The following is a 124,287-nucleotide window of genomic DNA, read 5'->3' as shown; positions in this document are numbered from 1 at the left end:
AGGGGAAGCCCACGTGAACTGCACAGACCAGAGGCCCAAGATCAGCAAAAGACGGAGCCCTAACCACAAGACTGCAGACCTTGAATGAATAACAGAGCGCCAGGCCAACAAGGTTTGGAAAGGAACAAAAGACTCTTCCTAATGGGGCTTGTGGAGGTCAAGGTGACACGGCCTTTGTCTTTGGTTTTGACTAAGAGCTGAGGCTGCGCTCGCTCGCAGTATTCTTGGAGCTGCGCACCTGGGTGCTCTTACCTTTGAAGAGAGCGTGGGAAGTTCTCTGCCGCCACAGGCGGGCCACATTTCTGTTGACACGGGACCAGTGAAGCCGAAAGGAAACATCTGTGCAAAGCGACAGCAGGGGGTGGGGGACGCGCCATGTCGGGCCAGACGTTTTCATGCTGTTTGGGCTGACATGGGTGGGGTGGCCAGAGCTTGATTTGTGTAACTCAGACTTCCAACAGCTTTGGAGGAAAACAAAACAATAAAACAACAAAAACTTGCAAACTGAAATGTGTCTTTTAGGACTCTTCTGACTTTTCTGCCTCTGGCTTTCTTATGAAGATCATTCTTTGTGCTGGGAAATGTATGAAAAGAGGGGGCCCTGAGGGTGCTGTTAGTGCATGGGCATTTCCTTGTGGGAGGGTCACTTGCAAACATTGACCCAGAACGTTCTCCTGGCCGAAGCAACCCCCGCCTTTGCTGCCCGCCTGGCGGGCAGAGGCCTTGGGGACAGTGCCAGCAGAGATAGATATTTCGTGCTGGGAGGACGAAATCCATGGGCTCCCCCAGGGCCGTCGGTGAATCCATTGCAGTTGGCTGCAGTGGTGGGCCTCCCCTGGTCAGGGAGAGCTGCTGGGGACAAGGGGACCTGGGTATTAATGGCCATAATACCAACACGGGCAGCAGTGAGGCATGGCTGCTGCAAAGAGCCCGTGCATCTGTGGCTTTCTGAAGAGTGTCCAGTCTGTCCACAGGAGACACGGGCCCCTGCCCACAGGCAGGCCCCTCGAGAACATGTTTTGTGAGGACAATCACAAGCAAAATTCTATCCAAAGGTGACAAAGTCCAGGAACCATATCATAGAGGAACAATTGGGAGAAAAGGGGGAAAGAAACATGGAGACAGTCAAAGAAGGACACGATGACCGGTTTAAATCTTTTCTGGCCCCTTACGTGATTGCTCGTCTTACATGATTCCTCTAACAGGTTGGCGCCAGGGACCACGGTGACGTTGCATCAGCCTGCCTGTCTCACCAGGGGGGACTTTATAACAAGCTGAGCGTCTCATGGTGGAACCAGCTGCTTTGCAGAGTCATGAGCCGCTCATCCCAGGAAGGGTCTGAGCAAGCACAGAGAGACATCTGAGGGGGTCCAGGGGAAGCGACATCCCACATCGAGGGGTCATTATACCAGTCGGCCTCTTCCAACTTGGGTTTAACGCAGAGGTTGAGACACAGTGGGCCACTTGCATTTTTTGAGGCCTGTTGAAGCAGTTACAAAACAATGACATGCCAAAACAGGGTTACAAACAATGGTGATATATTTTTAATGTTTACATTTCATGACATCATGCTTTAAACACACACAAATAGGATGCAAGGCAGTGTGCTGTTCATGAGCCAGGACTACCTTTGAAAGCATCGTCCTTTTTTTTTTTTGTATCTACATCACTCATCATGAAATAAGATCCAACAATTTTTTTTTTTTTTAAAGATTTTATTGAGGAAGGGGAACAGGACTTTATTGGGGAACAGTGTGTACTTCCAGGACTTTTTTCCAAGTCAGGTTGTCCTTTCAATCTTAGTTGTGGAGGGTGCCGTTCAGCTTCAAGTTGTTGTCCTTTCAGTCTCAGTTGTGGAGGGCGCAGCTCAGCTCTAGGTCCAGTTGCCGTTTTCTAGTTGCAGGGGGTGCAGCCCACCATCCCTTGCAGGAGTCGAACTGGCAACTTTGTGGTTGAGAGGACGCGCTCCAACCAACAGCCATCTGGGAGCTCAGCGGCAGCTCAGCTCAAGGTGCCGTTAGTTGCAGGGGGCGCTGCCCACCATCCTTTGCGGGATTCAAGGAATTGAACTGGCAACCTTGCGGTTGAGAGCCCACTGGCCCATGTGGGAATCGAACTGGCAGCCTTCGGAGTTTGGAGCACGGAGCTCTAACCACCTGAGCCACCGGGCCAGCCCTGAAAGCATCATTCTTATGGTGCTACAGGCACCGGCAATGGACACAAGTTTACAGGGTAGGATGAACTTGTCCTCCTGCAGGGCGGTTGCTGTATCTTCCTGGCTGTGTAGACCCTCTTTAGGAGACAGGCCAAGCCTAAACCTGTGGAGACCCCCCAACCCAAAAAAACCTCCCCCCTGTGATTTTACATAGGTCATTTTACAGCACGGGACTCCCAGATGCTCTGTGTAGTGCATGCATGCACACACACCTGTGAAACCTGCAGGGTGAAAAAACCAAAGACATACCTCACTGCTGATGGAAAGCTCTCTAAGCAAGCTTCCTTCTTGAGGTGCAGGCAGTTCGCTTGCCAGGTTAAGTAGGAAAGAGTGAAGGTGTGGGCTAATGTTGGACAGATGCTTAATGCCCTGGGTCCCCCAATCCATCCCCCACTCAGCAGCCAAAAAAACTCTCTCCAAAGTGTGGCCTGGGTAGCATGAGCAAGTCCCTTAACCCGAGCCTCAATTTCCCCAGCTGTAAAATGGGGACATGACCGGACTTCCCTCATGCTGCTGGCGGGAGGCCTCTGTGAGCTAATGCCAGGGAAGGGCAGGACTCTGCACCTGCCCAAGGTAACGGTGCAACAGATGTGAGCTCTGACGACTACCATGTATTTTTCAGAATCCTAGAAATCGATGACTGTTTTAGAAGGCGGGGCCAGGATGCTGGCTGGGTGTTCCCTGGGAGGCGAGGCTCTGGGGCTCCCAGGCCTGCCCCCTTTTGCACGCCCACAGCCGAGTCTGGGAGGGTTTCCTGGACAGAGGTCCTCGTGGCAGCTGCCTTTAGACGTGCAGCGCTGATCAGGCCGCTGCTCTGACCCAGGCCCTGTGCAGGCAGCCGCAGCCGCAGCATCCCCCGCCGGTGCAGCAGCATGGAGCTTTGGGGGGCCTACCTGCTTCTCTGCCTCTTCTCCCTCCTGACCCAGGTCACCGCGGACCCACCAACCCCCAAGGTCAAAAAGGCTGCAAATACCAAGAAAGGTAAGGAGGGCTCGGGGCCCCTGTCCATCTCTTAGGGAGCCGCTCGCTTTCCCCTTCACTGGTCCTCAGGCTCCTTCCCTTCATTTTACTTCTGCATGAGTCCAGGGAACTTTAGTAAAGTTCCCCCTGGGGCCGGTGCCAGAGCTGTAAGGGTCACTGACTCTCAGAATCAGAAAGAATCTTCCAGATCAAAGCTGACATCCGCTTCACTGCTCCCCGCCCCCACCCCACCCCCCAAATTTTAGAGAAATCAAACCTTTGGCCTGGCAGTCTGGAGATGCGCAACTCGCATCAGAGTGCCAACAGGCTCTGCTTTGTAATCTCTGAACCTCGGGTTTCTCAACTGTAAAATGGGGATCGTGGCATTTGCTCAAAGGGTTGTCGTGAGGATTTAATGATACGAACCATGTGAAGTGCCCAGCCCAGGGCTGGCACATAGGATATTCTTGATGCACAGAGAACAGGGCAGGAACAAGTTAATTCTGAGTTCTATAGTGTAGCCCAGTCTTGAGGAAATAAAAATGTTCAAACAAACAAGGACACTGGAAGCAGCTTTGTTCTCCCTGTCGCCTCTGGAGTTTGGGATGTCCTTCAGTCGCCTTGGCTGTGGCAAGGTCTGCCCTTGGAGCTTTGCCTGCAGTGAGGTCACCCCGGGCTGTGTTGAGACAACATTACTGAAGCCATGGCAATGAAGCAGGCTGTCACCCCCACAGGGCTGAGAGGCTGGGAAAGAGAGAGTTCCAGGCAGAGAAGCAGGCAGCCAGAGCCAAGAGCACAGAAAACTTGCAAAGCAAGGAAAGGGACGTGGGCGGCCCTCAGGCCCCTCTCTGAGCCTCCTCTGTCAATGGACAGTTGCCATTGGCCATCGAGTAGTGAAGTACCCATCAGGACCCATAGGGCTGGCACAAAGAGGGGGGCAGACCTGGGTGCTGAGGGAAAAGAATGTCCAAGTTCAGTTTAGAAAGTGAACAAAGGAAAGTTCAAAACAGAATGGATGCTATGCCAACATTTGTTTTGAAAAAGCGATTTATATAAAAATACATATTTACTTGTGTGTGCTTAGAATTTTTCTGGAAGGATCCACCAGAGTTAGTAACAGTGATTACCTCTGGGAAGAAAAACTGGGGAGCTGAGGGCATCTCGATTGGGAAAGAGACTTTAACTTTTTGAGCTGTTTGGTTTTTAAAAAAATTATATATATGACCTTCTAGAAAATGTCCATGAAAAATAGAAGACTCAGTCGCATGCGTGGTTATGTCCACAAGCGTTAGCGAAAATCGCCGCTGAGGGATATTCTTTGTAAAGGGTGCACCGTTCCAAAGGCAAATAGAACTTTTAAATGAGAAAAATAGTTGCTAATTTCTCCGTCACCAAAGACTTAGTATTTATCCATTTAATCATGTAAATCATGTACTTAATCATGTGAAAAAGGAGAAGCTCAGACCCGACGATGGCTTGGTTGGCTCCAGCTGTCACCCTTGAATCCTGGCCCCGAATGGTTCCCAGGTGGGTGGCCCCCGGAGGCCTGCAGAAGAGCAACAGTGGGGCATCCTGTCCAGCCCCCCGCCTCTCGCAAACCCACTCCAATGTCTGACTCACCTTGCTTTTTCTTTCTTCCGTCTACTGCGCACAAACACAACAAATGCTTACGGAGCTCTTTGCCCACGTAAGCCAATATCTATTCTGAGCACCCTACCAGGGGGTCCCCATCCCTGCTCTAGCGATGCTAACCGACGCCAGAACTCCAGGGGTTCTCTCTCAGGCATCAGCGCCATCTCAGGATTACATTAAGATCCAGGCCCAGGCCCCCACCACCGGAAATGCTGGCTCGGGGGCTGGGGTGGGCCCAGCATCTGCGTTTCCCACAAACCTCCCACGATTCCTACAAGCAGCCAGGACTGAGAATCACAGGAACAATCCATTTGTGGGGGCCGGTGCACAATAGCGGGGGGACGGGGTTCAGGGGAGGGACTCGTGCCCGAGGAGACCACTGGTGTCCGGCCGAGTGGTGGGGAACAAGTTGGCGAACGGAGGAAAGAACAGCATGTGCTAAACCCCGACCTCAGCCCCCAGGGCAGGGTGAGAGGGGGGAGAGCCCTGGGTGCTTCTGGGAGCTCAAACTCGTGGTGTGGAGTCAGGCCCCAGCCAACTAACTGTATGGGGGTCAGCCAGAGGTGAGGCATGCAGGGAGGGCCGAGGAGCGCAGGTGGGCAGGATGGCCTCACAGGCGGTCAGAGGCCCTTAGAACAGGGACTGGGGGAGCTGGAGGACATCTGTTTCAATCACTCGCATCAGGAATCTGAGGCTCCGAGACAGAGAGCGGCAGCGCCAGGGCCTCCTGCCTCCTCACCCAGAGCTGCACAGACGCCCCCGACCTCCACACCTTCCTTGGTGGAGCACTGTTAGCGCCTGGCTCCTTGGCCAGTCCCTGCAGTTTCCTTTGTACACTCGGGCACCTCGGTGCAAATTACAAAGGCACCCCTTTCTCTGGCTTGACCCAGCACACCCAAGGCAAGTTTAGGGGCTGGACATGCGCCCCTACTTGTCTCGTCCCGAGTGCCTTTGTGCAGTGTCCAACTTGCACCACCTCACGTGGTACCCTGTTTGGTACATCATGTGACCAGGTACAGAGCTGCTGTGAACTGGCTGAGGCAGAAGCCCCGTGCGAGGCACACATAATCCCGACAGGCGTCAGCCCCAAACCCTCCCTTTCTGCCTAGCTCACCTGGCCATCATTTTCCTCATATCTGATAAGTCACGTCACTCATTTCTGTACATACAAGTATGTTTCTGCCTGCATTTGTTCTCTGAGACTCCCCGGCAAAGGCATCTTATGGCTGGGCAAAGGCTCTGACCTCACCCCTATTACCATGGACTTCATGCAGATGCAGCCCAGGGGGTCACGGACGCCCTTCCCCACCCTAAGCTGTGAAGCCCCTGGAATTTCAGAAGGACTGGGGTCCACCCACCGAGCTCGCCGCTTCCACACACACAGGAAGGCCTTGACCAGAGGCCCTGCCGACTCACGTCACCAGCTCCCAGCAGAACCCCAGCAGGGCCTTGGTGCTCAGGAGGGCTCACTGCGAGCGGTCAGGTGGGAAGCGCAAGCTTGGAGCCAGGTGGCCCTGGGTTCCGGCTCGCCCTGCCGGCTGCCGGCTCTGAGCTCTTCTGCGAATCGCTTCAGTCTGACCTCGGTTTCTTATCTGCAGGAGACACGTGGCCCGAGTACAGGGCTGATTACGAGCCCAGCACTGTTCACGTGCTTTATTTCTCTTAGTCTCTAGTCTTCTTCAGAGTCCTCTGAGGTGGGAGGACTCTTTCTCATCTCATTTCACAGATGAGAAAACTGAATGCAGAGGGGTTGAGCAACTGACTCCAGGTCCCCCACATCCACGCGACCTCAGATCCCATCACATGCTTACCTGGGTTGCCGTACTCAGCCCCAAGCTGGAATGCCTGCTTTGCTGATCTGTGTCATGTTCCTCCGGCCCGGGGAGGTGAGCCCGGGAGGTCTCGAGGGCCCAGCCCTGCTTCCTGTGCTCTGTTCTCTTCTGGAGCTGCGAGGTGATTGAGTGGTAGGGGGTCACTGAAGGCCCTGCCCGCACCCCCACCCCAGCCCCTTCTGAGTCCCGACAACACTCCTAAATAACTGTAACACAGGTCTCACTTTAGCAGGAACAGGGGAAGGTTGGGTCCCCCTGGTAGTAGGACCGTCATGAGCAATTACTTAGACGACCACCGTCAGCAGGGACAGAGAGAGGGAGGATCCTGAGACACGAGGTGGAGATGGAGGGGAGTCGTTTCCCTTTGTCTCATTGTGGTTGACAGAGGCAGGGTCCACCCCCAGACCCTGCCCCACCCCTTCCCACGACCTTTCTCACATTTGTGGTCATTTCCACTTCCTTCTGACTTCACCCTAGATGTCGTGAGCCCGAAGATGTTTGAGGAGCTCAAGAGCCAGCTGGAGAGCCTGTCCCAGGAGGTGGCCTTGCTGAAGGAGCAGCAGGCCCTGCAGACGGGTGAGTGCGGACGGCGGCCTCTCGGGCTGGGCGCGCGCCAGACAGAAGGGCCCTGGCCAGCAGCCAGGCTGTAGCCTCCAGCGGGCGCCAGGGCCCCTGCTGGTTCCCCAAGGCCAACGCTGTCGGCCAGGGCACCCGGTTCAGGGAACACCCGCCTCAGCCTGCTTCCTCTCCGGGAGACCCCCTGACGTGTGTGGCAGTGGGAATATGCCAAAGGGCAAAAGCTCTCCCACAGGCTCCATCATCGCCCACCAGAAACGGGAGCCCTGGAGTACTCCGTGGAGCAGAAACAGCTCCCACCCTAATGAGCGCCCAAGAGACCATAGCTTCACTCCTGCTTGTTAGCAGCTTGGCTGACGCTGTCACTCTTCATCATCATAATTATGCCGAAGATGGGGAAACGGAAGCAGGCAGAGGTCCTGTTCCGTGCCCACACTCGCCTGGCTGGTTAGTACAGACAGGGATCTGAATGGAAGCAGTCTGCTAGTGTGTGCTGGGTGTGAGGCGAGCTAGGCTTTGGTCTTCCTGGCCCTGTGCTCACCGGCCAAGCAAGGATGGACAAAATCACACAGCTGCAGAGCCTGGTGCCACTGTCAGGGCGCAGCCACCTGCCCCAGAACTACCTGGCCAGTCTCTCTTTCTCTCTCTCTCTCTCCTGTGCTTCTCTCATATCATCTCCATTTTTCTGCCCATCTCAGCCCTTCCTACTCCTCCGTGACCTTGCCCTGGAGAGCACAGAGAATATAAGCCGACAAGAATAGGTGACTCACATGCGAGCTACGACAGGCCTGGCACTGCTCTAAGTGCTTTACGTACTTGCCTCATTCTTCACAGAAAACCCATGCAGCGGGCCGTCGGCTATAACCCCACCTCCATTTTCCACACAGAAGCTGAGTGTCTTGCCAACAGCCGACAGGAGCAGGGCTTTGCTCTTAGCTCTGCCTCTCAAGTCACCACCTGGGAATCACCTTGGCTCCTCCTTAGGAAATCTACAAACCTCCCTGTGCCCACAGCCACCCTCTCACCTGTTGCTTCTCTGACCAAGGTACCTCCATCTCCCCGTCTGCCTCCTCAGAAATCGCCAAGATCCTTTTCACTGGGCAGTTTTCACTCCCACTCAGATGTTTTCTTTCAGCGTTCACATTGCCATCCTTCTGTCCTCCTAATGTGCCACCTGTACCTTCACCACAGGGCCTTTTCACCTGCTGCTCTGGCCGCCTAATAAATGCCTCCACCTTCACCGTGTCCAGAATCTCTCATCCCTCTTCTCAATTGGGCTCCTCAGTTATAAGCTCTCACAGAAGACGTTTTCTCCTTCCTCCTTTTATTGCAGTTTGTAACGATCTGTTCATTTGCCGACTTACGTCTCCCTCCCCCACTGGTCGATAAGCCTCGTCCCCCAGGGCACAGGGGCCATGTTTGCGTTTGGCTGCCTTTCACCTCCCACCACCCTCTCCAGCATAATTCCTGCCATGTGTCAACTCTCAGTGAATCTCTGTTGAAGGATAAACACATAACTTTGGACAACTTAACATGGCAGATGGGGCAAAGGGCTTGTAGAAAGGAAGTGTCCATGTTTTGGCTTCAAGTAACAGAAAACCCAGCAGTGGCTTGAACAAAAAGTGAGTCTGGAAGTCGGGAGCGATACGTTTTTGTTCAGAAGCTCCACTGTGTGGTGCCAAGACTGCTGCCCCCACTCCAGGCATCACGAGTAAATTCAAGGGAAGAAAGAGGAAGATGGCCCAGACTCATCTGTCCCACTTATCAGGAGACAGGCCTACAGATTCCATTTCCAGCCTACAGATCAGATATGACCACAACCCATAGGTCACCTTGCCAACGACCCTCCCCAAAGCACTCCTGGGCTCTGTTGACCTAACCAAAGAGTTGAGAGAACCAGGGCTTAGGGATGCAGCCCCCTGCCATCGGCCCCTTCCCTCCCCCAATCAGCAACCACGTGTGAAGTCCCCGCCCAGTGTGCCTCTGCCAGGCAGGAGGCAGAAGTGACCCAGCCAGGCCCTGCTCTCCAGGAGCCTCCACACATTCATCAATGTAGTCACTGGAGTCCTGAGAGGACAAGTAGGAAGATAAAGCGGGATCACAAGCAGAGGGCACAGTAGGAGCACAGGTAGGGAGGGGACCATGACCCGGCCAGAGCAACAGAAGGGCAGTGACAGTGATAAGGCACTGAGAACTCACTAGTGTTCGTTCAGGACTAAGTCTGTGTGGCAGGGAGTGTTGCAGGTCTCAGGACTCAGCTCTGAGGTGGAGTTTAGCTTGGAAGAGGTGTAGTAGCTTCTGGGGGAGGGACGGGACAGAAGGAGGTAGCAGTGGGCAGAGAGAAATTCAGCTGTACTGTGGTCTCAGCAAAAGCCTCAGCCGACTTGGGGGAGCCCCGATAATAGGAGGACCCTCCAGAGCTGTCCTGAGTTGGGTCAAGAGGGCTCAGTGGCCAGTCGCTGGGTGCAGACTCCCTGGGAAGGGCATGACCTGGGGTGAGGTGGCTTCTTCCGTGGAGGCAATTCCAAGGGGGCTGAGAGCTAAGAGCTGTCTTCCTGCAGTGCACCCAGCAGCTGGAGTAGTAAGTCTGTCATCTCCAAAGGGGGTCCAGGCATCCTGTCACAGGGTCCCCAGCAGGAAGGAAAGAAAGGGCCAGGCTGGGAAGGACAGTGAAGGCTGGCTTGATCAAGCTGCAGGACAGCAGGAGGCAGGCGACTGACCTGGGACAGTTTGTGAGTAAAGACAGCTCTGTAATGCTTCGGGCCTCGAGCTTCCAGTTCCAGGACAGTCAGATGACCACGGGGACATGCGGACGTTTGTTGAGTGAGTGGACTGGAAGTAACTGAGTGAAGGGATGCGATGGGATGGGATGGGGCAGAGCCACCCCTAACGTTTGTGGGGTCAGCAGGAGGACAGACGGAGGCATACACCCCATCTGTCTAAATATTTAAATTATAAGCCAAGGTGAAAAACCAACTAAGTACAAACACATTCTATGCTCCTAACTTGACCAAATATATCCTTCAACACAACCTTTGAGACCAAATTCACAGACTTCTTGGACTCCTCGGAGTCCCATGACTGAAAGCGCCAGCCCGTGGCCCCCAGCCTGTGCCATCTCTTCTGTCTGAGGGGACTTGCAGTTTCAGCTCCATCCTCCCAGCCCTCAGGGGCACTGAGCTAGGCTGAGGCCCTGGCAGGCGCTGGAAGCTTGCTTGGGCCTCTTGGACAGGGATTTGGGGTCCTGGGTACCTGGAGTGTGGTACCTGGGTATCTTGGATCCACCCGGGTCTTGGATCCACACCTGTGCAGGGAAGGGGGGAAGCAGACTTGGGCAGAGCTGGGCGGAGCAGCGGGCAGGACTGCTTCTGCCACCCCACGGAGTTCCGCGCTGGAAGAGCCCTGTCTCAGGCAGCGATGCCCCCTTTGCTCTCCCACATCCCTCCAGCTTGGCACCCAGGGAAGGGGTGTGACCTTGAGCAGGGGCTGTGTTGAAGAGATGCCGCTGAGGAGCTGACCTCACTCCCAGAAGCAGGCGCGCCAGGGCCTCTTGAAGCGGGACCTGGGCTCTGCGGTGTCCGCCACAGCACGGCCCTCTGGCCTGGGTCTGGGGGCCGCGCAGGATCCATGGGATGGAGGGGGTGGGAAGGAGGATGGTGGGCCCGCCCCTGGCGCTTGGCTGTTTGGCTCAGGAAGCCGGAGACCTTCGTGACGGCCGTTTCTCTTTCTCCCCCTCCCAGTCTGCCTGAAAGGCACCAAGGTGCACATGAAGTGCTTTCTGGCCTTCGCCCAGGCGAAGACCTTCCACGAGGCGAGCGAGGACTGCATCTCGCGTGGGGGCACGCTGAGCACCCCGCAGACGGGCTCGGAGAACGACGCGCTGTACGAGTACCTGCGCCAGAGCGTGGGCAGCGAGGCGGAGATCTGGCTGGGCCTCAACGACATGGCGGCCGAGGGCACCTGGGTGGACATGACCGGCGGCCACATCACCTACAAGAACTGGGAGACGGAGATCACGGCGCAGCCCGACGGCGGCAAGGCCGAGAACTGCGCCGCCTTGGCCGGTGCGGCCAACGGCAAGTGGTTCGACAAGCGTTGCCGCGACAAGCTGCCCTACATCTGCCAGTTCGCCATCGTGTAGCCCGGGAGACAGGAGAAGGGCAGGGGGGGGGGGGGGTCCCGCGGGGACCCGGAGGAGGGGCTGTGTGGGGCCAGGAGGAGGAATTATGGGAGCCTGGGGGAGGGGCGGGAGTCTTGGGGGGCCGGAGAAGGGAGGTAAAAGGCTGTGGGGAGGCGGGGGAGGAGCCGTGGGGACCTTCCAGCCCCGGACCCTGCTCGCAGCACCCTCCGCGCGCTTGGAGCCTCCTTTTGCAAATAAAGTTGGTGCAGCTTGGCGGAGAGTGGCTGCTTTTGTGCGGGGTGTGCACGGCAGGGAGATTTCCTGACGTGGGTGGCTGGCTACCTGCAAGAAGGTACCCGTGCCCCTGTGCACGGGCTTGGGTCCTGGTGGAGAGGCACCCCTTGCACCGGCGGCAAGCATTACCTACTTCCAGCAGCAGGTGGCAGTGTGGGCAAGAGAATAGTTACCCATCTTTAATCACCCACAGAAGCTCTCACCTTTGGGACACTGAGACCTGTGGACTTCAAGCTAGGGTCCACTTGTCCTGGGATCTCGTTTTTATTTTAAATTTTGACAGTTTGTTCATCATAGATTTTTTTGCATCAATTTTGATTTTTTATCACATTCAAATATTGTTTATCATGATCCCTGAGTTTTTTTTGGCTCTTAAATTTTTTGGCTCTTAAATTTTTTTTGGCTCTTAAAATCTTCTTAAATTTTGTACCCCAGATGACTGCCTCATTCATATCACTAGTCCTCGCCCTATCTCAGAGGTAGAAAACTTGGAGAATTTTCCACTGTTTATCTGAACTATGATAGGAAGTTGGTTTCTAGAGCTTCAGCTTCTGTGTTACTCTACTAGTAGAAGTGACAGTTGCGGCCTCTTGTCCCCCTCTACCACGGGGAGTTGGGGATGTCAAACAAAGGGATGATTTGAAATATTGATGTAGTTGTTGAAGAAGCAAAAGACAGGGTAAAAACTCCTTTTTTAAGGTTAGTGGTTTCCAATGAGAGAGCACTTTTGACCTGTACCTGAGAACTTCAAGTGTTAAGTGACATCACTCTTTGCAGTCCCACCAAATTTTATCTCATCAAAGTTTCTCAACATTTACGACTCTAAAAGTGAAGAACTGGAATGGTATTAGCGCTGAACCCTGCTTCATTTTAGGATGCATGAACCAATTAAAAAAAGAAAAACCCATCTGATTAAGAGAGTCCTGTTTATAAAAATACATACTCTACCTGTGATGTTTTGAGCAGTTGTGCGCTAACAGTAAATGTATTGAGAGAATGTTAGCAAAATAAGTTTGAACAGCACTGGCCTAAACCCTTTTTCTGAGAAATGCCCTTGAAAGGTGAGTGACTGTCCAGCAGAGAGAACGGCTAAGCAGGAAGGCGGTTTCTGTGAAGAATCTTTCTCTGTTGGCTTTTGGTTCTTAGTCATGTGCTGGGACCATGTGCTCAGATCCCGATGGAAACTGGTGCTGTCTCCTTCTTGTCCCATCACCACTGCTGCTTCTCTTTCTAATCTTCCTTTTGCATTTGGCCATTTCTTCAGCCTTTCCAGCTGGGGGAGGGAGAGCCTAGGGGGGATTGCCGATGGAGAACCCCCGTGTGGAGAAGGGGTGGTGTCAGAGACCAGGGGCTGGTCCTGGTGGCCCTTGCTGTGGGATCCTGGAGAAAGCCTGTGGGGCATCTCAGCCTCCAGTTTCTTCATCTGCAAGATGCGGTTTAGACTAGATGATCTCTGAGACTCCCCAGTCCAGGACACTGCCCAGCTGTTCTTGTGACTCTTTGTAGAGTCCTCTCCAGAAAAGACAAAGTTATTTGGTGGCTGTTTCCTCTGCCCAAGCCAGGCTCATGCCCTACACAGGGCATCTCATTTTTGGCGGTGACCGCAGGCCATTGCTCTCTCTCTTTCTTGAAACCCAAAGACAAATTCAGGTGCCTGGTAAACATTTCCACCTAGAAGTCCTTCAGCGTCTAAGTGAACATGTTTGAAAGGGAACTCAGCATCTTCCCACTCAAGCCGGCTTCTCTTCCTGAGTTCACCATCTCCAGGGGAGGTGCCCACCCACCCACTCACCCAAGCCCCAGATCTGTGTGGCATCACAGGCGCCTCAGTGTTTGTCACATTGGAGATCCAAATAATCATCAAGACTCTGTGATTTTACTTCCCAAGGAACTCTCCCATCTGTCCCCTTCTCTCCAGTTCCATCGCCACTGGGATATGCAAATCATATCCTTTCTGGTTCCCCATCTCCCCCTACCGCTCTCCCACCCTCCCTAAACCCCAGCCTTTACTGCATAACCACTAGTTGTCAGGCAGAGAAGGCTAGCTCAAGCCTTGGTCAGAGCTGGCCTGTGGAACGTGATCTTCTCTCCCACACACATACATACGGATCTTTGCTTCAACTGAAAAACATCGCTCTACTGCTGTGTCCCTGAGGACTTAAACCTCTAGGCACATTCTTCCTTTGAGTTTGGCTTTGCTAAGAGAAAATGGAGATATTAATAAAAACAAAGAAAATGAACAACTTGTAGGCTCCTAATGTGTGCTGGGCACTGATCCAGAAGCCCTTTGCCATGTCCTGGTGACAATCCAGAAATTAACTCATTTAATATTCAAAGCAACCTAGGAGACAGGTATTACTAAAACTTTTTTATAGTTGAAGAAATCAGGTAGAGAGAGGATGATTTTTCAAAGAACGTCCCTTGATGGGGCTGGAATTCCAGGTCTGTTGAGTTCCAAAGCCCATATACCATCCGTTATGTATACTAAGTCCTTCCTGAATCTTGAAGAAAGTTTTCAGATGTTTCATGATGCGAGTGAAAGGTTTGTAAAAAGGAGTCAACACTGGTGTGCATTTGTGATTGGTGGTAGGGAATCTGGTAGAAACGCATTTTTCCTTCCAGATTTTCTAGGGCTATTTCTGAAGCCTAACGTTAGGTTTTGTTTGCTTCACCTGCTTCTCATGGGCGACTCATTTCTGAGCATGGTTTATGAATGTCTCAAGCTAAAAATCACCGCACAACCTACAAAACAACTAACCGTTTTCTCCACTAGAATGCACTGCTGTTCCATGCCATGTGAGAACATAGCCGAGGGAGAAACATTTCAAAGATCCATGCCATCTTCAGATGAAAGAACTGCGGTACAGGGACGTTAAGTGACCCGTGAGGGGAAGCAGAGTTTGCCTCCCCAAAATATGCCTTTTGGGTTATGGATTATTTTAAGCTGGTTATTTATTTTTAAGAAACAAGGACTCAGAAAGAATCCTTGGCCCTCCCCCTCACCTGCCTAAAGGAATTGTCATGCAGGGCGGCCTGCAGGGTCTCTGCTCCTGCTCCCCACATTAGAACACAGGATATGGTGAGGCCAAAAAGGAACACCCACGGAGCCATAAGTAGAGGAGTCATATCTCTATATTCTCGCTGGCGGCTGGATTGGAGAAACAGGAAACAGGAGCCACACAATTCTCAACCCTCACTGCGCTGCTTGCAGGCTCAGCCACCATCTTCTTGCTCGCCCCCATTTTCTGCTAGCGTAGCCACGGCAGTTATATTCATGGCCAGTGGCTCACTGGTTACAGCTGACGGCCAACTAGCCACAGCTGATGGCCATTTGATCACAGTCGACGGCCATTTACTACCTGAGCCAGCACCTTTCTATGTGAGGCCGAGAGCCTGGAAACTGCTTTATGGGGCTCTGTCCCCAAAGGAGTATCACCTTAGCATCATATGATCTCAATGTGGAAGACAGAAAAGAATCTAGAAAGATTGCCCTCTGTGTCCCATGTGCTTACCACATGTCTGCTCTTTCTCATCTACCTGGGAACTGCCTGCTTACCCTTTGAAGACCCAAACCGCCGTTCCCCCTGTCCTTAGTCCAGATCTCATATTTGCCTCCACTGCCTGAAATGTCCGGGGTTCCCATAGTCTTAGGGAGCCCACGTATGTACATATACAATAAATGTGGTTATTTTTCTCCAGATAGTCTGTCTCATGTTAATTCGAGACCAGCCAGAAGAACTTAAAAGGGTAGAGGGAGTTATTTTTCTTCCCCCTGTCGCGCAGGAGACCCTGCTCACTGCACCATGTGTCATGCGGGGCGGCCTGCGGGGTCTCAGCTCCTGCTCTCCACACAAGAACGCAGGACATGGTGAGGCCAAAAAGGAACACCCACGGAGCCATACGTAGGGGAGTCACACCACTATACTCTCGCTGGCGGCTGGGTTGCAGACACAGGAAACAGGAGCCACACAATTCTCAACCCTCACTGCGCTGCTTGCAGGCTCAGCCACCATCTTCTTGCTGGCCCCCCATTTTCTGCTAGCATAGCCACAGGAGTTATATTAGTGGCCAATGGCTCACTGGTTACAGCTGACGGCCAACTAGCCACAGCTGATGGCCATCCAATCACAGTTGATGGCCGTTTACTACCTGAGCCAGCACCTTTCTATGTGAGGCCGAGAGCCTGGAAACTGCTCTTTGGGGCTCTGTCCCCAAACCCCCACACCAGCCAAGGTTACCCAGTTTGCAAGAGAGTGAATTTCACTTTCTTAGAATAAAGAAACATTTTGCAAGCAATTTCTCCAAGCAGCCAACTGGTAAGTTTTGGGTGCCTACCATGTGCCAAGCACCCTGCCAGGAGCAAGGGCATGAGGCCTGGGTCCTGGTCTTGACGTGCTCACCCACTTGGCGGGGAACTTGGCATTTTTAAGGAGCTCCAAGACAAAGGGATGGGGCTGGTTTTGACCCTGAGAGTAGCTCTCCTGTTTTGCATTGTTGGGAAAAGAACTGGGCGGTATTGGTAGGAAATGGTGTTTCAGATGAGGACAATCAAACCAAATAGCTAGGTCAAAGACAATTAATCACCAAGTTTAACCAGGAAAACTTTAAACCAGTTGAAGTTGCTCATTGGCAGTGACACAGGATCAGGAAGCAACTCTGGATTTAGATTCCAGCTCTGCCACTTTTCTAGTCCTGTGACCCTGGGGGAGTCCACACCTCCGAGCTGTGGCTTCTTCACTGCACAACTTGAAATGGACGAACAAAGCATCAGGGCCTAACCTCACAGACACAGAGGAAGGTAATTTTCTTCGCCTGTCACGTCAGCCACGGCTGGTTTATCTGTGGTTACCACAATGTGGGGACAGAGCCAGGAGTGCAGTTTCCAGGCTCTCGGCCTCACGTGGAAAGGTGCTGGCTCAGGTAGTAAATGGCCATTAACTGTAATCAAATGGCCATCAGCTGTGGCTAGTTGGCCGTCAGCTGTAACCAGTGAGCCATTGGCCACTAATATAACTGCTGTGGCTACGCTAGCAGCAAATGGGGGCTAGCAAGAAGATGGTGGCTGGGCTGGCAAGCGCGATTGCAGTTAGCACGGCGGATTGCAGTTAGCAAGTGAGGTTGGTGGGCACAGAGAAGTGGACGGCAGGTTGCGGATTGTGTGGCTCCTGCTTCCTGTGTCTCCAACCCAGCCGCCAGGGAGAATATAGTGGTGTGACTCCCCTGTCTGTGGCTCCGTGGGTGTTCCTTTATGGCCTCACCATGTCCTGCATTCTTATGTGGGGAGCGGGACCAGAGACCCTGCCAGACGCCCCGCGTGACACATGGCACAGTGAGCAGGGTATGGGGACAGAGCCCCAAAAAGCAGTTTCCAGGCTCTCGGCCTCACATAGAAAGGTGCTGGCTCAGGTAGTAAATGGCCATTGACTGTAATCAAATGGCCATCAGCTGTGGCTAGTTGGCCGTCAGCTGTAACCAGTGAGCCATTGGCCACTAATATAACTGCCGTGGCTGGGCTAGCAAAGGAGGAGAAAAGGGGGAGCTAGCAAGAAGATGGTGGCTGAGCCTGCAAGCGGCACAGTGAGGGTTGAGAATTGTGTGGCTCCTGCTTCCTCTGTCTCTAAACCAGCCACTAGCGAGACTATAGTGGTGTGAGTCCCCTATCTATGGCTCCGTGGGTGTTCCTGTTTGTTCTCACCATATCCTGCATTCTTATGTGGGGAGCGGGAGCAGAGACCCTGCAGGCCGCCCCGCACGACACACAGTCTCTTCAAATCCTCTCTGAATTCCTCTCTCCAAGGCCATGGGAGAGGGCAGCAGAGAAGGGCCTGGAATCCACATTTGTGAAGCTTCCATGAGCCAATTCTACTTTCTGGGGTGAGGAGAGGATGTGCATTAAGAGTTGAGAGCTGAAGACAATCCCTGGGGATCCTGGGGACCCAGGCTTAGGATTACTCTCTGAGGCTGTTTCCCCATCTGGAGCAAGGGCATGACGCCTTTCTCACATCACTGTTGTGAAGGGAAAATACATGTAAAGCCTCCATCGAGCCCACTGCTTGGCACACAGTTATAAAGACCATGAGATAAGGGTACTGTATGAAAAAGCTTTGGAAGTAAGACTGCCCTACATGAAAGATCCTAAAAAGCTATGATTTTCACCTGGATAGGAAACAAAAACCCACAGTGAGCTCAACTGGAATCTATTTTATTATTATTATTATTATTATTATTATATTATTATTATTATCATTACTATTATACTGGAAAGACAGTTCTCTTGGGAAGAGACTGGCAGTGTAGTAGGATGTGAACTCACATGGAGCAGGGCAAGCTGAAGGTGAAGGCAGTGATTCTTAAGCCAGACATTAGAAGCACCTGAGGTACTTAAAAAAACAACAAAACACAACAGTGCCCAGGCTGCCCTCTAGACCGAATAAATCAGAATCTCTGGTGAGTGGAACCAGGCACTGAAAATGTTTAAAACTCTCCAGGTGATTCCAAGCTACAGTGGTTGAGACTGGCTTAGGTGAAGCTAGCTGCCGACTAGGTTAGGATTTTGGAAGAAACCCGTCAGCCCCAGACTATCTGCCCCCAGCTCTGCCTCAGTCTGAATTTCCTACCACTCTAAACATCGAGCGGTGGTATCATGCACACTAATGAGGATTGGCTACAATCAATTTGGTTACTGTTTTCTATTGGTTTTGACAGGGAGTCGAGAGAGGTCTTACTTGAAGGACTTGGTGTAATAAGTTAATTTCAGTAGGAAGTCGGCATGTTGATCAGTTAGAATTTGATTTGGTTGCATATAATGAGAAATTCAAAATAACGGGGCCTGAAACAAGAGAAGTCTGGACGGAGGTCATCCAATGCTGGTATGGCATCTCCATGGTCACAGGGGATCAAGGTTCCTTTGACTTTCCTTCTCTACCATCCTAGTGTGGGCTTTCCATCTTTGAGGTTACCTCATAGCCCATGATGGCTGCTGGAGCTCCAACCATAATTAACTACTCCAACCATAATTAAATTCCAGGCATTACGTAAAAGAAAAGGGAGAATGCACAAGGAAGGTCCAGGCAACTTACTTTAAAGAGCCTCCATTTTCCTTGTCTCTCATGGGTCAGAACTCTGTCAAACGCCTATCTGCAAGAAAGGCTGAGAAAGGCAATCCTTTAGGTGGGTACCGTGACACCTCAAATAAAAATTAAACTTCTTTGAGGAAGAAGAGGCAAATGATAGGTAACTAGCAATTTGTGCCACGGAGCCGCTATAGACCGAAAGTTTGAACATGGGAGGGAACTGGAAACTAGGATCCAGAAGAACAAAGAGATCTTAAAGAAAAAATTGTGATTCATTTTTCTGGTTCCCCAAAACTCACTTCCATGGGTCTTTCAGTAGGAGAAGCTTGTTTCAACTGCGTAGCTGGGTCAAGCCTTTATTTATTTTCAACAAATTCCTAGTTTCTAAGCATGGCTATTTCAGCCTTAGTTTTGGATCAATCATCTCATAGACCAGCTTCCTTCTTGAAGAACCTGGACCTAGGAGGGTGTTACAAACAGGTGTCTTCCATCTACCTGTACCTGGACGGTAGAATCATTGATTGCTGGTTCTGAGTCAAAAACCACAGGGTATATTATATATCTTGGCAAACCTTGGCTGAATTCTATGACACATTTTCGTTTTTCATTTTTCTTTTTCCCCCCTTCTTTTTATTTTTCTCTTTTCTATCTTCTTTTTGTTTATGAAGCTTTTGCTTTTTCACACCCCTGGAGAGTTAGTTGTACCCTGTATCAATTATGGTCCCAGCAAGAAGCAGAATCTAATCAAAGGGCTGTGAAAAAAGGACTCCAGGCAGTCTTTGTTTTGCACAAATGCATCATCAAATGCATCATCTGATATGGATGATTTTCAATGATCAATGTTCCAATTATTTTAAATAACACCAGTGTGGGGACAGAGTCCCAGAGAGCAGTTTCCAGGCTCTCGGCCTCACATGGAAAGGCTTGGGTAGAGATGGCCATCAGCTGTGGCTGGGTGGCCATCTGCTCTAACCAGTTAGCCACTAGCCACTGATATAAGTGCCGTGGCTGCATTGGTTGGTTGGTTGGTTGGCAGGCAGAGAACCGGTGGGTGGATTGCGGATCGTGTGGATCCTACTTCCTGTGTCTCACCTGGCTGCCAGCGAGACTGGGGTGCAGGAAGACCTCTTGTTGGGGTACTAGTAGATGTTTGCTTTTGTATCTTCAACCCAGCCGCCAGCGAGAATATAGTGATATGACTCCCCTATCAAGGCTCCGTTGATATGGAGCCTTCACCATATCCTGCGTTCTGGTGCAGGGAGCAGGACCAGAGTCCCTGCATGACAACCAGTCCCTCAAAAAGGTGGTTAAGATTTCAGTTCCATTGGTATACTTCGTTTCCCTGAAAGTAAGACCTAACTGGAAAATAAGCCCTAGCATTATTTTTCAGGATGACATCCCCTGAACATAAGCCCTAATTTTTTGGAGGAAAAATTAATGTAAGACCCGGTCTTATTTTGGGGGAACACGGTGGTAACTGAGCAATTGCAAAAGGCTGCAGTTGCTAAAGTACAATTGAACTGCTAGCTCTTCGGTCCACAAATCACTATGGAGATTACAGGTGCATAGTCTGATCACTGACCAATCATGTCGCCTCTTTCAAAGCCTGTTGGTGACTGGTCACTGCATGTGTGTTATTCAGTTCGTGCACAGATAAGCAGAGTGTGCGGTTGTGTTGCTTCCTTGTCTCCCGGCGATAAACTCATGTGACATTTTACAAAAATGGATCATTAAATAGATCATTTCCATGAATGGCCAATAAAGATGAAAATGAAGCAAAGAAATGAAAAGTGATAATGTGGGAAGTGAAATTTGAAGAGACTGTAAATGGAGTTACAGAAGAAATGATAGCCACCTGTGGGAGGGTGGCCACTACTGCCATTTGAGTCTCTGGATATGCAGCTGGAGGGACTTGGGGAAGCTGAACTTAATACGTTAATGAGGAAGTGAAGAAAATGACAAAGGCATGAAGATATCCCAGAGGAAGTGACACCAGCAAAAACCTGCATTAAAGGAACTCTTGGGGATATTTTGTGACATTGAAAATAAAACGGATAAAATGTTGGAAGCTGATCCAAACTTAGAAAGGAGTCTGACGATTTGTCCAGGCTCACTCCGTGTAACATGTGACAAGGACCAGGCAAGCACTGTTCAAACTGCTCTTGATAAGACTTTTACAAAGAACTACTTTCATTCTCGATATTTCGAATGTTTCAAATTAGGGTATTTAATACTAACTTGCACTACTTTTCTCTTACCGGCCGTAAGAGGGTTGTAATCTGACAAAATTTTGAAAGGTCACAGCACAAATGTGACTTTCCCATTGATTATGAAGTTGGTTTTGCATGGTTTCAGCTTGTACGGTCATTGTTTTAAGTCCCAAAATGACTCTGCAAAGTGAGAACTCCTGTATTTACAGAGGCGTGGGCACAATCAGCCAACAAGTAAAGAATAGTGGGGTGTTCTAGGCCGGCACAGCAGGAGCACCCACAGGACAGAAACAGGGGCAAACAGTGCTGTGGGAGCCACAGCAGGGGCACCCGGGAGGAGGGACACGGCCACAGAGAGAAATGCATCCCCGAGTACAGAGGGGACTGGGAGACATACCCCAACCCCTGTCTCTGCCTGGCCTCCTGACGTTGCAGGCACTTCCTCCTGGGTAGACTCAGCTGAAAGGCAGCTCGCAGAAGGTCCAGGCCATGCAGCCAGTCTGGTCAGACTCCCAGGAGATATAAGACAGCAGGGTGGAGGCGGGTGGCGCCCGGATGGGGGAGTAAGTGCACTTGACACTGTCCTGTCATTTTTAGTCCATGCCCTGCAGTAAAGGACAAAGTCACTGCGTCTCTGATGCTGAGTGCTAACACATTACCTTAGGGAAGCTAAGGGAACAGAGATGGGGATCTAGGTTTCCATTCTCTCAATGTAGGGCTCCTCCTAACATGTGCTGTGCTCTAGAATTCCCTTGTTATACTGGCTGGGTCACCAAACACAAAGCCTGAGAGGTCACTGGGGAAGAGAAAAGCAAACTCAGTGTTTTTCAGGCAGTGCTTATAGGAGAATTTCCCCTTGATAGCCCTCCAACCTCAGTAGATTTTAGGCAACATGAGCTGGGCAAGTTTCAAATCACGTTCTAAATGAGACTGACAGAACGTCAGGGCAGGCGTGGCTACCTCTCAGATGTTACTGTGTTAAAGTATGTTGCTTGGGATTAAGTTTTTAAAGTGTTTTACCTTTTGACGTGAGAGTTTCTGTAAATTATGTAAGGGGGATATTTCTGTGAATTCGTTACAGTTTTGAAAATCTATTAGGGGTCTGGGGCATTTGTTAAACAACACTTGCTGTTTACATTGGAAAGAGACTGGTTGCTCGTCTGCAGGATGCTTCATTTCTATGAACGGTCTACTGTTAGGAGCTGACTGCGTAGCTAGATTGCTCTGGGGCTGGTTTATGGATGAGTCTCTCCATCCAGGAGGTCCCTGTCCCTGGGCGGGGGTCTCCGCACTAAGCCCATTTAAGTCACCCATGCTGCCAGGTTCTTTGCAAGAGGATGGAGAGATTTGGCAGGGCAGCTTCTCACCCTAGGTGCTACTGACAACTTGGGCAGGATAATTCTTAGTGGTGGGGGCTCTTCTGTGCATTGTAGGGGGCGGTGCTTGGCAGCATTCCTGACCTCTACCCACTAGATGCCAGCTGTGATGGCTAAAATGTCTGCAGACGTTGCCAAATGTCCCCTGGGGGGCAAAATCAACCCCCGCCCCCCAACTGAGAAGTTGAGAAGCAGCTAGGTGCAGGGTACCTGTGAGGCCCACAGGAAGGAGACCTGTGAAAAGGAGTAATTGAGGCAGACTTTGTTTGATGTTTCAGATTCCAAATTCATCACTTTTCTCATGTCATCACTTACTCAGCATCTTAGGGTGTCTGTTCAGAGAGGGGTCCAGGACCAAGTGGTACAGAAGCTCATCTCTGGCATGGCCATTATCTTCATTTCCCTCTTCCTGATTCTGTGGGTCTTCAAAGAACTTGAAAAGGGGGACCTGGAAAGCATCAATTCAGACTTGAGATGGGAATAAAGCATCACAGAAGTGCCCACCTTCTCTGCCCTAAACCCTGGGTATGATGAGATGGCTCAAGAACGCCCCCAGAGTGCCACCCTCCCCAACTGAGCCTGTTGGCTCTTTTTTATTCCCAGGTGGCCAGAATATGGGTTTCCTCTCCCCTTCAGGTAAGAAAATAGTAGGTTGCTATTCTTAAAGAAACAGTAGTTCTCTCTGCAGAGGTTTGGAACCAAGGTTGGATCTTGAGATAAGCCTGTCTCTGACAGATGCACTCTCTGTAATCTTCTAGCTGCTCTGACCTTCAGTGTTTCTGAGGGCCTCGATGGAGTGCATGGTTTTTTTTTTCAGTACCCAGTATCATTATTAAAGAATAACACTGAGAAACCATTGCCATATGTTTTAATTAGTTTACAGATTAATTTAGCTTGTTTGCTAAATAACTTGCAGTGTAGTCTGTTGCCTAGGGAACAGGGATAGGAACAATAGCTCAGAACTGGGGAAACTGAATAAAAATCGGCAAAGAGTCCTTGATGCATTTTATTACTGCCGCTCCAGCCACTGTCCCACATTCATTCTTCTTCTAGTTCGGAAGTGTCTTAACAGCACAAGAAAGCATGTCGTGCTTGTTGAATGAATGAATGGATGCTACCACCTGAGGTTTGTAATTTCCTCCCTCCCTCCCAAGCCCCTGTCTGAACCCTCCCTCACAGCACTTTCCTTGTCAACTTCTTCTCTACCAGCACTTAGTCTTAGCATAATGTCTTGCACATAGTAGGTGTTCAATAAGAGTTAATAGAGATAACTGAATTAAATTGGATACCCAACAGAATAAATACTGCACAGTTTCGTGCCACCCATGTGAAAATTCTTCATGCAGACCAAAGCAGATGTGATGCCATGTTCTATTATTGCTCAACCCTTGGCAGGGATCTGAAGACAAATAGAAACATCTTGATCTATGTGTGCAAGAAATCTACTGCAGCATCTGTAGCAAGTGCAAATTTTTATCTTAAAAATCAATGACCCTGGCCTGGAGAAAATATATTAGACTGATTTTTTTTTTCTTTTTAACACCAAAGACGAAGGCTTTGTGATCTCAAAAGGAGCTTGTTATCCGTGTTATTTAAGGAAAACATAACTGAAAATACAATTTCATCTTGGATATGCTTGAGAGATTGACACTAAACGTTTTTTAAAAGGTATAAACCATTCTTTTACGTTCATTATGGGAAGTATCTCTTTTGCCAGTGTTTCTCAAAGACACTATTTACAGAAATATCACTGGGTTGCCATTCAAGAGCAGAGGAAGATTTCTGGAAAGATCTAACTCCTGATGGGAAAGATCACCTCTGAAGTACATTTCTCAATTCCTTCAGCTGGGCCTCAGTTTCTTCATCTGTAAGATGAATGGGTTGGTCACCAGATAATCTTTAACATTCCTTCTAATTCTAATTTTTCACAATTTTTTGCTTTTTGCCATCTGAGATGAAGGGCAATGGGTCAGCTAATTCCAAATTATGAATCCATGTTAATTTTTTTTCGTCTTCAAGGTGATTGTGTAAAGAAAGGCTTCTGCCTGCTCTGGATCTCCCAAAGTTTTTGTGTTTATAAGTAGGCATTTTCTTTTCAAATAGAAACTCAGAAAATGGCAGGAGAGTGGAATCTGGCCTCTGTAAACCAGGCATTGCTTAGAATGAGTCACAGACTATTTTAAAAAGGCAGGAAATCCTGATTAGCATTTTTCTTCTTCTTAAATCAGTCTTATTGAGGTGCAATTTAATACAATAAAATTGCACTCGTTTCAACTGTAATTAAGTTGATCAGTTTTGACAAATGTTTGTCCCCATAGAACCTACCACTCCCATCACAACACAGAACATTTCCATCATCCGGAAAGTTCTCTCATGTCCTTTTGTAGTCAGTCCTCGTCCACCTTGGTCTTCAGTGTAGATACATCTTCCATTAGCATCCTGTTTTCTGACTTTTCTAGGGGACAAAGGACAAGTGCCTGCTCTCAGGGGGCTTACACTCTAGTGAGTGAGGGTAAGCAGCTCTTCAGCTAGCACAAGCCCCAGTTTAAGTAACTCAGCCTCTGGTCCTGGATGAGGAGACGAGACTGTGTTTAGACCTTTGGAGGATGCCCTGTATGGGGACGTCCTACTTCCCGCAGTGTCCCCAGCCCTCCCATGAGCCATTCTTGGTAGTCTTGCCTGCCTCTAACCCTTCCCCTGGAACAGATCCCTCTCTCAACAGGATGAGGAAGCTCCTGCTGTGTCTCCTGCAGCTGAACACCAATGATGTCTTCTTCGGTTCCATTTTTCCTGGGAACAGTGCTGGGAGCCAACTCTGGAGCTCTGAGTGGTGACAGTGGAGAGCAGAATTGTTGGGTGCTTTAGATGCATTTTGTTCTTGAAGGTGGAAGCTTGTTTTAGAAAAACGCTCAGCCCACAAGACCTATTTATTTTTCTGAAGAATCATAATGTATAGTAAATGTAGACTCAGTGGGAAAAATAATGGTGACTAAAATAGCAAAGTTAGTACAAAACTGGCTAATGTCCCACAAGGCAAAAAATCCGTAACCTTGCAGGGTATCTTTTCTGTTGGACAGAGTTCATTTGCATCTCTAACTAACAAAATCCACTTATCAATTTTTTATAAATGAATGTATATTTTTACTGAGTGTGTGGGTCCCAATCAATAGTAAGTCAACAAAATTCTTCATTTCCCGAGAGCACTAAGCGACCCTTAGGTGACCATGCTCTGTGATCCTCTGAAAAGGACATGCAGTCTGTCATTTTGCCTAACTTTCAAGTTTGGATCATTTTTCTTCACATGATTGATTATACTCCTGCAAAATACTAACCAAGCCTGACTAGACTAAAGGGACAAGTGCCTCTTCCATGACCTGTCAAGCTGTTGCAGCTGATGGCATGATGGGCACACAAATTCTCTCTGTCTCCAGATTTCTTCTCAGTAACCAGGGGAGGGGAGAGTGGGTGACGTCTCAGTACAATCGGATGGCTGAATTTCTTGCAGCTTCCTTTTTCGTGTTGTCATATGACAAAAATAATACGATTCAGTAACAAGTTGGATGTCCTTTATTCAAGGGAAAACAATCCATGGATTGTGGGGGACAGTGCCTCTCAAGCAGAAGGGCACTCTTCCTGAGTGAGTTCCATGGAGTTAGAAGAGACAAGTGGAAACAGGGCAGGTTGGCTCGGAGATTGCGGATTTCCATATAAGGCGAGCAGGTCCTATTTTCTAGGGTAAGTGAGCTAGCCAAAGCTGAGTTGGAGGGTTGTGATGGGTGTGTTGGAGGGTTGTCTCACTTGACAGTGAGACGTTTCCAGTAAGTGCAGACTGGCTTAGGTTTAGATTTGTGATGTGGGCGGGGCCTCCCTTTTGCAGGTCTTGATGTACGAATTACCTGTATCAGTGTCTTTATAAGGAAAGAACCATTGCTCGGGGATGTTTGGCTTTCCTGGAATTTGGGGTTCTCAGAGTCAAAAGGCTGATTCATTCTCCTTTGGCAAGTTTAAAGTGAGCTTTTGGGCTCCTTCTGACTTTACTTAATAGAAAAACATCGATGCAAAAGGGAAACAGGTCTGATCTTGAGTCATAGTAATCCCAACACAAAAGTCCCCCTCCCCCTGCAGAACACCGCCCTAAAGCCCTGGGGGGCCTGTGCTCTGGCATCACCTAAATACTGAGTGAGAGATCAACAGCCACCACCAAGTTGTGTAAACACACCTGGGAGTCACTTGCCTGTGGTCGAAGGGGCCCCAGACCCCAAAGCAGGAGGCTGGAATCTGCCCGCCCTCTTTCTTGCCGCGGGGTCCTAGGCAAATCACACATTCTTTGGATTTCATATGTAAATTTTAGAAAGGAAGAGGAAGAAGATAATACACCCTGCTGTACTTCTCTCACAAGGTGGTGATAGGGACCAATTCAATTTAGAATTTATTGACTTGGTAAGCGCCAGGCACAGTGCTGCCTGTGGGATAAAGTGAAATCAGGTTTGTGAAAGCATTCTGTCACTCAAAGGAGGAGGTATAATTAGATGACAATCCTTGAGATCATAGACCCATGACTATTAGCCTGCAGGCTGGCCCTGAAGGGCTTATGTGACCGGGGACCAGGGGTAGGAGGTGGGGTGGGGGTGGCAGCCGTGGTAGTGGGTTAGAGGGTGGTCCTGAGGTGGAAGGCAAGGAAAGAGACTTAACCCAGAAATATCCAATGATCCTGCTGGTGCTCAGCCTGTAAACCAGCTCAGGCACCACTGTGGGTGGCAGGTAGCCAAGCAACTAGTGTCTTGTGAAAAGAAAAGAGTGGAAAATGGAATTGGCCCTGCTGGTGTCCTGAGTGCCACCCTCCCCCCGCCCACGAGCCAGCTCAATGCCCAAAGTACCCAGAGTCCAAGTTGGAGGCAAAGTGTTTCCTCCACTTGCTCCCCCACAGCTGTGGACTTGGATTTGGGCTAAAACTATTTTATCCCCCTCGAATTACATCACAACCACCAAACGATTTTCTCTCTCAACTCCAAGGAGCAGCTGGACCCCCACAACCGTGGTGCCTGGCTTAAGGTCTGAGCAGCTTCTAGTCCAACGTCCACCCCTGCGTGATCGAAAAGTACCTGGCAATGTGAGGAACCCCTGAAGAAGCTTGAGGTCACTTCACCACCTGGTGCCGGGACCCCTCTTTCCAGAGGGAGGGAGCCCATCACCTCCTCTCCCCGGCCTGGCTGTCAGCCCCCTGAGGACATCTTGGCTTGGGAGTTCCAACATTGAAGGAATGGAGGAAGGAAGTTGAGAGTCCCCTGAGCTGGTCTGAAAGAAGCTTCCGGCAGGATTTTAGCAGTGTTTCTGTTGTCACACCTTCTAGTCTTTTCCAGCCTTTAGCTTCTAAGGCAGTAACCTGAGATCTCTGACCAGAGGGGGTTGAAATCTGGCCAAACTGGTCACACCGCTGTGTGTGTGTGTGTGTGTGTGTGTGTGTGTGTGTGTGTGTGTAGAGAAGGGAAGCTTAAAGTCTCTGAAAAGCTGGACTCACTGGAAGTGGGCAGGACTGAATGAAACACTGTTTCTGAGACATTTAACAACCACAGGATCTTGAATTTTAACAAGTTTTGTAAGGAAGTTTTCGTTTTTTTACTTTAACATAAGAGATACATTCTCAAGGTTCAAATTCAAAAGTTACCAAAAGGTGAATAGTGCCAAGTTTCCCAGTCACAGTTTCCTTCCATGAAGGCAAACACTGTTCAGTTTCTATTTAACAAGATCTTTTTCAAATGTTTCAAATGCTTAAACATGATTTAGAGGCACTGACTTAACCCTACATTGGAGAAGAGGTGAGGAGTTCCCCCATACCCCTCTTTTAAGGGAGTGGTTGGTTGGTAGCCCCTTGTCATTGAGGATAAGTTTGAGGGGTGGGAATGGAGCAGGGAGAAAAGTCTGAACAGTTGCTATGGTTACTTTAAGCCACGTCATTGGGAATGCTGTTGCCCTTCCCCCAACCACCAACACGTCTCCACTGGGGCCCATCTCTGGTGTGGGTGCCCGGTCAGGCAGGCCCAAACATCCAGGGCTGCACAAGTGTTGTGGGATCATAGGCCAGCGTGCTGGAGCTGACAACTAAATGAGATCGGAGAGAAGAGAATGAGAACAGCCTCTTCGGATTTGACACAATCAGCTCGAGAACTGTCAACTCACCGGAAAGACAACCAGCTTGCTGAAGATGAGACCAAGCGACTGTTGATGATGTGTTTCCTCTTCAAAGTAGATGTAATACAAGTGGCTGCTAAATCAGACATTGTCTACACGTCATCTCACCCACCGTCGCAATCACCTTAAGTGGGCATTAGGGTACACATTTGCTGGCGTGGAGTTCTCGGGTTGCTTGCTTGGGTCACAGAGCTGGTACTTCGCAGCTGCCTCTCAGACATTCTGAGGTCTTCTTCAGTCTGGGGACAAGCGGTTCCTATGCATTTAATATACATATCTATGTGCACAAATCGAGAAACTGGCACCCTCAACTTGAAGCAAATGCTTCTTCCGTGGGTTTGCTCCTGGAACACGTTTCAGCGAGGGGCCATGCGACAGTGAGCTCCTTGAAGACCAGCCCTCTCCCCAGCCGATCCTCTGAGGCCTCTCAAGGAGCAGCACACAGTGATGAAGGCACAGCTGGACTGGGAAGTGAGCCCTGCCACCCTCTCTGTAAATTAGTCTCGCAGGAGCTCACAGCAGGCCCAAGAAGGGAATAGTGACCTTCGTCATTTCTGGTTACCTACTATCATTTTCAGTTCCCAATGGCCCTCTGGTTTACTTAGGGGCATTTGCCTGGAGTGGGTCCCACTCTGGATGCTGAAGGGGTTCAGTCTTTCCTCTCCCCAGTCTAGTACACCGGGGTGGACCTGTTACCGGGGCTCAGCCAATGAGACTTGCTTTGTGGGACTTGAGGTCTGGAGGGAGCTAGCTGAGACAAGGCTCATTCATCACTGTGACGGAAGGCTCAGCAGACAGTGCTTGTGTCAAAATGTAGTTTAAAAAGTTATAAACATGACTTTTGTAAAAAATAGCATGAACACGAGCCACAGGTTTTATTCGATTTATTAATTAACAATGGACTCCAAAGGTTTTGGTCTTAGCAGCTGGAAGGATACAGGTGCCACCAAGTGAGTGGGAGCAAACCCGTTTCCTCCACCCTTCTCCTCAATGGGGGAGAGCAGATTTTCAGGGGAAATAACAAGAAATCAGTTAGGGATGTTTTGAGTTGCCCGTTAGATGCCAAGTTGAGATGTTGCAAGAGATGTTGAGGAGAGATGGATACACGAGTCAGAGGAAGAAAAAACGGGGGAGACAAGGACCCCACGGGGTGCTGGGCCATGCCTGGCAGACCTTACCTGACCTTGGATCCCAGGACTGGGTCATCCTGAGCTGAGCTGAGCAACAGTGCACTGGAAAGTCCGTTCAATTGCCACCCCGCTTCTTGCAGGTTTGTGTCCTTGGGCAAGTGACTCCATCTTCCTGTTTTTCTCATTGGTAAAATGGAGAAGAAAAGTTGCCGGGGTCATCACAGGCTGACCTGAGATAAGGTTTGCAAAGCTCCTAGCACAGGGCATTTGCCTGGCATCTAATTCCTTCTCGCTGGCATGACACCTGCCTTAGGTCACTGGGGAATGTGTCTCCATTCTGACATGCGCACGTAACAGACATTATTTCTAGGGCACCTGCTGTGTGATGCAATGTGAGGCGGGTAGACTACGTGTAAAACACAGATTCCTACCTCTGAGAAAAGTACCATCTTGTTAGGCAAAGACCTGCAAGTACAGACTTCTAAGTAATGAAATTATTGTCCCTAAGTGCAGAGTTCTAGGCATCATACAGACTCTGGCATTTAGAGGAGAGCTTCGTGGGGCTGGAGGGCTTCCTGGAGGAAGTGGGCTTGTGGTAGACTCTGAAGTGCTGCTAGGATTTTCATCAGGAGGGAGGGAGGGAGTACAGCTTTTGCTTGCAGGTTGTCCAGGAGCAGGGCACGAGCTCATATATGGGCAGTTGTGCCCCTGATACACCTGAGGATTTAAGTGGCATTGGGATGAAGCTCTGAGGCCATGGGATGAGAGGAGGGAGAGGTTGGAGAGCTAACGAGGTAAGGGGTAAACTGGGTGAGCCATACCTCGGTAGGAGATCGAGGACTTTGTTCTGAGGGACAAATCTGGAGGTAGAGGTTTCAGAGCAAGGGAGTCACATGATGAAAAATGAGTGGTGGAAAGAAGGGGGAGGCCGGACAGGACAATGAAAGCCATCGGGGGTGAGTCAGGGATGAACCAAAGTCGGGTCCAACACTGTGGGCTTGGGTGACGGGAGGAATCAAGGCATTTTAGAGATGGAAGTGATCTCAGAAGATTTAATCTTGTGCAGGCATTTGAGAAAAAGATCCAACTCAAGGATACACAGCTAGTAGTTATAGAGCAGTCAGCAAATGAACCCACATGAAAGGGGCAGAAGATTTGGAGAGAATGAATTTCCCTCTGGAGAAATCAGGTTGGGGAACACAGGGAGGCATAGGTGGAGCAATGCACCGGGCTGTGAAAATGTGGTGCCTAGGTGGGTATCAGCTAGGATTTGGGGCACTATCATCATAGAAGAGAAGACACCATTGGAACCCCATGGGGCAATGTGCAGAGAGAAAAGGCCAGAAGCCCTAAGACTGAAGCTTGAGGTCCAAGAACAGGATTCAGGAGAGGGGCAGTCAGAGGTGGGATACGGCCCAGATGTGGACACAGTCACTGCTGTCCAAGGGCACAGCCACGGGGCTGATGTCCCCAGCCCCACGACAGCATATTAAAGATGACTGCCAATTCTTTGCCCCTCCCACTGAGACGTGAGGGCTTTGCTCCTTCCCCTTAATGTCTGGGCAGGCTCTGTGACTGACACAGCCATAAACACTGCCAGCTTCCAGGCTCAGGCCTGGCGAGACTGGCAGCTCCGCCTTCCTGACTCTGGGAATACTCACTCTTGGAACCCAACCACCATGTTGGGAAGAAGCTCCCAAAGCCCTGTAGACAGTTCAGGGTGACAAGGAATCAAAGCTCCCAGCTGCAGCCAGCACTACCTGACCGGCTGTGTGATACCACCATCTTGCAAGTGGATTCTAGTTGAGCTGCCACACGAAGCAGAGATAAGCCATCGCTGCCTAGCCCTGCTCACATTAGATATTGTGACCAGAATAAATGATTGTTAAGTCACTAGGTTTGGGGTGGTTTTTTAGGCAGCAACATCCGGTCTCCTCAGTGCCCTTGGGTCTCCTCTCCAAGTGCATGGCGGAAGGTGGGGGCCCCTCTGGAGCTCCCCTCTCCCACCACCCTCCCTTTGCTTCTGATCTGGCGGCTGGTGACCCACACTGGTGACGAGGGTGGCCCCGGGCCTCTATGCAGGTCAGGTATCGGGAGTGGGTCACACAGAGGGGCTCATGTTGCCTAACGGCAACAGAACAGGACAAGCTCTGGCCGCTGAGTTACCCTCGGGCAGCCCAAAGTCGGCTTTCTGGACCGTAGCACAGAGAAGACAGCATCTGCTGAGCCCATATTGAGTCTGTCACAGTAAACAAGTGGGAAATTTGGGCCTCAGCTGAACCAGGGGACAAAGCATGCAAACAACCCATTTTTTTCTGTACATTTGTTTATTTTAAAAAAGTGTAGGAAATGAATAAAATGCTACCTAAAAAGTATCTACAACAAATAAATTATTTCCCGTTAAGCACTGCAGATCCACACAAACCAGTCTGCTAATCTTGACCAAGGTTACATCGCATGGACTTAAGCTTTTCCCCTCTTCTCTTCCTTGAGACGTTCCCCTCCCATGCAACAAGACTGCAGCGTTAGAGACCGGTCCCGTATGAGCTGGGCTCTTCACAGGTATGGCAGGTGGGCATCAGCAGACCCAGTGGGTAAGGCACAGTGCTAGCACACGTAAGCTTCAACAAAGCATTTGACTGGTTTCCAGTGACCCTGAAATAGTTTACATACGTGGGGCCTGGGCTTTAAAGAAAGGGGCCAAGGATATGTCAGGCTGACACTTTTCAGGAGGCATATCTTCAGAAAACATAACACCCACCTGGTCTCAGGAAGATGGCAAGTTTGGCCCGGAGTTTTGAGCTCTCAGTTAAAAGGAAATGGCCATGTGGAGCCCTTGTAAGTAAAGGTGACGTGTGTGACGATGGCCACGCCACAGACGGCCAGTCACACTTTGGGGTGGAAGGACGAGCACTGGCCCGGTGAAGCTCAGAAGATGCCAGGAGGTCAGAGAAGGAAGAGAACGGAAGGCCCAGGGCTCCAGCGGGGATTTTAAATAATGATACAATTTCAGTCAAGGGAAGGAAGCCACGGCCCTCCTCTGCCCTTCATGGAGGGGTTTGTCAGCATCTCAGGTCAAGAGCCTGGGGGTAGCTGGGCAGGAGCCAGCCTTTCAGAAGGGAAGGGTTCCCAGGCAGCACCGAGGGCATAATTAAACAACAACAACAACAACCACAAACTCTTCCTTCTGGAAAGGCCTTAGAATACACACCATTTAGGAGGTTGCAAAACTCCTTTTCACAGAGGCAAAGTAGCACAGAAACAAGCCAAGGTAGTGCATTTCCTAGGGTGAATTCATTTAACATGAGGAAAGGCATTCATTTTTCCAAAGGAGGTTTTGCCACGGAAATGTTGGAGCTTTGGATGGTGCAGACAAGCCATCATGCAATCCTTCTCCTCCCAGATGAGACAGGGCAGGGGCCACAAAGACAAATGCCCACCGGAGCGGGGCCGCTCATTAGTGAATGAGGGATGTGAGCAGTGTGTAAGAAAACAAACTTGCCTGAAACACCCACCAGCCTGGAGGCCTGTCTGCTCATTGGATGCAAGACGTGGGTCCCAGACTTTCCATTTCAGGGTGAGGAAAGCAACCCTGCAGGGACACTGATCACTGGCCCCGGACACGGAGCCTCAGTGTGGGAGGCGACAGGGCGTGGTGGGGACTTCAGGGAACTGGAGAACCAGGTGCCCCGCCTACAGCTGAGCTGCTTCTCAATGGCAGGCAGCCAGGTGTTCTGAGGTGACAACGTGAGCCCCAGCACAGCCGGATCTTCTGATCTGGGGTTTTATGTAAACATTTTACAATTTTAACTGTTAGTAACTAATTCTTAAAAAAGATTCTGCCGGCTAAACAAAACACACCTGTGGCTGGATCAGTGTGTTGCGTCTCCTGCAGCAGCAGGGAAGTGTGGTAAACAGAATAATAGCCTCCAAAGATGTCCGCGTCCTAATCCCCAGAACTCGTGGATATGTCACCTTCCATGGCAAAAGGGACTTTTGCAGGGTAATTAAATTAGAGATTTTGAGATGGGGAAAGAATCAGGGATTATCCAGGTGGGTTTTACAGGTGAAAGACGGAAGCAGGAGGGGGAGTGTCACAGTGCTGGGGTGTACTGGCCATCAGCCATCGGAGGCAAGGAGTGCGGACAGCCTCTGAAAGCTGGGAAAGGCACGGAACCGGACTTCCTCCGAGAGCCTCTCGAAGGAGCGTAGCTCTGCCGTCCCCTTGATTCTAGCTCAGTGAAACCCATTTTGCACTTCTGATCTCCAGAACCATATGTAAGAAATTTGTGGTGTTTTAAGCCACCACATTTGTGGTAATTTGTTACAGCAGCAACAGGAAACTAAGATAGGGGGCCACTTTCTGCTGTATTTGTAAACATTTTTAGAGGATGAAAATACTCCCTAAATTTCTGTTTAAATGCAGAAAATTGCTGAAGCTGGGAGAGCCACAGGTGGCAATTCCAAGGAATTTCTCTTATTTCTAGGCTAACGGATAACGGGATTCGAGATGAATTTCCGCAGCGGGATAACCACATGCAGAATGAAAGAACCAAGAAGTCTTTCCTCACAGAAGATACGTATCACTGCCCTCAGACACACCCACCCTTTCTGGCTAGACAGAATGCAAATCCTTCCCACTTCCCAGGGGACAAACACATGTTCATCTAGTGGCCAGTAGAAGTCAAAACCCAGCCATCCGTCCAGTTAGCGTGAATTGTCACTATGTCAGGTGAAAATAGCTGTGTGGTTACACATCTGACTTCTTAAACACACAGGACCACTAAATAAATAATACTAAAAAGGCACATTGTCGTTTTTGCCCAGGGGACCCAATGAGAGACCAGGGACCTCGGGTGGGTTCCTAGGGGTTGGAGCAGTTGACCCAAAGAGATCCAAATCCAAATCCAGGGCTCGTAGCAGCCCTGTACCTGGTCACTCGCACCTCTCCTCTCTCATTATGGGCTGGTTTACAGCTCAACCTGAGTTTAGAGGGACATGAGATATGATGATTCTGTGTTTCCCCGAAAATAAGACCGAGCCTTATATTGATTTTTGCTCCATTAGGGCTTATTTTCAGGGGATGTCTTATTTTTCTCATGTACGACTATCTACATTTATTCAAATACAGTCATGTCATCTTCTTCTGGAACATTGTCATAACGTACTAAATGTGTCCGTCTTGCTGAGATCTTAACTGGGCTTATTTTCGGGGTAGGTCTTATTTTTGGGGAAGCACAGTTATATCTGGATCAGAATTCATCATTTTCAACATCTCACCACTGGAATGAGTTCACTTGGAAATCAGAAGTTGGTGTTATCCAGGGAAACCTCCTGCTGTTCCTTCCATATAACTCTTTAGGATTTCTGGTGGGCGCCCTCCAGCACGTCTCAGTGCCCTGCTTTATGAACAGTCTTCGGGATGGGTCCAAGTTATTCCACAGACTCTGCTGGCTCGTGGGCATCCAGCAAGGGAATGTCTGTGTCTCTGTTGCTTTCGTTCCCCTGGTTGGGGTGGGAGAAGGTGTACGGTTCGCTCTCAGACTCAGCACTGGAGCCAGGGGGTGGCTCCTCTGTGGTCAGCTTTGCAGTCCGGGCCCTGGAGCATGTGGGGGGTGGGGAGGGAGGGCAGTCCTCTCTGGGGCCCTGGAAGGGCCGGTAGGTGTCCACCTCTGGCTGGACGAAGGACCCGTTGGAATCCAGTAGCAGATGCCCATATACGATGGTGTCATCGATGTCTGCATACACGTGGGATTCACTGTCCTTTCGTACTTTCTGAAGCTTTTTTGGCTGCATCGGCAGCTGGGTGTTGACATTGCCATTGTAGATACCTACAGCCAGGCCCTTGTTTTTCTTCTTTTTCCTACTGAGAAAGAGAGGGGGCAAGAGGGAAGTCAGGAAGAGAGCGATCTTAGGTGTGTACCACTGTACATCCCTGTGGGGACTGAGATCTTTCGGGGTGCCGACCGCGTCTCCCCCACGTCCCACGAATCACTCAGCTTTTGAAACTGAAACCACTGTCTCCAGCGAACATTCAGAAGGAACCAGCTTCTGTCTCCAGTTTTCAAGGAGGAAACAGGGAGTAGACAGTGGTTTAGAGAGGGTGCTTTTAACACTATGTGCACTGGAATTCGCTTCGATAGATGCACAATGTCCAATGGTGGAGACAACCCCTCTTTCCCACTAGAAAGGGGTGGTGTCCCAAGCCCAGGCACATCAGGCAGGGCATGTCCTGGCCAACCTTCCGTGGCTGTCTCAGTACTCTCCCCGTAGCTCATGCTCCACCCCTCTCTTGCACGGGTGAAAGCTCTGATCACCTAGCTCCTAAATGATAACACACGAGACTCAGGATGGAAGGTGGTTCCTTAGTTTTTAGCTGGAGTTGGGGACAACAGAACTCAGCATTCGCAAAGGGATCCAGTGCCCTCAGCAATAACTGCCAACAGGGACGACAACTAAAAAAGAAGACGAAATTCAGGCTGGGGTGGCAGAGTTCCTCGGTCACACCATTCACGTTTGGTTTGGAATGTTCTTTGGTACTTGGATGTGGATGGGCATTAGCACTCTCTGCTACGGAAAACAAAGCTTTGCCCTCCATCTCCACGAGCCAAAAGCAGAGGAGGCTGACATTTAGGTGACCGGTGACTCCAATGGAGGACTTTATCTCACTGAACATAATGGACCGTATAATGCACAGGCTGGCGGTTCACCAACTGTGGACAGGCTCCCTGTACTTTTCTGAGATAAAAAGAAATCTAGTACACTCAGCTTGCAACACTGAGTCTCTGGCCAGGATGACGGGTTCCAAACACTGCGGCCTGAAGCCCTGTGACGGATGCCCCTCCTTTGTGCTGCACAGTGCCGTGCTCGTCCCCACCAAAGCCCTCCTCATGCTGTCCTGGCCTGCCTCTGTGGTCCCACCACCCTCCTGGGCAGTGGGGGAAGAGATTGGATCTGGTGCCCAGGAGGTTCTCAGAAATGCAGGCTTAATGAACAAGTTCAATGGTACTGTCTTCCCTCATTCTCACGGCACAACCCGTGTGCCCTCCTACACCAGCGGGGGGATGGATGGGCCTTAATGCAACCTGCCAGCCAGTGACGGGCCCCACAGCAAGCCTGGGGCTGGCGACTCTCCGGCCAGAACTGGGGCAGTTTAGAGATGGAGGCTCCCCTTGCCCAATTCCGTCCTGAGGAGGAAGCTGGGGCCCAGTGTTAATGCTGTGCTTTCTGATCTGGGTGAGACATACTATGCACCCCGGCAAGAAAGTTTCCTGAGAGAAACAATCAAATAATGTTTTATCAAAAGAAGTCCTTTCCCCCCATGTGATCTATGTACAACCCCATTTCACCGAGGCGAGGCCTCTCCCTGGATCCTTCTTTGTCAGTGGAGACATTTCTAGACAGTCTCACTGCTGATCAGAATTTCAGTTGTTTGCTCATGTCTCCAGTTAATAAGAATTTTCTTTTTTCTTTGGCTATTGGGAAGGTCAGATCATACTAGGGGAAACAGGTCTCCCCCTTCCCTCATGGCTTTAATCAGAAATATGAGCAGAATTGATAAAATCTGGTAGCAGCGTGTCCTCTGTCTAAAAAGGTCAGCACTTTCCTTTCATAAAACACAGGCTGTCATCCTGCGGGGGTGGAAGGTGAGACTGAGTCAGTTAACTGGATCTTCCTTCCTCTCGCCCACAGGGCTGGCTTTTTGGGGTGCTTGTCTGGAGTCCAATAAACAAGCATAAAACACACAGTTTGTTTAAGAAACTGGAGAACCAGCTGGGGCCGCCTGCATTTGTTTGCCTCAAGGTGACGGAAGGAGCAGGTACCGAGGCCTGGTCTGGCGGGGACCCATGTGAGCATTTTTCCTGCCAAGATGGTCCGTGCGATGACCACAGTCTAATGAGGAGACAGTAAATGATTCACAGGGGACTTGTGCCGAGGCGGCTGCATAAAACTGCAGGTTAGAATGTCATCGCACATGTATTTTTACTTTTGGGGTTTTTTGCCCCCCACTAGGTATGAGGCTTTTTGTTTTATCCCCTCCAAGCGTAACTCACATGTGGCACTATGATTTGACATTGATCTTTGGGGGGGGAAGGGAAATGGGAAGTGAGAAAAAAGGTTAATAATTAAGGACAACTCTCTGTGATCTAAGGAGATGTCAGATCAGCTGAAGACAATCTGAGAAATTCCACCTACTTCTTTTTCACAAAGAAAATGATGAGTCCGAGGGCAAACAGCAGAAAGGCGCCACCTCCCACCACTGCAGTGAGGAGAACAGGCAGGTCTGTGGGCAGAGACACAAGGGAGAGAGGGGAGGGCGCGTGTGGGTTAGGTCTGTGATGAACTTGGGTGGACGGTCTCCAAAGCTGGCCGCCACCCGTTCCTTCCCTCCCTGTACGCTCTCCCCATGCTTCTCCTCATATCCAGAAAAGCCTACTTCCCTTCCTCCTGAATCTGGGCTCTGCTGGTTCGGGGCCTAACACTTGAGAGGCCTGGCAGCTTCTTACACTTTCTCTCTGAGGGGAAGCCGGCCGCCATGGGAGGAGTCTGACTGCTGAGAACGCCATGCCGTGAGGAAGCCCAAGCTAGCCACGGGGAGACTCCGTGAGGACAAACCAAGGAACCTGGACGCCAGTGAGCACCAAGGCTCCAGACATCTGTGTCTGCGTGAACCACCCCAATCCTGCAGCTGTTCAGGGCATCTGGCTGAGGCCCTGGATTCCTCGGAGCACAGATAAGCCCCTGTGCTGTGCCTTGTCCGAATTCCTGACCCACGGAATGGTGAGCGTTACTCAGCGTTACTGTCTAAGCCACTAAAACTAAAACAAACTGGGGGACCTAGCAGATCTACTTCAAAGGCTACTCCTGGCTATACTGGGCGTGTTCCCCCTATCGCCACAGCCTGTTGTGGAGGAGAGAAGAGCAGAGGGGTGCAGGAGAAAGGAGGGAGTCAAAAGTCAGAAGCGAAGGAGTGAAGGAGAAGGTTGTTTCTTTCGTGCCGTCCTTTTCCTACAGTTGTACAAAGGAAAGAGAAAATAAATCAGAGAGGAAGTCCTGCATCAAAACAGGGATTTAGAATTTCTTGCTTGTTTAACAAGAAAATAAAAGGCGGGATTAAGAGAAAACAGGAATAGAAAGAGATGACAGAAAAATCAATGTCAGAGAGGAAGAAAACCCAGGAGCTAACCTGAGAGCATGGGAGAGCTTTTCACGTGTGGCTTTTGGTTCCCATCAGTTCTCTTGCCGCCAGCCATCTGTGTGCCCTTGGGCGGACACTCAATCCCTGACCGCCAGAAAGGGGAGGGGATGGGAGAAACACCCTCCACGGTCCCTTCTGGTTCCAACCCTCTGTGATGCTCTTTTACTGTCGGAATAACGGGCAAACACAGCCCCACCCGACTGCCCTGCCACACAGGCATTTGCTTGCCTGAAACTCTTCAGTGGACCCTGCAACATTGAGCATAAAAGCCAACTCCTCTCTTGGCTCTGAGGCCTACCACTGGGGCGTTTCATGGAATCCAGTGTTTCACTGGACTAAATTAAAAATGCCAGCACCATGTGTCTGTGTCACACTTGCCAGGTCCCCACATTTTAATCACCAACACTAAATGCCCAACGATACTTTTATGAGGTAGTGATTATCATGTACTCTAGACAGATGAGGAAGGTCAGGAGTAAAGAGACTTCTTTGTCAGCAAGAGATTAATAGTAAATGACTGTGGTAGGTTGACTACCAAAATGCCCTCATTCTCCCCCCTCCCTGAACCATGTCCTCTATTCAAGGGGTGAAATGTCCACCCTTTGAATCTGGGCTGGCCAAAAGAATGCTGTAGAAGGGATGGTGTATGAGTTCCTAACCAAAGCATCAAGACACCTTGCGTGCCTCCTCCAGCCTCTCTTGGATCTCTCTGCCTCTGCCATGAGAATAGGTCTAGGCTGGAGGATAAGAGACCACGTGGAAGAGAGCCGAGGAAGCCCACTTATCCCAGCTGATCTTGCCTGGGCCGCAGATATGTGAGAATACCTGGCCAAGATGAGCAAAGTCCTCTAGCCAACCTGCAGCTGCATGAGTGAATGAACCCTGACAAGCCTAGCTTAGACCAGATCGCCCAGCCAACATGTGAGCACTAATAATAGCTGTTTTTAAGCCACTGAGTCCTGGGGTGCTTTGTTATGCAGCATTACTGAGGCAATAGCTGACTGATACATGGACAGCCAGGACTCAAATCTATGTTTTCTGACTCGCCTCCCAGACTTGCTCCTTACCCCTCAGCCCCCAATTTGCCATCCACCACTATCCCCGAAAAACCTTTAAGGCTCTTACCAATAGTCCTTGGGGTAAGTGACACCTGGAAGAGCAGATTCAGCTGCTTGCCATTCACAGGGCTGCAGTTGGAGACGTTGACCCAGAAGTTGTGATGGTGGAAGGTAGGCTTGGGGAGCTTCTCCTCCAGGATGAAGACCTCTTCAGCTTGGGTCCTCTGGTCCTGGATGATCATGAACGCGCGCCCCGTCTGGCAGACCAGGCCGGTCTGCTCCTTTACGAAGGTCAGGCAGGCCACCTGGTCATTGGGCACGCTGATGTTCCAAGACACTGAGTTGAGGGAGGGCAGGCCCCGTTCCCAGTTAGGGGTTCTCAGGTAGACCTTGCTTTTCGTGTCTGGGGTCACCGTGAAAACACCTTCCTCTGCAGGAAAGGGAAGAAATGCCACACAGACGTGTCACTCAATCAGAATGGAGAGAAAAAGTTGTGGTGGAGGAGATGACGGTCACGTTTCTAAAATCAGCGGTGTCCGACAGAGCTTTCTGTGATGGTGGAAATGTTCTTTATCGGCATCGCTCAATAGAGTAGCCAACAGCCACACGTGTCCGTCGAAGACGTGACAGGTGCTCGGTGTGACTGAGGAACTGTATTTTAAATTGCCTTCACTATTAATTACATTTCAAATGCCACGTGGGACCAACGGCAACTGTATTGGCCAGCACAGGAGTAGAGTCTCAGTCACATCAGGTCTTTTCAAGGAACACGAAACAAAACAAACAAGCGAAAAACAGGCCAGTTTGCCAAGCTGGGTGTTATCTCAGCTTCTTTTCAGAAATGCCCTCCACACAGCTAACACTCTTCTGTGAGCCACGGTGGGATGAGTGGGTACGTACTGATTTCTGTTTCAGAGGTTGAAAAACAAATTTCGGGTCCTGGGAAGAATTCTAGAAGTGCCAAGCTGAAGGAATCTCTGACACATCAACTAATGTATTCCTTACCTTCAGGCAAGGTAAGCCCCCACATGCCACATTGAGGAGAGTGTGTCTTAATTCCAAAGACCCCCCAAGAAGGCATTTTTCTGGTAACCTGTGGGGATACCTGGCAGCCTGGACTGACTTTAATCGTATGGCCAAACATTCTTCTCTCTCCCACTCATGCCTCTGAGAACAAAACTACGAAGTAAATCTCAAAAAAAGGTCTTGGCCAATTTTAAAATGGCCTCCAACGTTGAGCAACTTGTAATGGTGACTGTAACTTTTAAAATCAGTCATGTAAAGTTGAGACCAATTTAGACCTCATTTCTTGCCTCAAGACATGGAAGGTCACACACCAGCCTCCCAGGAGGACAGGACCCTGGCACTTCTAGACTCCTCTCTCCCAGCATTCCTTCCTCTGTGCTCTCCACACCGTGTCCCGAATGGTGCAAGCAGAATCATAAACATGTCTGCAGAAGGATGTTTATGTTACCACCTTAAAAATCCAGCACTTCGGGGGCAGCCGGATGGCTCAGTTAGAGCGCAAGCTCTGAACAACAGGGTTGCTGGTTTGATTCCCACATGGGCTAGTGAGCTGTACCCTCCACAACTAGATTGAAGACAACGAGCTGCCGCTGAGCTTCCAGAGGGGTTGGCTGGATGGCTCAGTTGGTTAGAGTACAGGCTTTCAACGACAAGGTTGCCCGTTCAATTCCCACATGGGATGGTGGGCTGCGCCCCCTGCAACTAAAGACTGAAAACGGTGACTGGACTTGTAGCTGAGCTGCGCCCTCCACAACTAGATTGAAGGACAACAACTTGGAGCTGATGGGTCCTGGAGAAATACACTGTTCCCCAATTAAAAAAAAAAAAATCCAGCACTTGGGAGTATTTGGTTAGTTCTAATTCATATCCTGCCTGCTTCCAAAAAACACTCGAACCTGATTATTTGTTCCTCTGCCATCAACCATCGCCTCCCACTGTCAGAGAGTCTTATATCTAACTCCTGGAATTTTCCATGCTAGATTAATGGCAAAGTCAGGATTGGGACTCACCATCTTTCATATTTCTTATGTGAGGACCAGCCCACACAGCCATCTCTCCTCTTCAGGTTGACAATTTAATTAAGATGATCACAAAACCAAAAAAGATGAATGGCCAAACAAGAAAGGCTAAGGGGGCATGGAGACGGGAGAGTGAAAGATGTCCTTACCTTTGAAGTGCGGTATGAAGGACACCGTCAGGCCCTGCTTGGAGACCTCTTGTTGGAAGCTGGGGGCAAAGGTGCGCAGGGTCACCGACATGTTCTGCTTCACCCGGATCTGCTCGATGGAGCCTCCCGAGCAGAAGTATCCGAAGTAAAGGTCCTGGCCGGGGCTGGAGCTGGAGCTGGCCATGAGGTAGCTGAAACTGGTGTTGCAGATCCGCTCCCGTGTGTCCTGCTGCAGCTTCTCGGCCGGCACCAGGGCCAGGCTGAGCTTGTCCTTGGGCACCAGGAGCTTCCAGGAGAAGTCGTGCAGCTGCACAGGCAGTTGAAGGATGTCCCTGGGCACCTGGAGAAAGTAGGACTTCCTGTGGCAGGAGCGGTGGTCCATGCAGCCTGCAAAAGAGGGGCTCGTGGTACCCAGGCAGGGAGGAGACTGGAAGAGCATCTTCCCAGCTCTCAAGGCAGCCTGAGGCTTTCTTGCTTTTCCCTTTGGTCTTCCCTCTCCCACTGTCCTCCATTCCCGGCTCCTTGATGCCCCTTTTCTAGCTTCCTCTCCTATTCTCTCATATTCTTACTAAACTGGCAGACCAACTTCTGTGGATCTTCAGGGTTGGAAATGTCTCTTTTTGTTTCTCAAGTTCTCGCCTCTGTGTGTGTGTGTTTCTTAGATGCTAAGTGCCACGTGGGCAGGGCACAGGTTTTTCCTTCATCAAGACCTGTTGCCCGTGAGTCCCCATCTGTAGGGAGGCAGTTCTGTGTAGTGACTAGAATAGAGTGGAGCTGGGGAGATCTCAGCTTGAATTCCAGCTCTGCCACTTCCTAATGGGGTGGCCTCAGGCAGGCTGCTTTGCCTCTCGGGGCCTCAGCTCCTGTATCTGCAGAGATTCTAGGAGCATCCATGCCAAAGATCATGTGGCCCAGCAGGGAGGCGACTGGGTTTTGCTGCCCTCCGTGCATCACATACTTATTACATGAGTAGCACATGTCCAGCACTGCTAGAGGCTAACGGGATAAAAACACGGAGCAAGCCAAAGTTCTTGACCTCAAGACTCAGAGTCTCTCATGAGAGAAGACAAGTGGGCAGTGAGTGTGCCAGGAAGGGGTCATGCGGACGGGAAAGGATGGGCAAAGCTACACAGAGGAGAGGGTTTCACAGGACGGAGACTGGAGGCTGGACAGAGGACACAAAAACATGGACACGGGGAATACACTGCACTCCTGAAGGTACTCGTTCCAACGGAGGCTGCTGGTCCCAGAGAGGGAGTGTTCCCACCTCGCGCTTGCTTTTTGTTTGCCCCATTGCTCACCCTGCACTGTGGGGGACATTTCTGATCATACTACTTACAACCTGCCCAGTGGACCCCATCCAGAAGACAGGGCAGGGAGGGGAGAGCTGCCCACGGCCCACCCGGGAGGAGCGCGCCAACCAGGGGACCGTACTTATGGTTTGCTTGGCGTTCATCCACAGGCGTGTCAGGTCATCACAAAGGAAGGAGATCTTGTGTTTGGAGCCAGGTGTCAGGGTGAGGTTGGTGCTGCAGGCCCGCGACTCCAGACACACAAAACAGCCGGGGACAAACTTCCGGCTCAGCTTGACGGGCCTCGGCTCGATGGTGAGCGTCGTGGCTCGCTCATTACTCAAGTCAACCGTGTAGGTTATATCTGGAAACAAAGAGAAAACCGGCGTGAAGAACGGGTCAGCAGCACCCCGGGAAATGGGAACGATTTGCCCAAATACCTCTCACGGCCAGGGAACTCTGGAAATATTTTTGAACATGAAGGCAACATCACAATAACTTTAAAAGAAATTTAAAAAGAAACACAGTGGACCGCACGTCTACCACCCTTATTGAACTGCTTTCATTTCTTCAAATTCATTTTAGTCCTGTTCCTATGCAGGCATATTTTCACCTACTTAAAAGTAGAGTGAATGTAAAATTTTACTCAGCTTTTGCTTTATTATTTATATAGTTTTACTTATTTTACTATATAGATTCCCAGGCACGCATCTTTTAACATATTCACTAATCGTAGTGGTTGCCTAGCAGTCAACCTAGTGAGATTTACAATCACTTCTGTAAATACTTTTCTACTATGAATAGTAATTAAGAACAGTGTGGTACTAGAAGACTCATAGACAGGATGAAAACAAAATCTTTAATGGATGTATTAGTCAGGACTTTTTGGTCGTGGAGCGCAGAAAACCATTTCAAGCCAGCATGGGCCGAGGGGGAATTTGCAATTGAAACCCTGGACGTTAGGGCCTGTGGTGGGGCTTCTGGGGACAGGAGCTAAGGCTCACTCACGATTCCCTCCCTCCGCCTTCTATTCCTTGTGTCTGCTGCTCTTGGCTCCTTGGCTGCCAGAACCAACTTCACAGCACCCCTCGCCTCGCTCTGGCTCCCCACACGGCCCACTCCAGATCCAGGGAATGCCTACCTTCCAGTCTTTGCGAGGGGTAGAGAAGGGTGAGGTCTCAGCAGTGACAGTAGCTGAGGGCAGAGGTGAGGTAGGGGATGGAAGTGATTACAGCTCATTGCCCTTGCTGGGAAAACAGACCCCAGGGCACAAGCCGCAGACATTGAGCAGGGAACACAGTGAGAAGAACCAATACTAAAGTTGCATCAGATGAACTTACACCGCAACCCAGGGACCAGTGGGAGCCTGCAGAGAAAGACAACTCTGCAGAGCCTTCCTCAACTGCTGTCATTTGTGAGAGGAAAAGGCTGGGGAACATACCTTCCTGAGGAGAAAGGGCCTCATTAGCGAGTGTGCATCTAAACTGGCTGAAGGACATAGTTATATAAAGGTTGTTTTGGTAAAGTGTTTATTAAAGGATCATAAGTGTATGCATGTATACACACATAAACACATACCCACACATACATAAACACTTAATATACTATGTATATGTATGTACACACACACACACACACACACACACACACACACTTGGAATTTACTACATAGCATTGGTGTTAGGTTAGGGAGAAAATGCTGAAATGTTTGTCTTTTGCCTAAGCCATGGAGGCAGGGCTTTGTACCAACCAAACGGACACTGACAGTCATTTTTCTGTTCCGTAAGATACCTCAAAAGTTCCACCTTTATGTTTTTTACTCTAATAGTAAGTACCCAAGTCAGACATTTTCTCAATTAAGTAGTCCCCTTTATTTCTACAGGGCTTTGAAACGTACGGATCTCTTTAATATCCATCATCTGGCATAGGTACTCAATACACGCTAGCCCACCAATGAATGAGTTCCACCGACTCCTCAAAACAAACCCGTAAGGTAGGCAGAACAGGAATTAATATCGAGTATCATTATTCCCGTTTCACACATAAGAAAACTGACAGCGACTGAGCTAAACCCTCTTGCTCAGAGTCACACAACTACTGAGCAGCACAGCAGGACTCAGCTGAGGTCTTCTGATTCCCGTATCAGTGCACTTAAAGTGCTATTGCACGTTACAGGGAAGACAGTTTTAAAAACCCCCATACTTAGGGAGAGATCACATTACTGCAGTTAATTCTCTTGCTTTCACACCAGATAATTGGTGCTTCTAATTATGGCTTATTTGTATATCTCCTCTGTATGATAACCTTTAGACTTAATTTAGTCTTAACTGAGAAATACTTCATGCCCCAAGAAATCCTGTAAGCATGGAACCCAGCTATTGATCAAATCCAACGCCTACAAAGCAATACATTCAGTAGGAATCAAACCGATTGTCCAGGTAGGTCAGTATAACACCCATATGCCTACGAACCCCCCACGTCGTACACACTTCCCATTCTCCCGTCTTTCCAGTAGTTATCATCATATTTTCGGTTGACTGAGTTTCTCTGGAGGATGATCTGGCCAGAAGGCTTCCTGGGGGAATGCATGACATCAGGATCTTAAGGTCTCTTCTCTTCAGGTGGTCAGATTCTCCCCAGGGAAGAAGCCACCATACACCAAATGGAGGCAACACATGGGCCACCCGTGAAGGAAGTAGATGGGGCCTCAGTAGTCAGTACCCCAACTTTTACTCAAACCTTCTGTGTTCGGCTTACTACCTTCGCCTTCAGTGCAACTGGGATCTTTGGTACAGTAACTGTCTTATCTTTTTCGGAGAAGAAACTTCTATCTTCTGTTGGCTGGGGGAGGGGCAGTCACCTGGCTGCTTAGTGCCAAGAGGATCTGGGGGGGGTCTCGTGGCTTCTCCCACTCTTCATCCAACCTTTGCCTGGCTTCACGCCGCTCACTTACGGGTGACACACCCACTGAAAAACATGCCAACTGCCATCCTGTTCCAAGAAGACAGTGACGTTCCTTGACATGCTTTAGAAATGCACATTTGAGATTTGGTTTCTTACGGCAGCAGCTCATCAAATATTTACAGAGGGCCTACTTTTACGACCAACGCAAACTCCAGTGCTGATTTACAAGAAATAGGCCTTTCCTTTGGGAAGTTCAAAGTTTAAATTTGTTTAAGGGAATACTACTTTTATTATCTCCACTTTACAAACTACGAACCTGAAGCTTCGCAAGGTCAAGTCACTTGTCCAGTTACCTAGTCAGTGGGACCCAAAGCACTCTGACTCCCGAACATACCCTCTTAACCGTTTGATATATCTTCCCTTGATTTTTTTGACGTATAATTGACACATAATAAAACGCACAGATCTTAAGTGTTCAGTTGGATGAGTTTTCACAGTTTTACGGATCCACTGTATCTGCCACCCAAAGCAGCATCTAGAACATTCCTATTACCCCAGAGAGTTCCTTTGTGCCCCTTTGCGGTCAATTCCTCCTGACTTCCAGTCATGTCCCCAAAGGCAGCCACTTTCGGATTTCTACCGCTGCAGATTTTGTCTCTTTTGGAACTTCCTATAAAATGGTATCATACAGTATGCACTCTTGCGGCTCTGCCTTTTGTCACTCAGCAAATGTGTTTTAGAGTCCTCCACGTTGCTGTGGAGATTAGTCACGTTTCCCTTGTCGTTGCTGACTAATAGTCTTTTCTAACTCTTGGACTAGACGTATGGGGTTGCTTTTCTTGGGTAAACACTGAGGAGTGAAATTTCTGGGACACAGGTAAGTCAGTGTAAGTTTAACTGGTAAGAAACGGCCAGATCGTTCTCCTAAGTGGCGCCACCACTGTACACTCTCACCAGGGGTACATTCAGGTCAAACACTCCACACTCTCATCCTCGTTTGGTGTCACCATCCATTCTCGTGGGTGTGAAATGGTACTGTGGTTTTATAGCTTATATTTGCTTCGTAAGTTCCTGTATCAGGTGCATAGAAACGAGACACCAGCAGCTGAGCCCAAACGGAGCGCGTTTTTTTGAGAAAAAACGTTCTGATTCTGGGGCAAGACAGACGTCCCACTGCGGGGAGTGTTACGAGGCCCCTGGCTCTCAGTGCTAACTCTCCCACTTTCTAGTTTGCATATGCATTCCATTCGTTAGTCATTTGACATGCCCTCTTTCCACAGGTTTTGGTTGGATCTCAAAATAACTCGAGGCGCAGGGACAGACACACAGCAAATTTATGTGCTGCCCAAGGAATGTTTTCACGGGCAGCTTCAGCAGGCAGAACAGGATGGAAGGTGCAGCCTTGCCTCCCAGAGATGAAGTGTTTTAAACGTAAATGTCACCTGTTAACATTTATAACTCTATGGAAAGACAAGACAGATTTTTACTGTATCTTCTCTGTGCCTTGAGAAGTGGCCTTGTCCGTCCCTCCTCAAGGAAGGGAGGGGGTTGTGTGGCTGTCAGTTGACAGACCAAAGAGGGGACCACAGAGAGGTTCAATTAACTGCTCAAGGCCACTCAGCTAATAGAGGGTCAGATCTGCGATTTGAACCCAGTTTCCTGTCATAAAAGAACGGTATATTCTTCCTACAAGCGGCAGAGGTTTTCTTCATGTAAAAATCATTCAAGCCCGAGGTTTAAAACAGTTCCCGACACAAAAAAGACAACCTCTCCCCATTTGATACTTATTGACACTGGGAACCTTTGAAGGGATTAGGTTATTGACTGAAGTTTCATAAAGGCCCCTAATCATTTCTGTGGAACCTACAGAGATTTCTTACTTTAAAATGAAAGTGGGCTCCTTGGGAATAAGTCAGAGGCCATAATGTGTGTCAACGCCGCCAGGATAAATTCCAGACTCCTGGGGCCTGAGGTAGAGTGCTTCCTACCTGCCAGCCACTGAGCTGCCTCATTTTATCCTCACAACACCCGCCACGAGGGCAGGCCTATCATCTCTATTTTAAGAGGAGGAATTGAGTCACACAGAGGTTACGAGACATGCCCGTGGCCACACAGGAAGTCGAGGAACCGGGTTCAACTCTACACAGGCCAAACCCAGAAGACATGGCCTTCACCACCGGGCTATGCTGCCTGCAAAACAAGCTGCCCACACATGTTTATCAAGTGAAGGATTGTTAAGAATGGATCAGACAAATGCCCAGGACTGGCTGCCTTGGGCAACCCCTTGAAATTTAGGGTCCACGTTAGGGTTTAGAGGATCCAGATGGAGCTGTCCAGAAATTGGAGTTCTTAGTGAGTCCAGGCCAACTGAATTTTATCCCCAGAGCCCAGAGATAATTCTGCCGGCCCAGTCCATGGACTCCTCTAGAAAAACATAAACCCTACCTCACGCAAAGGTCTTGACATGGTCACACACCTCCACACTGCAGGTAATCACGCTTTATTTACCTCAAAACTAAAGCCATACCCTTCTTGATGCTGGTGATAGCACGATGATGATTTGCTTAGTTTTAGAAATCAGCCCGGCTGATGTTACAGGAAACAATTAACTAGCAGCATTTCACACTGACTGAGATAAATAAGGAATCTATCTTCTGAAACTCACACCCACCCCATTCCAAATCCTTTTATGGCTGTTTCAGCATTCTGATTATAAAGAGGTGACAGTGGAATCATAAAATGTGTCAATAAACACACACACACACACACACACAAATATATACGCAAAGTTATACCTTCTACATACTATTGTGAATTCAAAGAAATCTCGGGACAAGATATGGGTGGAGCTGCAGCTTCCTGGGCAGCCATACCCCAAGTGGGTGGCAAGGGGGATTCCCAAGACAGTGCCAGGTGGGCAACCCCTTGAGTGGATCCCACATGGTCACTTTTCAGATGTTTCTCAGCCCTACAAAAATAAACAGCATGCCACTCCACACTCCCATTTAATTTTTCTGCCTGACTCTGCCTACTTCCTGGAAGGAAACAAGAAAAACAAGGCTGAGAATCAGCCCTCTGGATAGAACCCATCCTCAGCACGTGTCAGAAGTGTCCTGACCATGTGTCACCACTTGCTCCTTCATGAATTCCACAGATGAGTCCCAGGAATAACCACCCTGAACTCACCTTGTATGTTATCTCAAAATCCATGCCATTCCCCTCAGTGCCAGGACTCAGGGTAGGCAAGTGAGGCACCCAGGGAGCAAAGTTTAAGGAGGGGATTGCTCTCCGGGGCTGACCTGTACTTACGCCTCCGTAAGAGTGAGCCCTTCAAAGTGGGTGTCCTGGGCATATTGCCTTACCCTAGTCCTGGCCTGGCTCCCCTTCTCTAGGTTCACGGTGTCTTAGTCATTGTGTGTGGAATGTTCCGTAACCTCATTCTCATCAACCTACCTGAGGTTCAGTATGGTCCACAGCACAGGCTCTGGATTCTGAGCTTGCTCTGCTCCTGACAAGCTGTGTGATATCAGGCTAGTTCCATAACTTCTCTGAACCCTCTGGTTCCTCATGAGTAAATGATAACAATTCCTGCCGCCCCTACTGGTTGTAATAAGTGGTGTGCTCAGGGCAGGGCTTGGCACACACAGTATGTGCCCAGGTAGGGGGTGCTCAGCCAGTAAAACAGTGTTGGCTATCGTTATTGCTGACGGTGTGGTGACATCCTGGCTCACAGTGTAGGGTCAAGACATGATGTCTAAAAGGCAACTTTCCAGCACCTTTATTAGCACACTGAGCACAAGTTCACGTTTGTTTCTTATTGTGTTGAAATGGAATGGCATGCCAGGCGTTCACCAATGAGCCTGTCTCACTGCCTAGCAACGCACTTCCTGCAACTCTTACAGGGTCCAGAGTCCAATGGTCTAGAAGCCACAGGTGAGAAACAGGAAGGGAACCTCACTCCAAGCAGACTACCCAGGAAGGAAAGAAGGTGCTAGAAGAGGAGGGGAAAGGAAAGTGGGCTCACTTACAGCTTTCATTTTGTGGATGTTGAACCAAAACTTGAAACTTCAGCCGGAGGATCCCTGGATTTTGGGCATCTTGGTCACAGCCCTGCAGGGAGAGGTTGAAGTTCCCGGCCATGTTCCCGGGCTGCTTGTCTGCCAGCTTGAACACCTCGGGGTTGGTGGTGGAGCCCGGGATGTAGTACTCTACCCGCTCCTCCTTCTTCTCGCAGTTGGAGACGTTGAAGTGGAGGAAGGAGACGCTTGCCCGCAGGTGTGGGGGAATGACAAACTGCCATGTCATGAGCTCGTCCTCAGGGAAGCCATCCGGGTAGTTGGCAGACATCAGGGTTGCTGAGCCTTCACCCTCAAACACAGATTCAATGATGCACAGTCCTATTGGGAGTGGAAATCAAACACGGCAATTAGATCCTGCCTTTGCTGTCCACAGCTGAGGGGCAGGGGGGCGAGGAGAGGGGAAGGCGGTTCTCGGGTCCTGAGCTGAATGCGGTATGAAGAGACATCAGCAGTGGGTGAGTCAAGGTTTCACAAGTGAGTCAGTGGGGGAGACAGCGCTAACAGGTAGGGTCCGCCCACTTCGTTGGTGTAAATACTCCCAACCATAGCTGCTATTTCAAGCTACCAACGTGAGATGACTGACTGTGGAGCTGGGAGGAGTGGCAAAGCAGCTCATCATCATATAGTGTTTCCATCTCCAGGTACAATCGGCATAAATGACCTCAAGAGCACAGAAAACAGGAAAATGTCGTGAAAGAATTAGGTGATGAGTTTTGAGTGTTTATTACCGTTTTTTCTAAACTCATTTACTTGTCAGTTCACGTAATTTTATTTTTAGGAATAGCTCTGTTTACCACGAGCGCACAAAATTCCTGCACATTTAACAATCAGCCCTCGTGAGCAAGTGTGGGCCAGCTCTCACACACCACTGACACAATTAGAGAAAACATGCAAGAGATAGAAGACAGGACAAAGGAATTAGAAATGGAGCGATCACAGCAGCTCTGCAGAACCAACCCCATCTCATTTCTTGCAAACAAACCTCCCACGTGCAAAGGACAAAGAAAAGAGAGCGGCCACCAGGTTAACAGAGAAGGATGAGTCCACACCAGGTTAACAGAGAAGGATGAGTCCACACCCAGCGTGGCCTGAACGGCTTCAAGAGCGGGGGCTTCTTTGTATTATTCAGGTTGAGTCGTACAAAACTGCTGACACCTGACCCTCACGGACCTAGAACACTGGTGGTTCTGAATGTTTCAACCCCAGCACAGTGGGGAGGGAGAGCGTGCTCACGTTTTATGGATGACCGGTTTGCGATGCTGAAGCCGGAGACGTTCCTGTTGTGGAACCACGGCAGGTGCAAGGCCATTTTCACGCGCTCCTGCATCTTGATCCGGGACACGGTGCCATTGCTGCAGAAGGTTCCGATCTTGACCATGGCGGCATCGATGCGGCCGCTGATGGAGTGAGTGACTCCGTCCGGGCAGCTCTCCCCGGGCCCGATCTGCCTCAGGCGAGGCATGGAAAACTGCAGCTCCAGACCGATGCTCTTGTGAGCTTGGACGTCCCAGATGAAAGTTCTGTTGAGGGTGGGCAGTGCCGACGTCGGGGGCTGCAGCTGGACCTCCCCAAAAGGACATCGGCCTGACATACAGTCTGAAACACAGTCATAAAACAGTCTTTGTCACAAACACTACCAGGCCACTCACTGCTCCGCCTCACCGCTGTACTAGACCCTTTGGGAGCTCCACTAGGTAGGTGCAACCATCTCCAGGTTGCGTGAGTGTTGGTGGCCAGTGGCACACAGATGCACCCTTCTCTGGGCAAGTGCTTCGGCTGGCGGGGAGGGGAGGGGGTGCCACAAAAGCCCAAGTGGTTTCGCTGCCCTCTCCCTCCCATCCCAACAATGGCAGCAGCCCACAGCCAATCACTGCCCATCACAGAGGTGAAAAAGCCTGACCTCCCTGCTTCAAGTGACACAACCTCAGGAAGCCACTCATCAGCCTGAGGCTACACTTCAGCTAAAATGACATCTTTGCTTACTTCTTCCCTTGCTCTCTCCTGCTTTTCTCACGTCTTCATAGGCTGCTTCCAAGGGTACGCTCTTGACAAATGACTTAAACACAAATCTGCCTTCAGTCTCTGCTTCCAGGGATCCAGACCCAAGACACTCCCTAACTACTGTGTTTTCCAGATTAAGTGGAGTCCAGTTGGTGGGCCCCTGCCCAGGCCTTCTTGGACGTCAGGGTCACCCTCTGCAAGGGAGCCTGTGCTCTGAGATACCCTGCTCCCTCTTTTCTGAGAAAGTCCCGGTTTCAGAACTTTTAGGGCACAGCGCCAATGGTGAAACTCCACCTTTCAAAACTGGTTTTCCCATCAGCATACTCATCAAGACACTGCGACACTCAGAATGTCCAAGCCCCTTAATGACTAGGACCCAGAGACACAGTGACCTTCCTGCCTCTTGGCTTTAATGCTCATATTTTATTACCACGGCAGCGAATTTTTTAAAAGGCTAACACCTAATGACATCCTTCGATGTACTTTGTTCTGAAGGCTTTTAAAGCAAAGGGAAAAATGCTGCTGTTGTCGAGGAGGAAAGAAGAGGAAAGCATGTGGAAGAAGTAATAGACAGCAGGCCATGTAACAGTTAAAACTTGCTGTCTCGGACATGTGAAAAGTGCGGTGGACGCTGGCCACTGGGATCATGGTCTGTGAATCTCTATTGCTGCCCCCGTGGGGTATTTCAAAGTACTGCCAACTTGAAATGGAATTATGGGAGAATTTCAGAGCTGTCTAGGACCTCTGAGGTCGTCTACACCAAACCTCTCACTTTTGCAAAGCAGCCCCGGAGTCTGGGGGACGAGCGTGGTGCTTGCAGAAACATACTATCCCAAAAGCCCAGCTGTGTCTAGTCATGCCAACCCACTGTGCCAGCTAACCCATAAAACAGGGTTAGCTAATAAGGCGACAAGGGTGGTTTGGATTAGATTTTGTGCATCAGTAAAGATAGTACCTACTATTTTAGGAGCTTATGGAAACTTGTTTATATCAAGCCACCTCTTTCCTTCAAAAGCTGGCCTCGTAACTTGCCACCTACACCTCCAAGGTGCCCAGGGCCATGTGGAGGAGTGGCTCCTGCTGGGTTCTGTGCTCTTGAGGGATCACTTCACCCTGTTAAGGCAGTGGTTCTCAGCCCTGGTTCCACACTAGACTCACCTGGAAGACATTTAGAAAATACACAAGCCTGGGCCACCTGAGATATTTTGATTTATTTCATACCAAGATCTTGGAGTCAAAAAACGCCATCGCCCAGACAGTTACAGCTCTACCACCAGTCATGTGACAGTCAGGTTGTAAACGCGCTTTTTAATTTGTTGCTAAGAGCTTTGGTTTTGACGATGGGCACAGGGAAGAATAGTCACAATGATTGGCACGCCTCCAAGTCTCCTGTCCCCCCGTGCCAAAATATTAAATAACTAAAATGATTCCCACGCAGAAGATGGAGAAGTGTCCTTTTGGAAGTGATTCACAACTCATACGGCCCCAGCAGAAACTTCTACTTTCAGTAACTTTAATAGGATTATTCAAGGAAGGATGAGAACAGAGGTGTCAAACTTTGTCCGAGACTTTTCACAATGCTTATTCAGGGAAGGTTTGAAAAATGAGGGGCAGCTAGAACACTGGACTGGATTTCAGTGTCTGGAGTTATTATTTCAGAAATTAATATCTTCATAAACTTAGAAATCAATATCTTTATAAATATTTTCAAAAATTGTGAGCATGTGTCTTTACTATATGGTAAATTTTGTGTTGCATCCTAGGATTGACAGACTGATGCATTCTAACACTTGACTTGTGAGAGGAGCTGTATTACCTTTTTCCTTTTCCAAGATGACAGTCTCTTTATTGGTTTAACTGATTATAATAAAGTAATTCATGCTTGTAAAAAACAAACAAACAAAAAAAACAAACACACAGTACGGAAGAACAGGAAGAGGAAAATGAATGTCACCTGTTCCCCTCCCCCAACCACTACAGGAATAATACAAGGTCAGCATTTTGGTGTTTATCCCTCCAGACTCTGGGCTCTGCATGACTCTGTGTACCTGTGTTTGTATTCAATAAAGTGGGACTGCACTGTTCTCTTACTACAAGCTGCATTGTTTTCAATGAAACAAGATTATTTGGGGCACCTTTCCATGTCAGATACACAGATCTCCTTCATTCTTTTAATAGCAACACACCCTTCCATTGAATTCTTAAGTATATCAATATTCTCTTCGGCTCTGGAAAAGCTTCGCTGAGATTTTTAACTGTAATTGACTTAAACTGATAAATTAATTTGTGGGAGAATTGACATTTAAAAAGTACTGAGAGCTTCATCAAGGAACATAGTATATTTCTCCATTTATTTACATCTTTTGTCTTTCAGGAAAGTTTTATATTTTGCTTCATATACATTCGATGTCTTTATTAAGATGTTCCCTAAATATTTAATTAGAACTTCTGGATAATGGTGACCGATAGTACGCAGAGTGGGAATACTTAAGTTGTTCCCTGTGTTATTCTCAATGCTTCTCTGACGGTTGTGTGATATTTACTATCAGTTTTTGATAGATATACTTTATTGGATGACATCCTTCTATTTCTGGTTTACTGTTTTATTAAAAACATGTAATGTCATCTAAGATGATCACATGTAATTTTTCCTCTCACTTAATAATGCAAAGCATGACATTAACCAATTTGTTAATGGTGAACGACCCTTACAGTCTTCCAGGGAACCCTCCCTGCTCTGGTTGCATTATTCTTTCAATGCATGTTGGGGATTTGAGATATTTTATGTTAGGAGTTTTTTGGATGTAAAATCATAAGAGATTGTGGTTTTCTTTTTTATGCTTTGGCAGATTTGGACATCAGGGTTATAAGAGCCTTATAATACTGAACTGTGAACCTTCTCTTTCTATGTTCAAAATGGGGGTTGGCAAACTACATACAGCTCATGAGGCCAATCCAGCCAAACACTTGTTGTTACTGTAAATAAAGCTCCACTGGAACATTCATTGCTTATTTGTTTACCTGTTATCTATGGCTGATTTCATGCTGTAAAACAGCACAGCTGAGCAGTAGTGACAGAGACGAGGTGGCCTTTTACAGAAAAAGCCTGCCAACGCTTCTCTAGAGTGGTTTAAATAGCACAGAAATTATCTGCTCCTTGATGGTTGATAGGACCCTCTAGGAAACCATCTCTAATTAACCCAAACCCTGCTCTCCTCCATCTTGGACATTTTTCTAATCTCCTCCCTGGTTATTTATTTATTTAGGTTTCCTATCTTTCTATGAGTCAATCTGGCCCATCAAGTTTTCCCTGAAAATCAGCGATGTCATTCAGATTTTTATACTGAATACCATCATGTTGTACACAGTCTCTTACAATTTTAGAAATTGCCTTTGTGTATGTCACTAAATCCACATTTATTTCAACGCTATATATTTCTATTTTCTCCTTTATCCCAGGAGATTAGCCAGAGAGTTGTCTATTTTATTGTCTTTATAGAGAACAAGGTCTTGGTTTTAGTTATCAAATGTGGTTTTAAAACTGCTTGTAAGTATTTGAATTTCCATTATTTTTCCCAATTCCTTTTTCCTAAGATTTTTTTATCCTTTCTCTTTTTCTTTTATTAAAATTTATTGGGGTGACAATGGTTAATAAAATTACATAGGTTTCAAGTGTACAAATCTGTATCACATCATCTATATATCACATTGTGTGCTCACCACCCAGAGTCAGTTCCCTTTCCATTACCATATATTTGACCCCCTTTACCCTCTTGTATTATCCTCCCTCCCCATATTTTACCCTTTTTCTTCCTTCATGATCTATTGCCCAATCCATGTATTTTCAGTTAAAGTCAATAAATTTTCTGAGTATGGCTTTAATTAGATAACAAATAGTGTTCTCACTGTTATGACTGCAGCTATTAGTTCCTAGTTGGCATACCTACCTTAAAATGATTGGGAAAGTATACATTTGTTTTTTTCTGCCCAATTATTACTTTTTATGTCAATCTCCTCTCCCACGCTCAAGTTCTGAATGCTAATAATACCAAATATCTACAGTTGGTTGAATTCTTATGTGTCATACATTCCCAATCCATTATTTCATTTCATCCTCATAACAACCCTATTGGTTGGTACAAAGACTCTTATTTTATGGACTAGAAAACTAAGTCACCAAGGAGTTACGTAACTTACATGAAGTCATGTGACCAGGTCACATGATCAGCAGTACTGGAGCGTGAAGCCAAACCCAGCGCCCTCAGCCTCCAAAGCTGCTGTTTTTTCCACTTTGCCTTGTGGACCCATTTCCCCACTCTTATCTCCTCAACCTGCCAGTCTTTTGTCCTCCAACTCCCTTGACATTTGCTCCGCTTCAGCCACGTGTTTTTAGCCCGTCAGACTGAGCATCACAGACCTGAAGGCCTGCAGCTCTGTTCAGAGACAGTGTGGCTTTGTGGTTACAGGCCAAGACTCGGGAGTCTGAGAACTCAGATTCCCGCCCCGTTGCTACTTGTTAGCATCGGAGGCTGGCTTAGCAGAGGGAAGAGAGGCAGGGAGGCCAAACAGTCCACGAGCGCGTGCTTACCAATATTCTTGTGGATCTCAATGACAAAGTAATTCTCTGGATTCTGGCACATAAAGGAAAAGGTCTTTTTTTCTCCAGATTTAATGGACAACATGATTGTAGGTGTTTTAGAAGTGAGGATGTAACAGGGCCTTGCCAGCGTCGAGGTCCCAGGCTTTATGGAGATTGTAATGTCACTTCCAGGAGGCAGAGCAATCTCAGCAGCTTCTGAAGGAATGAAGAAAAATGGAGTGAGCAGAATGAGTTAGGTCTGCAAACCTGCCATCTTCCTCTCAGGGAGGGTGCCCTCTTTGATAACTTTGTTCCTTGCCCCCCGTCTGAGAAGGGGGATGATGTAAAAGGACAGTGCTGTCCCTCCCAGTGGGAAAGAATAGGGCTGTGCATGGACACGTGTCTCTTGTTTGGCCTATTAGTTTTGCTAAAAATTAAAACCACTATACCGTATCCTAGATATCCATATTTTCAAATCTGGATTGGATAGCACTGAGAGAAACTGCCACACCACTTCTCACTATGAAAGTCCACATACAGAAATTGTCGATCTGTAGAGGGTCGTGTGTACCTGCAAAGGGCTGCTGTCTCCTGCCCTGGGCACTTCATATCCCAGTATATCATTCATACATATATACACACATACATATATGTACGTACAGTAGTGGAGGTTAGGAAAACTTTTGCAGAAATTCAATATAAACATACTGTGTCAACAAGCTTGAAAGTTAGAGCAAAATAATGCTCATACCTCAGACTGGGGTTCAGCAAAAAGGTCTGAACAAACAAGACCAAGCCAGTGGGGTGGGGGTCGGTTATTAAACAGAGATGTGCACCCTGGTCAGGATGGAGCCTTGTTTCATGAACAAGCCCAATCTCCTTCTCATTCCCTTTGCTTTATCAATTTTTAAGTCTTGTCAGACTACAACAGAAGAGTCACCATCCCTTCCCTGACTCGGGTCCCGACTGTGAGTCTCTGGGCGGCTGACAGCCTGGGAGCAGTGGATGAAGGGACGGTCATCTGCAGGTGGGTCCTGTGGAGGGAACCCAGGGGCTCACAGACCCACAGGGCAGCAGGTGGTGCCTCTGTCCCACCGTGTTCTAGAGCAAAGAGAAGGTCAGTACCTGTTACGGTACCTGTACACAGAAGGCGACGGTACCTGTACACAGAAGGCAACGGTACCTGTACACAAAAGGTGACAGTACTAGTACACAGAAGATGCTCAGTAAGCGTTTGACCAATGAATAGAAACCCAATCCAAAGTTTTTCTTTGTTTTCCAGCTGTGCTTTTCCTCCCTCCTTTTAAAAATATGTTTTTAATCATCTTTATTGAGATATAACTTATATACATTAAGAAGGACTCACTCATTTTAAGAGTTCTGACAAATATAGATACAGGTGACTCCCACCACAATCAAGATATGAAAACAAAAAAGTTTCCTGGGCACCCTTCTGTAGTCAACCTTCATTCCGGGTCCCAGAAAACTAGCAATGAGTTATGTCTACTTTGGACCTTTCTATAAACAGAATCTGACAGAATATTGTCTTTTGTACCTGGCTTCTTTGCTCAGCATATTGGTGAGATTCCTCTGCATTACTGCATGGATCAGAAGTTTGTTCCTTTTTTTTTGCTGAGTACTGTTCCATTGTTTGGACAGGCCACGGTTTATTAATCCATGCACCCGTTGGGTGACATGTGAGTTCCTCCCAGGTGTTGACCAGCCATTGCTTTAATTTTACCAGAAGGTCTAGTCTGCACGAGAGGTGCATGCATTTCTCCTCCCACAGTGTAGGAGGGCACCTGTGTTCCCAGAGCCCAGCAGCTGTTTGTGATCAAATGTCTGGAATTTTGTCAACCTTTTCTGGTACCTCTCTGCCCCTCACTCACTGCGCCAGCCCTGCCAGCCAGCAGCTCTTTATAGGGTGTGGAAAGTGAACCCTCAACCTATGATAATGAACTGCAAGTGTTTTACCCCGTTTATCAGGTAAGAACTTTACCCTCTTTGGGCCTCTGTTCCTTCATTTGTAAAATGAGGGGGTTGGGCTAGAATAACTCTCCGTTCCCTGCGCAGTCAGAGTCTGTGATCAGTACTCGGTCGGTCGTGTAGTAAGAAGTGACTTTGCAACTGTGAGCATTGACAACTAGTACCTAGCAGTGACACCTCTCTCGGAGTACCAGAGCATCAGCACAGCTGCTTTTGTGACTTAGTTTTCAACATGGCTTAGGTTTTCATTTTTTGGAACAAAACTTCTTATCTCTCCAAGCTCAGCTTGTACCTCTCTTTGCCTTGGTCACTGTATTCGGTCACCTTTGCCTTCTTTTTGAACACATCAACCCCTTTCCCACCTCAGGGCCTTTGCACGTGCTGGTCCTAATTCCTAAAATGCTCTTTCTCTAGCAAGAGCCGGGTCCTTTTTGTCACTCCAGCCTCAGCTCAAAGGTCACCTCTGCAGAGCGGCCTTCCCTGACCAGCCACCTAAAGTGCGCCTCCCAAGTCCCAGTCCAGTCACCCTGTACCTTCTTCATGTCCCTCCCTGCTGGAGTCCCTGACTCAGAGAACCATGTTACTTGTTCATTTGTTCTTGCTTCCCATGATCAGGACGGAGCTCCTTTCCTACGGGAAGGCAGCAGGAACTTGCCTTTTTCAGTGGCAGCCTCAGGGCCCAGACAGTGTGTGGTGCCCACGTGGAGGTGGGAATTATAAGCCTCCCAACAGCTCCATTGAAAACTGTAATCGTCATGTCCTTGTCTTTGCTGCATTTCATTTCTTATAAACACACTAACATTCCTATATTGAAGTTTGGGCTAATAAATTTGGGTGGGAACCAGGGACTCTGAGCTTTTAAATTAATAGCCTCAGAGAAAGAAAACACCCTCTGAGGCAGAAATTTATTTACGCAAATGCTTCATCTTCAAGCAGCGTAGCCATTCAAATCTTCTGAGATAGGTAGGAAGGTCCAGGGGTTCTTTGACACCAGATTAAAAATGAATCGACATCTGTGTTCAGAAACCCAGTTGTCAGATTTATGTCCAAGCTGTGTATGTCAACCCTTGTGTTCTTTTTCTGTAATCATAAACATGTCTTACCCTAGTATTTGTAAAAGATTCTTGGAGCACCAGTCTGTATCTTGACCAGGGTGGTGATTATACCTTGGCCACAAATGCCACAATTCATCAAACTACACACTTAAAATTGGTGATGTTTATTACATGTAAGTTATGCCTTAATAAACAAAAAAGAGGAACAAACACCTGTGTTAGAGGAACAAACACCTGTGTTTTGTGTCTCTACACAAAATAGGCACTTAATAAATGAAAAAAAATCACGGCCATGGTTAAAATATGGCTTAATATTTTCGGGTGGGCCTAGTTTCTCTCAAGGTATGTGCGGTATTTTCAAATATCATTAAATTAGATTTTGAGAAGAATAAGGCTGATCTCACCAGCATCTCTCCACTCAGTTCTCTCCTGCTTTTGGGCAGGTCAGTCCCCCCAAATAATTCTGGGGATATGACAATCTGTTCTATTATTAATGACAGCCAAAGAAAAATGTACAATCTCTTTAGAAAATTATTTTTTTTCCTTTTAGAATCTTTGAAATCATGTATTCATTCAACAAACATTTTCTGGGTTCCTAATATGTTCTAGGGGCCATACTTGGTGCATAAGATTTAATGACAAAAACAGCCAGAGTCCCTGTTCCCAGGGAGTTAATAGTGTAGACTGGGGGATTTCTAGGTGCGTGGAGGGCTTTAAAGATGATCAAGTACCACATCCCAGTAGGGCCTCCATGGGACCCGGAATCTGTATTGGAAATACTTTTTTTGGTCCATGGTGTAGCGGTAGGGATCCACTTTTTTTTTTTCTGTATGGAAAGCCAACCGTCCCAATTGTAGTTATTAAATATGCCAATTCTTCCTTCATGAATCACTAATGCGACCTCTGTTACTTATATATTTTTTTATTTTGGGTCTAAATAACCCCAGATTTTCATCCGAACTCATTTTCCAAAGCAAAAAAGACAAAGCCTTGTAAGGGTTAAATGACTCACTCGGGGTGTACTTTTAATATCTTACCACGCTTCTTTGTTCTGACTTCGAGATGACCAACTGGGCATGTTGTTTGTACTGCCCAGCCATAGTTCGCATCTCTCCTTCTGTCCCCCAAACCAGAGGAGCTGGGTGGCACAATCTCCACTTGGCTTTCAGCACAAAGTCCAGAGGAAACACAAAGCTAAAGACACATGTGCACAAAAGCCAAGTCTTACCCACCTTTGCAGCAGGAGTGGACAACTTATAGGCCGTTTCCTAGAGTCACAGCCAAGGACACATCACCTGCAGGACTGTTACTTTCAACTGCCCCCCGCCCCATCCTCCATGGTAAATATACCAGCTGGAGGGAGAGAGAGGGAGTGAGAAGATAAGGATTCAACCACGTACAGACTTGAAATCTGGACTCCCCTTACCCCCAAACGCCCCGCCAATTCTACCACGAAAGAGGCACCCATTTCATTGTAATAGAAATAGCAGAGAGATCAATAACTTATATCTCATTTGGGTAAATAACTTATGAACTGTTGGAGTAAAGAACGTAACTTATCACAAATACATGGAGTTTGAGAACATCTTGCTTGCACATTTTCCCTCTTCTCCACTCACCACCATTAATCATACCTTGAAATTGGAAATCCCAACACTATGGAATACATCTCAGCCTCCCACCGCTGCCACCCCCAGTGTCTGGCACGTCTGAGAGCTTGATAAGTGTACTGCAATTTAAAGAAAGTGGATGGGCGTTTTCTTCTTCACCATCTCTTTCTTTTGTCTCCCTAGAAACTCGGTATTTCAATGATGTCTATTTCGAGAGATCTATTACCCAGGTTCACAGAAACCCGGACAGAGCTCCATATTCTGGTGTGATGTTGAGGTCTCACCAGCTGAAAGGAATCCCAGCCGACCCTCCCAGTAGCAGCGCTCAGAGGGCTCCGGAAAGCTTGCAGGCACCATACTTGGGCCCATGAGTCACAGCTCTCTTCCGTCTCCTGCTTCCTGACCTCTCCTTATTAGGACACCTTTGCTAGTTTCTGCCTCACCAGAGGATTTTTGGGTGGGAATTTCCAGTTGTTTTAATCAGCATTCATTAATCACCATAGCACATATTTCTTCTCCCTGCCATCCTATTTCTTTGTAAGGGAAACAACTGCCAGGAAGGGTGATTACACCAAATACACACCAGGGAAGTTATGTGTTCCCAGATTTGTCAAATACGGGTTAAAAGACTAAAAAAATGTGATTAAAATGTCTTAGATGGGCCGAACCAGCTGTCTTTAATCTGGGTGTGGTTTCCTGGTGGGCTCGGCTGTCATTCACTCTCTCTGTCCAATGAAGGTGAACCGAGCAGCTCTCAGCCAGGGACTGGGCACAGCCTGGGCACCAGGAGATGGAGACATATTAAGCCGAATGGAGTCCTGGAGGAGTGCCTAGGATGTTGAGGGAGACAGATGCAGGAGCCAAGCTGTATAATCATGAATCAGCCTGGCTGATCAGTCACAGTCTGTGTGGGAGTCAGATTCCAAAGCAAGCCCACAAGGGGAAAATCACTTTGGCCAACATAGCGCTGTCCTCTTAGGAAGATGCCACACTGCACGCCAACATTTCGCTTTCAACAATTTCACCAGCTGTGGCTGGGTTTGGCTCCTCCATGGAGCAGATATTTCCCCGCTTCTTGGGTTGGGCACCAGATTCAATATATAAATTGTGAATGTTCCTTTAGAGCATGGGATGCTTACACCATTGGAACCTAAGAAAGTGACACCAGCAAAAGGGACTGTGATTCCACCCGCCTTTATTTCCCTGCAGGAGCAACTGAATTCATGTCAGTTGAATGTCCATTTGCCTGTCTGTCCCACCAGACCCCACCTGATAGTCAACAACTTGAAGACACCAAGGAAGGTCAAGGTTCTCTGAAGACACTGAGGGTCAGCTATTAACACTCTGGGGATGGTGGTCAATGAAGGCTGCATGGAGGAGGCATGACTTCAGGTGGGTCTTAGAAAATGAATAAGTGTTTGCCAGCCAGACAGGTGTCAGGAAGGGTAGGTGGAGGGAACAGCAGATGCAAAGACACAGAGGTATGAAGAACATGGCCTCCTTGGAGCCACTCCAGGGAGTTTGTTTTGGCTGCAGGGCAAGGAAAATGTGGGTAGAGGAGGCTGGAGACAGAGGCGGGGCCAGGCTAGGAGGGGCTTGGTTGTTGGTCATGGAGTTTGGGCTTCACCCAGTGGCACCAGCCTATCTTAGCAGCTCTGTGTAGTGGTTAACAGTTTGGATTCTAGAATCTGCCTGCCTGGGATCGATTCCTGGCTCTACCACGTATCAGCTTTATTTGTCTCCTTGGGCAAATTCGTTAGCTCCTCTGTGCCTCAATTTCCTCAACTGCAAATGGGAATAGTAATGAAATTGTTGTAAGGACTAAATGAGTTAATACCTAGAAAGTGCCTAGAACCGTGCCAGGAGTCAATCAATGTTAGCTGTTATTATTCTTGATATTATGAATGATAGCACATTACAACTGCTAACACTAGTGATGGGTGCCATTGAAAGGACACAACTATCACAGCAGCGTGGCTCTCAGGCTAAAGCCCGGGGTCCTGGCTGGCTGGGCGGGGAGGATGTGGGCCAGGTAAGACACCTAGGGGCAAACTTTAAGGAGGCGCTCACTCTCTGGGTTGTGCAAGTCTGGGTGCCTCCTTCAGTTCTCCACGCCTTCCCTGCCCTGCCCCTTCTGCATGTACTGACTTGGGTGACTCCAGCACCTCTTTGAGGCTCAGAGAAATGAACTCACTTCTCATTCGCTGAGTTCAAGAGGCAGCTGGGACATTCTGGTGTGACCTCAGCACCCCTGCCCTCTCCAGTTCCCCGGGGTACCACGCTGAGCGGCCCTCCTGGAAGCTGCCAAGGCTTGTCAAGTCAACCAGCAGAAGGGGAGGCAGTGCTTCCATTCTTACGAAGTACATGGAGTTGCTGGCTGACAACAGGGGCGGCGCAGCACCCCCAACATAACCCATTTAATGGGACCTGTTCTGGGGAGGGAGGTGCCAGACTGTCACACCACCAAACTCGGGTCTTACCAATCCAGTGGACCTGGGGCAACGAGGCTTGCAGGCAGTGGAGGGACAACTGATTTAGCCACCTTAACTTGGCATTGACTTGGCCAGGTCTGTTCCACTTCCAGTAAATGGAAGTGAACGTCTCACCAATGGCAAGAGGTCTTTCCATCTGCCTACCTGGAAATAGTTCATTTCCCACATCCCCACGAAAGAGAACCACAACACAAATTGCTGTTTCAGGAACTCATTGGTCTCTCAAGGATGAGAAACCTTTGGAACCTAGACACCAGGCCTGCCTAAATAATAACTGCAATGAACATTCAGTGAGTGGTTTGTAGGTGCAGGCTCTGTGCTTACATTTGCTATATATTTACAAATCCCCATGACCATCCAGCAGAGTAGATTCTCATATTCATCCCCATTTGACAGATGAAGACACTGAGGCTCAGAGAGCCTAAGTAGCTAGTCCAGGCATAAATGATTAGTAAGAGGCAGGGCCAGGTTTTGTGTCCAAGTCGTCTGACTCTGGAGCCCAGCACATCATAAATGACTATTCAGCAGAGCTGGCCCTGCCCAAGGAATGCAACACACAGCCAGGAATGTTTTGAAAATGGTTTGTTTTCACCAACAAAGTCAATCAAGATGGAATAAAACATTTCCCAGCGGCTGGCTCTCCAAGGGTTCTCCACAGGATCTCAAAAGGGACAGATATGTGTTTGAAATGGTTAAACGGGCACACTGCATTACTACAAATCCTTCTCCGTTTCAAAATAATTTGAAAGCGTCGTTTGAATTCCCTGGAATTCACACTGTTTGGGGTGTGGTTCTTCTGTTGTGCATTTTTGGGGCAGCGCCTCAGTGCAGTGACCTGAGACATGGCTCTGCAGCTTCGTGAGGCTTTGCCTAGGGGATGTGGGCATGAGAGGCATGTGGCTGGGTTGGTGGCAAAAGAAAAGCAGCCATGATTCCTGAACAAAGCACTGGGTGGAAAGGGCTAGTGCCCGGTCTTAGCAGAAAAACATCCTGCAGCAGTTCCAGCCCACGCAGCTCACTTCTCCAGGCCACTGTCAGTGAGACTTATGGGCGACATCAACCTAAGTTTAGGAGAATTCCCCAAATCCCCGTCTATACAATTTCCTTCTCCTTTAGTTGGGGTGAGAGACCCACAGTTCCCTTTAAAATAGTTTACTATTTCCATAGCTCTTAGAACAATCATAGAGGACAGTCAAATCAAGTTCAAAGAACAACGTTAAAAGGAACTTGTGTGCACTCCCAGGCAACCCGACTTGTTGGAACCGTTTATCACAACAAGACTGTTGTGTCCACCTATTCCGCTCCCACCCTCGATCCCAAAACTCCTTAGGAAAGAAGTCTAGATGCAACGATGCAAGTTCTTTATTTTTCTAAAGTAACTGAACCACCCTCCATAGGGGACACTGGTGAACAACAGCCTGCAGGGCTTGTGCTGGGAATTGTTTTTCTGAAGTGGTGAAGGGTTTGCAGGGAACCACCCAAACGCAACTGTTGTATCTTCCCTTCCAGGATGACAGACACATGCCATGTTAGAGATGTACGTAGGTTAGAGACCCACGACTAGGCTGTAGGCCCTGCCGGGGTCAGTCGGGAGCAAATGGACACATCTAGGTATAAATCCTTCAGGGACTGTGGCCACTTTAAGGCTTCTTGCCAACCCGAGAGACGAACTTTAATTCCAGATCGAATGGAACTGTGCTGTGTGGATGGATGATTTCAAAGAGAACCACAGAGGGAGAGAAAGCTGCATAACAACAGACTTGCAACGGGGGAATTGCAAAATTAACAAATGTAAGTCAGTTTATGACCACTGTAAATAATTCATGATATGCTAAAATGCCACAGGGCCAATTTAAATCACATTAATATTTTATGAAATGTTAAAAAGCTCCATTTTGTCAGACTTTGGTGTGAGTCATGGCAACCATGAAAGTCACTGAGGATCACAAGGGTAGATGGGGACGAATCACAGGGTCAGATTAGAAACCCCATGGGGTTTACAGGCTCAGGCACAGATGGTGGCCCACCTACTAAATGTTTAGAAGTTACTGAATTTCAATTTCTTTAGTGTTCCCACTCTAGAGGACTTCAATCCAATGGTCCCACCTTGCCACCAGAGATTTAATAGTTGTTTAAGGTTTTCTGGTAAAAGTTAGCAGGGAGATGGTTAAACAAGAATCCACACACAAAAAGTGACATGTTGTATGATTCTATTAATCTCAAGTTCAATAAGACAAAACCCTATTTATTGCTTGTATAAGAGAACCTCTGGGGGGCAGGTATGAACTAGGAAGGGGTGCTGGAATGATACACACACAAGAATATTTGTGTATGTATATATGTATCTACATATGTAAAATTTATCAAGCTGTACCCTTAAGATCCATGTACTTACTGGACTCAATAAAACAATTTTAAAATTCAGGAAAACCGTGGCTAACTATTTGAAACTTTCTCTGATGAGACGCTCAACCCTTCCTCTGTCCCTCTGGGTACACACCAAATCCTCCCAAGTCTCCGTCTGTGCCTGCGAAGTGCTGGCCATGGGGTGTCCTGACAAACGATTCAGTCTCTGCTCTTAGGGTACAAGGTCCTGCAGAGCCCACAGTTCCGCTACGACAAACTGTTTGTTTGCACAAGTCTGAAGATGGAGGAGAAGAGGCGGCTGGCTTCTGATGAAACAGTCCTCACCTGTGGTCTGAACCCTGAGTGCAGTGATGCTGGGGCAGGAGGCCCATGTCCCTGGGCCTTGTGAAAGGAGGGGCCCTGGGGTGTGACAAGACTTCCTCTAAGTACAGGGTTTGAGTCAAATACACTAGTACGTTTACAAAGCAAGCACTGGAATTGGGAGGTATGCTTCACTTTTGTGTGTAAGGACAGGAAGAGTGAAAAGTAAATAAAAAACAGAGACAGTGCACTCATCATTCTACTGCTCACAAACAAGCCTGCAAACATTTTTTCCCCATTTTTCTTTTATTGTGGTAAAGTATACATAACATAACCTTTACCATGGTAACCATTTTTAAGTGCACAGTTCATTGAGTCCATTCACAATGTTGTACAATCATCACCACCATCCATCTCCATAATGTTTTCATCTTCCCAAACTAAAGCTCTGTACCCACGAACCCTAATTCCCCATTCCTTTATCCCCAGCACCACTGTTCCACTTTCTGCCTCTAGGAATCTGATGACTTCTAGAAACCTCATCGTACAAGCGGAATCATACAGTATTTGTTTGTGTCTCATTTATTTCACGCAGCATAATGTAGGTGTGCTTTGCTTTTAAACCTGAGCATTGTTAACCATTGATTTGAATAATGACCAAAAGTTGAGCAAAACTACACAGGCTCCAAGTTATGCCTATACACAATAATCGCTTTGCGAGAAGGGGGAGGAATTTTTCTTTAAGCCAAAAATGATGCCAACAACTAGAAAATTCAAAAGATTATGAAAAATAAACAGGAGCCTTTCCCTGAAAAGTGAAAATCTGCCAGAAGGTCACTCAGCCTGCTGGCCACCAGCGCTCAGAGAACTTTACTTTCCATTCATGGCTACAGATTGAACAATGGGTTCCAGCGTGAGGATCGGTGCACAGAGCTACCGTGTTTCCCCGAAAATAAGACCTAGCCGGACAATCAGCTCTAATGCGTCTTTTGGAGCAAAAATTTGTATAAGACCTGGTCTTATATTATGTTATGTTAGATAAGACCTCTTATAGTAAAATAAGACAGGGTCTTCTATGAATTTTTGTTCCAAAAGACGTATTAGAGCTGATTGTCCGGCTAGGTCTTATTTTCGGGGAAACACGGTACCTCGAGAAACGTCCTGACAGGCAGGACTGCATTCTTTGGTGATTAGGAGCAATATAAAGGAAAACCTTCCTACTTGTCTGAACATAAGCGATGAGCTGGTTAAACTAAAAATAAGTTAATTTAGAATGGGCTTTTCCAGATGCGTCTATCAGCCAATTTCTTCCTTATTATTCATCATCCCTCAAAGGACGATGTGAGAGTCGGAGGTCGGGGGTGCGGTGGGGTGGCAGGGAAATGTTTCATTATTGAAACTTCCACCTTGGATTTAGTTCAGTCTGCAGCTTTGAAAATCCACTTACGAGGGAATGGGGAAGGGTACAGAGAGAAGGTTCTAGCAAGACAGAGACCTGCTCTGGGGGCCATTCGAGTACTGCCCTCCATCACTCAACCTGATATGAGAAACACCCCCTGTTTCATGAGCAGGGTCATTTCAGTCATTTGCTTGGCTGGGCCACTTTGGACACACCACCCACCTTACCTCTCTAAACCACAGGTTTCTCACCTGCAAGATCGGGCCAAATACATGAACTGTGTGGGACTTCAAGTACTGGGAAGAGACCATACGTGTAGAGCACAGAGAATGGAGCTGTGACGGCCAGCATCCTTACCATCCCCACAGAGGGGACAAAGCCCCCAACCCTCTGAACCCTGTGGTCAGCAGAATCCTAAGATGACCCCAGTGACCCAGGCCTTTCAGCGTGGGAGGGACTCTGAATATGATTGGACATCACTTGTGTTATGCTGTGTGGCCCAGTTGACTTTATTTATCCTGGTGGGGCTGGCCCCATCAGATGAGTCCTTAAAAGAGAGCCATTCCTGGAGAAAGAGATTCGAAGTCTGAAAAAGATTTGAGGTGAGTGAGACTCGCTGTACTGGTTTTGCAGATGGAGAGGGCCACGTGGCAGGGAATGTGAGTGGCCTCTAATTGCTGAGAGCTCCCTTGGCTGTCTGCCAGCAAGGAAAGGGGGACCTCAGACTGACAGCCACAAGGAACTGAATTCTGCTACAACCATGGGAGCTCAGAAGAGGACTCCAAGCTCTAGATAAGAACGCAGGCTGGCCATCATCTTGATTTGAGCCTTGTGAGAGACTGAGCAAAGAACCCATCCATGCCGATCTGGACTTTAGACCTATAGAACAGTGAGCTAATTAATGGGTGTTGTTTTAAGTCCCTAGTTTGCGACAATTTGTTAAGCAGCAACAGAAAATGAATATGGAACTTGTAACTAGATGGGGTACCAGGCAGGACCTGCTGAGCTGCTCAACAAAAAGGGTTTAGACAAGTGTAAGGTACTGTGTCTGATACCAGGTCTCTCCCTCTGAGCTGAGTTACCATTATAGAAGGGGTTATGCCAAGTAGACAGCCTTTATGGAAATGTACATCAATGAGGATGTCTAAAAACATTGTATTTACTATAAAACTTTAGCGTCCATCTTCTGGAAGGTGACAGGGAGGGAGGTGTGTGAATGGGTCAGGGAGAAGGTGACACTGGCCAGAAGAGCTCCTGGCTGGTCACTTCACCTAGCCGTGTAGGCAGCTCAGGTGAAAACCAGAAATCAGGGTGAGAGCCAGTGGAAACCTGGCCTCAAAACCCAAAAAGCACAGAAGTGTGAGGCTGTGGGGGCTGGCGGAGACTGAAGGCTGGTGGGAGGTAGCATCTAGGAATGGTGGCGATAACTTACCAGCCCCCAGTTGTTCAGCATTTGCCATGTGCCAGGTACTTTTGTACATTTCCTTGAGGTAAACTTTCAAATTCACAACTGGGAAGACACACAGCTGAGATTCAAACCCAGGACCCCCTGACTCCCAAGCCCACGCATCAGCTGCTACTCTAAGATGGCCACCCTCAACGTCACAGGCTGTGAGGCAGCCTGGGTCCAAGTATTCATCCCAATCCTGGCTAAGGAGAGGCAGACGTCAAAGAGACTTCTTTCAGCATGTACCATTCACTCAACACCACCAACACAGAGAAGTGTGGGTGTTTTCTTTTCCCAATACCCGCTCGGAATAACCACCCCACCCTTTGCCCTCAAACAGAGGCTCCTGTGATCACAGAAAATGTTCCGTAGGCAGGAAGGAAGCCAGTCATCCCAAACACGACTACCTATAATGAACCTCTCCACTGACCTGGGATCTTGCCCCTCAGCCCCCCTACTCCAACTCTTCCTCATGACTGACAGGTCCCGGACAACCAGGGATGGCATCTGCTCATCCTCTGACATCTCTATCACCTCCTTCCCTACCTTTACTCCTGATACGTTGGCAGCAATCTACACTCTGCCTTTACCATTGTCTGGAGGATGGCCACTAGCTGACCTAGTCCTGCCCCATCCTGGGGGCAAATGGAAGAACAAACTGCAGCATCCGTCCACTGTGGCCAGGACATGAGAGGAAGTGGCCATCTGGGACGTCAGCCTCCAGCAAGTGTCAGCTGAAAGAGGGTGAAACTGGTCTTGGGGGGAGTCTTAGGTCTACCTCTTTCTTAACTACAAAGGTCCAACCTCTTGGTCACTTAGGGGAACATGCTTTTCTCACCCAATGGAACCAGGATGTCCCCTAGGTGGTAAATGAGGAGGGCCATTATGGAACATGTTACACCAGAGGATGGTTCTTATGGAAGGTGTTATGTCAACAAAATTACAGAAGGTGTCATATCAATGAGAAGGGCCATACGTGAAAGAAATTATTCAACAAGGAACAATCATTATGAAAGGTGTTATGTCCATAAGGATGGCTGCTATGGAAGGTGTTGACATGGAAGGTGTGAAATGAACAAGAATGGACATCATAGGTGTTTGGCCATCATGAATGAAGTTATCTCAACTAGGATGGGCATTATTGGCACCTGGACAGTGCCAGTGTTGGAACCAGCCGGTGATCTTAACATAATTATGCCAAAAATCCAGGGAGGTGAAAAACTAAGTTGACAGACCAAGAATGCTGAGACGAGGGGTTTTGAGAAGCCTGGTCCCAAAGCACATTGTGTTGGCAGTTGGAAGGAAAAAAGTAGATGGTTATTCCTGAAAGAGAGAGAGATTGTGGTTCAGACTACTTTCCTTTCCATGAACCACATTTCTTTCTCCCAGTAGGAGTTGATTCTCATGCTAAGTACTATATTGCCAAGGAAGAAAGAGGAGGCTGGAACAAACCTCAAAACTAGAAAGTCCAGAGTAACGAGGCATTTAACCCTCATTTTACTACACTCTGCTTTGCTCCTATAGCTGGTCTCCAGTTATAAATCATACACTAAAGAATTACACTTAATTCCATTTTTCCAGCTGGCGGATCACTTAGCAAGTTGTCTTTTCATAGATCTCAAAACAAAACAGCCTGTAGGATTATTGGTAATCAACGACAGAGCCCCACTTGTGCTCCAGGGCCCATCTCAAAGTTTTGTTATGACGTGTCACAGACCTCAGACAGCAGGAGAACACCTTGTGCTCCTCCTCCTCTTTTCCTGCCTACAGAAGCGAGTCTCCATCCCCAGCCTTTGTTGCAGTTCTTATACATATATCTTGTGCTGCACTTATCACACTGTACAGTGTCACAAACTCAAATGCTTTCAAGGGTCCAGGCAGGTCACATAAACGAGACAAGCTAACATAGTGAGGAGGGCCTTTGTTGACTCAGAGGGTGCATGCTCTACTAAACACTTTGTATTCATCTTTTTTCAAAACACATCCAGCAGAACGGGGTCAAGGCCTCCAAGCCACCCATTCGTATCCCCCGGTTCACATGCTTGATTCCCTTCTGGGTAGTGAGCCTGGAAAGCTCTGTATGTCCACCATCTAGCACAGGAGACCTCCAATATCTGTGAAATGAATGGAATTCATTCCCAAACGACCTAGGGCTGGGCTAGATCATTTCACGATATTCTAGGGCAAAATCAAATTCGTTAGGCCCGCTCAGTGCTAGGCCCTAAAAGTGGATAGAGGTTTGAAAAGACAGTAAGTTGCTCTTCAAGAAAAGTCGCCCCAAGTGGAGGAGGCAGCTTTGGTCCTTAGTTCCTTGATTCCTACAGACTTAGTGCTTCTGCTCCCCTCCTACGTAACCAAATTCTTGCAGGAAACAACTGTCAACTTTTTTGAAGATAGGATCTACATTCAAGAAATTTGTTTTTTTAACACAACAAAACCATTGATTGATTGCTATACTCATACCTGGATTTGATTTTTTTCCCCCATTATCACATTTTGTATTTCAGAGAAGACACATTAAGGATTCACGCCGTAAGTTTATTTACAAACATTTCTAGTCTGTTGAGTTCAACAGTTTGATCCATTTTTCAAAGTGACTGCACCTCTTAAAATGTTCCTCTTCATATCTGTTTCACGGATTAAGTAAAACATCCTTATTTTTTAAGCAGCTGGTGTCTTACTATAAAGAAAGGTGCGGCAAATCCAGATCCACAGTACAGAGTCATCATAACTAGCAACCGCCACTTGTTTTCCACTGAAAATGGCAAATTCTTCCCTGGGCCCTCCTCATAGTGGCTTCTACAGACCACAGAGGTTGTGAACCTCCGGATGCTCTGTCCCAACATAGCGCTGCTGGGAGGCCTGCAAAAGGCGCAGAGACCGAGAACGGAGGCAATGGCGGTTCCTCCTTTTCTCACGACCTAGTTCCTCTGCCTGATTTTTTTAATTTAAAATTATTTTTAAGGCAAAACTGTGGTGCTAAAAGGCAAATCACTGGTTGCCAAGGGCCAAGGGGCAGGGATTGACTGCAAAGGGTAGTCTGCGGGGTGATGGAAACGTCATGCCACGCGCTTGACAGTGCTCCCCGATAGTGCAATGGAGATTGGTGAAACTTTATGGCATGTACGTTACACCTCAATAAAGCGGAAAAATACATTGGACATTTACATACATAATACATGAAGCACAAAGTAAAAAAAAAGGAGACGACCAGCAAAACATCTTTGTCTTACCTTGAATCTGGTGGTGTTGCCAGAGGCAACCACAGATGGGAGTTTCTCGTGTGTCCTTCCACAGGTAATCTATGAATATGTAACTGTAATCTATGTGACACCCCTATTTTACTTTGTTTCATTTCATTTTGCCAAAAGGTAGCACGCCACACTCACTGTTGTGAACCGGTGTTTTCCTCACCATAATATATCTTGGGGGTCACTCCACATCAGTACACTGAGAAGCTACCCCATTTTAAAAAAACGTTTGCACAGCCTCCCACTGTTTGGATGGACCATAATTTATTTACCCAGGCTTCTAACAACGTTTGGGTTGTTTCCAGTCTCCAGCTGCCAGGGCAAGGAGCAGCAGATGCTTATCTAGAGTTTCAAAGTGCCAGTGGGACACACCGTTCCCTGTGTCCCAGGTTGCTGGCTGGGACTTGGATTGTATTCCCACAGCGGCAGACGCCAAGGAGGCAGGAAGATGCTATTTCAAGGGTTCCCTGGGTTGTGGTGGGCTTCCGACCTCGGCGCTGTTTACAATTTGAAAAATGTCTTCCATTTTTCTGACAACATTGAGAACTTGCTCCTGACAGATTTAGCCCAAGGCTGAAGTGCCAGATAAGACTCAGCAACTTTCAGGCCAGTTGGGCAATCCTTCTCTATCTTTCAGGATAAAGGCAGGAACCCTGCCAGGCTCCACAGAAAGATCCAGTTCTGGTTTCACAGCCTGGCACACTCCAGCCTCATATCGGTTTATGATACCCGCTTACAAGGATTACTGTAATCCCCAAAGCCCATGGGGGCGTTTTCATTCATTTCTCCCGTGCAGTTGGGCATGACATGTAAGTTACGTAAAACTGGTCTGGCTAGTTCCTCAGCTAACAGGAAGTGTGTGAGTATGTGAGTGTGTGTGTGTGTGAGTGTGTGTAGGAGCTCCTGTGCAAACGATTTTTTAAAATTATTTTTTTTAATTTTTCAATGACCGCTGACATAATATTACATTCATTTCAGGTGTACAACACAGACTTGCAAACAATTTTTAAAAGCTTGTTCCAGAATCACTGAGAACATTTCTTGCAGTTTTCAGTCTAGCAGCTACACTTGTAGGCACTTCCCCCAGATGTCCTCATAAGCGTCCAAAGGCAACTGCGCTGTCATAGCAACTGAAGTTCAGTGTATAGTAGCAGAAACCTGAAAACAACCTCCCGGCTCCCAAGAGCAACCTGGCCACACAGACTCTGGCCTGGCAGACTGGTTCTGATTTTCGGCTGTTGAAAATCTCAATGTTCTTCTCAGGCCCCGACTCAAAAACTCAAAGGTTGAGAACAACTCCCATTAACTGAGGAAACTGTTCCGGGCCTGACACTGTGCTGAGTGACTTACAGACCTTACTTCCTTCAGACTTCCAGCTGCCCGCCAGGTGAGGCCATCCCTAAGGACACTGAGTCTTAGTCAGGCTAAGTATCTTGCCCACATCACCTAGTTAGCAAGTGGTGGAGTCAGGATTTGAACCAAGCTTTGTCCAACCCCAAAGCTTGTCTGAATGAGGTTGTTTCAAAAAAGCCAGCAGGTAACTGAGCCCCGTGAGATGTCTGGCTGAAGTCCTCCCATTTCTCTCTCCCTCTCCCTCCATCAGTTTCCAGTCAGGCATCTGAGCCCCTTGGGATGCGCGGGCTGAGGAAATGAGAAACGCAGTGCTGAGCAAGAACCTAGAAGCCAATAGTGACTGAGAGATGCTGGGTCTGTGCTCAGAGATGCTTCACAGCCAACCTCCAGTGACACTTGTCAGCAGGGAGGTCAGCAGTGAGGACGGCCCTTCACCACTGGCTGAATCCTCCTGAGACAGTGTCCCAGGCCACCTGAGCCTCCAGCATAGGAGTACAGACTTCCAGTGGGAGAAGCAGCAAGCTTGTGGCCTCTCCTCCGTGGCTGGCGTGCCACTGCACAGGAGTCGAGGGTCTATCTGGGTCCAGGAGATGCCCTGAGCCCTTCCAACTCAGGGGCTTCCTCTCACCACTTCTCCATCCTCCGTGATGTCCCGGGACCCCTCACAAAACACCTGTGAATTGTTCTCAGAGTAAATATTGTTGCAGCCAAATATCCTTATTTGAAATAGTATGATGTTCCTGCCAGCAGACCATTAACAGACCAGTATCTGGATGAACCCGGCACGTGTCTGGACATACACCATCCTAGCCCAGCTCCCAGCTGACCACACACTTGTTGCAGAAGCCCCCTCATGGCTCCAAACGTCGTGTGACATCGCGCATGGCCAACTGGGCCGCCCCCAAAACAAAGACGACAGCCTGACAAACTCCACGTGATCTTTGGAAGCAGAAAGATGATAAAACTCATTTCTGGAGCCTGTCATTTATCGTCCCAAATAAAGGCAGCAGATTGGCACCTCCAACCTTTCTGTAGAAATGACACATTTCACCCAGAATACTTTGATCTCTGTCATTGAGGGTAGGAAGTATTTGCACTTCATTTAAAACTTGAAGTTACACCATCTGTGCTTGTGGAACAGTTTTAACTTGTTTTTTTCCCAAGCCATTTCCAAATGTATTATTTAAAGATGTTCACACTCCGAAATGAGGCATTTAATGGCCTCGTAGTCATATTATCAAGCTGCATTTCCTTCTGGCATAATGGATGGCGGGTCCAAGAGGACAGCCCTCCCCGGCAAGGTCAGACCAACAAAGCTTTCAGTGTTGCCCTTGGCTTGGGCTCCACTCAGGAGAGAACCGATATGTGCAGATTGTTTTTTAAGTGCAATAATTGAAGAAAGAACTTTACATTTCATAAAAGTTTGTGAAGTGAAATGTCCGTGAAGCAAATTCTGACTCTGTGCTGTATTCTATCACCAGTTCAGTGTTACTGTTTAGAGAAAACCAAACCAAACCAATGGGGTTGATACACATGGAGCGACGTGGTTATAAAGGGAGAGCACAGGACAGTGCACAGTTCCTGTCATGGTAACAGCGCTCCCAACAAACTGTCCTTCACACGGGAGGTCTCTGCGGAGCCACACCATGACGCCAGTATATCCAGGGTTAACTACTTCCTTCCAGTCTTTTTTCCTAACCTCTCGCGAGATATAGACAGAAAGACAGCAGGATAACATGACTGGAGTCACACTGTACACACACACTACTTTACATCCTGCTTCTTTCACTGGTTCACAAGCAGTTCTCCATCATTTCTGGATGCTCTTGAAAGTTGCCGGGAGTGGGGTGGCATTCCTGCAAACCCACTGCATCCCCACCCACTCCTTCAAGGACACGCGTGTACAGGGACCAGCAGAGACTTATGAGCTTGTTCGATGCAGTGAAAACCCCAGGTGCTGGGTGAGGCAGAGATGAACACGGAATGCATGCATGTGGGTGAACACAGAAGCCACCTGGTGACGCTGGCGGAGCCAGAAAGTGGAAGGAGGCTAGGTGCCCAGATCCCTGCTTGGAGGACATACCCTGTTTGGGATCTTATATGAGGAAGAAATAAACATCTATTGCTTTTGAGTCATCACACACATTTGGGTTGGTGTGTTACAGATTGAAAGGGACATACCTTTTCCTACACATCGCTTTGTACTATTTGAAGTTTTGTTGCCATGTACAGGTAATTCTTTTTCGAAATACAGTTTTTAAATTGTCTGAATAATTAAAAACACACCTACATCCCTAGAATAGTTAGTGATACCTTAAGTATTCGATTCATAAATGTAAAAAGTAAGAACGAATCACTCATCAACGTAAAACACGAGGAACTACCAGAACCCACGCCTGTCTTCAGTCTTCTTGATACATAGTGCACTTTCTGATCACCTGACCAAAAGTAAACATTTGAAAGGAAAATCAAAAACGCTCCCCTCGCCTAAAGCTTAGGGTTAGTTTCAAATGGAAAGATGAAAGGGCGCAGTGAACCGGTGTAGGGTTCAGAGCCTGCACTGTGAAACGAGACCGCCCAGACTCACAGCACCACCACTTATTAGCTGGAACCTTGGGCAAGTTGCTTCACCTCTGACTCACTCTCCTCCATTTTCCTTTGGCACTTTCTGCACAAACCCTTTTACCCAGGAATTCCTCCTCCAGGAGTTCCACCTACATCAAAACTTGTCCATACACCCAACAAAGTCAACGGCAAAGATGGTCACTGAGGCTCTACTTATAGTAACAAAAGCCTGAAAACAAGCCATCAGTAAGGGGCTGCTTAAATATAACCTGACATTCCCACCGCAACAGAGATTACGCAGCTGTCAAAAAAGAAAGTGACAACTCCTTGTGTTCTGATATGGAGTGAGCACCAAATGGATTGATAAATGAAAAAAACCAAGAAGCATATGGGCACATCCTATACTGTACACTCTATGCGCCTGCTTGTGTAGAGAAGGTGATATATTTATAAACGTCTACATGCATAGAATTGCTCGGGAACAATGCACAAGAAACCGTGGCTGCCTCTGGGACGAGGCCTGGGGTCAGAGATTGAAAGGGACATACCTTTTCCTACACATCGCTTTGTACTATTTGAAGTTTTGTTGCCATGTACAGGTAATTCTTTTTCGAAATACAGTTTTTAAATTGTCTGAATAATTAAAAACACACCTACATCCCTAGAACAAATATGAACACAGTACTCGGTAAGTACTGATTTTTATTTTTAAATGGAGGAAAACGTCTGGAGTGCAGACACTGCCTCTAAGACTAGCAAATGCCCACCTGGCACAGGGGCACAGCACATGCACTAGGGTTGGGCTCCCTGGGCTGCCACTGCAGCATCACTACACACCAGCTGGGTAACCCTGGACAAGTTACTGCACCTCTCTGTGCCTCTCTATACAGGGAGGTTACTAAGAGTACTTGCTTGTGGATGGAGAGCTAAATGACTGGCAGGTCTACTACGCAAGACCACCTCCTTGATTTACATTTTCTCAGTAAAAAAAAACCCTTAGTTTTTATTAGGCGAACACTGCAGAACTTAACGGTTTCATCCACCAGTTATTTTTGGCCTATATCTATTTAGGAAACATGTGTATTTACCTCTCCAAAAACAATGCAACATTTTCCCCCCCTTCTCCCGCCCCCACCCCCACTCCGGTTCAAGCCATTGTTTCTCAGTCTAGTTGTGTAGGACACAGCAACCTGGCCATTCTGGTATTATGAGCCTTGCGCTCCCCCATGGTGAGGCAGTCAGCACACAGCAGCCCACGATGGTGGCCGGCCACTCACGCCAACCTCCACTGCTCACGGCAGCCCAGCTCCAGGAAGAACTGTTGTTCACAATCTTAGCTTAGAGGGCACAACTCACTGGCCCATGTCAGAATCGAACCAGCGACCTCGGCATTAGGAGCACGGCGCTTCAACCACCAGGGCCACCGGGCTGGCCCCTCAACGCAACGTTTTAAACAAAATGATGGGAAGAAAGTTGCGACTTACACTCCCAATATAATAGGTAGAGTGACAGGATCAAGTGGAGGTGCCGCGAATATCAGCGAAAAAGGGGTAGTATGTTACTCCAGTCAAATCAACTGTTTGTGCAGAACCCTATAATCCAGAAGTGATGTCTTCTGTAAAATAGAAGAGTGCCTGGCACCGAGCAGATGCTCGCTATGTGTTAGCTGTGACAACTGGTAGTGAGTGATTTTAAAAACGGATGTACTGGATACAAACCCAAGGCTACAAAGAAGGTGAGGAAGGGAACTTGGCTCTCCTTGCCTGGTTGTCTAGAATGTTGCCAGCTGCCCCGGAGAAGGCGATGGGCTAATTACAAGGTTGTAGGAAGTGGTCTGAAATAATTTGATTGTGGGATAATTTTTAGAATTTAGAATGATAATTAAAGGGTGTGAATTTTTCTTCTCACCCAGGTAGAAAGCCTTAGCCGTCTCCCACGTCAGGGGTCTTTTCATTTCCCATCCACCCACCTTGACCTAAATCGGGCCCTTTTGATCAGCAAACCCTGCACACTGCCCACCCCCCCTGTTCTAAACCAGGTCAGCACTGCCGGGCAAAATCGCAGGTGAGGCTTGTGTTATAAGCCAAAGCACTCAGTTCTGTTTTCTTTTGACAAAATAAGCACTGGGGACTATCCGTACCATCTAGCTGAGATGCTCCTAAGATTCTTGAATACCCATTAACACATTTGTGAACTAGAGGGAGGTAAATGCTTCTTCCATAGAGGCTAGTGAAACAATGATGACAGCCTGGAAGAGTGTAGAAAACAGGCATTCACACTGTTGGCCCGAACATACACCAGAACAACAGGACAAGCTCTCCACAGGGCAGCATGGAAATATGTAAACGCCCTAACATTTTCTCTGTTCTTCATCCCAGCAATTCTACTTCCAGAATTTTAGCTGGACAAAGCAGTTGAGAATGCGCAGAACAATACAACCGCAAGAACACTTTCTCAGATATATCAAAATGGGACAGTCCAGCTTATACTATTTTATAACCTTGACACAAAGGCAACATTATTTCAAGTCGTTATAAAACCTGTGCTACATACTTTTTAATGTCTTTTCACTGAACAGACCTATCGAAATTGATATAAGCAGTCTCTCCTATTGTTGGACATGTTCTATTTTTAATAGGAAAAATGGAAAGCAACCTAATTGTCCAACAACAGGGGACTGGAATAAGGGCATGGTCCCATTTTTCGTTTTACACACACACACTGAGACTGCACCAAAATGACCATGATGGTTTGCTCACAGATGATTTTTCCCCCTTTTGATTATACTCATATTTATTGCCAATTTTTCTACAACAACTATATATTAATATTACTTAAAATATTTTAATTACTGTTTTCAACTTCCTTCCCCCACACTGAAGCCTGGGAGAACCCCTAGAAAGGTTGTGTGTGTGTGTGGGGGGGCAAGGTACAGTCATCAAAGACGAAAGGGCAGCATCTGAGGTGAACCCTCTGACGCCAAGTCATGCAAACCTGTGGGGGTGTGAGGGGGGTGGGACTCATCAGTCCTGCCAGTTACACACTCCAGACAATAGCCAGCAGCTCCTCAATATGTGAAGAATGACGAACACACATTCAGGGTGAGCAAACACTTCATTTGATGTCTGCTCACATTTCTGGCACAAAGCAATGGCAGCAAGAGTGCGGTCACTGACCCAAACTTTGGTATCTGAGTGGTTCTTGGAAAGCCACCAAGTTGAGATTTTAATAAGGCTATGATTCCAACGTAACCAGTCCTTCACTCTTGCAAGTGGGGGAGCTGGTAAGAATAGCAAACTCACACAAATGCACCACACCAAGACACAAACTTTCCTTTACTCTTCAGCTCTGCCGTGAGAACAACTTCATTTTCACTCTGGCTTTCTCCACCCTTTGAGGACTGACTCCAGTAACTTCTCAAAGGCCCCCACGGGGTCCAACCCCAAGACCTCAACAAAGCAGAGACACTAGGCGAATGCTCCAATCACAAAGCCATATCCGTCAGTTAAGTCTGGCAATGTAGCCTCACAGGGCCGGTTCCTGAGACCCCAGACAGGTGTTAAGAATGTGAAATGGGAAACTTTTTAGGCTTCCTTGTATTTATACACCGAACCATGAGATATGACTCCCACAGTCAAGAAATTCCTGGAAGGGACTCCACTGGAGCTACTGGAGACCAAATGGCTGTCTTTCCAGGCCACAGGGAGACATCAGATGGTAACAGAAGCCAGTGCAGGACAGGCTATCCTTGTCACTAGTAATGCTTTGATTACACATTTTTCTCACACACATTTTCACTCATTAAGTTACTCTTTATTCTTAAACTTACATTTTTCTTCAAAGGAAATCTTGAAAACTCAGTCTTAAATTACAGTAAATATGCACGCAATATTTTAAAGGCCATTTTAAAATGTTCTATGTACTTGGCAGCAGTATGTCACCTGATGCTGTAGGAGAAAAAACCAGGAAGCTTTCCTGTCTCGGATTTATGATGGCAGTTACCGAAACGCCTAAGTTCACCTCACCCGCTCAGTTTTATTCCTTAATTTAATGTACCCTAATTTACCTACCTGTAAAATACAAACGCCCCCTTAGATTCAGCAAAGGGTAATAATCGAAGACCCAAATCGCTTCCTGGGTAGCTCTTTACAAAACACAAAACCTGTGCTAGTCTCAGGAAAGGCCTCAAGTTCTGACAAGAAACCAGGTTATTTACTGTCTTAATACTTCCCGCACCCACGGGGCACCTCCTCGCGCCCCCCCACTCGGAAACACAGACAGCTGGGATGCGGTGGTCCCTCCCCCAACCGGAACAACTCGAAATTCACACCTATCTCTGGGACGCCCGGCTCTACCGACCCCCTTGTGCGTCCAAGTTCACTACACCAGGTGCGAGAGGCGGGGGCCTGGGGGGCCTCGGCGCTTTCATCTTCGATTCGTGCTCCTGAACTTCAGGGGCGCGAGAATGGGGGGTGCGGACAGGAGAAGAGGTGATGCGATGGGATACTGAGACGCAAACTTTCCTGGCACCTTCTCTCTGGCCCAGGCGAGGAGGTAGAGGGTGGACCAGAGAGCAAAGTTCCCCCCCACGCCCAGCCTGCCCCGGAGCCCACAGTCATCCAGGTAAAGATCCCGAGCGCGCGGCGCGCCACTTCGGGCCCCCGGGGACTCGGCTTCCTCGCGCTCTTCTTTTCTCCTTCTGGGTCGGCGTCGGGCTCCTCCTCTCGACTGCGGGTCTCCTGGCTCGGGGACATTCCCACGTGCCCCGGCCTGCGCCCAGGTCGAGGTCGCTCGGAATCCAGGAGGGCACCGCCATCGGGCCCGACGCGGCGCGCCCCGAGGCCGGGAAGTACCGGGAACCCCGCGCCATCTGTGCATCCCGACGGGGCTGTCCCCGCTCCAACTCTGCACCCTCCTCGCCCGGCGCACCCTGGTCCCCTCCCCGCCGGACGCAGGCTAGCCGGCCATTCGGCCACGCAGCGCCACGCGCGCTCGCAGACCCGCACTCACCCGCTCGGCGTGGCAGGAGCGCAGCGCCCCGCAACAGGACCCCCAGCAGTGCGAGTGTCACCCCGCAGTTCAGGCCGCCCATGGCTCCGCGGATCCTCGGCCTTGGCGGGGAAAGCGACTGTGGCCGGCGGTTCGGAGCGGCGACCGTGGGCGCCCGAGCCTGGAACCGGCTGCGCGGCGCCCCGCCCCGACTCGCTCACCTGCGTGCGGGCGGGTAGTCCTGGGCACCGCCCTGCGCCAGGGGAGCTGGAGCTGGCGGGACCTTTCCCCTCCCCTCTTTCCTCCTCCCCTTCCTGCTTCAGCACCCGCCTCTCCCGCCCGGGGTGCTGGGACTCGTCCCCACCTTCCCGGGCTTCCACCTCCCTCTAAAGGCTGAGAGTGATCACTCAGGTCTTTTTGTCTGAAGGCCTGAAGGTCGTGCTTGGCAGAAGCCAGTCTGCCTTCCCTTCGCTGTCCAGAAGAAGAAGGCCAAGGTGCTCCCCATTTTGCAGGGAATTTTTGTAGATCACCCAAGCTCTGGCTTCCTCCTCTGTTCTCTTTCCTCTGCTACCTGACCTGGGTGGAGGCTCACTGGACTTTAAAGCCGGTGCCATAGCTGCTCTTTGCAGGACTACGAGCCGGCAGCCTACTCCAGCCACTCCATCGGCAGCATTTCTAATGCTCACAGCAACTCTTCCACATTATGGATGAAACAGACTTGACAAGTTACGCAACCTGTCCCGGATCCCCAGGCCAGTGAGTAATTTAAAGGCAGGATTTGACAAGACAGGAAGGGTTTTCCACAAATGGAATGGCTTTGTTAAATTTATGAAGGACAAACGAATGAGTGAGTGAATAAATGCACGAGTTTGGAAAGGGCCAAGAGAAGAAACCTAAACAGGTCCACAAGGGGCCCTTTCTTGAGTTGTGAGTGGAGTATTCCGTGTGGTATTGACAGTGGGCATTTAAGCCAGTAGTTGGGCCATAAAAAAAATCAATGGCACAAGCCTCCTTTCCCTCCTCCCACCTGCAGGTGTACCTCCTGTCTCTGGCTTCTGTAGGCTACACACCAAGTCCAGGGTCGCAGGGCCACAGGAAGAGGCAGTGGTTGGTTGGGGACTCTCAGCTAGCAGACCGTTATTCTTCCAAAATGACTCCATGGACTCCCTGGGGCTACCTGTGCCTGGGGGCAGCCAGAAACTGGGCCAGAGTCACCAGAACAACCTGGGAGGACGGAGACAGGAACCAGAGCACGTGCAAGAGCATCAGTCTATAATCCACCCCCAACTTCTGTTTAATTCTTGGGGAAACTGAGCCTCTTCAGGCTATCCCTACTCTCATTGAACAAGGGTGATACATCATTTCTTAGGAACTTCACCTCCTTCCTTCTCCGTGTCTTCAATGCTGAGAATAAAGCACACTGCTCGCAGGAAGTCCACAGTCCATGAGGGAGGCAGAGATGTCCAGACTGTCTGGGACATGACCCTACTCAGCCTCGACCTATGGAAGGGACTGGATTGTGAACTGAGGGGACCTCAGAGTGTATCTCTTAGTCCACTTTCCTCATCAGGCAGATAGATGAGGGAACTCCGTCCTAGAGAGAAGGAAAAGGATGAGAAAAGTGGGGAGGCTCGCCCACAGAATCAAAGGAAAATTCATCAAGAGAAAGAAATCTTGAATAAATCTAACATCCTTTAAAAATGTTTATGCTGAAGGAGAGTGAAAGCAGATTTTTTTTTTCTAATTATAAAGCAGGCATCTATACCCCAGCATCTTTTCCTAGCATTCATAACACCATTGTTTCCCACACACAATAATAACAATAATCATAATAAAAATAATGATATAGAGTGACAGTGTTGAATTGGAAATATTAGAAATATTGCTTGACAACTTTAAACCTAGTAAACAAGTTATTTCATTTCTCCAAAGTTTACTTAACTGGCCTCCCTGGGATAGTGAAATTAATTTTCTGTAAATGACTCAAGAGTCAATAATTCTCAGATGTGAAGGATTAGTGATGGTCCCAGACAATGGCAGCAAAGAGACAGAGATAAAAAAAAAAAAAGTAGGGAGGCATCTCAGTATCCTTTGCATGACAACCTAACTATTATACATAGTTGAAGTCAAGATGTCTTGGTTCCTGGAGTGGAGTGTGAGCAAGCATTGCCAAGGTATGGAAATGGTTTGTCTTTACAAATATGGCTGAATGGAAGGAGTCAATTTTAAAAGATTATTTCTGAACTAGAAAAAATTCAGGCAGCTACAGTCTGTTGCTAGGGGGGAAAAAAGACAGATTAAAGGGTGAGGTTTTTTTGCTGTTTTTTGTTTTGTCTAATATAAGTAACATGTTATTGTAATAAACAATGAAGGAATATATTGGGACACTTCAGGCTAAAGCGAGTTGAAAGAGCTAATTACTCAGTTTTCTCAAGTTGCTCAAGGGGGCTTCCCTTAGCTTGATGGTGATGTTATACTCTTACAGGGTGAGTTTTGAAACAGACTGTGCCATGTGATTTTGACCCCTCCAGAAACCCTACAAAAGCTACAAAACAAGGCTTAAAAAAAAAAGAAAGAAAAGGCATAAGCCTACAAAGATGGGGAGAAAAGAGAGAAACAACAGCAAAATCTTCTTGGAAGCTGGAAAGCAGATGGATAAATGATAATTGACTTAGGAGCCTGGAGACAGCAGAACCCTAAGTCAGTAGTGGGGGAAATAGAGAAATAACATGATTTATACAGTGGGATTCTTTAAAAAAAAAACAAAACTAAACTACACTAACAAAAACAATAACAACAATAACAAAAAACAACTCAGGAACTAGCAGCACAAAGTATTCTGGGTTAAGAGGGTGAGGGAGGGGCTAAAACAAAGAAGCCAGGGAGAAAGCTATCTGAGAAGTATGACTGTTAGATTCCTGGAAACTGTCCTCCATTCCCTGTGGCTGGGCAACTGCTCCCTCCTTCATCCCAGCAGAAGTTTCAAGTGTTGTTTTCTATAGAGTTAAAACTGAGGGATTTGGGCTGAGGAGTGCCAGGCGTAGCTGAAAACCTAGGAAACATTTTGAAAAATAGGTAGAGAAAGGGAGCATATGCATTCTAAATGCTAAGGTTCCCAGACCCCTGGCGCCTACTTGCCTCCCAGAATGCACCAGAGAGGGCTTTACCATCCATACTGGAGATGAAAAGAGTATTCTGCATTATCTGACCAGCCCAAGAGGCAAGACTTAAAAAATACACACACTAATCCCCATCATCAGGCTAACTAGATGCCTACCATAAAGCTCCCAGTTGATAAGCCCCACCAATTTTTAATCTCTTACTTTAAAACATGACCGGACAATCAGGATTTCAAGACATCTAAGCAAAGAGTCTAACATGATAGAGACAAAATCAACCAATTAACCAAACAGAGAAAAGCAACAAGGAAAGAGACTGTATAAGGAAAAGAAATCAAACCAAAACAATCATTAACTTCCTTAGATAGCCGACAACACTGCATCTGTGAAGCAAGAAAAGTATGTTATAAAAAATGAATATTCAGGGAACCACAAAAGAGTTTTTGGGAAAATTTTAAAAATCGTAGTAGATATTTAAAAGAAGAAGAAGAGTTGGAATATCTCCCAAATATATAAAAATAGGAGCGAAAAGTTAAGGAAATTGGAGGCTCAGTTCAGGAGATCCAACATCTGAATAATGGGTTTCCTAGAAAGAGAGAGCAGAAGAAACAGAAGACATTCTCAATGATAGAATTCAAGAATTTCCCCAGGCCTGAATAACATCAGTTTCCACATTTAAAGACTCATGGAATGTCAGCACGATGGATAAAATAGGTTTACATCAAGGCACATCATAGTGAAATTTCAGAAAGCTATGAACAAAGAAAGGATTCTGTAAACTTCCAGAGGCAAGAAATGGGTCTCATGCAAAGGAACAAAAATCAAAATGGCTTTGGATTTCTCAACAGCAACAGTGGAAGCTGGAAGACAATGAAGCAATACCTTCAAAATTCTGAAGGAAAATAACTTCCAACTTAGAATTCTATACCCATCCAATCTATCAATTAAGTGAGAAGGCAGAAAAGGGGCACTTTTAGACATCCAACACCTAAAATGAAAAAAAAAAAAAACACAGAAAAACCCCAAACAACAAACTCTCACACACTTTTTCTTAGGCAAATACTGAAGTATGTGTTTCATTGAAACAAGAAATGCATGAAACAGAGAGGAGTGGATACAGGTTTGTGGGGATAAACTTAATCACCTTAAGAAAAAGAATACAGAGTTACAAATAGAAATGTGAAAAAATGGTTATTTATTTACAATGAGGAAAGAAATCACAATAGATTATAAATTTGAAAAAAAAAAAGTCACAAATCCAGAAAAATACCATTATATCCTTACTATTAACTTGCTGGTACTAGAACCACATAAGTTCATTTCTTCAGATCATTTTGCCTCGTTGATGCAGTTGCTATTTCTTCTGGAACTGTCAGACTTCATCATGAGAAGAGGCACCGGACAAGCTAAGATGCGGTTTTGACTCATTTAGATGCATAATACATGTGAATCCACACAAATACTCACTGTTCATAGAAACACTACAGTGCTGTGCCCTACAAATGCAGGAATTCTTATAAATTCTATTTGTGTGATTCCTATTAAGTATAAAGAACAAAACAGTATGGTACATTTATAACTTACATGCCTCATTACCCATTTATTTCTGACAGAAGAAAACCCCTTCGTTTTTGATAAGGCATAATGAGAACTGAATGTTCTGCTTAAAATTTGAGTTTTCATAATTGAGAAGAATTGTCCACAGACTAGCTTCTGGCTCTGTTCATGTCAAACTTGATCGCTCCTCCTCCACTGTCCACGTACTTCGGGTGCTGGGCCCTGTACGACACGCTCCAAATGTGACACCACCTCTGGCCTTGCTCCTTCTGGTCATCACAGCTGGTGAGTCAGCCCAGTGGGTGGGAGGGGCATTGCTGGAAGCTACTACTAAACGACTGTTAACTGTGTAAATATAGCCCACTGAATTCCAATTAAGTGTGTCTGCCATTTACCCTTCCCAATGTCAGGTCGCCAAATGCCCACAACCACTCAAATGCTGCATTGCCTAAGGGGAAGTGTGATGGAGAGGAGAACTTTCTTTCGCAGTTGAAATAAAGTGCGTTTGCAGACTTTACAAGGAACATATGACCAGGTGAGCACATGCCCTTGGAAGGGGCTGCACAGTGACATTTGAGCTTTCTTTGCTTCATGATTTATCTGCCTCTGGATACGGGAAGCACAAAATCCAGTCCAAAGGAGAAGCAAGGAACTACCAGGGTGATCCGGCATCCGGACTGAGTCAAGTTGTAAAGCATATGGTCAAGGCTGGTGGGGGGTCCTTCCCAGTGAACAGACGGGCAGAGTAAAATCAAACGGAGCCATTACTTTTATTGATGAGATCCTCAAATAATAATGGTGTTTGGCCGAGACGCGCCCACCCCACACCTCAGCATACCTGTGCTCTCCAGATGCACCTGAGCCACATACAGCTGAGCAAACAGAGACAAGGAGCCTGCACTGTGGAGTGACATGCGGCCCTGAACATGTACCTGGATTGCCACACAAAAGAGAAATAAACTTTGTATTTTGAAGCTTCTGTGATGTGGACTTCCGGTCACTTGTAACTGAACCTCACCCTAAGGCAAGCAGAGGACATTTTTATGATGCCATGGAATGTTGAAGGGAGAGCAGACTTAAGTGATTCACTGCAAAAAGGAACTTGACCGAAACGGGTGAGGTGGAATGGCTCAGCAACTTCCAATTCTTCAGTCAGATGTCCGGGATTCAAATGCAGGCTCTGCAACTTACTGGCTTGGGCAACTCCTTTCGTATCGATGTGCCTCAGTTTCCACCTCCATAAACTGGGGCGATGAGAGGGCATCCTTCATAAGGCATTGTAAAGATTAATGAAAATATATGTGACACATTTAGCACATAGTAAGTGCACAATAAAGTTGGCTGAGATTGCGTTTGTCCAGGAGGTTGGCATGAAAGGAGTGGGTATCAGCTTGGTGGGGGTGGAAGCCACAGGGGTGGAGGAGAGAGTTCTGGAAAGAGAAGTCTGGAGACAAACTTCTTTATGATCTCATTCAAGTATGACAGGGTCAGCTCCAGAATGAGGCCATTGTGACCCACGCCAGGTGTCTGGCAGCCACCCTGGCCTGTGCGACAGGCCAGTCTCTGGTGGTTCAGGACTTCATCTGGTTTGAACAAACGGAGGGAGGCACAGCTGTGAATCTGCAGCTTCTCAGACTTTGCTTTCCAAGTAATTAAACAAGTCAACAAGGTGGAGATTCTTTCAGTCCACGGACAGCCCTTACTGTCGCTGCAATGCCAACTACTGCCTGAGGGAGCAAAGGGCCCAGGCACAGTTTGGGCAGAGGCCCCTGTGTGAACCTGGAAATGGACTTTGCCGTGAGCTGGGGCTGAGATAGGTGTTCCTGGGGATGATTACTTTGCCAGGTACGTTGCCCCAGGGGGAATCTCATGGTGCAATTTCAGACCTCCGGATGAGTAAGACAAATAAGGAAAGTCCTCGGGGAACAGCTAGCCATGGTGTTGTGGATGGGGGCTGAGTGAATGAGATGCTACGTGACTCAGGAACGGGAGGTTCTGCATGACTCAGGAACTCGCCAGCAGGCAGGGAGCACCTTCTGTCATCACCCTGAAGTTACCTGGAGCCCAGGGACCCACACTCTATCACATCCCTAAATTGTGCCACCTAGGAGGTCAAGGTAAAATGCCAGGGGCAAAAGGAGAGGAAAAGCGGAGCTGGAGATAGAGCTCTCCTCTGCTCCCTTAAGCATGGGCAAGTCACGTGCCCGCAGGGTGACGAGAGCCAGACCCTGCCCTTCCCCGGAGGACACCACCCTCGGATATGACCCATATCCACGGCAGGCCCCTGCCTGCCAGACTTGCTTCTTTTTTTTCTATGTTTCCACTTGGATTTGGGGAGGAAAACAGTCTTAATAATGCTTTTCGGGATTTTCTTCCCCCTGGACAGGGAATCACGTCATATAGCCACGGAGCTGGAGGCCTTGGAGCTCATCTGGTTGTCACCTGCTGCTGGATGGAGTCGCAGAGAGATGTGAGACAGTCAAGTCACTCCGCACGTGACCTTCAGAGCAGAAGCCCGGTGTCCACCCAGGAGCCCAGGAACGCTCCTTCCTTAAAGTCCTGGTCCGACTCTGCCAGCACATCGGGCGCCAACATCCTTGTGCCCTTGCCTTCCACTCGCCACGCTGCCACGCACCTCTGACGTCAGCCCGTCCCAGCCTGGCTTCCATCCCCACTGCTCTGCTGAAACTTTTCTCCCCAGAATGGACCAAGTCCCTACCTTTGGTCACACCAGATCTGGTGACAGGAAGATGGCTTCAGAAGGAAGAGGGGTAGGGAAGGGTTGAGGGCCGAGCTCTGAGACTGGTTCAGCAGCTGGGTGGGGCCGAGACCGGGCTGTGCAGGCCTATCAGATGTCGCTGGTCTAGCTGGGACAGGCAAACACAGGGTTAACCATGCAGCACCCAAGCCACCGCCTTTGCCTGGAGTAACCTCCCACCCCTCTGTCACTTAAGGGGTGAAGGATCCTATCCCTGTCCTCAGGCAGCTCAAATGCGCTCCTCTGGGAGGACTTCCCTGCTCTGTCCCATGGGCACGGGCTCTCCCTCCTTGATGGGCTGTGGCACTGCAGCTGGGGATGGCCATGCTGGCTTTGCTGGACTGGCCAGCACACAGGCTGCTTGACTCAGGGACAGTGGGGAAACGGCGACTGGCCTCATCTCCTTTGTCACTGTGGCTTATTGTCTTACATTTATTGTCCTTTTTTTTTTCCCTCATGCAACTTTAAACATGCACAAAAATAAACAAAATAGAATTAGGAAGCCCCATGGACCCATCATTCAGCTTCAACAGTTTTCAACTCGTGTCCAGTCCTCACCCAATAGTCTACTTTTACCACTTCCTGCATTATTTGAAACAAATCTCAGAGATCATATCATTTCATCAGCAACACATTTTAGTGTGTGTCTCCAAAAGATTGGGAGTCTTTTTTTATTGTGGTAAGATACACATCTCATAAAATGTATCATTTTAACCTTTTTCAAGTGTACAATTCTGTGACATTAAGTACATTCATTGTTGTGTAGCCATCACCACCATCCATCTCCAGAACGCTTTTCATCTTCCCAAAGTGAAACTCTGTCCCCATCAACCAACTCCCCATTCTCCCTCCCCCTGCCCTTGGGGACCACCATTCTACTTCCTGTCTGTCTGAATTTGCCTATTCAGACAGGTACCTCATATGTACATAGAATCATGGAATCACACAATATTTGTCTTTTGTGTCTGGCTTGTTTCACTTAGTATGTCTTCAAGGTTCATCCGTGCTATAGCACGTGTCAGAATTTCCTTCCTTTATAAGGCTGAATCATATTCCATTGTACGTATGGATAGATCACATTTTGTTTATCCTTTCATCCATCAGTGGACATTTTCATTGTCTCCACCTTTTGGCTACTGTGAATCATGCTGCTATGAACATGGGTGTGCAAATATCTGTTTGAGACCCTGCTTTCAATTCTTCGTGTCTATACCCAGAGTGAAATTGCTGGATCATATGGGAAAGTGATGCCATCTTTACACCTACAACTAAATGGATGTGATACCTTAATAGCATCAAATGTCTCGTCAGTGTGCAACTTTACAAATGTCTCATCTATACCATTTCTAATAGTTTACTTGTCTGAATCAAAATCAAACCATGGTTCTTCTATTGTAATTGGTTACGTCTTTTTTAATCAAATAAACTATTTTGGAATAATTTCAGATTCACAGAAAAGCTGCAGAGATAACACAGAGAAATGCCATGCACTCTTCATCCAGCTTCCTCTCGTGTTAACATCTTACGTACCATGATACATTTGTCAAAATGAAGAAATGAACACCTGTCCTTTACTATTAACTAAACTCGAGACTTCATTTGGCTTTCACCAGTTTTCTCACTAATATCCTTTTCCTGGTCCACGATTCCCTCTCGGATACCACATTGCAGTCAGTTGTCATGTCTCCTGAGGTTCCTGTGATCTGTGACAGTTTTTGAGTCTTTCCTTGTTTTTCATGACATTAATAGTCTTGAGTCCAGGCCAGGTGTCCTGTGGAATGTCCCCCAATCTGGGTGTGTCTGATGCTTTTCTCATGATTAGATGTGGGCTTTGGGTAAGAACACCACAGAGCTGGAGTGCTCTACTTATCGCATCCAATTGGGTGGGTAACATCCCCACGACGTCACTGGGGTGTTCACCTTCTCATCTCTTAGTGAAGGGGTGTCTCTAGGCTTTCCCACCATGAAGTCACTATCTTCCCCTTGCCCTGCTCTGTTCCTTGAAGGAGAATCACTAAGTCCATGATATGTGTTTTAAACCTATTCTAATCCATAGAGTCCCACCTCTCTCTTATTTTTCTCTCAAAAGTTATTTGTTGAAGAAAACAGGTCATTTGTCCTGTAATGTTTCTCAGAATCTGGTTGTGATTTAACACGTTCCTTTACCTCTACAGTTCCTATAAACTTGTAGTTGAACCTCGAGACCTGATCTGATTCATGTCTGATTTTTTTCAGCAGGAACACTTCAGGTGTCTAGTAGTCTTCAGTCAGAGGAGGCACCAACTGTCTTTTTATGACGTTAGCAGCTTTGATGCCCAGGGTGTTACCTCAGTTCTAATGCCTTTAGCTTCTTCAGGACTTACCTTATCAAAATATTTCCTAAATGAAGACAAGCCATTTCCCACCCTCGTTGCACATAGTAGATTTCAGCCAATCCAAGATACCACCCATGGTAAGAAACAATATCACTTTATGTACAACTAAGAAAGAAAAAGCCCTGCGAATGTTTCTATGGCACAATGCTTTCTTACCACTTGGAACGTCTACATTATCAGTACAATTTTGAAGCAAGCTGAAGAATACCAAGGTCAACTTAGCATTTTCCTTTTCCACTAAACTCAGTTATATTCTTTCCCCAGTTGAATTGCATTTGCTAGAAGTTCAGTCAAAGTCAGCAGGATGCTAGGTGAGTATCTGACATGCTTCCGGCAGCCTTTGCAGTGCCGACATCCATCACACCAAACACACCGGCTTTTGCTGTGTTACTTTGAAGTCTCCTTCCTCTATCCCGGCCAGTTCAGCAGTTTCCTCTCCCTCCCTTGCATGGGTTGGTGTGTGGTCTGCTGTCCTTCTGCACATTTCTCAGTGACAAAACAGCTTAATCTAATTCTGTTTCTTCTCCATCCTGTCTTAAGTCCCATAAGCACTTGGTTATAGCATCACAAGAAAATGTGAAATTGCGATCATTCCTTTAATAACAAATGTTTGCTTCTCTGCTATTAAATGTATGCCCCAGTGCCCTATTTCCATGCCTTTCTGTGCCCTTGCCAACTTTTTGTTTCCATGCTGAATCATATTGTAATTTTCGATGATATTTTTAAATGGTCCTTAAACTCCATATGCATAGGACCAACCAACCATGCATATCATTCAATTGAAGGTGATATAATACGAACAGTAATGGCCCAGTGTGAGCATGTACAGGCCCGGCAGCCATCCAGGTCCGCTACTGGTGGGTAACGACTTGAGATACGCCCCGGTTTCAGAGATGTTTCAAGTGTTTAAAATATGCATCTTAGAATTGATGAAATACAGAGTTTCTGGTTATGTGGCTGGCAAGAATCTTTTTTTATTTATCAGGGTGACCTCCCCCACAGAACTTACCTCAGTGCTTACAACTATTCTAACATGTACTCGAGGGTGAGACCCTCTCTCTGGTGCTGGAGTCACACTCTCACCCCTCGCCCACTGTGGGTGCTGCAGCATGCTCTGCTCTGGGCTTTGACTGTCTGTCTTTGGGGTGCAGGTGTCCTCTGCTCCTCTGTGAGATGTGCTCCTGAGCCCATCCCCTACCCTCTTCTGGCATAGCTAGCCATGACTGATGGGCTCGGCCAGTCTAATTCAAGAGTGATGTATTAATGAGCCCCTTGGCCACAGATCTAAGCTGAGTCCTCTGATCAACTTTATCAGTGGAGAGATGTGCTATTGTCCTGCAGGATGCACACTTCCAGACTGCCTGGCTTCAAATCTAGCCTGCTGTGTGAACTTGGGCAAGTCACTTAACCTCTCTGTGCCTGTTTCCTCACCTATACACTGGGGATAAATAACAGCATCTACCTGCTGGGGTTGTTGTGAGGATTAGATGGGATAGTACATGTAAAAGTACTGAGCACTGTACCTGGCACCTGACAACCACTCTAAAGCATTAGCTATTATTAGAAAGGCAACATTTTTATCTCATTTCCTGAGTCATTTTTCAAAAATGAAAAAGACTCGGAGACACTGGCTAGCCTAGTCCCTAATAATGGCAGGAGGCCGTAGGTAGGAGGTCAGCAGAACAATTTCCTGGAGCACACCGTGGCCTGTGGTCAGGCTGGCCTTGGCTTGCTGCTCGCAGTTATAGACTCCAGCTGGAAGGTGCGGAGGGAAAAGCCAGAAAGTGAGTCTCCTCCAGCCAGCCCAGCCTCTCTAATGGAGGAGCCTGTCAAAATGGTGTCAGAAGATTCAAAAGCCGTGGCCTTCAGGCTCCAGGAGCCTGGCTGTCTTCCAGGGTGTGCTGCCTTGAGCAGGACGCTGTCCACGCCAGGCTCTCCCCACAGTTTCCACCTCTTCCCTTGTAATTCAGACGTCTGCTTCATATTCATTTTCCTCCACATGTTCTGTCCAATTTAATTGCTTTGTCATCGAAGATTAATCCCACCAGATAAGAAAAAGACTCGAGAAAATATTGACTCTGCTTTTTCTTATCTTCCCGCCCAGGGCCTTAGCACGTTCAGTGGGTTTGCTCCAGAGACTTGTCAGATTGTTGGAGAGGTTATTTTCAGTGGGGGAGGTCATGGGGGACTCTGGTGCCAAGCCCTCCCCGAGACCAGGGGCCTCAGGTCTCATCCCAGGCAGGACCATCACTTGCCTTTCTGAGCTGCTAAGAGACAGAAAGGCATCGAGAGAAGCAGGCTGCCTTTAAAGACTGTAGCTTTACAAATCTCATCCTGAAATGACATCATCAAAACGGCCAAAATCGTTCTGGTTGTCCAAAAGCTGGCCATTGTGTCTCTCTTTTTCTCACGTCCTTTCCTCCCTATCCTCACCCCTTCTCTCCCTTCTCTAGGTGTGTTGATGGGGTGGGGTGGGGGCTCTCAGTCACAGGTCAGCCCAGGCGCCAAGGGAGCATTTGGGGAAACCGGCTTCCTTCGTCCAACCTTGCCTGTGTCATTTACCAGGTGACCTCTTCAGCGAGCCAGCTCTTACCTGTGACTCTCTTCCTGGTTTTAATTATTATATTAAAATGAAGTGATTATCGGGGGAACAATGAGCAGCCACATCTTCTGTGATTATGTAGCCTTTTGCTGCTTTCCGAGTCCTGAGCGCCTCATTTTTTTTTTTAATACATATCATGTGTATCTGGCTGTCTATTTTATTGTTATACAAACAATACCATACTATCACCTTGTTCAGCCCCTGGGAATTAGTTTCTTTTCTTTCTTTCTTGCTTTCTTCATTCTTAACAAGATTTTTATATTATCTTTCCACGTCTGTAGTGTGGAAAAGAAATATCAATCGTTTGTAATCAAACGCTTGTGCATCAAACACACTTTCTGCTCCAGGGCACTGCCACCAGTGGCCCTGGCCCACACACTGTAGAACTGTGTCCCCAGGTTGCTATGTGACTCAGGAAGCAGATGGCAACTCAAACGTGCTGACTGAGAAGCGCTTAATGAAGATGCTGCTTGCAAAGGTGTAGGAACAGGACAGGGAGCCGGGCAGTAAGCTCCAGGGCCACACCATCTCATTCGTCCAGGTGATCAGGTCCTGAGGGGCTGTGTGACTGCCCAAGGTCACACAGAGAGAAGCAAAACCATCAGAGAACCAGGGGTCCTGACTCCCAATCAGCACTCTGTCCACGAGGTTTACTTTGATTGCCAAAATGTGAAACAAGACAAAAATACCCTTAGTTATTGAACTCTCACTCATGAGTCTAGGAGAAAGGTTTCAAATTAATCTTTTCCACACTCTAGACCAATTAGTCATCTCTTCTATCAGGAGTTTCCATATTTTTTCTGTTTACCCAACTTACAAATTGATGTTAAGTCATCACTCGCAATTTTATTCACGGCAAATGTGTTCAAAAGCAAAAATTTGGCATCAATTTAAGTGTCCCCCAAACAGGATAATGGGCAAGTTAATGAGAATACATGTGCGCAATGGGAAATAATGTGTTTCTTAAACTCAGTATTTGCAATAAAGTAGAAAATGCTTAGCTATAATGCTCAAGGAAAAATTGTGATCTCCAATTTATTTAGAGTATTATCATAATTACATTAACTCACACATGCACTGAAGCAATCCAAAAACACCCCTAAACCTTACATAAAGAAAAATTAAGGAAAGAAACACATCAGCATGTTAGTAATAGTAGTGATTATCTTTAGGTGGGTGAAATATAGGGTGATTTTTACTCACTTCTTTCAACTTTTCCCGATTTTCTACACCGATTGTCCAATCCTTTTATAACAACAACAGCACCAGCTACAACAACCACAGTGCAAAATAAAAAAGTCCCTGACCATTTGACAAAGGAAACACATGCAGAGTCATAGAGACCTACAACTTCTGACCTCGTCATTTCTCTGCCAGGAATCTGTTCTGAGGAAATAGCTTTGCTTTCAGGAAAAGCTCTAGGTGGGAAGAAGTTGACTGCAGGGAAAAACTGGAAACCACCTACATGCTAAAAGGTGAAGGAATGATTACAGAAAATGTGGGTCAGCTGCTCAATGCCACGATGTCTTCACTAAGATAGAAAATTATGACAAAAGTGTGTGCAACCACTTTAAATGGAAAACTCGGGAGTCACAGGGAAATGGAAAGCTTGGCTGTCACGGGTTTTAAAAAATGCTCTTGGGCAGTTGATTGCCTCCATGGTTAGAGCGCAGTGTTCATAACACCCAGGTCGCCGGTTCGATTCCCACATGGGCCAGTGAGCCGCACCCTCCTCAATTAGATTGGAAAAAAACATGACTTGACTTGGAGCTGAGCTATGGCCCCCATAACTAGATTGAAAACAACGACTTGACATGGCGCGAATGGGTCCTGAAAAAACACACTCTTCCCCAATTAAAAAGAAAAAAATTTATAAATGCTGTAAGTTCTGGAAAAAACATGCCAAGAAGATGAATAGAATGAGCTGGCAGGGAGGGGTGTTGAGATTAGGGGTAACTTTTCCCCTGGATTTTCTAACATGTTCTGTAATGTACTTATCTGGTTTTTATAACTTAAACAATATAGTAAGTAGCTACTCACCTGGGAAGTTGGTTCTGAACCACCTGCCCCCTAAGCCACAGTCCCACAAGGAAGGCTGGTGGACCAGCCCTGATGTTGGCAGTAGAACAAAAGGGAAGTGAGGGCCTGGTGAAATCTGAGTAATTAACTCCGGTGCTGATTAAGCAATGAGAACGTCAAAAGAAATTGCTGGGCCCTGCGGGGTCCAGGTGCGGTATGGAGAGAGAAGGAGTGCAGAGCACACAGTTTAAAAAATCAGTCAACAGACAAGTTCTGGTAGGCAAACATCAAAGCCCTCCTACCTGCCAGAGAGAGGAGAACTCTCCCCGGTGGATGCCTAGGCTGAGGACAGCATCCAGGCAGCCTGAAGAGGGGACACACCCAGAACAGGACCCTGGAGACGTGGGTTCGGGATCCGTGCCACCAATCCTTAACCGAGGAGGCTCGGATAGACCAGAGGGCTCCAAGGCCCCTTCCAGCCCCCAGTGTCCGTGATCTGTGCTGCTCTTCGCTCCTGAAATTCTCTTCCTCGTCCTCCAAGATGTGGCCCAAGTGCCTCCACCTCTGCGAGGTCTTTGTTCATCGCCGCAGCCTGGGCAGTGAGTCCACAGCTCGGTGCAGGAAACGCAGTTCAGAACTGACTAGTTCCGTGTGAAAACAAGCAGAATGAACATCTGGCAGGTGAGGACCGTTTAGGATGCGTCACTGACATGCTCAGCTGCGTGTCGTGTCGTCCAGAGGTAGGCAGTCTGTCCTCCAAGGACTGGGTCTGTGTATTTGTGCCCCAGGCTGGGGCAGGAGTCACCTGAAGGCTCCCTCACCTGTAGGGCTTGTGGTTGATATTGACTTGGCTGGGACCCCCATGTGCGCTGGCCTTCCTCTGGGCCCAAGCTTCCTCACAGCAGGGAGAGGGGGTGGGGCGGAGGAGAGGGGGTGGGAGGAAGCAAGAGAAGCTGTATTGCTTTTTATGGCGTCACAGCCTCAGAAGTCACACCTTGTCATGCCCACTGCATTTTACTGATTAGGAGATGAGTCACAAAGCTCAATTCTAGGGTGACCCGTATGCGAGGGAAGAGGAATGGCACCCTCCCATTTGAGGTGAGACGTGTCAGAGAACTTGCACGTGTGTTTTTCAGCCCCCACTCTTGGCCTTCATTGTACCCCTGCCTCTCTGTGCCTGACACACAGCCTTGGACAAAACAGTAGCCAAAATTGTTGGTTGAGAGAATTGCCTTTTGCACTGGTGCAGACCTGGGTGCAGAGGATAACGTGGTGTGAACCCACTTTCTTCCCATTCACGTCATTCAGAAACACAAAGCTCTTGGAGAAGTAATTCCATCTTTTTGCCTCTGGCTGCCCACAGCTTGGGACCTGTGGGCTAAGCTTGCTGTCTGTGATTGGCCCCCAGGTGCCCTACCCAGCCTTTCCCCCGCCGTCCATGAAATCCACCCCGTAGCTTAATGAGACCGGGGTCCCCTTCTTAAACAAGACAGTCCTACCTCGGGGCCTTTGCTCGGGTGGATTCACCTGCCTTGGACGCCCTCTCCTTTCTACTTTCCAGCTGTTCTCCAGCATTCTCCCTCCCTCCCTCTCTTGGTTTCTCCCTTTCACCGCCACCAACCCCTTCCCCACCTATCGCTACTGCAGGAAGAGAAGTGACTAGCAGACTAGACTCCCAAAGCTGCAACCCCGAGCCCTTAAGGGGGCCCAGGGCAGCAGAGACAAAAGTCCTGGAAGCTGGTGGGCCAGGTCGCTGAGAGAAACAGGCTGGAGGCCCCCTGAGTTGCAGACATGGCCACAGCCAACCAGTGTAGCTAAAGGGGACAGCTCCTTCCTGCTTCCGCCCCTGTTACCAGGGGAAATTGAAGGCTAGACCATCTGCTTTTTCCAGAGAAGCAGAAAAACATGGATTTTTATGTGGGGTTTCTTAATTGTAAACGTTGATAATGAATTTAAAAATTTAGAATGCACGCTAATTCCACAAGTCTCATTTGCCCTGTTCACAACTTTTGGCTGGAAAGATCTGGGGCAGAGAAAAAGGGTTTGGGACAGGAGAGAGGTGAGGAGCATGGGGCTTCTTTTGGAGGCTAGAAAGGATTCCCGGGGCTGGGGTAGAGCTGAAGGTGGGTGTGTCAAGGTTCTGGAGAGTCTTCAGGGGGCCTCTGTCCAGTGTGAATCCCTGAACTTGAACTTCACTCTAAGGAAGGGGGCCAGCACCTCAGCAGAATGGCGCTTCTGCGAATGTTGGGTTAAGTTACAGAAAAATAAAATCCTACTTGTTGCTCCCCTGAGTTTGGGGGTAGATTCACACTCTGAAACCGTCAGTGAAGGCTGGTTGGATGGGGGGTCCCTGTGTCAAGTCCGTCCCTGGGGAGCAGACTTGATCTAGATGGTTTGCAGGATGCTTGCTGGAGAGAGTTCTTGGCAGATGCCTCCGGGGGAGTGAAGACAGCAGGTGTGGCCAGCGGGAGAGGTTGAACGTGATTCAGTCATGATGAAGGCCTCAGTCCATCCTGTGGAAAGCTCTGGGCCCTTCCTAGGTCTTCTGAATTGGCCTGAATGGGGGCAAGGGGATTGGGCCACAGTGACCAGTCGTTGAATGTAGGCTGCCCTTGTGAGCGGAGCTGGACCTTAGGCCAGGGGCTTCTCTGCAACTGAGGGCAAGTCCCAGAGGTGGCTCAGCTGTGGCCATCAGCAGGCTGGGGAATGAGTCTCCAGTCCGGGAGGGGCGGATGTGCCTCGGCAGCTCACACGGTCGGTGCCCACTGCCCCTCGCACCACTAGAATTCACTAGTTGCATATGGCAAGTTCTGGAAGCAGCTCCTTCAGATTCTGTTGGGCCTCTTTTCTCGGGGAGTTTCCAGAGGGAAGGTGAGAGGGGTGTAATCCGGCTCCTTCCTCCCTGCAGCTCATCTTGAGGGTGTAATTGAGACGCATCCTGCCGCCCACCCCCCACACACACACATTCTCTGTCACTCATCCTGAATTGGCATCTCCACTCGCCTGGGTGGCTTGTATGCTAGGCTACTGAGACCCTCATCCCTGAGAGGTCTGTGCCCTCATCATCATGCCCTTTTTGGTCCACGCACTTGTTTATTTCTTGTCGAAATTGGTGACAGGACAACCAAGAGACGCCCCAGTGGACCACATGGGGGCCAAACGTATTCTTCCCTGCTCCCATTGTGTATCAGCAACTTGATTTTTTCCTGATGACTAGGGTCTATTATTACCTGAGCCAGCAAGGTGACTCCTCTCCTTTCCTGCCGGCCAAGGTGACTGGGCAGCAGCCTCTCTGTGGGTTTGATCCCCACTGTGTCACTGGTGGGAGCATTCCCTCCTCTGGAAACCAGGATTTCTAAACCCATCATGTGAGGCTGGGATGTGAAATTCTCCAACTGGGTTCCCCAAAATGACAGCAGGTGTGGCCACTCTGGCTCTTTCCCGTGGTTTCCAGACTATGTATTCTCCTTAATGGGGACACAGCGCCATACAATGCCCATTAATTTATGGTACCAGGGTACATGGTGCCTCCTGGGGGATGGCACCCCATCCTCTCAAGGCACCCTCCCCATTAATTGTCCAATGTGTTCTTTAGGTCAGAGGGGATGTTCTGGCATGTCCCCACACCACTGGACTCCTGAACACTTGTCCGGTCAGGTGGATGCCTGAGTCCTCACAGGATTTATCTTCTGTCCCCGGAGGGCATGTGTCTCATTAATGTCTCTGACATAGTTGTCATGTCTCCATTCCGATGACATGATCTCTTCAGTGTAGCAGACAAAGGGTGTTCTAAGGGACAAGTAGGTGAGGAAGGCCCCTTTGGGCTGTATTATGACCGAGGGCAGGACAGGTACCATAGCCCTTGGGAAGATCATCAAGGTGTCCTGCTGTCCCTGCCGAGTGAAGGTGAATTGTTCTGATGCCCTTTTCCTGGTAAGGATGGGGGAAAGAGAGCCTTCCCCAGGCCCAGCCGCTGGGACCGGGACCCATTGCCTTGCCAGAGAATAAACTTGACAAAATCTTGACTTTTAAGCTTAAAAGCCTTTGTCAGGTATAAGATAGATGTTTGAAAGAAAATGTGATCTAGTTTCTTTCCCCAAGAGAACTGGACAGCCACTGGGGGAACCCGGCCTGGGCAGCTTGTCGCAGGATCTGAGTCCAGCAAGATGGCATTCTCTCCGGATGTGAAGGTCAAACTGTGGCTTCCGTCCGCTGTTTGGGAGCAGCCAGAGGGAAGGGATACTCAGGGGTCTGGTACCTTGTCCAAGGGCACAATGTAGAGCTGGAATTTGTGACTGTGATGCTTATATTTGTCATCTAATGTCATGTAACAAATTGCACCAACATTTACTGGCTTAAAACAACCAACATTCATTATCTCACAGTTTCGGTGGCTTAGGAATCTGGGCAGCTTTACTGCGTGGTTCTGGCTTAGGGTCTCTCGTGAGGTTATACTCAAGCTGTCGGCCAGGGCTGCAGTCATCTGAAGGCTGGACCGGGGCTGGAGGATCCAATACCAAGCGGGTTCACTCCCACCGCTGGCGACTGCAGGCCTCAGTTCCTTACCACTGGGCTTTACACAGCATTGCTTGAATGTACCCCTGATATGGCAGCTGGCTCCCCCAGGGCAAGCAATCCACGAGAGAAAGCAAGGAGGAAGCCTTCGTGCCTTTCACGTCCCAATCTTGGGCATCACACACCGTCACATCGGCCATATCTTATTTGTTAGGAGCAAGTCACTAGGTACACCCACGCTTAAGGGAAGGGGAAGTACCTTTAAGGGGAGATTATCAAAGAATTTAGGATGTGTTTTAAAACCACCACAGAGCTGTACAGCTGTTCCCCACCTCGTGGGTGTGCTGCCCTCGACTCCTTGGCTGATTAAGGCCCTCTTATTCAGCCATCCATCTGTTATTCTCTCCCCAACCTGTTGCTGTACCCTCCCTCTCCCAGGCCTGGAGCACTGCCCGTTCTGCCCTCAAATCTCTCTTGTCTCAGTGCTGATTTCCCAGAGCTGGATGTGAGATGCTTGGAGACCTGTGATTTCACCTTTGTGGGAAAGGGATTCAGTGTGGCCACATCTGTCAAGAGATGCTGGGGGCGTCTCTGCCCGGAAGACCACATCCCCTGAGTGACTGGAGCCTGGACGAAGGCTGATGCACTCAGCACACACACAGCCTTTGATCAGAAGTACTGGGTCTCACACCCCTTTTCTCTTTCCAGTGTGCCTGTGAGGTGGGTGACGAGGCAGGGAACTGGGCAGAGATGGTTTTTTCTTGACCTCATTTCAGGGAGGTTGAGCTGGAGCTAAAGGACAGGTGTCCATCTGCTCTGAGCTCTGTGTTGGGGTGTGGTGGCTGAGAGCCTGCACCTTGAAACCTCCAAGTATAGGGAGCTTAACTGACCAAGGGCCCCCTCTCTGGAATCTCGAATCCACCCTCTCGTTTGTGCTGAGTCCGTGCTGCCCATGGACCCATCAGCACTGAGTGCAGAAGGGGTGCGAAGGCCGACCTGTTTCTGGGAGTGGGGGTCTCCTTGGATGTCCCTTTCTTTTGGCTCCAGGATGCCCCGATGGCTTTACTGAGCCTCCCTCCTTAGACGGCACAGGATTCTGGGATGCTCCCACTCGACCTATATTTCTCCTTCCCTCGGTGTTAAAGTTGCTAGATAAAATACAGGATCTCCAGGTAAATGTGAATTTCAGATAAACAGCAAACAATTCTTAGTACAGGTATATCCCAAATATTACATGGCACATGGTTCTAAAAAAATTATTTGTTGTTTATCTGCAATTCATATTCACCTGGGTGTGGTGACTGTTTATTTGCTAAATTTGGCGATACTCCTTCATATCAGGCTCACCTTGCAGACTCCTTTGTTCTCTCCTGTCCCACATTCATTTTCTCTAATAACATCTTTGCATGTTTAATTCCTTTTTGGCATCTGCTTTTCAGAGGACCCAGACTAGTGCAATGGGCCGGGCTGTGGCTGGGGAGCACAGTGCAGGCAAACTTGACTTGCGAACATCTCGTTTCATGAAACTGGCGTGGTCCTGGGAGTGGGGCCCACTTCTGCTGCTCGAAGCTACGGTAATCGGGGGAGAGGCCTACTGCCCCCGGGTCCAACTTCGAGTGAATTTTTAAGTGTAAGGAAATTCTTAATCAGTTCTCCAATTTTAGGGTGTCTGAGAAGTCCACAAGGATACAAGGGAAAATGCAGATTCCTGGGTCCCTCCCTCCAGAAATCCAATTTGATAGATCTAAGGTTGGGGTCCGCAATTTGAATTTTTGTAGCCTCCACAATTGAATTTAAAATTGTCGCAGGGAAAATAACTCAGCATATTTTGTAAAACTTTCCATAGATGCCATTGTCCGTGCTTATTCAGTACTCTCTCCAGGTAATTAATTAAGTAAAGTTGGGTGGTCAAGGCCACCAAGCTAAGAGTAAGTTTGCTTTCCTTCCTTCCCCTCCACGTTTTTTTGTTTGTTTGTTTTATGGGATTTTTGTTGTTGTTTGTTTGTTATTTTGAAGACTCTCTCTGTGTTAGAAAATTTTGCTAAGCGTTTGGGTCCCTGAGAACATATGGTATGCTTTCTTTTATTTGATAATGAGAGCAACATAAATCCCTTTTTCCCTTGCCTGCTAGGAGGCTCAGAGCAAAGTTTTTGTGTAAGTTGCAGTGAGTGCACTTTCTAAATCAGGATTTCTGATGCCAGAAACTCTGCTCCTCCCCACCCCAAGCAAACACACATGGACTTCATTACATTGTTACTATTGTTTCATTCCTGGCCTTAATAGTGTATTGTCTCTTTGTTTCTTTATTGTAAACAGCAATCTCCAGTCCTTCCAGATGTATGTAAAGTAGAAACCAGTAGTCACCTGATTCTGGAAAACTGGAGGTGCTTCCCGGGGACCAGGGGAAGGTTAAAGTGGAGGGGAAAGTGGCAGAGCGGGAGTGGGCCTCTGTGGAATAGCAGGTGCCACCCTTAACGGCAGAACAGGGTGGGTATCAGCCGGAGGTGGTGGTGGTTAGAGGGTGTAAGTGTGTTTGGAATGGGTGTTGGCTAATTCTGACCCCAGGCAGGCAGGGTGAGTCCACAGGAAGGAATGTCCTGACTCATCCACTTTGCAGTTTCTCTTAGGGTATCTGGGGATTCTGGGAAGAAACAGACAGACAATGGAAGCTTACAATGAAGCCTGTGGGAACAGGAGTCCCAGCCACAGGGGTTCAAGTTCTCTTTCATTCTGACACTCCACCACCCTCCATGTATTGAGGACCTACAAATTGTAGCCCTGCACTAGAGACTGGAATGGGTGCCCTCAGGATATCTGCCACCGCAGACTCTCGGGCCACCAGTTCTTAATTTTGGATCTGCCTTAGAGGACATGTGCCCAAGGCTGAAAGAAGCAGGCTTGCCTTCCTCCCGTTTGTCCAGGTGCTTCAAGCGCCTTTCTTCAGCCTTAGCTAGGTGACCTGGGGCCGGTTACTTGAGCTCCATCTGTAGAATGGGTATATGGGGTTGGGTGGAGGACAGGGGGGTCTGAGTCACAGTGTCCTCCCTCCTGCATGCTGGCATTAGTTTCTCCTCCCCTGGCAGTGAGATGGCTGGACACACTGAAGGAAGCCTGGTAGGGATAGAGGCCCTGTGCGGGCGTCTCTTCACGTGCTTAGCCCTGGGCTGCAGGGTGGGTTACCCTCCTGGCGCAGAGCCAGAGTGACCCCACCTGCCTAGGAACCAGGAGTGTCTGTGTTGCATCTGGACACCTGCTCTTCATTACGGAAGTCCCAAAGCCAGTGCTCTCACCAGCCCTATAAACATACACATTTTCTTTTCAATGGAGCGCCACATCTAAGGGGCTGGGGAAGCAGGGGATGAGTTCTGAGCAGGTGCATCTTCCAGAGAGGCTTTGAATGGGGGGCTGTCACCTGCTGAAAGAAAAAAGAAACACTCCCCAAACCCTAGGCTTCCAAATGTGAGACACAAAAGTGATGAAGCTGCAAATGGGTTTTCATATCCAAACCAGTGGCCAGAGGGTACTGCTGACAAAATACTGCTGACAAAACCAAGCCCCGGCCACTTGGCTTGGTAGGCAGAGCAAATTCTGGCCTGTAGCAACTGGAAGATTGTGGGCAAATCATCAGCCATCTTGGAGCTTCCAGTCCTTCCAGCAACACAGGGAAATTCTGTCTCCCGTGGAGGGGTCCCACGGGTGCAGGTGAATCGGGTGTGTGTATACCAGGTGCCAGGTTCTGAGGCTGTCACTGCAACTAGCTTCCTCTGCCTTCTGGGAAAACTAAAATCAGGATCTTGGGACTTCATTCTGGACGGGAGAGAAAGAGACATTTGGGGCTCAGCTAGATGCCTTTTGGGAAATTTAATCATAGACACCTAAGCACTCTTAAAAGGTACCGTTTCAGAGCACGGTAGAATTAATGGACCCCTAATTGAACAATGTGGCGTTTTTCCAGATACTGCTTCACCCCTGAAGGCAGGCAGTTTCCTGTCCTTATTTAAAAAGTGAACTGCACTGAGTGGGCCTCAGCAGATAACTGACTTCCCGTCTGTAATTACTACTGAGTGCAAAATCTCTGGCTGGTGAAAGTTCATTAGCTAATGGCCGGTGCCCAGGGGGCTGCTAAGTGTAGCCCCTGTGTGGGGAGGGGATAGATGTGAGAAGGGGCTTGTCAGGCCCTGCGGGAGGACACGGGGCCCCAGGACATGTCCTTGCTTTCCCAGTCACAACAATGAGGAGAAAGGCACCTCTGCTAGGAAAGCGATGCCAACCCCAGTGTGGGGAGGAGGCTGGTGTGAGAAGCAGTGGGAGGGGTGGGGAGCGTGAAGGGAAAGGCTGCCAAGGAAGGGAAGAGAGGAGTACCCAGGGCCCCCACCTGGGAAGTGACATTTCTATTTCCTTCCTCCAACACTGGCAAGGTCTGCAGAGATGACGTTCTGAGAGTGGTTGGGGTCTTTCGGTGGAGGCCGTTGTATGGCCACCGCCTGGGTGCAAGTTGTTGAGGGGACAAGATATAGTTGGCTGAATGGAGGAGGGATGCTGGCCCCTGGCCAGGCCCAGGCAGGACAGTCCCTGCCCTCACAGAGCCCCCGTCTGAGGCAAGAGAAACTGGTGATGTGTCCGTGGTCCCCAGCTGCAGGCTGCTTTGGTGGCTTCACGGCTGGGTGATCTTCCATGAAAATATCAGTTATGTCTTAGCCTTGCAAGGAGAGAAGAAAGAAGAAGCCATTCCCCTTTACTGACTCCCCAAAGGCCTGGGTTTGTGCTGTAACGGTTAGGTCAGTGTTGTAGGGTGCCGGTGGGGCCAGGCAGGCAACTGTGATGAGAGCCTGGAAGGAAGGGAACTGGCAGAGAAGGGCTGGACGAGTGCTGCTCAGTGCCCCTAGGACTGTCCGGAGCATTGGCTGGGCCCCACGTTGTGAAATCTGATTTTCCAAGAGTAGCTGGACGTCTAGATGAAATCACGGGACATGCAAATATTGGTGGCCCATTAAAATAATTGGAGAAACAGTTTTTGACCCAACAAAACCCTCTCTGTGTCCATCAATAGATGGACGGACAGCAATATGGTATGTCCGTACAATGGACTATGACTCAGCCATCAAAAGGAGTAAAGTATCGATACCTGCTACAATGTGGATGAACCTTGCTAAGTAAAAGAAGCGAGGGTTCCCAGGCAGGTTTCTGGGGAGACACTGCTGTGATGGGCCTCCCTGGTCAGCGGTGCCAGGTCGGGGTGGGGAGAAAGAAGCAGTTGACAACACCCTCAGTAACAGAAGGAGCCACCCTCAGGGACCCCGACCAGCCCTCCCCCATCTTTCTGGCACTGCACACACCCTGGAATTTGTGTAGAACCCAAAGGAGTGTGGAAATGAGTGATGTGGCCTATCCTCCAGGTAAAGAAACTTAGAGTCGCTTTCAGTTTGACTTAGAAAAACAAAGAAACGTGGTGCCCGTTCCAGGGAACCACACAAAGAGCCCAGGGAACCGTAGTCTATGGGGAGGCAGGCAGGGCCGGCGTATCTGGCCAGCCTGTGTTTGGCAAGTGACAGCAAACCCAAGGAAACTGGTTTACGGGAAGGGGGGTGCTAGCATGAGTGTGGGGAATAGCTGGCCTCAGTGACGTGAGGGTCCAGGGGCAGGCCCCCCTCGGCTGTGGTATGCTTTCCTCCGGGCTGGAGCGTCACCAGCCCTGTTTCTTGGTGTTTCCTTCCCTCCTTATTTGCTCCGTTCTCACATCCATTCTCTCCGGGATTGTGACAGGGCTGAGTAGCCTCCCACATCTCTCAGCTGCAAGTCCGGCAGCTGTTTCTGACTCAGCGAAAGCTGCCAGGAGCCTCACTGCGCCCTTCCTGAGGCCATCGTGGTAGTCGAGGGATCGCCGTGTTCACACCCACGCTGCAGCCCCAGTGGGGCTGGTCGCAGCCTGGCTCCAACAGAGGCACCGGCACCAGAGGAGTGCATGGTTCTCCAGTGGGTATTGGGGCCTGTCTCTCCAGGGAGGGTGAATAGATGCTGGGTGGCCAGACAAGCAGCCCAAAAGCTCTATCTGGGAAGGCTTCCTGGAGGAGGTAACGTCTACGCTGAAGGATGGAGAGAGAGACTTGGGCAGTGATAGTGAGACTGGAAAGTCAGGCAAGTCTCAGCAGGAAGCTAAGAGCATAATCAGGGAGCCCCAGGGAATGCAGCTCCCAGGGAGCACGCAGTGCAGGTGGCTGAGTGGTGAGGGGTGACAGTCCTGAGGTCAGGAGGCCATCATCAAGGGCTGCTTTTGCCACCCCAAAGGCATATCAGCTTTATCCTGAGGACAATGAGGAGCCATGGAAGGAATTGTAGCATGGGATGAATGTCATATTTGCATTGAAGAAAGACAGCTCTTGCATTAAAGAAAAGCAAGCCTCCCTTCCCTCCCCGCTACTCCCTGCCATCTGTCGTACATAGAAAGACAGTCTCAGTAAGGGTCATGTTCTCCCCATCCGCTGGGAAAGACTCCTTTATTCTAAGGTTTCTATCCGCAAGTTTAGGTGTTGTTTTTTTTGTTGTTTTGTTTTTAAGACTGACTTTTAAATGATGAAATATTTCAAACATACTGAAAAGTATGTACCAGCGACTAAGATGTCACAGATGTTAACAAAAGGTGGTGTTTGCTCCAGATATTATTTTATTTCAGAAATCAAAAGGAACCAACACAGACAGCTTTCTCTCCCTTCCTGCCCAGAGGCACCCACCATCCCCAAAATTAGTGTCAATCCTCCCCCGGTGTGTTTGTGCGTGTTTGCTGCAAACATCATAGGTGTGTATGCATAAGGGTGCATTGGGCACTTTTATTTTTTAGCCTCTCGTTGAAATCTACCTAAACATTCCTTCTTCCTTAGACGCTTGCTGCACCAAAGACCAGGTGTTCTCTAGTGAGTGGGAAGGGAGCAGTGACACAGATGCTGGGATAATTCACGTCCACGAAACGTCTGGGCTTGAATTATCCAGAGCAGCCCGGCAAACATCTGCCTTGCCTCACAACAGCCGATAATAAATACCGTCTCCCGCTAATCAGTTGATGTGGTTTTGGCGTGAATCCCAGAAAGGGTCAAACAGGTCATCCAAACCCTCTGCCAGAGTTTCCGTCTTTCAAGAAAGTCTTGAGTCAGAATTAGGATCTTCTGGGATCTCTCGACTTTCTCTAGCTCCTCTCGCCTACCCTGAGAACAATCCCTTGAACCGCGTTGGCACCTTTCTGTGCTTCCTGTAACGGACATTTTCCAGGGCTGTGGCAGGCCTCTCAGGCAGGCAAGGCAAACACATACCTGGAGTCTGTGTCCATCCTGGATGAGATGGATCACTGCCCCCTCTAGGGGAAATCATTCACCGAGTGGCTGCTTGCTCTCCTCAAGGGACAATAATACCATGTTGGGGTCTCAGAGTTGGTGTCTGTTGCTGTCAGGTAGGACCCTCAGCGGTGACGAGAGCTAGCTGAGCCTTGCTAAGTGGAAGCCTGTTATTGGTTCATGCATAGACTCCATCTCTGCCACGCGGAGGAGACACTGTGCAAATGCTGGGTAATGGGGACAGGTGGACTGACATCTACTGGCCAAGTCAGCCTGTTCACTTAACTCTTTAGTGCCTCTTCTCTGATAGTCTCTGACGGGCATTAACATGCAGCACGGAGCTCCTCACCTTGTGCCTACACCTGTAGGTGCACCACGTGCCTCTTCCTGGGAACTCTTTGTCATTGATCTTCTAACCTTTCTCCTCCCGGGCCCTCATCAACCAGCTAAGCCATCCATCACTGCTCAGGCACCTGTGTGTCTTCTCCTCTCAGGCCGCCCTCTTTCCACACAAGGTGGATGACCAGGTGCACATCCCCCAAAGCCCTGCCCATCAGGAGACTTCCTTTCCCACCGTCTTTCACTCCTGCTTGGGGCTGCAGTGCAACCTTCATCCGTTTCACCGGCACCCACACACTGAGATAACTCCCACTGAACCGAGCTCAGGGCTTTCCCCTCCTGTCACCCGGTCATGGGGACCCCTCGTGGGTGAAGGGGTGAGGTGAGGGACAGGCACCAGTGCATCAGTGATGGAGGGGGAGGAGGTGAGGGTCTGTGCCACCTGGTCATGCTGCTTCCTGCGCCCTGATCCTGGACACACCACTCCCATCTTGTTACAGATTGCTGCGAGGCCTGCCCACTTTATGCACTGGGTACTGGCTCCAGGCCTGTCCTTTTTCTTCTCCTCATTCACTGGCCTGGTCTGTTTATACTTGAGAGCTGGGAAACCAGATTGGCACAACTAATTACTGTCACTGCTGAGAAGACATATTGCCATCTGGCCACACCCTGGGCTGTTGACCTGACTGGGCCTCGGCTGCCGTTAGCCCGGCCAGGAGGTGGCAGAGGACAGCGCGTCTGAGCAGAATCTGTGAGTGGCCCACCTGGTTTTGAATCCTGGCCCCACCATGCACAGACTGTGTGTCCTTGGCCAAGTAACTTCACCTTTCTGTGCCCCATTCTCATTGATAAAACAGAGATGAGTAGAGTACTACCTCGTAGTGTTGTTAGGAGGCTCCGTGAGTTAATATTGTTTAAAGCCCTGAGAACCATGCCTGGCATGTAGTCCGTGCTCTGTGTCTCTTCAAGGAAACACGTGGCGGAGGGCTCAAAGAGGGAAACAGAAAACCTGCAGTGGGAAGAAGACATCTTTGGAGGGAAGGACAGGCCCCTGGAGTTGTTTCTATCACCAAGTCTCCCAATTATGTCACTCATACTTCCCTGTAGGAAAATGCTTTTCATGACACCGCCCAAGTTGGGTTTTTTTCCCTTATTCCCCCAAAAGTCTGTCTAGAAAAAACCCCTTTGCCCCACGTCCATACATTGAAGCCCCACCTTTTCTTTAAAATCTCACTTGAGCCTTTCTCCCTCCAGGAAGTCTTCCCAGATTTCCCCAGTCAGAAGCCTCCTCTTCTAAGAACCTGGAGCACCATCTGGATCTCCTCGTGTCTCTTCCCACTTTCCGCTCTGTGTGGCTGCCAGTTGTGCACGTGCTCACCTCCCCTGCTAAATGGCACCGGGTCTGTAAAGGTGGGAAGCCCCACCCACGAGATGTAACATCAAAAGCTTTTCAATCTGTGAAACAAATGAAATATGGTCTACATCTCCAGGTTCATGGCCACACCATAGCCGCTGCTGGTGTACATAATCTGTCTTATTCCACCTTGAGGACACCCTGGCAAGACCCGGTGCCTGTCGCAGGACGAGGGTACTTCTTAGGCTGTCTCCTGGCCCAGCTCTTCCCAAGTCAGGAAGCATGGGCAGTATGACTGGTCGGGCTGAGACACCAATCCGGCCACATTTGACAATCAGTGTGTCAGGTCAGTGTGTGTCAGAGGTGCGGGCACATGAGTGAATGTCCTCTCACCCTTCCCATGCCATGTGTAAGTATGACTAAGGAGAACCCGCTCTCAGGGCAGGCCCAGCCATTCTCTTCTCTTTCACTTTCTGTTCAGTCCTCACGCCTGGCGAGGCCTGCCTGTCTTTCTGGTCCACTTTCTCCACCCCGGGTTGGAGGCTGTGCATTCAGGTACCCGAGACCTGGGGCCGAGGAGGTGAGCGAGGATCAATTGTCCGCCCAGCTCTGCTAATCTGAACTCCTGCTGCGAACCAGGCTGTCCCAGGCCTCTGCGCTGGGAGTCTCAGCCGCGCCACCACATCATTCGTCACCCAAATCGGGCACTTTGAGAGGGAAAAGGGAAGTTATTAATATTGACACTGGGAAAATTGACAAACTGGGCACATTCCAGCAAACCAGGGCCCTTGGTCACCTGGCTATCGGGCTCTTGTTCCATATACACACAGCAGTAGTTTACCTCCCATCCGGTTCTCATTCCTGCTGAGTCCAGTTCTGTTGGTGAGAAATGCCAGGGGAGAAGAGAGGAATGTCAGGATCTGAAAAGCCCACCAATCATGTAACTGCCAAGGGAGAGGGTAGATACCAGGATAAAACCGGGTTTTGTTGAACGAATGACTGTGTAAGCAGCCATATGTCTGCCACAGTGAGACTGAATTAATTGATCTTCGAATAGCGAAAGACACAGGAACAGGAGGGCACAGCCAAAAAGGGCGTCATTTCCCTGGTGGGGAGGAAAGGGATGGTAGGGCAGACAGATCTCTCTGCTGGGCTGAGGTACTGCTCTTAGTTGAGGACATTTTGGTTACTTCCTGAAAAGTCTCAGGGCAGGTGTGGACTGGGGAAGGTATTATCTGAGGGGCCATGAGTATGAACTGTGTGGAATATTCTGTTTCTCACCTTGTTGAGTCTGATGAGCTCACATTTGCAATCTGTGGTCACAGTAATTTCTGCTTCAGTATTTCCATTCCAATCCCTTTTCTATTGATGTTTTCTAACACCCAACATGTCATTCTTTCCTTGTCTCAGACTCTTTAAAGCTATATCTTTGCTTTTCATTTCTTTACCATGTCTTTAGTTTTCATAAGGTCTCAGGAAATAGTTTTCTCGTCTTTAATGTCTTGTCTAGACACTCCAAGAAGGGAAACGACTGCAGATTTCAGCTCAGCTTCTGTTCTGCATGGTTATAATAACATTCAGTCCAACCACATTTGCCCTTTCACACCCCCAGTGCCCTGATGGAAATATCTCTCTACTAATGCACCCCCGCTAATCATGTGACCTTTACTCAGACAACCAGCTCGTAGCTGACTTCCAGTCTATGGTGTAAACTCATTTCTGCTTGCATGGCAGAATTTAAATGCGTTTTTTAAGTCAAAGTCATTTCCAAATAACTCTGTTGTTATATATTCCCATAATAGCACTGGTGTCTGCTCGAGTCTAGAATGAAACTTGCAATAATGTTCCCACCGTACCCACCAGGAAAGATTCCCGTAACTGAAAGAGTTTTATTGCCAGCAGCTTTTATGTCTCCATTCTCTCGCCTTCATTTCACTGAAATGCAATTTAAAAAGTCCTCTCAATTTCTGGCTTCTCAGATTCAGAGGTACACTGTGGAGATGGGGCCACTGGTCAAGATGAGTCCAGTTAAGACAGCAGTTTGGGTGAGCAGGGCAGAGCCTCGCTGTACACAAATTGCTCCACTCCCACCCACATCTCTCTGGATACCTGGGAGCTTTTGATCTGGAACAAGGGGAGGAGGGATGAGTTCATTTGGGGATGGGCTGGAGGAGACACGAAGGATGCTATGGCCCCTGTTCTTTGAACTAGGACAGAGAAAGGGGTTAGTGACCGAAGTTGCTCAGGTGAGAGTTCTTGAGACCCTGGATCCAAGCACAGCTGCCTTAGGATCCAGGGAGCACAGTGGGGTGCTGGTTGTGGGCAAGACTGGTCCTGTTGCCTCTCCCCCAGACCACTGATGGTCTACCTTTGGTCTGCACCCTGGTGTTGGATATTGAGCAGTGACAGTGGGAAGGCTCCATCAAATGGCCTTGTGGTCAATGATCCTGGCCAAGTGGATGGGAGCTGGGACAGGAAGTGGGGCAGGGGAGGGGTAGAAATTGCAGGAGGTTGGCAGGCCTGAGAGGATATCCCTATGGGATTCCCAGATGCAGCATATAGCACCTGGGTGGCTGATAGCCAGGAGTCGAGCTGCTGGTGCTTGGACCCTCACCATCTGGCTGTAATAAGGAAGGATGGCATCATTTTGAAGTCACAGGCTGGTGAGGATTCTATCAATTTAATTTAATGACATGTCTAGGAAAGGCCGGCAAACATGTTTCTTTCCTCAAATGATTTGCAGTGACTTCAACTCCCCACTTCATTTTCTAGTAGAAACTTGGCCAGACGGTGTAATAAATCACCTTACAATTTAGTGCCTTCAAACAATAATTCTTTTGTAACTTCCCATGATTTCTGTAGGTGAGAAGTTTGGGAAAAGCTCATCTGGGTGGTGGTGGCCCCAGCCTGCCATGTGGTTGGCATCGGACAGTGGCTGGAACTCAGAGAGCCTGGGCAGAAGCAACAGGTGGCTGGCGGGGCACCGCTGTCCCTTCAGGTGGTGTCAGGACCTCTGTGTGGCCTGTCTATGGGACCTAGTTGAGGCTTCCTCACAGCATGGTGGCCTCAGCACAGTCACAATACTTCTAGAAGGCTGAAGCCTTCACAAATGAAGACACAGGGAACAAGGTGGAATACGGGTCACCTTCTATGGCCTAGCCTCAGAGGTCTCACATAGCCTCACTTCAAGGATAGCTATAAACTGGAACAGTCACAGAAGCTCACCTAATGTCAAGAGCGGGGATTAGACTCACCTCTTTTTTTTTTTTTTTTTTTTTTTAAAGATTTTATTAGGGAAGGGGAACAGGACTTTATTGGGGAACAGTGTGTACTTCCAGGCCTTTTTTTCCCAAGTCAAGTTGTTGTCCTTTCAATCTTAGTTGGGGAGGGTGCCGTTCAGCTTCAAGTTGCTTCAGTCTTAGTTGTGGAGGGCGCAGCTCAGCTCCAGGTCCAGTTGCCATTTATTCTAGTTGCAGGGGGCACAGCCCACCATCCCGTGTGGGAGTCGAACTGTCAACCTTGTGTTTGAAAGGACGCATTTCAACCAACTGAGCCATCCGGGAGCTCAGCGGCAGCTCAGCGGCAGGCAGCTCAGCTCAGCTCAAGGTGCCGTGTTCAATCTTAGTTGCAGGGGGCACAGCCCACCATCCCTTGCGGGACTCGAGGAGTTGAACCGGCAACCTTTTGGTTGAGAGCCCACTGGCCCATGTGGGAATCGAACCGGCAGCCTTCGGAGTTAGGAGCATGGAGCTCTAACCGCCTGAGCCACCGGGCCGGCCCTAGACTCACCTCTTGATGGGGAGTGGCAAGGTTGTGAAAGAATAGGGGGGACGGGCAGGGGTGGGAGATGTTGCATCCATCTTTGGAAAACACTGGCATGACCAACTTTTCCGTGAGGGCTGAAATCATTCCTCTGAGCCTTCCTCCCAGGCTGGCTTCTTTTAAGAGAGCCTTCGTCTGCAACTATGTTCCTTCCTGATCAGCATTCAGCCACCTGTTCCACCTGCTTGAGTCTCCACTCTTCCCCCAGTCCAGCTCCTCAAACATGTCGGCTCATCTCCTCCTGAACCCTGTTTAATATGCGGTGCCTCAGAAGCAAACCTCTCTAGCTTTCTCTCTGGGGGATCCTTTCCTAAAAAGGCATTGAACTCACAGTTCTCCTGAGTGAAGAGAGAGTGGAAATCCATCAGAACTCTGACTAAGACACAGGCCAGCTCTGGCACAGCTGGCGGATGGAAACATCCTTGAGTTCTTTGATCTGAGCATCCCACACCCCAGTGAGACACTTAATTACAGGGGGGCTGGGTGAACAGGCAGAACAGAGGGAATGCGAGGTCAGGGGAGAACGCCAGGAACACACATGGGCTTGGAGACCAGGAACGGCATGTAAGGACTCTTCCCAAGTTGCCAATAAGTGAATCATCACCCACGGTCATGGAACCCAGGTAGGGATAATTGTATGTAACAGGCCTAGACTCAAAGCCTTCAATTAGTATTATTATTTTATCAACAGAAAATAGAACCTATTCAGAAGGCTGGAGAATGAGCTAACAGGAAACGTCAAGGTGGGAACCTTTGGAGACAGGCCAGCACAAAGACAGGGCTGCTCCTACATGACTGTTAGGGAGGGCAGGCTTATGGAGAAGCGGGGAGCATATTGGCCAGAAAAGACTAATTCATGGAATCACCGGGGTTCCCTGAAGTCACACTAAGCTGACACCCTCTCCTCCCTGGGGTATATGTCCTTTCTTATGTGACAGTGAAATAACTAGGCAGTTTCGTTTGCGATAATTCTAGCCAGAGAAGGTGGAACTCAGACCCAGGCGTGAATTCTGGGTCTGTCATCAAGCTGTGTGATTGTGGACAAGTCACTTAACCTCTATGAATCTTTGTTGACTCATGGAAACTGGGAAACGGGGAATATTACACCATACCTTTGTGTTATGATAAAATGAGATACGTAATATGAATAAAATGTTTAGAATAGCCTCGGACCCGCTTGGCACTTCATCAAGTCTGTTCTCTTTCCGTTCCCTCTTAATTATCCACTGAGCACCTTTTCTTCATTTTGCCACCAGTCTCAAGCTTGTTTCTTTGGCCAGGTGTGTGTTATTGCAAGAAACAAGGCATTTAAAATCAAAGCATCTTTCTAATCGAGGGCAGGTAATTATCACCCTGGGGAATTCAACAAGGGAAGGCTCCTTTGCCGTGGCTTTCTTCTCATGTTTGGGCTTTCTAAACCAATTTTTCTGCAAGGGGACCTTCTCCAGGCAATTTGAAAATCCACCTCCTCCCTCAAAGGGCAGATCTTGGCAACATGATGCTACGGAGTCAGGGATACAGGCTGCCTCGCATCCTGGCCGTGGTCTTTGGATCCAGGATCTGATTTCCCAGCTGGTCACCTGATAGGGGAAGGGATGTCTGGGGGTTTTGCTGGGGGGTCTGGGTCCGTGAGGCACACAGGGGCCTTGTAAGGCAGACTCCACAAGCCCATTCAAGTCCAGCCCCTTACGAACACACCACAAATCATTTACCCCTCTGGGAGTAAAACACCCTCGTATATCTGCCCTGAGCACTGGTTGGCAGCGGTCTAAGAGCCACATCTTCAGTCTGTCTCTCTGTCAGGGGCTCCCCCTCAAGCAGAAGGGCCTCTCTCCTTTGGGGCCACGTAGTACCTGAGACAGGCCTGCATCACAGCAGCTGATGACAACTGGGCACACACTGCCTTCCCTGCCAGGCCCCCGGTGATGCAAACATGTTCACATCTCCTTCCTCTCACACTCCTAATTCCCGGCAGAGAGCTTGGCCCAGAGCGGTGCTCCGTGGGTATTTGCTGACTTGAATCAAATTGATAAAAGGCAAGGCTTTTAAGAATCTTCCAATATAGATAGTCTATGATTCATTTCTCAAAAGTGTCTATCCATTTACCTTCATTTTTTCAGAATCTAACGAAATCTAAAATTTATGTTATGGCGTTGAAAATTTCACATTAGAACTCAGATGTACCTTAAAATGTTGCTTACATTTTTTTCCTTTAAATGATCCATCCTACTTCGAACCTTCATTTCTTTTTACTTAAAATTGCCTTTAAAATGAACAGTCTCTGGAGTAGGAAAATGTTTCTTAAGTATAACAAAAAAAGCACAAACCAAAAGGGGGAGTTTTAATAAATTGGCCTACAATAAAATTAAGCACAGAGCATCAAGAGATAGCCTTAAGAGTGTGAAATAGAAGTCACAGACTCAGAGAGGATGTTTGTAAGAAATATATCCAACAGAGAATTCAAAATACACAAAGAACTCATACATATCAATCTACAAGATTGACAGCTCGATAGAAAATGGGCAAATGACTTGAGTTGGCACTTTACACAAGAGAATATTCAAATGCCCAATAAATATACAAAAAGGGGCTTCTCTTGCAGTCAGATTGGGCTGCCATAACAAAATACCAGAGACTGAGTGGCTTAAATAACTGAAACTTGTTTCTCACAGTTCTGGGGGTGGGGAAATCCAAGATCCAGATGCCAGGCATTTCAGTTTCCACTGAGGAGTCTCCTCCTGGATTGTAGATGGTCACCTTCTTGCTGTGTGCTTACCTGGTGGAGGAAGAGAGAGAGAGAGAGAGAGAAAGGAGAGAGACAGACAGAAAAGGGGGTGGGCCCTGGCTCTCGGGAGTCTCTCTTATAAGTACACCAATCCTCTTGGGTCTGGCCTCAGTTGAACTTGATTACTTCCTTACAGGCCCTGTCTCCAAATACAGTCACACTGGGGGCTTGGGCTTCAACACATGAAGTGGTGGTGGTGGAGGTGGTGGGGAACACAGTTCCATCCATTCAAGGCTCGACATAAAACTAAAAGGAAATACCACTGTATACCAGATCGGCCAGTGTGAAAGTCTGCAATTTCAAGTGTTGGGAGGATGACTAACAGTTGTACCTCTTTCTACTGCTGATGGGAGAGCAAAGTGGGACGACCACACTGGAAAACTGTTTGGCAGCATCTACTAAAGCAGAACACAGGCGGATCATATGAGTCAGAAACGCCACTCCTAGGTAGCTAGTGAACCAAAATGGGGGTATACGTTTTGAAAAAAAGTACAAGGATGTTCGTAGTAGCCCTATTTGGAATTGCTAGAAGCCAGAAACTACTCACATGCTGTGAACTATAGCACGATAGTGTCACAGGCTTAACGGTGTCCGCAAAAACTGATGTGTTGAAGTCCCGACCCCAAGTACCTCAAACTGTGGCTGTGTTTAAAGCTAAGGTCTTTGAAGAGACGATTGAGTTAAGAAGACTGTGAAGGTATGCCCTTAAATAACCTGCCTGGTGTCCTTATAAGGACAGGCAATGTGGACACAGAGAGATACCAGATGTGTGTGTGTACAGAGGACACAGTAAAAGGCGGCCGTCTGCCAGCCAAGGGGAGAGAGCTCAGAAGAAACCAAGCCGCTGACACCTTGACTTTGGACTTCTGGCCTCCAGAACTCTGAGGAATAAGTGCCTGTTTCTGAAGCCACCAGCCGTATTTTGTTATGGTGGTCTGAGCTGACTGATACAAGCATCTTCACTCCACAAGGTACCACGCAGCAATGGGGATGCATGATGAGCTATGATGGCGCACAGCGGCATGGCTGTGTGCCACAGACGTGACAATGAACCACAGCCACGGGAGAATACCAGCTGCACATGCCGCCGCATACAGGCCCAAACCAGGCAGAACTAATCCATGCTGCTTGAAGCTTTCATCGAAGTATATCCTGCATACAGAGAAGTGGGCAACTGACACGGGGGTAGTCCCTGCAAGGAAAATTAGGGGGCTCTGGGAGCTGGTAAGATCTGGTTTTTGATCTGGATGCTGGCTCCACAGGTGTGTTTACTTTATTATGAAAATGCATCAGATTGGGCACTTACAGTTTGTATACTTCTCCCTAACTTCCTGGGCTTCAGTTGCAAATTCCCCCTGGGCCCATGCTGGCTTGCAATGGGTTTATGCACTGGACAACCAAAAAGTCCCGACTAATACATCCATTAAAGGCTTTGTTTCCTCAACCCCAGCCAAAGAAGCAGACGTCCTTCAAAGCTAAATTCAAACTCCTGGCTTAAGGAAAGCAGAAAAATTTGTTCAAGAGTTAAGAGTGAGTCAAGTTTGCCCACCGCTCCACTCATTTCCCTTTTGATCATCAAAAAGCCGGTCTCAGGCTCAGCCTGAGGACCCCGTTCCACAAAGACTGGGAGCAAGAAGTTAGCTGGCGCTCAAGGAATAGGTGTTTACTCAACGGACAGATCAAATAAATGTGACATAGGAATACCAGGAAATACACTCACTGACCCAGGAGGTATACCTTAGGGGCTGGTTTATCTTACAGGGATGACGAAGCATTTCTGGGAACGCTTAAAGCGCTGACAAAAACCCAGGCATTGTCAGGAATGTGGACCAAGCTGTTCTGATTATAGGGGCAGATCTAGTTTTCCATATTTTCCCCATGCACACAGCTCTCGATTTTGATGAACAGTCTGGGTGTTTATAGAAACATGATCTTTCCCAGAGCAGGTGAGAGAGTCTTTTGGGGGAGGCTGTGTCAAGAAGCCATTGTGAGATGGATGTCACCACAGGATGTGATACGTCTGATAGAAAGATGTAACAGACATTGGTAGAGGGGGTAGTCTCGTTAATGATGGAAGTCATGGAAACTTGTGGAAATGGTTACAGAAAGTAGAGGCGACTCAGATGGCTTCCACAGAGAGGTAATTCTTCCCCGGTCCCCCAAGTCCCCACGAGGACAGCCCTCTGTGGGTGTTGCCACCTCACACAGCAAGGCGCTGCCAAGCACAAGGTGCCCTCTGCCGTTCTCATGGAGGGGTGGCTGGTTTTATGTTTCCGGTCATTGTCCCCAGATCCCCGAATATTTTGGAGACTCCGGCTAGACACCTGCCCATTCGCTAGGCGCAAGGGGTGGTACAGAACAACTCTAGCACATTCCTGAGTCTTCACCCTGAAAACGGGCAAAGTCAGGGCTATTTCCCAGGAATACCAGGAAATACACTCACTGACCCAGGAGGGATCAACGTAGGTGCTGGTTTATCTTATGAGGATTTATCACTGGTTTATCATGTTTCTATAAACCCTTGGAGGGGTTTAATGGTGACTCAGATTGTTGACTTAGATTCCAAATTGCTTTCACAAATTCATGCTCTCACCAGTGCCTGTCCTCACCAGCATTAGATACTCAGATTTAAAAAATATTTTTCCTCATTTGACAGATATAAAATAATATCTATTGTTGGTTTTTGTTAGCATTTATATCTATCTTTAAATAATGCAGTGGGTTAATGTTTTGAATATCATCTAATATTTCTTTCTCCATAATCCATTCTTTTCCTCCTTACTCCCTGTGCCAGGAAGCAGAGACAAACCTCTCTAAGGAACAGGAAGGTGGCTACAGCATGAGACAAAGATGTCATTTCTCTGGTTTGAATTTTAAAGTAGACTTAAAATCTCATGGCAACACAGTAGGTTTGAAGGCCAGACTTTTCAGAGAGAAAAAAGGTTTTCTTAAAACTCCCAAGGCTAGAGTGTTCACACACATCAAAGAAATCAAAGCTGAGGGAAGTGGAGTGATCGTTTCATGAATCATAGAAAAGGGCAGAATGCAGATTTGACAAAAGGGAAGTGTCTGCCCCACAGGAAGAGGAATGGCTACTTGGAGACTTGGGGAAAGAATTGAGAAACAGGGCAAGAAAAGGCAGGCAGGGGTCAGGCTGTGAGTGTGCTGGTTCTCCCCACCCCAGCCATTGATATCAAGCCCCAGGGGTAAGGGAAGATGGAAACACCCAGGTAATTTGAAGGACTCTAAGAACGTCAGGGCTGGTGGCCCACTTCTCTGGGTGTAGGCCAAAGAATCTTCACATCTTTCAGAGAATCCGTTGGGTCAGCTTGACACTGCACCCAACATGGCATCCAAGCCATGGAGTAGAAATGGCTGTGGGAGGTGTCTCGGTGGGTTGGGTGGGATGTAACGTGTGGTCCAGCATGAGATGTGGAAGAGGTCCAGAACTTCCTGTGTGCCACAGGGGAACCTGAGAAGTAGCTGGGGTGCTAGGACATCACCATGGCAAAAGGCAAAGTGACCAAAGCTTCAGGGTGGACTTCACAAGTCAGGGAGCAAATGGCTTTCTCATGCAGGCCTCAGGGAACCAGGAGCCTCAGGTAAGACCAAGGCAGCCAGGCAGAGCCTCGAACCTTGCAGGCAACCTATACCTGTGCCACAAGACCTGAAGATATGGAAGCTTCCCCTGCAACCAGCTGCCGTCTTGGAATGCAGAGGAGGAAGGAAAATCCTTGTAGTGATGGAGAAACCCAAAGACAAAGTCATTACCCAAAAGGAGATGATTTTAAACCAGAGTGTGAGATGCCATAATGGCAAGAAGAGGTTTTTGCTTGCAGTGGGTGGACCTCAGGAGCTGCCTGGGATCTTATTGACAGTCATGTTTTCACTGCTGAACAAATTCTACATTCACCGGATACTCATAACTCCTGTTATAACATACTTAAATTTTCTCCAATTATAATGGCAATGTGATTTCATTTTAGAAAAGTTGGGGAACAACAGTATAAAGAAGAAATAAAAATCATCCTGTGATGGCACCAACCGGAGATATTCACTGATAATATCTTGGTTTATTTCCTTCTAGTCTTTTTTCTTGGTTTATTTCCTTCTAGTCTTTTTTCTATGTATATGTGTTTGTGTGTGTGTATTATTGTGATGTACCTTGTGCATCTTGTTGGTTGACAAGATTTTTTAATGTCTAAGGCTCTTTTGTTTGGGGAAAGGAATACCCACCACGTTGTTGCTTTGTTTATTATCTCTAAATAACTAACAATTCTACATGTTCACAGTACACATGACCATTAAATCAAAATACAAGAAGTTAACAAATTTAATTTCCCCAGATGCTTAATCATTGATTGAAATGTGATAAATCAAATGTCCTTAACATTTGATCACAAATCTCCTATACATCAGATTTTCCCATGTGCTTTAAATGCCTTAAAATGGAAGCAAAACACGCCCTCAATGACAAATTTCTAACTTGAGCAGCACGCGCACTAGGGCAGTTACAGAAGTGCTTAGACCAGGGGTGTCCAAACTGCGGCCCGCGGGCCAACTGCGGCCCTCAATCCATTGTTAATTGGCCTGCAACAAATTCCAAAAATATATTTAGTTTACTTAAATAAACCAGGTGAGGCAATACGTACTTCACCTTGAGTGAGTGGCCCGGCTGTTTGTGTATTTTACCGCATGTGCCCTTGGTGAAAAACGTTGAAAAAAGTTTTTTCAACACCCCTGGCTTAGACCATGGCTTTCCATCCTGTCTTCACTATCTCATTCTTATTCCTCTGTTTATTTCTCACCAGCGGCTCGGCTTTCTTCCCTCAGCTCAGAGACTTGGGTTGGCCCCTGCACTGGCTGGGACTGAGATGGGACCAAGGGCAACGGATCAGGGACTCCTCAGATTATTGGCTCTGACTAGTCAGGTATGGTTTGATTTTTTTGTAGTCTTTGTCTTTGCCCCAAATGACACTCGCTTTGCAGCCCAGCCTGTTATCATCCTGCTTTGCAATTGTCCTGGGGTGGGGTGGGGAACAACTGACTAGATTTAGAGACAAATTTGTCACTGAAACTCTAGCTTTTCTTTCTCACTATTTTGACCTATAATACTTTGCCCAGACTCCTCAGATCCCCTTTTACTGGTGTGTGTGTGTGTCCCCACCCCCACTTCCAACAGCTGGTTCCTGTATCTTCTTTGGAGGTTCAGTCTTGGGCTGTTGGGGAGGCATTGCCTGAGAATTTACATTCCTCTGGGGCGGCCGTTAACTGATGATCCTGGGGAGTGAGAATGGGGAGGTCTTGTCCAGGTGCCCTGAGGGGAGAAAGTAGGGGGACTCTGAGGTGCTGCTTACACTGCAGAACCCCCAAAGGGATCAGGCTAAAGCCACCTTCCCTGGCACTTTGCCTGCGACCGTTCCCTGGCATGGCTTCCCTGAGAGTGTGGTCTTCATAAATCACTTGCACACAGAGCTCTCTCACCGTCTGCTTGGGAAACCCGACCTAAGTCCACCAGTGATGCATTTTTAAATGTTAAAACAAGTTTGAAAAATAACAGGCTCTGTGGGTGTACTCAGGAGTTTGAGTTGGTTTGTACAGTTTAGTAAGTAAAAAAACATCAAGTCAGAGTCATTTTCCTGGACATATCGGTCTGGAGTCAGAACATCAACAGCAGGGAAACAGGGACCCCTGTAAGTCATGGGCGTTTTCTGGGGACACTGATGCCAGATCCCCCTTCTGCAGGGGCTGGAACCACCTCAGAGAATGGAGAGCAGGCTCCCCTGTTCCCTCCCTCTGCCCTCCCAAGTCCACAGGCGAGGCCAGAGGCCAGAATAGTGGCAGCTCCACTGTCCTGTTTTACCTGACTCATCAGGCCCACACCCCCAAGTGCCCCACAAGTCAAAGGGAAGGAGGAGGCAGAGTTGGGAGCTTGTGTCCCACAGTACAGGGAGCCGAGGTTAGACAGAGTGGTTTGCTGCCCTGAGTGACCACCGAGAGGGTTTCCAGAACTCTACACCTTCTTGGCTGCTTTCAAGAACAGAGTGCTCTGTCCTCCCACTGCTAACAGCTGGAGAAGTGTAAATGTGTGTTACTCCAACAGCTCAGAAGTCCTGGGAGTGCTGAGACACTTTCTAATCCAGGTTCTGCCTTCTGTGGAAAGGCAGAAAGCAGACACCTTGGTTCTTGGAAGGAGCTGAGTCCTATCTAATGAACACTACTTGTTTGTGACTGGATTATCTGCAGAGCCAGCCTGAGCCTCCTGGAAAGGGCGCCACCTGGTGGTGGGCACTCTCCAGCCGGGAGTGCTCTCTCTTTCCCCTCCCTCTTTCTCAGGGGGTGCGCGTGTGGAGATAGGGGTCTGAGGGGGCTGGAGGTGGGTGATGATTTACCCTTTGCAGCCTCGGACTTCCCTGGCAAGCCTTTGCCTTGGGCACATTTGCTGGCTTGCTGTGATTGACGGCTTGCCTGGGACACAGGAGCCAGATGCCAGAATTCAAGCCCCAGCTTCACCGCTGTGGGAACTTATGACAAGTTATCAAATGTCTCTAAGCCTCAGTATCTTACCTGTAAAAGGGTGCTCAAAGGACCTACCTCCCTGGGTTCTTTGTAAAGAATAAATGAGATTATGCATTATCTTAGTTTGGGTTCCCCCCAAAGCAGATCCTGAGAGGTTCAGAAGGAAGTAGTTTATTTGGGAGGTGATCTTAGGAAACACCACTTGGGGAGAGGGTTGTGAGGGGACAGGCGAGGGGAAGACGACAGCAAGAGTGATTTAGCCAGCAAGTGTGTTGCCACTGGGGGCACCTGGCTCAGTCCCTCTCCGTGACACCTGGCCTGGGATGTCAGATCTGGGGTTCAGATTGCCATTAGCCCTGATTGAAGGCTATGCCTAGGATGTCTTAATTCCTCACACTTCTGGCTTATTCACTATGCCTGGGCAATAATGGACTAAGATAGATTCAGAAATTATGGCATTTGGAAGTTGGGCCAACATGCATGGAAGTGGTCAGTGGTCTATGAGTGGGGAACCGCCCAAATCTTCTATATGCATGTTTCAAAGACCTTAGAACAGAGTGGGACACGAGTAACATCTCAATAAACAGTCATGATTAATAATAATACCCATCCGTGCTCCAATCAAACTCACCCCTCTCTACCAAAGTGTGACATGGCTGATAAACTACAAGTGGGTACAAATAGACTGTGTACTATGGGGAGCTCTAGGTGCCAACAGCCCTTAGACAGGTGTTTGACGTCTCCCATTTTACAGATAAGGAAGTGGAGGCCCCTAGAGTGTGGGAGCCTCGTCGTGGTCGTGGGTCAGATCTCTGGGTCAGATCACATCTGTGTTTATCTCCTTTGAGCAGGTACGGCTGCTCCCGCTTGTGCCGGGATAATAAAGAGTTTTCATCTTTATTATCCTGTGCCTGAATTAAGGTTCTCTCTCTCTCTCTCTCTCTCTCTCTCTCTCTCTCTCTCTCTCAGACTAACCATGACTGTGCAGAAATTGGTTTCCTTCTGTAAAATGTCAAGGCTGAATCTTTTATGTTCTGTCCTGGTCTGGGCGTGATAATGAACTCCATCCAAGCCCGTGGCTGCCTCCAGCCCCTAAGACTCATTGGGAGTCTTGGAATAATTACAAAAGAAATAATTCTCAGTGGCAGGAGAAGGTGTGGGAGTGATTTTGTCTTTTTTTTTTTTTCCTGCAAGACTCAGACTCGAGAGAGAAAAGGAAAAGGTTGCGGGCCCCCCCTCACTCGTTCTGGTCGTGCCCACGTGGACTATGGGAGCTTGCCTCCTGTGGGGCCTACTTCAGGTCCACCAGGAGCCAGAAACCCAGGGTCCCATGGCCTGCATCAGAGTCAGCCATAGAGGGTCTGCTCGGCTCTCCTTCCTGAATGCCACAGCCGCATGTGTCAGTGCTGGTGACAAAGGACAAGAGCAAGCCCAGCTCCCCTCGTTCACGCTGTGCTAGCAGGAGAGCAGCCTG

The 124,287-nt window shown here is 48.3% G+C and overlaps 3 protein-coding genes and 2 long non-coding RNA genes across 7 annotated transcripts; 2 read left to right on the top strand and 3 right to left on the bottom strand.

The window, feature by feature from the left end:
- The first annotated feature begins 2,946 nt into the window (after window positions 1-2,946).
- On the top strand, window positions 2,947-11,383 carry CLEC3B (C-type lectin domain family 3 member B). The gene is made up of 3 exons (XM_033133257.1): window positions 2,947-3,196; window positions 7,117-7,215; window positions 10,956-11,383. Exons 1-3 carry the CDS (start codon window positions 3,088-3,090, stop codon window positions 11,354-11,356), a joined length of 609 nt encoding a protein of 202 aa, XP_032989148.1. The 5' UTR covers window positions 2,947-3,087; the 3' UTR covers window positions 11,357-11,383.
- An 8,500-nt stretch (window positions 11,384-19,883) lies between these two features.
- On the bottom strand, window positions 19,884-27,616 carry LOC117037317 (uncharacterized). The gene is made up of 4 exons (XR_004425488.1): window positions 27,391-27,616; window positions 26,508-26,595; window positions 22,604-22,736; window positions 19,884-21,517 (listed from the first exon to the last, which is right to left on the bottom strand). It is a non-coding gene; the product is annotated as an uncharacterized LOC117037317 (long non-coding RNA).
- Window positions 27,617-29,407: 1,791 nt separating this feature from the next.
- CDCP1 (CUB domain containing protein 1) lies at window positions 29,408-81,968 on the bottom strand. Of its 3 annotated transcripts, none has more exons than XM_033132933.1 (9): window positions 81,749-81,968; window positions 56,923-57,129; window positions 51,567-51,929; window positions 50,283-50,651; window positions 43,493-43,714; window positions 42,059-42,445; window positions 39,932-40,294; window positions 37,804-37,891; window positions 29,408-35,470 (listed from the first exon to the last, which is right to left on the bottom strand). In XM_033132933.1, exons 1-9 carry the CDS (start codon window positions 81,828-81,830, stop codon window positions 35,041-35,043), a joined length of 2,511 nt encoding a protein of 836 aa, XP_032988824.1. In that variant the 5' UTR covers window positions 81,831-81,968; the 3' UTR covers window positions 29,408-35,040. The 3 variants fall into 3 exon arrangements, with proteins under 3 accessions (XP_032988824.1, XP_032988823.1, XP_032988825.1); XM_033132932.1 differs by having other exon boundaries at window positions 29,409-35,473; XM_033132934.1 differs by lacking the exon at window positions 37,804-37,891 and having other exon boundaries at window positions 35,310-35,473.
- LOC117037164 (cytochrome c oxidase subunit 7C, mitochondrial-like) lies at window positions 72,112-72,430 on the bottom strand. The gene has a single exon (XM_033132935.1). The coding sequence runs from the start codon at window positions 72,413-72,415 to the stop codon at window positions 72,224-72,226; it is 192 nt and encodes a 63-aa protein (XP_032988826.1). The 5' UTR covers window positions 72,416-72,430; the 3' UTR covers window positions 72,112-72,223.
- Window positions 81,969-86,465: 4,497 nt separating the features above from the next.
- Window positions 86,466-87,348, top strand: LOC117037165 (uncharacterized). Its single transcript, XR_004425472.1, has 3 exons — window positions 86,466-86,688; window positions 86,814-86,938; window positions 87,255-87,348. It is a non-coding gene; the product is annotated as an uncharacterized LOC117037165 (long non-coding RNA).
- Window positions 87,349-124,287: the final 36,939 nt, after the last annotated feature.

Source organism: Rhinolophus ferrumequinum, chromosome 17, assembly GCF_004115265.2.
Source record: "Rhinolophus ferrumequinum isolate MPI-CBG mRhiFer1 chromosome 17, mRhiFer1_v1.p, whole genome shotgun sequence".
Lineage (NCBI taxonomy): Eukaryota > Metazoa > Chordata > Mammalia > Chiroptera > Rhinolophidae > Rhinolophus > Rhinolophus ferrumequinum.
This window is presented reverse-complemented; position numbering and strand designations above follow the sequence as displayed.

Bases quoted from the DNA above. Each gene is read 5' to 3' on its own strand.
- CDCP1 (XM_033132932.1), bottom strand. From the start codon at position 81,830: ATGGGCGGCCTGAACTGCGGGGTGACACTCGCACTGCTGGGGGTCCTG. The intron at 42,446-43,492 runs GTACGGTCCCCT...CCTCTTTTGCAG, and splicing joins GAACGCCAAGCAAACCATAA to GCTGCATGGACCACCGCTCC. The intron at 35,474-37,803 runs GTAGGTGGAATT...TCTCTTTCTCAG, and splicing joins ATTTTCTTTGTGAAAAAGAA to TAGGAAAAAGAAGAAAAACA.
- LOC117037164 (XM_033132935.1), bottom strand. From the start codon at position 72,415: ATGTTGGGACAGAGCATCCGGAGGTTCACAACCTCTGTGGTCTGTAGA.
- CLEC3B (XM_033133257.1), top strand. From the start codon at position 3,088: ATGGAGCTTTGGGGGGCCTACCTGCTTCTCTGCCTCTTCTCCCTCCTG. The intron at 3,197-7,116 runs GTAAGGAGGGCT...ACTTCACCCTAG, and splicing joins GGCTGCAAATACCAAGAAAG to ATGTCGTGAGCCCGAAGATG. The intron at 7,216-10,955 runs GTGAGTGCGGAC...TCCCCCTCCCAG, and splicing joins GCAGCAGGCCCTGCAGACGG to TCTGCCTGAAAGGCACCAAG.